This window comes from Dipodomys spectabilis, unplaced genomic scaffold, assembly GCF_019054845.1.
Source record: "Dipodomys spectabilis isolate Male_0828 unplaced genomic scaffold, ASM1905484v1 ptg000043l, whole genome shotgun sequence".
NCBI lineage: Eukaryota > Metazoa > Chordata > Mammalia > Rodentia > Heteromyidae > Dipodomys > Dipodomys spectabilis.
The window spans coordinates 15,373,598-15,517,776 of record NW_024870720.1 but is presented as its reverse complement, the minus strand read 5'-3'; the positions used below and the strand labels follow the sequence as shown (position 1 = coordinate 15,517,776).

The 144,179-nt window shown below is 40.7% G+C and overlaps 1 protein-coding gene across 2 annotated transcripts; it reads right to left on the bottom strand.

Moving 5' to 3' along the window:
• Positions 1-33,492: 33,492 nt before the first annotated feature.
• On the bottom strand, positions 33,493-120,910 carry Kit (KIT proto-oncogene, receptor tyrosine kinase). Of its 2 annotated transcripts, none has more exons than XM_042678399.1 (21): positions 120,785-120,910; positions 82,339-82,608; positions 79,031-79,312; positions 77,613-77,749; positions 72,437-72,605; positions 68,971-69,160; positions 66,712-66,827; positions 52,459-52,573; positions 50,604-50,797; positions 48,811-48,917; positions 48,590-48,716; positions 48,202-48,306; positions 47,949-48,059; positions 46,151-46,301; positions 43,431-43,522; positions 42,986-43,113; positions 41,788-41,910; positions 38,041-38,152; positions 37,826-37,925; positions 37,397-37,502; positions 33,493-35,851 (listed from the first exon to the last, which is right to left on the bottom strand). In XM_042678399.1, exons 1-21 carry the CDS (start codon positions 120,849-120,851, stop codon positions 35,723-35,725), a joined length of 2,931 nt encoding a protein of 976 aa, XP_042534333.1. In that variant the 5' UTR covers positions 120,852-120,910; the 3' UTR covers positions 33,493-35,722. The 2 variants fall into 2 exon arrangements, with proteins under 2 accessions (XP_042534333.1, XP_042534334.1); XM_042678400.1 differs by having other exon boundaries at positions 33,494-35,851; positions 50,616-50,797.
• Between the last annotated feature and the right edge of the window lie 23,269 nt (positions 120,911-144,179).

The following is a 144,179-nucleotide window of genomic DNA, read 5'->3' as shown; positions in this document are numbered from 1 at the left end:
TTTTGTGCATTTCATCTATACCTCATTCCATATATGTTCATAATTGTTACAGGGCAATTATACTTTGCAGACAATTTATAGGCTCTTCTTATTAAAAAAAACTCTAACATCTTGCAAACTGTTTTCTATGTCTTCATAATTATAAATTTGAATGGATGTATCAGATGATATTGAATTGTTGAAGCATAATTTTCTTCAGTATTCCTCAATGATTAGGTGTTTAAATGGCTTCTAATTTCACAGTATAATGTTGCATTGAATATCTTCAGGCATTTATCTTGCTTCTGTTCACTATCTCCTTGAGACTAATTCCCAGGAGAGGCTTTACTGAATCAAAGAGTAGGAATTCTTTTATAGCCTTAAAACATGATGTCACATTGCTTTCAACACAAGTTATAATTTTTGCTAGTTCGAATAGTGTAGACATGTCTTAATTTACCACACCTTTACCCATAACGAGTATTATTAGTGAAACAAATTGTTGTCTAATTGAGCAATTGCCTGATGTTGGGTTGCCAAAGGGGGGGTGGGGAATAAGAAGAAGGTGTCAGAGAGGGGAGGCACTGAGTCTCTAATAGCAATGAATGAGCCTTTTCTATTTTATTGATTGATTGATTAACAGATTGATTGTACTGGAACTGGGACTTGAACTCAAGGACCTTAGGTTTTCACTTGTTTTTATTTTCCAATCAAGGCTGGTGTACTACCAGTTGAGCCATATCTCCACTTCTGGCTTTTTGGTAGTTAGTTGGTAGTAAGAGTCTCACAGACTTTTCTTTTTTTGGGGGGAGGGGGGGAGTCTGGTTGTGGGGCCTGAACTCTGGGCCTGGACACTGTCCCTCAGTTCTTCAGCTCAAGGCTAGCACTCTACCACTTGAGCCACAGCGCCACTTCCGGCTTTTTTCTTTTTGATTATGTGGTGCTGAGGAATCGAACCCAGGGCCTCAGGCATGCAAAGCAAGCGCTCTACCACTGAGCCACCTTCCCAGCCCTCTTATAGACTCTTCTACTAGGCTAGCTTCAAACCATGATTCTCAGACCTCAGCTTCCTGAGTAGCTTGGACAACAGGAGTGAGCCATCAGTTCCTTGCTGCTTTCTCTATTTTAAGAAGTAGAGCGATGGGAGGCAGAGTGTGATTGGCAGGGTCCCTGAGAAATAGTACACAATGAAGGCATAGCCTCATGGCATGTCATTCTTAAGTCTTTGTATCCTATTCCATAGGAACATAATGCAAATATATATATATATAATTTTCAAAGTAGTCATGCTAAAAAAAAGATAAAAGCAAAGAGACTTCCTGATTTCAAAGTAGATTACAAAGCTAGTGTTATAAAAAAAATATGGTATGGTCCTAAAGACAGATATTTACACTAATGGAATAGAATAGAAAGCCTAAAAAGCCCATTTATTGACAGCCAACTGATCTCCCACAAAGGTGTCAAATACACACATAGACAAAGGACATCTCTTTAATAGAATGAGATGGGAGTTGACTGTGTGTTTGCAAAAGAATGAAATTGGGATGGTAAACTTATACCATATAACAGTCAGCTCAGATTGGACTGGAGAGTCAAAAGCCTGAAGCCTTAGAACTCCTTGAAGATTGAAAGGGAAGAGCTTCAGAACAGTGGGCAGAACAATGATTTCTTGTCATAATACCTGAGTAGAAACAACAAAAGCACAATTACACACACACACACACACACACACACACACACACACATGTTACTGCCTCAGATTGCAAAGCTTCCGTTCAGCAAAGAGTGAAACAATTAAGAGTGAAAGCATCCAACAGAGTAGGAGGAAGTAAAGGCCCACCATATATCTGAAAGCCAAGATGTAAGTAAAAGGATTTAAAAATGGGCAGAGGATTTCAGTAGCCCTCTCTTCAAAGATTACATACAAATGACCTGTGGTATGTACAAAGATGTTCCTCATCTTTATATTCACATTTCAGATGGGAAGTGTAAATCCAAACCACAATGCTGTCTTACTGATTTATATAATTACTACCAAAAGTAAAACAGGAAAAGATAACAAGTGCTGGGCATAATGTGGAGAAATTGGAATCCTTCAGTGCTGGTGGGAAAGTAAAAGGGTGCAGCTAGTACGGAAAAGAGCATGGAAGTTCCAAAAGCTTAAATGTAGAATTGCAATGTGATCCAGCAATCCCACCTGAGGGTATAAAGCCAAAGAAGTAACCCTGGGATTTGAAGAGATATCTGCATGTCCATGTTTGTTATATTAGCGATAGCTAAAATGCAAAAAGAACTCAGATGTCCATCAACAGGTGAATAAAGAAAATGTGTTATATCCATACAATGGAATATTAATCAGCCTTAAAGAAAAAGAAAGAAATTGCTATTTGCAACCACGAGGCAATTAAACCAAGGAACATTATGCTAAGTGGGATAAATGGAGTTACAGAATGACAAATACTGCATGCTTCCAAATTTATAGAAGCTGAGAATAAAATGATGGCTAGCAGGAGGAGGGAAATGGGGACAAGGAGTTGTCTCGTTGGGATAATGTTTTAGTTATACAAGAAAAATGTTTAGGCCAGAAACTGGTGTCTCATGTTCATAATCCTCGTTACTCTAGAGGCTGAGATCTGAGCATCATTGTTCGATCAGAGTAAGCAGAGAAGTAAGTCTGGAAAACTATTCCTAAAGCAGATTCTTCAGTGCAGGCTTTCATATGAGCAGGAAAGCTGCCTGTTTTTAGAAGCGATGGAATGTGGGAGAGGAGGCTCTCACGGTCAGGGGTCAGTGAATGTGGATCTCTTTAAATCACCATATTCACCATCCTTCTAATACAACTGGTGCCACAACAGATTCCAGCATGCTCTAGAAACACTGAACTAAGATAAAATACACCTACCCAGCATACTGGAATTGGAAGAGGAACGACAGATTTCTTCCTGGAATTTGGCCTTGTCTCAGCTGGGAGACAAGGGAGAGCTCTTTTTTGCCAACAGTTTAAAGTCATCACTGTTTCAAGAATAAACGACTAGGCCCAAAGGACACTCATGACCTATCATTGGCAAGAGACGTAGGCCTGGGACCTCTTCCTGCCGCCTCTGGAGCGGAGGCAGGCATACCCATTGACAGGAAAGTTTGAAGCAAACGTCTTAGAGGAAGTTTCAGTAGCAGAGCATAGCTAGCCAAGTGGCCTGCTAAGCAGAGCCATGTGCTACAACTCACTCCAGACCCAAGAGCCAAGATGAAGGAGCTGGGTGAGAACAGCAGCAAGGCCGTAAACATCCGTATGACAATGGGAGCAAACAGCTGGGCCCAGACCCAATCAGTCCAGGCAAAGGTGCCAGTGTGTGATGAACGGATGCAGAGGAGGCGCAGCTGCGGCACAGCTGGCCTCCGGAGGCATGTGATAGCGTGACTTGCAAATCATGCTTGAAAAATTCATCTGACTGAACTTGGACGTGAACACAGTCACATGGGCCCTCATCAGCTCACACTCGGCGGCCAAGGGGGAAGGCAGAAATGCAGCCAGGCTAATAAGAGGCCAGAGGGCCTCTTCTGGTCGGACATGGCTGCCTTTCAGGGGAGGAATGGCACAGGAAGTGTACTATATTTGGAAAGGACTCTAAATTTAGAATCTGGGATTCACTTGACAAGTGAGAGAGCTTGACTGAGAGACGCTTGTGCCTGTTCTACAAGCTGGAGGTATTTGCAGGGGTCTCTGGCAAAGTGTTTAATAAATGAGGCCATTCTGAATCCTTTTGTTGGTCTAGTAGGTCAAGATTGCAAAAAGGAAGTAAATAAGGCTCGGAGAAATAAGTGAGCACTGGATGGAGGTGTGTGTACTATTTTGTCATTCATGTGCATTAATGTATACATACGTACTATGCTATATATGTATATTAATATAAATGTATATACACATATATAAATGTATTTATATACACACATATATTTATAGGTATCATACTATACATATATAATATGCATATGCAATATTATAATTACTTATTCGTTAATATTTACCAAGTAATTATTGAGGTACTGGGAAACTGATGATGTAGCACATGCCTATAATCCCAGCATTCAGGAAACGGAAGCAGGAAGATTATCAGCTGGAATATGTAGTAAGATTCTGTCTTAAACAAAAACTGAGGGGGGGGATATAAGGAGTGCAATTATTCCACCAGCTGTAGTAGAAGTCAGGGTCCAGTTAGGAAGGAAATGTTACACACAGAACTGCAACCCGAGGGAGGGGGTAGCAAGTTCTATAAGAAATGTACTCACTTACGTATGTAACTCTAACCCCTCTGTACATTACCCTGACAATTAAATAAAATTTAAAAAACTACAACCTGAATGCTGAGTGTTGTGCTGTATCCCTATAATCCCAGCCCTCAGGAGTCTGGGGCAAGAGGATCATGTTTGAGTCCTGTTTCACCTGTACAGTGCTTTCAGCCTCAGCTATAAACCAAGATCATGTCTAAAACCTAAAACAAACAACAGCAAAAAACATAAAACACAGCAAAAGAATCATGGCATAAATACATAACTACATGGCTTGGAGTGTGGAGTGGGCACTGTGGAAGGAAGGTGTAGGGAGCAGTGAGTATATAGAAGGGGAAAGGAGAGGGGTCATCTGAGGTGCTGAAACTCTTCCCCAAGATGGGAGCCTGGGATCTGCACTCTCTAGATGAGCAGGTGTTTCCCAGAGCACAGTGCACTGTGCCTGTTGAAAACCTAGAAATCCAAAACACAGACATTGAGGGTCTTACCAGGTACAGCACATAACCAGCTTCACAAAGTCAGAATTCTCAACGTAGATTAAAAGGGATTTGAAGGTGGCATCCAAGCCCAGGTGCAACTAAGTAAAAGAGTATGGAACATTCTAGAAAAACTGATGGTGGAGTGCAGACCGACTTTTTACCCTTGATGGCTATAGAAAAATGACAGCAAGAAGCCTAGGACTTCATTTTGGCTCTCAGAGCCTCCTGGATTCCTCCCTTGACCCTTTCCCCCCTTTCTCCTCTTTACAGCCTGCCTTTCCTTGTTGGCTCACTATTTTCTTCTTTTTGCTTATGTGGTTCTGAGGAATCGAACCCAGGGCCTCAGGCATGCAAGGCAAGCGCTCTACTGCTGAGCCACCTTCCCAGCCCGGTTCATTATTTTTTCAAAAATTTTCCCGCTCTTAGTGATTAGAATCAACCATTCTATCAATCTAGCCATACTTGTGTTTTCATGGTAAATGGTGACCCATATATATATATATATATAAATAAGTATATATGTATGCATATACACATACATACATACACATATGCATATATATCCCATATATACATCATACATATGGATACACACATATAAACACACGCACATATTTCACATTCCAGACCTTTCACACCAAAACACAAAAGCATGCTTCCATTTATATTTACACACATGCACTCAATACAAAAAGAGTGGCCTTGGGCTGCCATCCACCAGTTTTCTATTCCAGAAGTTTTCAGAACTGTCCTCTGAATCCCTTAAAGCTCAGCTGGCCTTTGTGTTTATATAAATTAGCTTTGAGGTTGTGTTTTTTCTTAAGCAAACAGTAGGATGCACACAGCATTACAAGCTATTTTCTCAAAAACAAAGACTCAGAGTCCTTAAATAAAGCAGTCTCCCTGCCCCCTCATCTACCAGTGCAGCCATTTTCAGACAGGAAGGACATCACCAATCTGACCGAGAGAGGAAAGAAGGAAAAAGAAAAAGAAACACAAAAAGAAAGGGAATCAATGAAACCCAAGTAAAGTTTCAACACAGTGGTTGCCTTGGAACTGGTTTGGAGGTTAAGTTGCTCTGGTTTCTCCAGTATTTCTTTGCTTAAGGAAATCTGTATTCCCGTTGCTCCTGAGGCTCCAAGTCCAATAACCCAGCCATGAGATGCCCTGGAGAGTTTGCAGGCCAGCCTGAGCTGTGGACAGGGTCAGATCACATCATGGGAACTAGCTGGGTCTTCACATAGCTGGAGTGTGACTGCTTTCCACTTGCCAACAGTGGGCCGTTTGTTCTCGTTGTTAAATAATTAAATAGGCAGTTTGTATTTATTTAACATACAGACTGTAGCCAATTCCTGCTGACAGCTACCAAAATAACCCCGCATTTCCTAGCTCCCAATGGCGGCTCGGAAGCCGGTTCCCCCGATGGCGGGGGCCTCTCCATGCAGTGAAACTTTCCTCCAAGTCTCTGAACACCTTTTCTCATCACTTCAAACAATAAATCAATCCACAGCGTGGGATCCAAAAACAACAGCCCAGTTTTATTGGATGAGATTCCATTCTCTGGGGCGCTTCCCACTACCAGTGCTAAGCTGTCTTGAAACTATGCTTGGCTGTGGGTAGGAGAAGAAAAAAAAAATCTCTAAGCTTTTTCTCATTTGCACTCATCTATTTAAAGAAAGTGAATTTTGACCTAATGATTTAAAGAGGGAAACAAAAGATAACTCAGAAAGTAAAGCGCTTGGAAGAAGCAAGCCAATCAAGAAGTCACAGGAGAGAAAAATAAAATAAAATATCTGAGTGAATTGTTTGGAAACTTTTGGGACAATCCAGAATTTTTTTTAAAAAATGATGTTCTGTCAGCAGAGGACAGGACAAGTGCCTCTCTCCCCCCCGTCCCCCAGAGAGAGCCTCTTAACCAGTGGAGGTGGTGCTCAGAGATACTGAGGCCATTCCTACCCTACACTAATGCTTTTGCTGATCATGTATACATCAGCAGAGATGAAGAACAGAGCCTTCTGGAAGCTTCCAGAGTGTGTGAGGTCTCTAGGCCTGCTACGAGGCCTCCCCTGAGCCTCAGATTAAAAGGGAGAAGGAAGGAAATGCTTTGACTTGACTACTCATAGCTAGCAGCAACATGAGATGCTTAAGTACCACTATACTATAACACCTTCCCACTAAAGTGGTCCCCAAAGGACCACCCTGAGGATGGTAAGAGCCAATGGTAGAAGGCAGAAGGGAAAACCAGGGGCAAGAAGAAAGGTGTCTTGCTTCCTGTTCTTCTCTACACTCTTCTTTAGTCTTCTGCTCTATCTCTCATGCATGCACCTGTTCCTTGAGTGGCTCTACCTAGACAGGTACCTCTTTCTTGTAGACATCAAAACTAAACAGGAATCAGTGGGACTCCACTTGGTCCCATTCAACTTTGACAACACAGTGGATATTAGAATGGAGATCATTAAAACTCTTGGCACAATAAGGAAGGAGACAGCCTTTTAAGGTGGCCCACACATCTTCTCTGAAACAGTGTCTGAAGCAGGAGGTCTCTCTGCCTCCCTCCCTCCCTCTCCCTCTCCTTCTCCCCCCTCTCTCTGTCATCTGTGGCTATTAAAGGCTGTGGATTAAGTTTCTAAATCTATGAAATGGGTCATCCATGCTTGTTCTTGCCACAGCATTGTCCCAAGGACTGAAAAGGATAATAGCCATGAAAGTGACCTGAGCTCTGTTCTCACCATCAGATGTGTTCTGTTCATCAGCTCTGGGACAGCCTGAAGTTTGCTTTTACCTCTTCTGAAGATCAGAATCTTAGGATCCAACTTCATGAGCAGGAATTTTTTGTTCTTAATCATATATTAGTAATGCAAAGATTTTTCACTTTAATACTCCCATATGTCTATAATGTGCTCTGATTATATGTCCTTGGTTTTTAAGTTGTCACTCTGTTCCTCATTTCTCATCTATAAAAGGAGGGAGTTTCCCCATAAGGCTTCCTCTAACCTTACAAAAAGAGGGGGGAAGGTTGGAGGCATGGCTCAGTTGGTAGAGCACTAGCCAATGAGCAAAAGCAGCCAAGTTCAAGTCCTGGTCTCAGATCTACTCAAGCATGTCAGCATAGTCTTAACCTCCCTGAGACTAAGAGGCATCATCCAGGTCAGCCTCAGTTTTGTCTGTCTTAGTTCAGCCATGGAACCATTGTGGGCCTGGAGTCCTAAGCTGGGCCAGAGATGTGACATGTTTCTAAAGCATCATAAAGTGGATATAAGATATGTAAGATATGAGAAGAATGTAGTGCACCTGCTCATGATCTGGGCATTCTCTCTGCAGGATAGTTTAGCTACTCATAGCCAAGAAACTTCTCTGTGTGTGTATATGTATGTGTGTGTGTGTGTGTGTGCGCGCGCGCGCGTGACAGTGCTGAGGTTTGAATTCAGGGCCTCACTCTCACATATTTTAAAATCAAAGCTGGCACTCTACCACTTGAGCCACATCTCCACTTTGAGCATTTTGCTTGTTAATTGGAGATGAGCCTCGTAGATATTTAATTTCAGCTTCCTGAATAGCTAAGATTACAGGCATGAGCCACCAGCACCCCACAGTTCATCTTATTTAATCTGCATTCTCTGTTCAGGAACCTGCTCCTGGCATATCACCCATGCTACTGCACTGTGAATCAAGTGATTACTGCTAGAAATAATGGTGTCACTCTATTGTTGACTTTTTGAAGGGTCCCTCACCATTTTCTGCATCTGATATTTTCTCTTGTTCCCTTCTTGTTTCACCTGCCCTTTATCATATCCTTCCTTCTTCCCCTAACAGTCTTTCCTCCTCTACTTCTTCCTTGCACATCTCAGCTGAGGGTGAATATTATGTTCCACACTTTCAAGTTTCCATTAAGGCCAACACACATTTCCCATCCCTTTCCTCTTTTCCACTCCACTCTAAATTCTCTATACTTCTAAATACTCTGTCCAAATGCGGACTGAACACAATCACAGAGGAGCCCACTGATCCAAGCCATGTCTCTGTAGTACCTTATACTCCAGCACAAGAATCGACAGACCTCAGTACCAAACATCAAACCCTTACAGGATATAACATTGTCATTTCCAATTGGAGACTTACTTCTAACTGGATCCTGGACATCCATAATTCAGAGAAGTTATAGAAAAGCAGGGAAGTGGAGCAAGTTAGTTTATTCTCTGTGTGAGAGACAAAGGCTAAATGGAGAGGAGAAGCACTTTGTGGGGGTGAAAGTGGATGGAAACTATGGAGAAATCTGGGATAAAAGAAAGTTGGGAGAGGGGCTGGGAAGGTGGCTCAGTGATAGAGCGCTTGCCTTGCACGCATGAGGCCCTGGGTTTGATTCCTCAGCACCACATAAGCAAAAAGAAAAAAGCCAGAAGTGGTGCTGTGGCTCAAGTGGTAGAGCGCTAGCCTTGAGCTGAAGAGCTGAGGGACAGCGCCCAGGCCCAGAGTTCAGGCCCCACAATCGGACCCCCCCCAAAAAAAAGAAAGTTGGGGGAGAAGAAAGAGGCATGGTAAATGTTTTAAGTGAGAGTCTAAGCTAGTATTTAAGAGTCTAAATGTTCTAAGTTAGAGACTCCTAAATTTTTTAAGACCTGCAGCTTTGGGATAAGATTCTTTCTTGGTTATTTTTGACTGTTGGATCTTTTAGTCTTGGAGTGTCTCTAGAACCTCAGCCCCACATAAGCCAAGGAGACATACAAGTGACTAACTGGAGTTAAGATTACTGTAGGGATTTCAGAGTTGTCTTTGGAATAAGGTCAGACCACTGAATTTTAGAAAGGGTGATCACCTCAGGAATTTTTTTCCTGCAGTAGGCTCTCATCACATATGGCCTCGAAAGAGCTTGTAGTTCAGCAGAAGTTCAGCAAGGTAAGTGCATGCAATACTTGACACATTGCCCTCCACTGAGAAGCTGACGCTTTAGTTCAGGACTTACCTGAAGCCATTAGGAGACTATCGCAGATGTAAAACTCTACTAGGGTATCATTCAGAAAGTAAATGGATCGGAGTTAGAAGAAGAATTGTGTCCTTCTGTATTTCAAATAGCAGGCAGAAAGCCCAAATAAAGTTGTTTCTGCAAGCAGAGCCTGTAATTGTGTTCAATACTGCTATCTGTATAGATTGATAACAAAATAAGCTATTCTACAGACAGCCTGTTGTCAATAGAGAAATTCTAGCTCTGCAGGATAAAAGTCTTCTTTGGAATAATAATAGTTTGTATTCATGTAAATTCTTTCATCCAAGAATTTCAAAGCATTTTTAAATAGTTTGGAGTGATTGGAAATGTAATGTTTCCTGAATTAAGCTACACATGTCAAGGTGTTGCTTGGGGACAGAAATTAATTATTCTGTGAAGCGATGTTGATATCTCATTTTATTCCATTTGCATTATAAAAATATCATTATTAATAATGGCCATTTATGGAAAGAAGAATGCTTATGCTGTTAAACATTATGTTCAGTGCTGCCTTATCTCATTTAGTCTTTACAGGAATCTAATTCTCAATCTAATCTAATCTAATCTTTAGTAGATCCTATGAGAGAAGTGCTATGTATATCTTCTTCATAGATGCTGTAAATTTAGTTCAGAGGTTAGGGAATGTGTCCATTGTCAAGAGCTAATAAAATAACCAACTGTCACTTGGAGGGTGAGTGTTAGTATTCTTATGGTCTGTCTCCTTTTGAATGTTGCTTGTGGCTCTCAGATCATGTAATGATGGTGTCTTCAGTCTGCATCTGTAAATCTGTAATCTTTGCAAGTTTTTAAAGGGCTCCACTGTTTCTTAACACCTTGTAAATCAAGTTGTGGGTGATTTCAAAATATTGCAAATAACAACCCTTGACAACTGTCCGCTACTCCTCCAGAATTACAATAGCACAGAGTGGAGCCAAAAATTCCAGGATTTGAAGCCATAAAGGCGCCAACATTCCACTGAGCAGTTGCTGTAGACTCCTAGTAGTCTTCTTTGCTTCCAGCTTCTTCTCCTGGGTCATGTGGACTGAACACTTAAAATGATGTCTTAAGGTATAAAACCAAGTCAACTTCCCTGCTTAAAACCACTTAATATTCCCCACCCTCCAGAGAATTCTGAATGATCCAGCCAGTTCACCAGATATCAGATCTCTTCTTATACCAGTCCTTCTGAGTCTATGCCAATCCTGCCTTACTTACTCAGCCTTTGCCAGATCCTTGGTCATATAAGATTCTTGTCTTTTTGCTCTTGCCTCCTACTGAAACTCCTCCTCACCACTTCCATTTCCCAATAGCTTCCATTGTTTCTTGTGCCTCAAAAGTTGTCAGTGGTCTTCCATCATTCTCTCTCTCTCTCTCTCTCACACACACACACACACACACACACACACATACACACACACACACACACACACACACACTCCTACACACAAACACATATGTACAAATCATGCCTCATCCAACTCATGTCCTGGCTACCTGTTCTCTAGCATGCTGTGTTTTTCCTTCCTAGTTCTTATCCATATTTATATTTTTCTTTCTTTAGTACTATTTATCTAATGAATCAATCTCCAAATGGACTCTGATCTTGGAGGAAAAATTTAATCTCTTTGTTCACTGTTGCCTTCCTTTGTGCCTAAGTTGATGACTACTAGAAGCAAATGAAAAATATAGGGTAAATGGAGTCACTCCAGTTCCTTACCAACTGCCTAATTGTTATTTGACCTTTACAAATATATTCAGCTTTTCTGAATCTCAGTTTTTTTTTATATATATTGAATGGGGCTCGGGGAGAAGATGCATAATTCTGCAGATAAGATGCTTCATAAACCACCAAATCTTCTATCATAAACATTAGACTTTTACATTTTTAAACTTTAGACTCATTAAAAGCCCTCTGAAGCAAAGTACTGTTCCCAGGCTACTGAACTCAGCTTGCAGAAGAGCAAGCTTTGGAAAGCATGTGGGCAATTTTCACAAGGTTTCAATTGGGCTCCAGGCCCAGGATACTCAGAGGTTCACTGGGAGTGAAACAGCTTAGCCCCTGAGGAGTGTGCCAGTCCCTCCACTGAGCCAGGATGCTTATATTGCTTATTTACACTTCACAAACCCAGCTTTCTCCTAATTGGCCCTTTGTCCTCTTTCTTAACTAACTTCTCCCCCAAAGCAGCAAGCCAAAGAGGAACCCACAAGCGTGTGTGTTCCCATGGAGCATGTGCTCTTGCCGAACCTCAGTCACTTGGGATTACTTTAAGAGACGAAAGTACTGGAAAAGCTCTGTGGGCACCTATTCCACACAGCTGGCACCTGTGTGTAGATAGCACCACGGTGCAGACGTCCCTTTGCTGCGGTAGATGTTTAGAAGGAAGGGATGTGGTAATGGCCCACCCCAGAGGTTTGGGTAATGCCCCTCTTCCTTTCTGTTGATCTGGATCTGAAACAGTAGCAGTATTATAGAAGTAGGTAGATATGCAAAAAAAGTAATATCAATACCTAGGTTAAGGGAAGGTTGGAATGGAGGCAGGTCACCTTGTGGGAGAGGGTTTGGCTGGAGAGTGGTCACCTGGGGAGTCAAAGTCTAAGATACACATTTTTCTCCTGACTTCTTTTGACTCACTAGCGAGCAGACTGGGGACCTGGGTATTCACGTTTGTGAACTTTCTTTGAAAATGCTCTAATCACTTCCAAAACCATGAAGTGGACAAGGTACCCCAGAGCACACTAGAGCCAGGGAACTTTGTTTTCCATAAGTGAGTCTCTGAAACAAATGCAAACATAACCCACATCACAAGTGGTGTTCTCAAAACACCTTGCAGCTCTTGTCTAACATTGATGGTCCAGGATGTATTTCTTTGAATTTACAGAAGAATCCAAGAGTCTATCAGCCACTAGGAATAACCTAATGTCTCTGCCAATGTGAAATTATATCCCATAGCCTCTCTGTGCTCCAAACTGCCATTCCTGCCTCTGGTCTCTCCTTCACTCTACATCACCACATTTCACCCAGGATGATCTTCCTGGGATAAACTGAGTCAGGTAACTCCCTGCTTAAGGCACCTCTATCATCCCCAGGGTCTTGGGAGTAAAGTCACAGAATAACATGGCTCTTGAGGTCCACTATCCTCACCAGCATCCACACATATTGTTCTCTCTCTTCTCATTAAACCACCTTTACCTACCTCTGTTGTCCAGCCATGCCCTCCTCCCAGCAGGGCTGAGATAGGCTGTCTAGAGGCTCAGTGTCTTTACATGCCTGTGAATTACCTCGTTTACTTTCTTACTACTGTGCACTTTACCCCTGAGCCTCCATACTCTGCCTAACTCTGTAAGATGGGTGCTATCCAAGAAAATGAGAAAGTAAAGGCTGAGCCCAGGAGTTAGACCAATTCTGTCACTATCATCTAGAAAGTATGTAGGCTTTGGGCAAATTATTTAACTCTCAAGGCATTTCCATCATCTGCGAAGTGGAGATCATACTTTAAAAAATATCAGCAGGCTTTAAGTCTTTTAGAAGAAAAAATTGTATGCAAATAACTCCCATGGTGTCTGGCACTTAGCACCTGTATATTAAAAGTTGGCAATGGAAGTGATGCTGTGGCTCAAGTAGTAGAGTGCTCGCCTTGAGCTGAAGAGTTCAGGGACACTGCCCGGGCCCAGAGTTCAAGGCCCACAACCGACAAAAAGAAAATTGGCAATTACTGTTGATGCTAATGGCTCATGTCTATAATTCTAGTTACTCAAGAGGTTGAGCTCTGAAGATCTAAATTTGAAGCCAGGCCAGACAAATCCAGGAAACCCTTTATTTTCTATTTAAAAAAATTATCTTTCAGTAGTTGTCCAAAGAGTTTCGAATTCAACATATCAGTTTATGAGAACAATGCACTTTTGAGACTCTTACCTCCAATTAACCAGCAAAAAGCCAGAAGTGGAGGCAGGCATGGCTGAAGTAATAGAACACCAGCCTTAAGCAAAAGAAAGCCAGGAAATAGTGAAAGACTTAAGGTCTCAGTTCAAGCCCAATACTGGCATGCATGCATGCACATGCATATACACACAGACACACACACACATGTTTGCAATTATTAATATTCCTCATGGCTTGCAGAGAAAATAAAGCTTTTCCAGGGTTTCACAACTATTCAAACTTAGACCTGCCACATTTTAGAGCCCACTAAGCCAGGATGTTTTTCCTGTGTCTGAACACTACACAGAAGTGTGTGACGAGTATTTGAAAGTAGTACTCTCAACGTAGAAGTCAGAAAGAAAGAAGAAAAGAAAAGGTCATGTTGACACACACTAGCCTGAGAACAGATACTTGGAACCAGACTCTGAAGAGCAATGCATTCTGCCCAGAGAAGAAAATGCTGAGGCCAACACAGCAAAGGCTGGAATCCACACCTGGGGAAAAAAACAGCAGAAAGCAACAGCTATTGACACTGTGCCCACGGCTGCCGGGGGCAACTGGAACACCTCCAGGATTATAGAGCCCCCTTCCCACCTTCCCTCCTTCTTACCCTCTTTCCCACCTCTGGCTCCAGTTGCTACTGCTGGCTCTTCTTTCCATGCAAATCAGCTTCCTCCCCAAACATCAGCTTGAGCCTTGGCCTGCTCCTCTCCCTTGCTCTCCTCTCAAAGGAGGGATGCATCAAAGAAGCAGCCGAACTGGGGATCCATTCTGCCAACTTCAATTGCTCCAAAGGAGCAGTTATGGTATATAGACATAAAAGACCCTAATTATCTGTTAACCCAATAAAACAAGTTTCAAAGGGCCCACAAAGGCCTTATTTAACAAATGTGTGATCTGTAATTACAAACCATCCATCAGGCAATCAATAGATGTTTTAAGCCATTACTTGAAAATTTATGTGTTTCAAAGAGATAGTTTTCCCAAGTTCTTTCAAGTTTGTTTTTAAACAGAAACATATTTTTATGTTGATGATAGGTGTGGGCTTCCTGTCTTGTGGAATTCACAGTAGGGTGACATATCTGAATGCTGTGATATCATTATGATGCTGAGAATAGTCCCTGAGTTGTACTAAAGACAATGGATTTGGGTCTTGAAAAAAATGAAATTGAGTCAATGCTAATGAAATGCTGGTCCTAATTCAAGAGCTGTCAAGTTTTGGTGTATCTCATGAATGAGACAAAAATATAGTGCCGAAGGAAATGGATTCTGGCCCTTGGGCTAAATGGGCCCCGGTGAGGTGATTTCATCCATATATTCATTCATTCTGTTGGCAAATATTGGAATTACTTTGTTAAGGAGAAGGGTTAGACTGGTCCTGTTATTGTGAAGCAAGAAGCTGGAATAAGGTAAGATAGAAATAAATTTGTTATCTCAGAGAGTGATTGTATTATTGAGAAATTAAACGAAGTGATGATGATTGCTAGATAATGGCTTTGGATTATCTAGATAGTAACACTAGAGAGGGGGTATGTTTAGATGGGTGGTCACTGAGCACTTCTCTGAGAAAGTGAGTTTTTAATTGAAGGTCTTTCTCATCAATTTACAATACTATTCATAATATCCATGCTATGGAATCAGTCTTGGTGTCCATCAGCACCCAAATGAATGAAGAAAATGTGGTATGCACAATGGAGTACCGTTCCACCATAAAAAACAATCCAGTGATGTTACTTGTAGAGAAATGCATGGAACTGGAGATCATTATGTTGAATAAAACAAGCTAGACACAGAAAGACAAAACATCTCACTGTTTCTCTCATATGTAAAATATAGATCTAAAACAAAGATCATGAGGGGAGTGACCAGGGAGAAGTGAGTGGAGAAAAAGAGAGAGTAATGGGGTAAGGAGAATATGATTGTGTAGGGTGTGAGTTAACAACAACAACAACAACAACAAAAGAATTAACAATAAGCTTACCGTGTTTGAGAAACAAAACACCAACATAATTTGGGGAGTGGAATGAAAACAGATGCTAAGTGAAATGAACTCCAAGATACGGAAACAAGAGGTTTTTCTTTTGTTGTTGTTTTTAAGATACTGCGAAAAGTTATTTTAGCTTGCATATTTTCCCTTTGGCTGATCCCTTGTAGTCACTGTATTTGATTTTGGTACCCTGTATCTTGTATATATGTTTATCTGAGTTAGAGAAGGGGAGGGGAACAACAAAATGGTGAGACAAAGGACAAAAGGCAAACCAATGCAACAGCGATACTCACAAGACAATGTGTTGGAAATGAACTTTACAATTTGGAGGGGGAGTAGTTGGGGGGAAGGAAAGTGGGAGAAAAATGAGGGAGATGGTAACAATGTTTGATAAGAAATGTACTCATTACCTTATGTATGTAACTGTAACCCCTCTGTGTATCACCTTGACAATGAAATCAAATTAAAAAAAGAAAACACGTACAAGACGGTCTCAGAGAGGCAGACCTGAGATTGCTTATCTAGGGACTTGTGGTGGAAAGGAGTGTGCGTTTTATTTTAAATGCAGCAGGACACTAGAGAGAAGTACTTCAAATAGAGGGGCAACATGACAATGTATATTTTAAAAAAGAACATTCTGGTTGCTGTGTGGATAACAGATTATAGAAGAATAACAGCAGTCAGAGCTTGAAGATGGTTATAGTAATTGAGATAAGAACAACGTCTCTTTGGAGTACAACAATGATAGCAGAGCTGATCAAAGCGCATAGATTCGAGATCTGTTTTGACATCAGAGGCAAGAGGCTTTCTTCATGTGGACAATGTGGGAAAGCAATCCGTGGCAGAGATTCCTGAGGTTTGGAGCTGAACAATCGTGTGGACAGTGGAGGTACTTGCTGAAGTGGGCCAGAGGAGGAAGTTCCAGAGGGCAGAGCAGCAGGAATTAGCAATTCTGCTTTGAAAATAGTTGAATATGCCTGTTGGATATCTAAATAAATGGATCAAACTGGAATTGAAAGACTCAGAGCTTGGGGCATGGCAGGATTGGAGCTTCAGCATTTTGAGAATGATCTCTATTATAAGAAAATGGAGGCTTTGGAATGTGAGTGGATTTACTTAAGGTCATACAATTCCTTTGTGACCTCTGAAGGTTCCCTGCCTCATATGCTTCACCCAGAAGAGCTTTTTGTATTATTTAACCTGCCACACTGACTTTTCCTCCACTTCTCAAGAGATGTAGAGCTGCCTGCCTCAGGGCCCAATGCACAATTTCCTTTTTCCTAGATTTTCTTGCAATTTTCCATGGACCTGACTTCCACAAAAAAAAATCACTTCTTAGGAAAGCTTTTTCTGAATCCATGAGATAGGCTATATGTATTAGTCAGTTTTCTGTATGGGTAACAACATACCTGAGATAATCTCTTTGTAGAATGACTGGCAATTTTAGAGGTTAGTTGGTTAGTTGCTTCTGACCTTTGTTGAAGCAGCACATCATGGTGGGATCATGTAGCAGAGGACACCTGTTCAAATCATGGTGGGCTGGAAGAAAGTGGGAGAGGAAAGTGGGGGGGGGGAGAGAGAGAGAGGGAGGGAGGGAGGGAGTGGGAGAAGGAGAGGGAGAGGAAGAGAGAACTTGTAGCCTGTATTGCCAAAGCTTGTTTTTGTGAGTCCTTTTCTGGGTTACCTGTCATAAATAAATTTATGCTCACTCACCAGAATATAAACTTCACAAATGGCTGCTTGTTACTGTATCCCCAGTACCTGAGTAACTGGGATTTAGATATTGATATAAGCCTGTTGCTTCTTTCTTTGGTAGCCAAGCAACAGGGGACTCACACAAGCCTTTGGAGTATCAGCGGCCAGGGGAAAGGAAGTACCATTTGCACTTGATCCAAATAAAGGAAGTCCAGAATGTGCCTAGTGGAGTAGACATGCAAGATACTGTTGAATGAATTCACTGTCGTAATGAGGACATTCAAATATTTCAGAGAATCAGTTGTGAAGGATAAGTGGGACTGGAACAGGGCTCACGAGCACCTGATTTCACAGCAGCTCATTGGATGAAGGTGGGCAGCCCCAGTACCCCACAGAACCTGCAGTTCCAGTACCTGCAGAAGCAGCAGCAGCGGCAACCCTTCCAAATTCAGAATGAAAACATCAACACATCTAAGAGAGGAGACAGAAAAACCCACTAACACAGTGGGAGATTTTCACACATCTCTCTCAGTTACTGATATTACAAGCAGACAACAATGGGACATGGACACAAAAGATTTAACTGTCACTTCTAATAATCAATCTAATTTATAACTGTAAATAGATATACATAATTATACAAATGAGTATAAATGCATTTTCTTTGAATATATCCAATATCTAACAAGTAAAATATACATATATTCTTAAAATACGCATGGAATCTTTTTTTGAGGAGTCTAAATACCGAGAGGGGAGAATGATGGGAAGAGAGACATTGAACAAAATGCATATATTTGTAAGCTGCAATCCCTCTGTATACTACTTAAAGGTAATAATATAAAAAAAGAAATAATTTTTAGAGTCTCAATACTAATAGCCAGGCATGGGTGGCTACACTAGTAATTTTCGCCACTTAGGAGACTGAGATATGAGGCTCATGGTTTGATGCCAACTAGAGCAGAAGAGTTCATGAGACTCTTAGCTCTAATTAACCACCAAAATTCTGGAAGTGAAAGCATGGCTCACGTGGTAGAGCACTAGCCTTGAGCAAAAAAGCCCAGCAAGAGTGTGTGGTCCTGAGTTCAAACTCTTTTTTGAAATCTTTTATTGTTATTATAAAGGTAACACACAAAGGGGTTACAGTCACATTTTGGGACAATGCCACCCTTTCCTTTGGTCTCCCCAGTTTTTCCCAGTTCAAACTCGTATACCAGCACAAAAGGAAAAAAAAGGAAGTCTAAATACTGAGGTATGACATAAAACTAAAAAATTTTAAAGGAATGAAATTATGTGAACTATATCTGATCACTCAAGAACTACACTACCAATTAACAACAAACATTCTCAAACAGCTGAAATTAATAAAGGTTTACTTAGGAAAAGAGGAGCAAGCTGTAGTTAGCTTCAGTGGTAAAATCCTGCCTACCAATCATGAGGCCTGAGTCAAAACTCTAGTAATGCCAAGAAGGAAAACATAAGCCAATATCAAGACTGATAACGTGTTGCCACTGTAAATATCACATTTGAAAGTACAACAAAAGGACATTGGGAATAATTTGCTACTGCTAAATTTTAAAATTTAGATGAACTGAGGTAAATATACTCAAAATACCTTATATTCATGTGTGTGAATGTGGAACAAGGAAGCTTGTTGAGATTGGTTTGGGAAGGAGAAAATTGGCATGAGGGAGAATGATGGAGGGGATGAATTTGATCAAGGCACTATATATATATATATATATATATATATATATATACATATATATATGTATATATATATACATAGCATGCCAAGATGACTCCTCGCCTTGTAAAACTAATTTGGAAAAAGAATACCACATTGGGTGGGGCGTGGCACTATTGATAGAGGGCCTGCTGGGCAAGTGCCATGCCCCAAGTAATTACTTGCTGAATAGAACAAACACTTGCTGAATAGAAAAAAAACATATCCTTCAATGAAAGGGATGGATAAGTAGCTAAAAAAGAAAACTACCTGGAATAAACTACCCAAGCCCCTCCCAGTCAGAAAATCTGACCAGTATTGAATCTTCTAATAAAATCCATCCAACAAAGACAACTCAGATACATATGCCTCTATCAGTGAATTCTTTCACATAGTCAAGCTATTTAAGGAAGGTCAATATTAGCCATATATAACCTCTTCCTGAGAATAAAAAGAAAAACACCTCTCAATAGGTTTTCTATCATTTACTGTCAACAAAATTGATAGTAAATCTAAACCAGCACATCAGGATGCAGGCAAGATTCTCTCACAAAGATGCAAATACAGCATTAGCAACTTGAATGTAAGAAATAGAATGCATGAGAACTAAGCTGGATTTATTCCTGGATGCAAAGTTGATTTAACATTTGAAAAATCAATAAATGTGATTTAGCATGCTAACTGAACAAAAGGGGGAAAAACCCATCTCATTATCTTAATAGAAGCAGAAAAAAATGCTTCACTGAAAATCCACGCATGATCAAAGTTGTCACAACCTAGAAATACTCACACATGTCCTGAATATGGTGAGGATTATTCACAAAATTCCCACCTCACCTGGAGGCTTTAAATGAGGAACAAGGTGGGAACACCCATTGCCACTTCAACTTAAGGTAAGGCGCAAGGTCTTCAACAGGACCATGCACTCAGTGCAGTGATGTTACAAAAGGAATGAAGGGGGAAAGGACTGGGGCCAAGAAAGGAGCTGTCATCAGTTACAGATGGCATGATTTGGGCCCACCCCCAGACATCTACATCTAAATTTCTACAAATAATGAGTTAATGTATTAAGATTTCTAAACATGAGGCTCAACTAGAGATCACAATTTTGTTATTAAGTATCATTTTCAATAGTCCCAATCAAATACTTAAGACTAAGTCTAATGAAAGTGAATTCAAAATCTACACACTAAACAGCACAAAATGCCACTGAGAGAAATGAAAGAGATTCTAAATAAAGTGAAAGATACATCAGGTTTCATGAACCAGAGGATCACTTTTATAAAGATGTCAATTCTCCTCCAACTGATTTATAGATTCAAGGCAATGGCAATTAAAATCCCAGAAGGTATTTTGGGTAAAAATCGACAAAGCTATTCTAGATTTTATATGAACTGTGAAGAGTCGACAATATCTCTCCCTCCCTCCACCCCCAGTAAATTTTAAGATCCAAATTTAGAAAATGTGTATTACCAGACCTCCAGACTTTGTTATGTATCCTTGGTAATTAATGACTGCAATGCTTCCACAAGAACATACAAATAAACCAAAGGAATAGACTGGGGATACACAAATTGATTTACACATATTTTGTGACAATAACATAGTTTATGATGTTCTCAATTATTGACAGGGAAAGTGGCAAAGTAGAACAAAAAGGAAGCTATGATCTTTTCAATAAATGGAGACATATTAACTTGATATCTATCCACACTTCACACCACAGATAAATTTCAGGTAGATTGAAGTTTTTCATATTAAAATGAAGAATAAAGTTCATAGCCTCTAGAAGACAAAATTATCAAGGATCTTCATGGCCCTGAAGAAAGTGCTGTTTTTATCACAAAGGAGACAATTACTATATTAGACTCTCTTAAACACTGATTCATCCAAAGATCATTAGAAGCCAGGCACAGTGACTTACACCTATAATACTGACTACTTAGAAGGTGGGAAATCAAAGGATTGCAACTTGTAGCCAGCTTGGCAAAAAGTTAGTAAGACCCTCATCCCAACAAAATATACCAGCCTTGATTTTAAAACCACTCAAGGCTATGGTAATAGAATCAAAATCCAATGCCAGCCTGGGGCTAAAAGTGATATAATCTCTGAAAGATGATGTGGCACGTACCTACAATCACAGCACTTAGGAGGCTGAGTCAGGAGAATTGTGAATTTCAGGTCAGCCTGAGCTACATAACAAGATCTTGTCTTAAAATAATGCTGAGCATAGTGGTGTATATGTGTGTATTTCTCTCTCTATATAGATATGAAATATCATATAGCAGTACATATGTGAGTGGATTTTGCAAATGGTGAGTTAAAGAAGCCAGACACACAGTAACACAACGTTTGGTGGGTTTGTTTTGGTGGGCATTGGTGGTCATGGTGCTTGAACTCACTGTTTCTGAGCTCAAAGCTAGCACTCTACCATTTTGAACCACAATACCACTTCTGGTTTTCTGGTGATTAACTGGAAAGAAGAGTCTCATGAACTTTCTTGCCCAGGCTGGCTTCAAACTACAGTCCTCAGAGCTCAGCCTCCTGTGTAACTAGGATTATAGGCCTGAGCCACTAGACTGGCAACAATACAAAGTTGTTGTTGTTATTTGTCGGTCATGGGCTTGAACTCTGGGCCTGAGCTCTTCAGCTCAAGGCTAATGCTCTACTACTTGAGCCACAGCACCACTTCCAGTTTTCTGGTGGTTTATTGAAGAGTTTCACAGTTTTTCCTGCCCAGGCTGACTTTGAACCATGATTCTCAGATCTCAGTCTCCTGAGTAGCTAGGATTATAGGCATGAGCCACCGGCGCCCGGCTAACAATACAAAGTTTTAAAACAAGCAACTTTATCCTAAGAGATGAAGAGTTGGGTTCGTGATTACCTTTGGGGAAAAAGGAATGAGAAAAAAGTTACAGAGAGGAGGGACAAGGGTTAGTTATGGATCTATCTAATATATTGTCCAGATCTGAGTGGTGATATGATCATTTTGCAATAGCTGACACAGTTGTTTGTTAATTGTGTATAACTTTGAACATACATCATTCTTCAATTAGATTTTTCTGGCCAGACATCAGTAGCTTATGCCTGTAACCATAGTGACTCAGGAGATTGAGATCTGAGGATCGTGGTTCAAAGCCAGCCCAGGCAGAAAAATCTATGACTCTTACCTCCAATTAACCACCAAAAATCCAAAACTAGAGCTATGGCTCAAGTGGTAGAGTGCTAGTCTTGAGCAAAAAAACTCAAGGACAGTGCCCAGGCCTTGAGTTCAAGCACATACATACACAAAAGTTGTTTTTTGTTTTTTCTATGCTAGAGATTGGACTTAGGGTCTTGTGGTTACTGGGCAAGCCCTTTACCAGCTGAGCCATACCTTCTGTCCTTTTGATTTTAGTTTGTTTTTCAGATATGGTCTTGCACGTTTGTCCAAATGTATCTTGGACTTTGATCCTCGTACCTCTGCCTTCTAAATAGCTGAGACTACAGCTATGAACTATAATACCTGGTCTATCATTCCTAAGATTCTGTCTATGCCCTATTTTTCACTGTATGCCTAGAATTTTGTTTTGTGCCTTCTTCAGAGGAGGTACTCAGGAAATACATTAGTGGAAGACTGTAGGGATTGAATGGTTAATTAATCATATCTGGGGCTAGAACCTGCCTAGCAAGTATGGGGCCCTGAGACCAAACTACCTTGTCACCAAAATAATACACTATCTAGGTTATCTAAAGTGACTTTGGAGATAGAGCCTTAGATTTCAGAATTGTGGGCTTCACTTGACTAATACAAAAAACAAACCGTCATTAAGTAGTCAAAAGAGAAAGTGTAAAATTGCCTGTCTAGGACCCGATTCATTTATCCCTGACTTATGCATCCAAGGCAACAAGAGGTGAGATTGTAACAAGCAGGGGAAAGGAATCTGCAGAGTAGGGGCACGGCACGAGCTTCCGCTTCCCCAGTAACTGCACGTCCCTGGAGAATCCTCTTGTTATGTCTTTGGATTCTGACCCCTGGGTGATGCCCTGGGCAGCCATCATTTGCTCACATCTATGGAGGCCTCTTTGGGACAATATGCACATGAGAGGTTACCACCAATTCTCAGCAAATCTAGTTTGCTTTCACAGAGTTACACACTCTATAAATCCATCTGACCAGTGATTTTCAAAACCTTTTCTTCTTTTAAGTAGCAGAACTCTTTTTCTTACTTTTTTTTCTTTTTTACCCAGATCCACAAGCCACACAAATGTCAAATAGCTCTGGTCAAAACAAAAGGGGAGACCCCAGGTCCTCATGCTCACTGAGTATTTTAAAAACCATTGGTGTAACACGGTCATTTCATCTCGATCATGATGACTCCAGTCCCCGCAGAGCGGAACTGACCTTCCCAAAGTCATCCGGTGGCCAAACTCAGCCTATCTCGGTGGGATTGGACAGATCTGAAGAAGAGTTCCTTCCATGTGCCCCTCTACTTCCTTTCTAGTAAATGTGCTCTGGAAATCAATGATTAAAGTAGTGCTATTTTCTATTGTGTACAAGTTCCAGGGTGGTCTCTGAAGCCTACAGCCCCAAATGCTGCTGTATGTTAGGGCCAGCCTGATGCCAGAGGAGATGAAAAGGAAGGCCAGAGTGATGTTCCACATTTGACAGCTCTTTTACTGATGCAGCAGTACAATTTGTTGAGAGATGAATTTGTGTGACAGGCAGAAGTTACCAGAAGACAATACCTCTCCCTTTTGCAGCCTGGGAGGTACCTGGGAGGCATCCTGGATAGGTTTTCTAGAGCAAGTGAAGAGGTACCTGTGGACTTAAGCAGGGGCCACAGGGATATCTGGGGAGGAATGGAGCATCTGTGGTGCTCATGTTACTGGGACTCTCCTAGTGAGGAACTTTCTGGAAGGAAAAGTACAGTCAAGCTCCCACATGTCCTCACTCTCAGCCAAGGCAAAGATCCAGTTGTCTAGCTGGTGCAGAACCAGCAGAAATGCTTCACTTCCACGGGGTTGTTTGTGACTTTGAAATGAGTATCTTGCAGTAACCAAGATAGAACCCCACCCCTTGCTTCTTACTGGATAGGATCCTCTGTCTTCTCTCAGATGTCTAGGATGGAAGGGAGGCTCTGATAATGATGTGGATTAAATCTCTTGCTAGTTGGGAAAGATGGGAGTATAAAAACAAGTATAAGATTAATTAATTAATTAATTAGCCCATCTTGGGGCTTGAACTCTGGGCCTGGGCGCTGTCCCTAAGCCCCTTTGTGCTCAAGGCTAGTCCTCTACCACTTGAGCTATAGCCCCACTCCTGGCTTTTTTGAATAGTTTGTTGGAGATAAGAGTCTCCTGGAGTTTCCTACCCAGGCTGGCTTCGAACTACGATCCTCCAAACTCAGTCTTCTGAGTAGCAATGATTACAAGCATGAGTCACCAGTGTCTGATTACATTATTATTAATAAGATACATTTTATTATTACATTATTATTATTAAGATGCATTATTAATCTCTTCTATGTAAAACACTTTAAAACAAAAGTAATGAGGTCCTTATATAGGAGTTACACTCCTATAGTGCCTGCAATATTTCATGGGGTAGTTGGGATGGGGAGAATGTTACTGTTCTCATCCTATTTGTGAGAAAAGCAGGTCTCTGGTTTTGTGTTCTAGGGTAGTAAGAGGTAGAGTCAGCTCAAACTAGTCTGTCCTTTCCTACAACTGTACTATTCTCAGTACTTGCCTAAAGAGATGTGATGGGAATGACATACTGTAATGAGCCATGTATGTGTATGTATGTGTATGGATGTGGATGTGGATGTATGTGTATATGTGTATGTGTATGTCTTCAACTCAGGACACTGTCTTTAAGCTTTTCACTCAGGACTAGCACACTAACATTAGTGCCACAGCTCATTTCCAGCATTTTACTGATTATTGGAGATAAGAATCTCTTGGATTTATCTGCCTGTGCTGGCTTTGAACCTGGATCCTCAGACCTCAGCCTCCTGAGTAGCTAGGATTACAAGCATAAGCCCTGGTGCCCAGTTCTATTTCATTTGTTTAAGGTAGGGGATTGGAAAGGTCTTTCTTTCTTTCTTTCTTTCTTTCTTTCTTTTTTTCTTTCTTTCTTTCTTTCTTTCTTTCTTTCTTTCTTTCTTTCTTTCTTTCTTTCTTTCTTTCTTTCTTTCTTTCTTTTTCTTTCTTTCTTTCTTTCTTTCTTTCTTTCTTTCTTTCTGTTGTGGGGCTTGAACTCTGGGCCTAGGCGTTGTCCCTGAGCTTTTTAGCTGAAGGCTAGCACCCTACCACTTCAGCCACAGCGCCAATTGGAAGGGTTTTTCTAATTTGATTTATCCCCCTTTGGACCAGAAAGGATTTATGGTGATTCACTAAAGTACATCAGGTTGGATGAACCCTTAGCCTTCATTGTAGCCTTCTTCTGTTGGAGTGCAGGACTGAAATGCTGGGCTAGGAATGTTTCTTTGGTCCTTTGGAAGCCGTCTTCTTGCTACAAATTCAGTTCTTCTCATCAGGAGAACTTGGACAACAGTCAGAGGTGGAAGCCATCTTGTCTTCCTGCTTCTATGTTTTTGGTCATGTCCATGGGCTTGGGCAGGTTTGCCCTCTGAACTGCATTGGCAGTCCTGAGCTTTCTGGATACTAAAAGGCACTGGTTGCACTAAAGCTCTTTGGGCATCTCTCCATGGCAGCTGTGATACGAGCTTTCAAGTTTGACATTCCCAGTGGGCACCTCCTGACTTCTACTTCCTGGCTGTGTGCTCAAGGCTGTCACTTCCCTTCTGGGTCTGTTTGGCTGTGCTTTCTCAGGGATGAATTCTGGGAGCACCCAGAACTCACCCTTCCAGATGTCTAAACTATGTTCTAAGTATCTAACTCATTATGCTAAATCTCTCGGTGCTGGGAGAAGTCAGAACAAAATCACGGGCTTTGCTCATGTTCCTTAATGCCACATAGTTAGATAACAATACAAATCTCAAACACATACACAAAAAAGGAAATTAAATGAGGGGAAAACAAGGAGCCAGGCAGGAGATGAATACAAATGGCATGTTATCAAATCGTCTCCATTTGCTAAGGATAGATCAAAATTTGGCTCTAAGCTTTATAGGAGTGAATATAAACAGGAAAAATAATTATCTGACTCACAAAATCTATTAAGCCAAACATTTTGATTCATGAAAAAGTACCACTTGAACTGGGACCAGAAAAGGGCTTCTTTTGTGAGTCTTAAGTATGTTGTGAATGAATAATTGAGTAGAAATGGTTTGAGTCCAGTAACTTTTGTCAACCAAAACAAAAGCAAATAATTGATGGGTAAATTGGTGTACTTGCAAATAGCACTGCGATACAGAAATACCTTTAAACTTTTATTTAAAGTAATTTTCTCTCTCTCTCTCTCTCTCTACACACACACACACACACACACACATTTCCTCTAGCTTCCAGGGTAGGGTAATACTCTTTCTCTGATTTAAGAATCCTCTGATTGGAATTGTAATGCTATCTTTTATAAATTATATCTACAATACATTATCTGTGATTTGAAATGCCAATTTGCTTAAATTAGAATGTGAAAATTAGACAATTTATGAAACATTTTGAGTGTGTGCTTCTCTTAGTTGTTTTTTTTTACTTTCTGGTCTGGTCTCCTTTTATAGTTATTATACCCACATCACGGGTAGGCATTTTCCTTAGCTGTTCACTTTCATGAAGTCTTTCCTAACATTTCTCTTGATTTTTATTGGAATACCAATTATAATCATACTTACTGAACTATTTTAATGAAAATATTAAAGTATATTATCATTCCAGTGAGCTGGACTGGCATACATGTACATGGAAATGAAGATGACTCAGAGAAACATAAAGTTTAGGCACACTAGAGAATAATCTATTGGTCTAGAACATTCTGTGAGTTTGGATATCAGTCTTTAGGATGCACAGAAGACATAGAAGTTGCTGGTTAAAATGATGGCTACTCTAGGAAGTACTGAGAACAGTATTGGTAATGCTTAACATGGATTATCTCATAGTGATGGTGCAACAATCATTGCGTAACAGTACATTGTGCATTGATATATTGTGCATCATTCTGTAAGATCAGTGAAATAGCGGAGGCTCACGGGACTGGTTTAATGTGCATTGATATATTGTGCATCATTCTGTAAGCTCAGTGAAATAGCCGAGGCTCACGGGACTGGTTTAACTCCCCAAAGCCACGCAGGTAATGCATAGCAGAGGCAGAAGTGAAACTTGTCTCCACATACCAAACAATCACAACAATGTTCTTTCTCCAGGGCAGTAGCTGATAACAACAAAGTATAATTTGGCAAGAACACTTCTGAGACTAGGGTACTGTTCACCCTTATTCATCCACATAGTGTTCTTATATTTGTGGACCGAGCTCAAATTTCCAAAGAGAGGACAGATGTACTGATTATTCTTCAGACAATGGTACGTAAATATTATTTCTATCACTTAGACTTTTGATGGCCTCTGAGTGTCAGGGAGTTGGAGGTTGTGTTCTCTGGTAAGTGCATGGAGTGTAGCTATTTGCAATGTCTGGTAAGATCATGCTGATGCTTTCCAATCAGCCCAAACAAGACTAAGGATTGATTGACATTCTTGGGTGAGCAATTCAAAGGGAAAGTGATAACCTATTGTTATCTGAACAGTGAATACCTAATGTAACCCTGGTGTGGTTTGGCTTCATTGTAATCATAGGCAGCTGAACTCTAGAGGCATATAGGTGATTGGAAAATAACTCCTTTTCTTCTCATTTCCTTCAGACACCTAAGGAGAGCAGATAATCTGACTTTTAAAATGCCTGTAATAAAAAATCAATCCCAGCACACTATTATTCCTTCTACTTTCTTGGTTCATTTTTACTTACTGATGTGTATTATATTTGTTATGTTTAATTAACTTTTAGTGAGTCTGGGTAATTCTCTCAGCACTGCATTAGGCCCTTGCATGAATTATCTTTATTAAGTAAACTGTCTAAAATTGAATTCCTCATACTTACCCCAATTAAACTTTGAAATCAAATATATGACACCCTCTCCATTTGGTAGACATGAACTACATGTCACATTTTAGCCTTCCAATAGCCAGTAGGAGACATTTTTACCAGAAAACTTATAAAATGTTGTTATAGTCATACTATGAAAAATTGTAAGTTTATATATGTTGATTCCAATAATAATAATGACACAGTATAAGTTAAAAATGTAAGTTGCAGACTATACAGTATGGTCTCATCTCTTTCAATAACATATATGTGAAAGAACATGTACATATAAATATGGAAAGGTATGGGAGGTGTCATACCAAAATTGGTCAGCTACAAAAGATTAGGAATTGAAGGAATCTTTTTAAAATAGTATAGTCAGCTCTCTATATATCCAAGTTCATATCATGAATTCAGACATCATATATATATATATATATATATATATATATATATATGTTACTGTAGAGGTTCTGTACAGAGGAGTTACAGTTACATAAGTCAGGTTGTGAGTACTTTTATTTTTCGATCACGTCACCCCTTCCCTTGCTCTCTCCAAGTTTTTCCCCTCCCCTCCTTATCCACATGTTGTATAGTTCATTTTCAGAAAGTACTTTTAAATAATCATATCTGTAGTGAATATAGTAATTTTTAACCTTGTCAGTCCCCTAAACAATACAGTGTCAGAAGGATTGGTATAGTGTTTATATTCTATTAGGTATTATAAATATATAAGTACATTTAAAGTATATGGAGGGCTGGGCTGTAGCTCAGTGGCAAAGCATTTGCCTAGCAAGTGCAATGTCCTGAGTTCAATCCCCAGTACCAAAAAAGAAAAGACAAAAAATATAGTTAAAGTATATGGAGTAATATTCATATATAGGTTATATGCAAATACTAGAGCATTTTACATAAGTAACTTAGTGTCCTCAGATTTTTAGTATCCAAGGGCTGACACTGTTCAAAAAGAAATGTACTCACTGCCTGACTTATGTAACTGTAACCCCTCTGTACATCACCTTTACACCTTTACAGTAACAACTAAAAAAGAATATTCTAGAACCAACTTGTTGTGATTTGGAGGAACCTTGTATATTATGTAAAAATTTAGGAGAAATGTGAATATAAGAAACTACCTTCTCTTGGTTGAGGCTATTTAAGTGGCTGGTGAACATCCCCAAAGTGTCCTGGAAACAGGAAATCTTTGAGTAAGAGGAGACATCTGCTGTCTCTGGGCAGGGTGGGAGTTTAAGCTTCTAAACTGCAGGAGACTGCAAGTCCCCTTGGGCTTTCCCAAAGGTGATCTGTGAAAGACTAGAGAGTCTGAGGGTCTGTTGTGGCCATGGGAAGGGGCAAAAAACCTGGCCAGTGACTTCAGAAATTTGTTACTGTTTTGCTTCTTGGCATTTTCACTTACTAGGATTCAGTGGACACAGAACTGACATTTTCAGAGTTAGAGGCATGGCACAGGTGCCAAGGAATGAAAGCATCAGATACTGAGTTCAAGTCTTGGACATCCACATTCCATTAAGAGGGACTTTGGAGTCACAATATTTACTGCATACTGGCTGGCCTAGAACTAACTCACTATCTTCCTATCTCTGCCTTCCAAAGAAGGGGTCACTTTGTAGTTAGAGTACAGGAGAGGAAAAAATCCTTGTACAATATCCCTATCACCCTTAGATATCTCACATTTCAGCGACCTGGGTTAAATTGTTACTGATATTAGCCCTGATTGGTTATGTTGGAAAAGTCATCTCATTTAGCAAGGTTAGGAGTTCAAATCCTTGTCAGGAAATCCTTGGGAGGAATAAAGGCAAGAGTGCCATGAAACTCATGTCTAGAAGAAGAACCCCATCTTGTATCTAATACCAGAAACAAATGTGAGAGACCTTGGTTGTCTTAATAAAAACAGAAAAACACAGAGTTTAATACAGTGATCAGAACCCAAAATGAAGCCAAACTCCCTAGGTTCAAATTCTGCCTTGGCCAACTAGCAGCCATGAAATCTAGGGCAACCTGACCTCTTTAAGCTTCAGTTTCCTCATCTATGAAAATATTTACTACATGTGGTCACTGAAGAGATAAATTAATTGAGGTATGCATAGTGCTTACAATATATAAGCACACAAGATGAAATTCTCCATAGTCATGCAGGTCCACGTAGACACAACTAATCAAATATAGAATTCTTCCTCACTGAAACTGTTGAGATCTGTATCCTTTATAAGAAAAAAAGCCACTTCATGTGGTTACTAATTGATGATCTCACCAAATAAAACGATCTACACATCATATTGACTGGAATATGGCTGTATCAGTGGAGAAAGTCAATTAACCCATATCAATTTTCTATACCGAACACTCCACAAGAGTAAAATGCAGCCTGAATAGACGCAAACAATGTCATATAAGAAAGATTCAGCACTCAGGCAGGCAGGCATCCTATTGTGTGGATATAAGTTTTTCAGCTGCCCTAGAATGTCTATTCACATCCTGAGACAAGCAGCCATGAAGCAAGTCCTTCTGCCTGTCCTCATTCTTCATTTGTATTGAACAAGAGTGACTGCTAAGCCACAGACCACAAAGAAAAAGGTCAGTCTCATGAAATATACCACAGTCCTGCTGATGTGCTCATAAAAGCACACACACTTCAAAGCAACCATGGATGGAGACATAAGCGAGCCACTTGAGAACATTCATTTCAAGCAGGAGCATTTACCCAGCCCTTGTGAGGTCAAACTCTTTCCTAGAAGAGCCCACATCATAAAGACTGCATTTAACCAATGAACATGGAATTGACAGAGAAGCAGACATATGGGTAGCAGTTTGTTAATTTATAACCAAGAATAAGAACAGCTGAAGTGAGGGAGAGGTGGCTCTTTCTCTCACACTGACATTGACTGAGATCATTCTTTTGCATCTCTAATGCTACTATCTACTGTTCAAGCCTGCAGCTCATGGTGAGAGTCCGGCATCGCATTTTTCTCTCAAGGCCCAAAAGGACAAGACTTATTTTGGAAACACAGGAGAGGTGTTCCATGGGAAGGGAGGAGGAGTGAGAAGTTCATGTGGCAAGTCAGGGAATGCGATCATGTGCCTGTAAAACAACCAGCTAACTTTCCACCTTACATAGTTTTTAACTTCAATCAGATTCTTAACCTCTTAGGGGAGTTAGCAGTAAGTAGCAGTATTTGGTCTGATTTCTTATAGTTTTAAGGTTACAAAAAATAATTAAAATCTCACTACTTGGATACTAAAGGGACTTGTCATGTCCAGCTGGACTAACGAGGAAAGGCAGTGCTTATAATTCTAGGATGCAGAGGTCAATAAACCAGAACTTTGCCCTCAACTTCATTGCTCATCACCATCAGGTGTAGGGCAAGTTAACTAGTCTCTGAGAATCAGTTTTCTCACTTTTCCACAGAGATAAACATACCCACTTCCTAGGTCTATCCTAAGGTTTAATTAAGGTAATATAGCAGAAACAACAAATACAGATCCAGCTATATTGTAGTCTTAATATAAATGGTAACTATCATCATCATTGCTGGTAATTAGCCAACCAAGATGATTACCAACTACCATTGTTATTTTCTAGAACCAAAACATCTAGATCTTTCTAGATGATTTTAGAGATAGTAAGTATGAGCTATATGACAGTCAAATATGTGATGTCATTTCAGAGGACAAGAATAAATAAAAGTGATTTAAATTATTTTTAAATCTGTATGTCATAAGGGAATTTTTTAAAATGACTGCAATGTTCTAAAACTGAACTGTGAGACTGGTTGCACAATAAAATCATTGAATATATACTTCTCATGGATAGATTTTATGGTGTGTTAATAATGCTTCACTGAATGTGCTGAAAAATTCTCCATAGACAGGAGCTAAAGCCTAGCTTAGAGGACTGAATTTATCTTGTATGCAGCACAGCAAGCCAAAAGAAAGGCAGGGTTGATAGATTATGAGTAAGAAAGAGTACACTTCAGTGGGGTCCCAGAAGAAGAGAAACAGGATGGGCAAAAGCAACTTGAAAAGTATTCCCAGTATTTGTGATTTCATAGATTGAAGCCCACAAAAGGTAAATTTAAAACAAAACCAACTGTAGACACATGATAATGAGACTTTGAAGCCCAGAGACAAAGAGAAACTATTTTAGAATAAAAAAAAACAAAGATAAAGAATCTTCAAAACAACAGATTAAGCTGATCTCCGAGTGGAAAATAGGCTGCCATTCTATGGGTTATGACATTGTGGGGTGTCATACCTCTTCCTCAATGAGCCTAAGTAGCCCTGATGACAATCATGGCTGAGCACTCTGGGCTTTAGGCATATGAAATGGTCTTGACCACAGTAGACAATGCTGCTGTGATCTGAGATTTCAACTACTTTGCCCAACTCCATACAGCAGTGAGTAGTAAAGTCAGGGTGGGCACCAGGATTTGCATCCAATTTGAATTCCTGGACATCAAGCATTTGACACTAACAGGGCAATCAAAGGCTGGGCCAGTAAAGATAGTAGCTACAGACCAATAATCTACAGGCTCCTCAACTGCTCCAATTCAGAAAACACATAAAAAAGGCTAAATGATAGTTTTTTTAAAAAAAAGATCTGGAAAAGATCTCTTTGCTTTGTGGTTACTTAGCATTCATCCCTGTCTATAATTGTGACCATTACCTGACTGAAATGTGGATGTTTTCCACTGATTTTTATTAATGTGTGCCTGGACACACAATTTCTTCCTGATTTGCAAAGGATTCCTCTTTATTGCAGATTATCTTTGCCTCTCTATACTCTTTCCTTTCAGGAAATATGTCTACAGGTATACATGACACAGCCAAAAAGGACCCGGAGACTGATGACATTGGGTGTCTAATAGGATTATGCGGTGCACAGAGTTCTTTATCTCAAGCTGATTCCAATGATCTAAAACCACAGGATGCTCCAGCCATAGGGCAGTACTCATCTCCTAGGCACAAGAAGGGTTACTAAGTAAGTGAGAGAATTTAACTCTGTTCCAGAAGTCAGAAGGAGCAAGGGCTGGGGGAAGAACACGACCATCTATCTCATGAGGAAATAAACCTCTCTTCAGAATCTGAGCCAACAAGGACATAAACTGCTTTCTTTCTTCAGATTCCTGATTTCAACCTCATGTATTACACTTCACTGTTCAAGCTAATTTGGAGACAATCTGTTTTAGAGGAAACATGCCAGGTATAATGGATTGGACCACATGAAATTGCTGTTATTCATGATTATTTTTCCTGACAAATATCACTTCCCATGAATCAACTTAATAATCATAGCTATGTGCAAAATTCTCAAAATGTCTTTTACATTTATTTTTCAATTTAAATAGACCCCAGGTTGCAAGAATAAAGTGAGAAAAATACAACACATACTGAAAATTCTTCTCAAATATCTATTAAATCTGCATATATACACTTCCAAATGTGGTACAATGGTCCTGCATGCATTTTAGTGCAACTAGACATAAAACTTTCTGTTGGGGTTGGTATACTTTAAGAAATAAAAAAACCCTCCATTTGCTTTATATATTTACATTTTTATTAGAATTCTTTAGAACTGTCAACAATTGGACAACATATTAGGAAAAAACACATGAAACACCAATATCCTTTAAACTTGCACTGCTTAGATATTTACACATAAAGTTACTGTATATATAAAAAATATTTTCAAGGGCTCATGGGCTTGGGAATATTCAAAAGACATTATTGCTACATTTCAATATTTACAAAAAAAGCCACAAAATAATCTCAAACATTAAGCAACTGAAAGAAACAGCTGATGTTAAAAAAAATATAAAAATATAAACTTTCAAGAATATCCAAGACAAAATTCTCAATGATGTGCCCCTGAAGTACCTAGACATCTACAATGAACAATTATTTTGCTTATTATAACCATAATCAATAAGAACACAAAGGAATTTTTCAGACCAAGTATGGCAAATGGCAACAACCACTTACGTGACAACACAACCCCAAAACCTGTTAACTTTGGAAAGGTGCGAGAGCATACAACTCCAGTGCAAATGTTAGTGCCAGAATAAAGGCTCCTCTAAATGCAGTCTAAGGGATGGATGAGGGGAAACCATGAACGACATACCTGAATTATGCAAGACAACACACAAATCTTGCCATGGATAGATTTATCTCTTATATTAGACAGTGATGAGGGTGGAGGGGGAATTTAAGCTACAAGGATCATACCCAGGCTACAGCCTAAAGCAGAAAATTTAAATACGTTTCAGTGGAACAGTAGCATCATCTAAAGTCTATGGAATGGATACAGTATGTTGAGTATAAGAGAGAGTGCCTTAAGTGCACATGGATTGCAAATAAATAGGTCCTTATGCACTCCACTGAGGATCAGCGTCTGCATCAGCTTGGGTATGCTACTCCTGACAGCCACGTGCAGAGAAACAGGAGAGAAATAGGGATGACGATGAAACCACGTTGGTTCCTGGATACTGGGACCTCTTGGTCTCAGGGAAAGAACACCCATCAAAATCCCTTGTCTACACGCATCCTTGCATGCACACACATACACAGTTAAATCGATACTGGCCCGATGTCCAGGACAGATCCAAAAAAGGAGGCTGGGTCTTCTACTTCCTGCTTAGAATCCATACTAAGACAGCTCTGTTTGCTCACACTTGTGAGAACCATGTGGGACCTCAGTCCCTTTTGCAAACAGCATCCAATCCATTGAGTACGGTGAGGCCCTTTGAAGCTAGTAGGCTTGTTCTGGAGAATCTATAAAGCAAGTTCATTGGCTAAAGGAGGAGGTTTTTGTTAAGATTGTGCTTGGCAGTTACAATTTTTTTCACTTAAAAAAAGTATTAACTGTTTCCTTCAAATTTCTATGGCTCTTAATTGATTCCTATAGAGCAGACATAATGTCAGGGTTGTGTACAGAAACTAAAGCTTGTGGGTTCCCCACCTTTCAATGTATGAAGACACACAACCTATGATGAATATGTACAAACACTGGCTGGAGGGAGGCCCTGTTTCCAACTCCCCAATATCAAACTTGATTTGAAAACCAGGTCAACTGTGGTGGTCAATGGTGGAGTCGTTATTCATGCTCAGGGGGGCAATTTTCACAGCCTAGGACTCCTCAGCATGAAATAGGAGATTTCTTAAGCCTTGGCATTCACATTTAGGCCTTTCGTTCTAATAATACTCTATTTTCAGTATAAAGGACTCAGTCTTCAGTTTCTAATTCGGCTGATCTTCACATGATCATGGATGGTTCTTTAGCCAAAGGTGACAATTTTATTTATTCAAATAAACTATCAGCTATACTTTTCAAACATTAGAAAAAACACTGGGCATCTACCCCATCGCCTCCCTTTCTCTGAATCAGAAGCTTTTGTTTACAGTAGGAGCTACTTTGCTATTGGGAATATATACAATTCGAACCTTTGCAGTAGAAGGGTGGCTGATGACAAAAATCACCAGCCACTAAAGTGTGCTCATAAAGACAGGATTACAGGGGGGGTAGGGAGGCCACCACCCCTGGAGTAAGTTGCAAGTTGAAGGAAAACAAAATAACCATCATTGAAGCCAGAATGGGGATTGCTCCTTCAGAGGAGAACCAGCCATGCTGCCTGCTCAGGCATCTTCATGCACTAGCAGAGGCTGCGTGGAAGACGCGCTGCTCCCGACAGAATTCACTCTCACGGAATGGTCCACCACGGGGTTCTCTGCGTTAGGGTTGCAGTTTGCTAAGTTGGAGTAAATCTGCAAAAAAAGCAAGCCCAAAATCAATACCAAATTGTTCTACAATGAACGCAGCAAGGGGCACTTACCCCTTCAAAACTGCAAGTAATGCACTAAGATAATGATTATGATCATGATTGTTGGTGGTGGTTTGGGGATTTGGACTTGGGGCTTCATCTTTAAATGGTAGGCACTCTACTATTTGAGCCAATATTTTCTGGATGGGGTCCCATAGTTTTACCAAGGATTGTGATCCTCCTACCTGCACCTCTTGGGATCATGGCTATGCCCTACCACACTCAATTTATTAATCGAGACAGAGTCTCACTAGCTTTTTACCAAGGCTGGCCTCCAGCTGAAAACCTCCCAGTCTCTTCTTCCCAAGTAGCTAGAAATTAGAGGTGTGAGCCACTGTTCCTGGACCCAAGACTTAAATAGAAGTGGTTGCAAACACTTGGCAGCTAAAACCCAATCATACTGACAAAACATATTCAGGCCCAGTTTATCTCTTTTTTTCCCCCCACCTTAAGAAAATTACTCAAAAAATAATGACAAAACCTATTCAGGAGTAGTTGTTTTGATGGGTCACAACTGAGAGCAACCACTAGCCTACTAAGAAGGTTTATAAATTATAGCCAAGTACAACCCAACTGCTGATATAATTTATCTAGAAACCAACCCCCAAGACTCTTTCAGGGGTCTTCTGTCTGTAATCAAAGCAATTGGGTGGAAAATGCTGTTTAACTTGAAATATACTTGGGGACCCTGCAGAACAGACTTTGATCCTAAAGTATCAGTGGCATGCTATTACAAAACAAAACAAAAAAATGCTCTAAACACGAAGCCTGTAAAGGAAAGAAAGTGGCTTTAAAAAAAATTGGAGACAAAAAGTAAGGATGGTTGCTTCATCTTTAAAAGCAGGAGAGGAATAATGGAATTGCATTTTCATTTCCCAAATCCCTGGGAACTATCTTCTAAGTTCAAAGAACTTTTCCTTCCTGCTGGCTGGTAGGCATCGGTAGGCATGAACGCTATTGCCATTTGCTGGCTATCGATGTTTGAGAAGAAGGCTTACTTCACTTCAACAGTCGACTGAAAAGACGTTTTCTGTGCTTTCATTGTAGGTTTTTGCATTACTCAACCCACATGAGATGAGAGATGACATGTGAGAAAGGGTGAGACAATCTGGATCCCCCCAATCAACGTTCAGAGTGGAGGAAGAATCAGAGCAACTTCTTATAGGAACATGTCCTTCCACACTTCTGAGTACAAATTGCTCGGCTCTTCCCCCTCCACAGCTCATTTCTTTGGTTTAGAGAACAGAGGTTTGAAGCCAGGTGCTGGTGACTCACCCCTGTACTACTCCCAGCTACTCAAGAGGTTGAGATCTGAGGATCAAAGTTCAAAGCCAGTGTGGGTAGGAAAGCACCTCAGCCTTATCTCCAATTAACCATCTCAAAGCTGGAAGTGGAGCTGTGGCTCAAAGGTCAGCACACCAGCCTAAAGATCACCACTCCAGGCAATGGAGCTGAGGGTGACTGATTCTAGGCCTGGCTGGTTACTCACATGATTGGTGCTATCTGAAATCTGCTTCTCAATAAGCTGAACGATCTGCTTGAACGTTGGCCTTTTTAGGGGATCAGCATCCCAGCAAGTCTTCATTACGTCATACCTGCAAAATAAGAGCCGTGACTAGCACTCTTCCATGACCATGACAAATATTCCCAAGTGGGCCCCCCCAACAACTTCAATATGAAGCCCAGGGCTATGCACCCAGACACGTGAAATGGCATATGCATAAAATGTTGTAAGGAGATTCTGACAAAACTTTGTGTATTATTATTGGTAAGTGGCAGATGATGAGAAAAAATTGCAACAATGACATTCGATCAGGAACACAAAAGGAACCAAGTGCCATTTCAAACTGTAGGAGTGAAAACCATCAAATATCTAGGTTTCTGTCTTTGAAAAGGAAATTAAAATGGGGGTCCTTACATTTCAGCAGGCGCATGCTCAGGGCTGAGCATCCGGAAGCCTTCCTTGATCATCCTGTAGAACTTGGAATCCACTGGCATCCCAGGGTAGGGGCTGCTTCCTGAGGCATAGACAGTTGGCAAAACCCATGTTAATCACAGTGAGCAAGATACTCATGAAACCCCAAGAAGACGGTTTAAGTCTAATGAGGGTGTCTTTGGCAAGGATCATTTTACCTAGAGAGAACAGCTCCCACAGAAAAATCCCATAGGACCAGACATCACTTTCAAACGTGTACACGCAATTGAAAATGCTTTCAGGTGCCATCCACTTTACAGGCAGTCGGGCCTGGGAGAGAAGCACAACAGGTTCAACCAGTTAATGAAGAAGTTCCAAAGACAGAGCAGGAAATATTCCCACAGATGCTGTTCCTGCTGAAAGGTAAGGATAAGAACTTAAGTATCACCTCACAAAAACCTTCACCTAGGCAACTTTTCCCCATGGTATCCGAAAGAGGTGGTTCATAACTATCCTATCCCATTTTAAAGATGAGAACATTAAGTTAGTATAGTTCAGTAAATTAAGACCATGGAAGTCAAAAGACTGACAGGCATAGATTCCAATCCTGGCTCCATTATTAGCTTTGTGCAAAACAGATTCATTAGTTGTCATTCAGCGTCCCCCTTTTCTATTTTAATAACAGGAAATATGGCCTCCCATATTAGGACTACATTTCCAAGCTGCCTTTGGAGCTAGTTATATGCACGTAACTCAGTTTTGGTCACTAAGGTGTAAGTATCCTTTGGCAACTTTAGAAAAATCCCTTTACATTTAAATGGCATGTATTCTCTACCTTCTTTCTTATGGTGTGTCTTCCTCCCTGACTTTTGGATGTGGGAGACTGGCTGTCTATCTGGTGTGCAACCTGGGCCAGGAAGATGAATACTGTATCCAGGAATAGTGAAATGTGGAAAGGCAGAAGGAACTAGTTCTGAGCACATGGTGGGACTTTTATACCCACCTGGGCCTGTGATCTCTTCTTCCTTTTATTCTGGGTTTTCATATACAATTCAAACTCACTCTTACTAATCCACTAGGACAGTCACTTACATATTGATCATTTAGCCTGAGAATGCTCTTCTGTGAAGCAAAAATAACCCTTCCAATTTGATGAATTGCTCCACGAGACAAATGAGATGATACAGGCAGAAAGGCTTAGCACACTATCACTCAGTGATCTGAAAAATCACTCACATTACAAGTACTCAATGAACAGTGGTGGCTGTTCTGAGATGGGGAGCGGCAGATTCACATTTCAACTCCACAGCTGGACTTCACAGCCTGACACCTCTGGTTAAAGTCAAGACAAACACTATGTGATTAGGCCTTAGAGATGAGACTGTCTGGATTTCCAGATATGAATCTACCATGAAAAGTGAAATCAAGTCTCCTCTCATTCCTTTTAGGACTCAAAACAGGGAAGACAATTTTTTTTCTAGCTATTTTATGGGACTCCATTTGGGAGCTTCTCTGTGAATGGAGTCTTGCTTCTTTCCTTTCATTGATTTCCTTTTACTTTCAAATAAGCTAACTGCTTACCTTAAAAAAATAAATGAAGATATTTTAGTAGGCTAAAACCAAAACCAAACCAACAAAACCTTTTAATAGCTAACTTCAGATTTTGTCCTAAAACTCTAGTTGATGCTGTTAATTTGAGATATATTGGTACCTTGAATTCAGGAGCTTGTGTATCTGGGAAGGTTATTATGCCCTTATTCTCAACAATTTCTAGATGAAGTCAAGCATTTTAAAATTTCCAAATGAAGGCATTTGAAGGCTACTTAGCTACTTGTGGTACCACAAATACATTCACATCCTATCACCATAGGTACAGGGATCTGTAACATTGACATCCATAACTACTTTGAAATGACAACAGTGGTTAGAATATGTTGTTCTGTGTAGTACAGAAGTCCATGTACTGACTTTTCTCACAAATGTACTTTTTTTTTTTTTTTTTTGCTTGAACTCTGTCGTGGGGCTTGAACTCTGAGGCTGCTGCCCCTCAGCAATTCAGCTCAAGGCCAGCGCTCTACCACTTGAGCCACAGTGCCACTTCCAGCTTTTTCCTTTTTTTTGCTTACGTGGTGCTGAGGAATCGAACCCAGGGCCTCAGGCATGTAAGGCAAGCGCTCTACCACTGAGCCACCTTCCCAGCCCTCACAAATGTACTTTTAAAATTTGAAAACTGTCATGAATGTTAACTGCTTTTCTTGGTTAGCCCTATGTATTTCATATTAAACATTTAAAAAGATAGTCTGGTAAGGGGTCTACCTAGAAGCCTCATTTGACTGACAGGGTTCAGGGGCTAAGAATGACTAAGAAATCACACAAAATGGAAGAACTTTCAGAGAACCTGAATGAACAGATTTCTCTCTGCAACTACATGTTGGTAGAGTGTCTACTTCACAAGCATGTAGTCCTGGGTTTAAAGCCCAGTACCACCAAGAAAAAGAAAGTTTTAATGACTACATGTAAATGTGGGTGCAACCACAGGTTGTATGTATTTCCTCGTTCCAAACTTGCTCCTTAAATCCTCTTTACTGAGACGCCTACTGGAGAGTGATGCCTGCGGACTGGTTATTGTGTCAACTGACTTGAGCTGCACACCACAATCTAGAGTCTGCTGGCCCTCATCTGCACTGTCAATAGAGTAACAAGCTACAGAGATGTTAATTTCCTTCCAAATGACATTCACTGTCATGATTAAATTTCAAAGAATGCATCCATAAAGTAAGAATTGTCTGGCATCGTTTTGAGCACAATTCATTTATTGCTCACAATAACTTTATGAGATAGGTGTCAGTATTATTCCCAAGGGGTGAGAAACCAAGATGTAAAGGTAGTGGATAATTCTTACCAAATATTACATAGTTACTAAATGATGGACCCAGATCTGAACCCAGCTCAAGGACACTGAGCCCAAACAGAGCTATCTCCTCTTGTTCACGGTCAATTTCATAAGGAACCACTTTTTATTCTTCCTTCCATGACCCGGAAGGAGAGTAGCTGTTTGTTTACAAACTCGCTTGATGATGATACCTGGCTTGGGGGAAGCCTTTTCAGAATTGCACAGTTTGGTCAGGAGATATATTTTTATAAAACCAAGTTGAGCACAGGCAACCAATGAAGATGTCATGGTGATGAAGGAGAAAGCATTACAGTATCATAAGGGACACAATTTTTCTACTTCTAAGAATGGGCAAACAGCCCTAGAAGAATAATTGCACAGGAGAATATAGCTTTACATACCCATGGGATACTGGATCTGGAAATTATGAGCTCTGGTTTCAGTCTCTACTGACTCATGTCATCTCACATAAAAACCACCAAGATACACTGTACTTTACTTTCTCCAATTATTAAGATTGGGAAGACATTGAATAGTAGGGCATGGGTTTGTTTTGAGGATACAATGAAAGCTGACAATGACATAATTCAGCACTCTGAAAAAACCCAAAACAACTTCCTCCAAATCACTGATTACTTATAAATCTACTTAAGAGACCTCTATTGACTCTAAGATCCAACATTCCGTATGGCTAACCCAGAACACAGTTTTAATCACTTTCACATAGTATGTCAATCTCCAAAAAATTCTCCTGCTGAGACCTTCAAGGCTAACATTTGTTACACTTGAGAAAAATCAAGTTCATTGCTATTCTCAGGCTACAATGAAAATTAAGGCTATTTCTGTTTCCTTCACATGCCCCATAATTACACAATTAGAATTCGGAATTCTATTATCAACTGTTAGTAGTAGAAATGTTCAGCATTCCATGCAAATTTTGCTGGAGTACACTTAATTTGACTGCTAAAATGCATGACATTACAAGGTAGATTTTGCATTATGAAAATCATAGAAAACAAGTTTTGAAGCTCAAAATCCTTTGCGGACTGTCAGACAGAGAATGGATACTCACATTTCCTTTAACCACATAATTAGAATCATTCTTGATGTCTCTGGCGAGACCAAAATCACAAATCTTTGTGATTCGACCATGGGTAAGGAGGATATTTCTGGCTGCCAAGTCTCTGTGAATACACTATTAGGTTGGGGAGAAAAAGAAAGCCATTTAAATTCATTTTAACTTTCAAAGAGTAAAAACTATTTTTAAGACTAAAATGCTGTTTATATTATTTTTAAAAATCCCAAACTTTCATTTTACAAAGTATTCAGAACACTAAAAATAAAAAAAAATCAAAATTGCACCTCAAATGATGTTCACATCTTATGTTTCTCATCATTAGAACCCTAATTACTATAATCACTTTTAAAACCAATTCTAATAAATACTCCAGTCCTCAGGACAGCTTTTATTCATAGTAGAATGTATTATACTCAAATTGTATTTTTTAAGCTGGAAATTCATTTTGCACGCATCTCTCTGAATGTCCTTTCAAATGGTTCCTAAAAACGTCTTTGCAACTTTGATTTGACATTTCCCAAGGACACAGGAAGAAGATCTTATTTCTACTATCCTGTATCCTCTTTTAATTTTGGTAATTGTTTGGAAATGCCACTGATGATGTTTAGTTTGGGGGCTGGGACTTTTATTCTCTTCAGCTAGTCCTATTTCTGAGAGAATTCTTGTCCTTCAGATCCATGTTCCTACTTATGGTTCCATCATTTTCCCATCCCCCACCTATGTGTTCATTATTTGCTCTGATCCCTTTCCTCATATCTTATCAGCCATACATGTAATATTTGGGGGTCTCAATTCAAAGTGACTAATTATGTATTTCACTGAGCATAGCAATAATGAGGTATGGCCCTACTGTTATTGGTAAAATGATTAGCCATCTCTTTTCTAGGAGCCTACCTATATCTTAAAGCCAAATGTTTTAAGTGAATTCACTACACATAAGAGAATATTCATGGAAGCTCATTTAGGCAGGTTTGTGCTTTAAAGCTTATAAATTAGAACAGGAATTCCAAAGAGACAGCAGTTGGAACATGAAGAAACTAAATTTCCTCTACTTTGGGTTACTGCACTTCAAAATGACACTCTGCATTCTAACTAAGGCCTTGAAATGCTCCATTCTTTAAAAAAAAAGGAAGGAAGGGAAAAGGAAGACCGTGTACATCTCCGTGTACATCTGAGCATCATTTCCACTCACGTTCTTGGAGGCAAGGAAAGCCATTCCCTTTGCCACCTGGTAGGAGAAGCTTAGCAAGTCTTCCAGGTCTAGGGCCAGCTCATCATCCTCCACAATGGCAGGAGTCACATCTCTTTCTATGTATGAGCCTAGGTTAAGAGAAGATAGCCACATCAGTGTCAAAGGCTGGGAACTAATCAGTGGATGAGCACTTATGGACCAATCATACTCCCAGTACTGAGTAAAGCTGGGTGTTAAGTCACCAAATCAGTATTTAACAATCCCCAAATACTCAGGGCAGGGGGATGGCAGACTCATTTCCAAAATTCCATCTACAGAGCAAGATGTTCAAATATAAAAACACATGTTCTGACTCCAAACATGCACTCGCAAATTCTAACTGCTACAGATTTTGTATTTGCTCGGACGTAAGTAAAGTGGCATTTATCACCTGATAGGGACCTACCTATTCTTGCGGATCTCCTTTTGTCAGCTTTGGTTGGGACAACATAGGAAACGCCAGGCTTCATGTCCATGTACTCATTGGTACTATCATTGCTGAGAAAGAAATGAAGCACCCTTAAGTTAAGACTGAACAGACCAGAAATTGGAAGAAGGGGCCACTAATGTGAGAGGCTCCTCTCTTGTCCACTTTGTCTCTTAATAGATTTTATTTGAGAAAAAAAATGCAATGCAGCATTTGAATAAAACATTTAAAAAAGCTGCATTCTGATTTTTCAATGTGCAATATTAAGGTCCAATTACTCAGGTTAGAAGTGTCCCAACTGATGAGCGCTGATGGTTTGTGCTAGTAATCCTTTCTAGTAATCCTAGCTTTTCAGGAGGTTGAGATCTGAGATCTCAACTAGCCTGGGTTAGACTCTTATCTCCAATCAACCAGTAAAAAGCTAGAAGTGGAGCTGTAGCTCAAGTGATGGGCCTTGAGAAAAAAACAAAACAAAACAAAACCAAAAAACCCCAAGTAAGAGCTGCAAGGCCCTGAGTTCAAACCCTAGTACTAACACCAAAAAAGTAAAAAATTTGAAATGCTGTAGAAATGGTGGATTTAATAGGAAACAGCCACAAATATTATCCTGAGTTGCTCCAAATTCTACATTAGCCACCACAGAGACAAGACACAAGACAGAGAATAGAGCTTCCGAGATGTGTCATCAGAGAGATTGCTAACATATAGCAACGGATGGAAGGTTTAAAAAAAAAAATCAAGTTTGGTTCAAATAAACACCAATAATTTGGATGATTTTCTGAACCATCTGGACCTCTTGAATCTGCAACATTTGGCTGGAGACTCTTCAAGATTTCTAGTACTTCCTGCTACTGATTAGCATAGAAACACCATGACAACAACCTCCTTCATACTGTGCTGGTGGCTCCAAACCCATATGGGATCCCAAAGCATAAAGAACACCACACAGGACAATTTAGGCCATTATCTCAGAAATTTAAAAAATATAGACAGGGCAGAGGTTACATAACACCAACAACAAACACAAAAAATGGCTCAGGGGCCACAGCAAAGATATGCCCAGGGGATGCTAATAAGGTTTTGCAGAACTTACTATGTTCTAAAACTACTCAAGTTTATTGGGCTTAAAAAAAAAAGAAAATGAAGGGCTTCACCTGGAGCTTTATTAAACTTTAGCCAAAGGCAGAAAAAAGAATCAAGTTAAGGAATAAATGCCCGTCAATGATATTCACTGAAGTCTCCTGAGGAGCCTGGAATTGTGAGTTCAGGAGACAAAGTCTCACTATTCCAAAACATGGGAGACATATAGTAAAATTTATTTTAGTTGTTAGTGTTGGAGATAGAACCCAGGGCCTTATACATGCTGAGTACATGCTCTACCACTGAGTATACCTCCAACCACCCCATACAGTAAAAATATAAAGGACAAGTAAAATCCATCACACGAGGTAGCAATGCTAAGCACAAGGGAGTGGGCCTGATTATGATTTCTATCAAGTCAGGTGAAGCTAGTAAGTCTTCTTCTTATGCCAATATTGGGCTTAAACTCAGGGTCTTGCCTTCTTGCTCAGCTTTGTTGCACTTGAGCCACACCTCTACTTCCAGCTTTTTACTGGTTCATGAAGATGAAGAGTCTCTCAGATTTATCTGCCCAGAATGGCTTTGACCCTTAATCCTCAGATCTCAATTTCCTGAGTAATTAGTACTACAGGTGAGAACCACTGGTGCCCAGGTAGGAGTGAAACCTAAGTGGTAGAGTTTAAGAGCATACAGAGAGAAAACAAAGGTATATATACCAAGGCATATATACCATTCCTCTTGTAAAGCAAACTACTTCTCCTTAAAGAAACTTGGAGTTTGTTCTTTACCCCATCATTCAAATTCAGAATGGTATGGATAATTGGATAATGCCCACTATCAGGTCCAGGTGGGTTTTTTTTTGAATAATTAAGAGGGGTCTGGCACACAGGAAGAAATCAGAAGGTAAAAGTCTATGTGGACATCAATCTGCTGAAAAAATGTTAAAGGACTTTACGGTGCCAACGTGGCAGCCTTTGGCATCTTTCCTATAAATAGCTGCATTGTACAGATGCCTACAGCACTCATCTCAGCAGTACAAATGGAAATACACAAAAAAATGGAACTGTGATGCCAGGAAACAGGTGGTTTATGCTTGTAATCCCAGCTACTCAGGAGACTAAGAACTGAGGACTATAGTTCAAAGACAGCCTAGGCAGACAAATCTGACTCTTATCTCCAATTAACAAGCAAAAAGCCAGAAGTGGAGATATGGCTCATATGGTACAGCACCAGCCTTGAGTGAAAAAGCTGAGAGTGCAAGGCCCTGAGTTCAAGTCCCAGCGCCCACACACACACAGAGAACAGAAAAAAAAGTGATTTAAAAAAAGGTTAAACTGGCACGCAATTTAATCCACTGCATGTAACTGAGACATGGAAAAAAAATCTAAGCATGCCTTAAAAAAAAAAAAATAGCCAAAACCTAAGTTTACCACAATTTGACTACTCAAAAACACTATTTGAACTTTCTAAACAGTTAATCATATTTAAATAATTTAATAATTCTGATTTCCCACTTTGGAGTACCTCAGCTCAGTTTTTAAAGAATCAGCTTTGATTGCAAACCATTATGACCCAAGAACTGCCTGTCAAGGGGGACTCCTTATGCAAATCAGCCTTACCAAGAAGACTCCTTTGAATGCAGAAGGTTCTTATACAGCGCTGCCTCTGCCTGATCTTCCTGCTTTGAGCAAATGAATGAATCACGTTTTCGCCTCAAAAAATTCAAAAGATCTCCATAGCAACAATATTCTGTAATGACCAGGGTGGGCCCTATAAGGATGTAAGAAAAAAATTAGAAGAGGCAAAATATACTCTAACCAATCCAACCTCTTGTTAAAAAAAAAAAAAAAACCAACCCACAAAACCCAAGGGTGATCTGGGATATTAACATTCAGCTTCAGTAGCTGAGCCTTCTTAGTCCTAATTCTGTCTATTATCAGCACTCATCACAAAAAAAGCGGCATTATGTATTTTAAAACAAAACAAGCCAGCCCCTTTTGATCTGAATTTCTAAGTGACATGAGGCTCTGGGGCCAGGCTTGACTGCTGGCTTTACAGACACAAGTTGCTGCTTTCAAGGATCTACTATTATCAAGCTTCCTATATAGATCTCCTTTGACTTACTTCTGTTTTCAGCAGGGCTTCACATCTTCTCTGTAATGTTATTATGGAAATGAAGAAAATAAACCACATGGAACAGCCAGCTGAGACTAGACTGGGAAGTGGGTGAAACCTGAAATGACCTGTATTTTGAGCACTATTAGTCAAAAAGAGTCCTACTGCTAGTGAATGCTTAAAAATCTGCTTTGTGAAATGAACAGGCAACTAACTGCCTTGGTAGGAACTGTCTTATGAACAATTTATGATAGGGTGAAGCCCCATTCATGAGTTGTTTTAAGAGACATTGTCGAAAACTGTCAACATCCCTGCGGATCTCTCCGGATCTCCGAAACAGCTCCTCTCATCTTTGTTCCATTAGACGGAAGTGTATTCTGCAGACATTCTGTAGACATCCTTAATGGGAACCTCAAGAATTGGAAATGTACTTTTACCAAGTGAAACGTTTGCTTCATTTGGTGGATATCAGGCAAGTGGGAGGCTTAGGGGCCTACTCTCAGCGATGGAGGACACATGTACTTCAGCTTCTGAATGACTGATGATGACCCAGCAACATAGATAGTTTGCAGGACAAGAAAAGCCTTCTGATTGAAATGAGATATTTAAGAGGTCAACGTTGTCAATAATAGATGACAGTAGCTCACATCCTAGGCTATTTCTCCCTAGGATGTAAAATTTTAAAAATCTACATTTTTTTTTTTAGTTCATCAATTCATCATTTAACTTCCCTTTTTAAATGGACACATAGTGTTTATACTCATTTAGGGGTTATAACAGTGTAATTTGATACATGTACACAATCTGTCTTAATCAACTAATGGTAACAAGTGGGCACGCAAAGAGACCAATGCTGCATGCTCTCACTCATGTGCAGAAGCCAAAAAGAGCTGACTTCATGAAAGCAGAGCATAGAATCCAGGCCACTACAGGCTAGGATGGGGAAGTGGGAGATTGAGATGGTAGATAGGGGTGCCAATCATAGGTGGTGGGGGTGAAGGGAGGTCAAAAGCTCAGTAGGGTAACTATAGTCTATGAAATCATACCTTTCAAATAACTAGAGGAGGAGAGTCTGAAAGGTCTGAACACATTGATAACTGATTAAAAAAACAACAATACAGAAATGATAACCTCCATTAGGTTAAGAACAAGTAGGAAAATAAAACCTACCAAAAGAGAATGAAAATTTGGATAGAAATCTAGCAATTCATAACCAAGCTTTTTCGAGTCTTATTTTTTTTTTTAAAGTCCTTCTTTTGGCAACCTAGCAGATAGGAAGATGGCATCTGGATATGGGCTCACCTCCAATGGTACATGCGCCAAGAAGATTCACAATATTCACATGATTGCCAAGGTAGCTCAGGACTTTCAGTTCAGACATGAGGGCTTCTCGCTCCGTTAAATGGGCACTTGCTAAAATTGGGAAACATCTTATTTTAGCATTTCACCTCTAATATTAAACCAACTCCACTAAACCCATTAAAAAAAAACAAACCCCAAGTGGGCAAGTAAAAACTGGTGTGGGTGAATGTACTGGCCTATGGTAGCAACTTACGTTTAAGCATCTTCACAGCAACAGTCATGGCTGCATCTGACTTGATTAAACCATATGCAGTGGCCTCAACAACCTTCCCAAAGGCACCAGCACCCAAGGTCTTCCCTTTAGAAAAGAAGAAAGCAATGTAGAGATAGGAGGAAGGAACACTCGAAGGTTCCAAGATCAACAAAAGGATTAGCAGCAAATATGTTTTTAAAACGTATCCCTGTAGTGTGTTCTGTGCCAAACGTATCAGTTTTCTGTGCAATTTCTCAGGGAAAAGAAAAATAATAATAACCACTTCTTGTTTCAGGTGGAATGAAACAACGGAAACCCTGGGGTTCCCTAAAATCATTGTTATGTGTACACAAAAGGGCTGCATGGAAAGCCCCTGCTTCATACTGACCAAAACTCAGCCTGTTTCTGGGAAACTCCCATTTGTGATCATAAGGAAGTTGTGTTGGGTCTATGTAAACATAATTGTTTCCATTTATCTCCTCGACAACCTTCCATTGTACTTCATACATGGGTTTCTGGAGAAAAGAAAAGACAGATCACCCTTTAATGAGGAATGCTTCAGTCACCAAGGCACTGGGAGACTAGAGGAGAGAACAAATCAATGGTTACCTGTAAATATTTGTAGGTGAGAATCATAACAACGATGCACATGAGGCCAGCCGTGATCACAAAACCAATCAGCAAGGGTGTGAACAGGGTGTGCGAATGGATTTGTTCTAAAAGGGAAGAGAAGCGGGAGAATCACAAACTATTAGCAGGATAGGATGTTGGTGACAGCCAAATCCCGAGCAGACCCACTTCCTGTCTCGCAGCCTGGACAGGGGATATAGCTATGCGGTTTTTGCTCCTTAACCTTGGCTATGTCTTACTCTTGGTAATAAAATGAAGCTCTTAACAATACAACATTAAGTCAGATTACTCAGAAAGACGATGAGAGGTCTATGGTATATGCATAATTTTATGTTGCTTTTCAAAGCAACATCAGGAACGGCCTTTGGACTCCAAATTTCTTCTCTTTTTAACTATCTTTAAGTACTTGTACAAAGGAGTTGCCACTGAACAACGTAGTTTATGAATACAATGCATCTTGATCACTGTCACCTCTTTTGACATTCTCAAATTCCTTCTTTAAAAAAACCCAATTTATTCTATTGGTGGTTTACATTTTCTTTTTCTGCTTTTTGGCACTCCTGACTTTTCCAAGTTTTCTGAAATGACCATAAATGTCTTTCACAACCAAGAAAAACATTTCTAAAGTGCCTCTTTCAATGCACTGTCTGGAAAGATCAATAACATAGAACAATGTTAACATTTTTCCTCTCATTTACTTAAAAACTGAGGATACACATTTTGGCCTAAATCTTTGTAATACACACACACGCGCACACACACACACACACACACACACACACACACACGCACGCACGCGCGCGCACACACACACACACCTACAAATTTAAATGCCCTTGTTTTTTGGGGGGGAGGGGAGGTTGGCTTTTAACTTTAAACCAATTCGTCAGTGTGTCCTCAAGAATTATTTCATTAATGTTAAGAGGAGAGCTGGTCACTCAGAAAGCACATTTTAAAGAAATAACTTGTTGGCTTGAGAGTGTAGCTCTAAGACTCTGGTTTCTATCCCCAGTATTACCAAAAAAAAAAAAGAAAGAAAAAGAAGAAAGGAGAAAAAGCAGCAAAAAAGGAAAATACAAAAGACATTGCTGACGAACATGATTACACCAAAAATACTATTAATTTTTGGATATGGCTATCTGGACATTTTTTTTTGTTGGTCGTGGGGCTTGAACTCTGGGCTTGGGAGCTGTACCTGCACTCTTCAGCTCAAGGCTAGCGCTCTGCCACTTGAGCCACAGTGCCACTTCCGGTTTTCTAGTGGTTTATTGGAGATAAAGAGTCTCACGGACGTTCCTGCCTGGGCTGGCTTTGAACCCAGATCCTCAAATCTCAGCCTCCTGAGTAACTAGGATTACAGGCGTGAGCCACTGGCACCTGGTTTTATCTGGACATTTTAATTCATTTCAAATCACTAAATATTAAACTTGAATTTGAAAATGTTCTAATTGTGGTTGGGGAATGGGTAAAATATATCCTCTTCAAACTTTCTACCCTCTTTTAATGGAAACAATTATAAACCTAATTAGTTGTAGAAGGACTTACACATATGCATGGATAAAATATACAAAACAAAGTGGTTAAAATGATTGATAAAAGACACATCTCTATTTCCAAAGTAGTACAGAATGAATCTGATGACAGTATGGTTGGTGTGCTACTAGGTGTTTCTAGAAATGACATGGCCAAGTGTTGGAATGGATTTAATGTCATGACAGATGTGGTAGACACAACCTAAACATCCCCTTAAATTGGATTAAAAAGAAATATACCTTTGTTGTTACCTTTAAATGCAAAGTTAAAGTAAGCAGAACTCTTGCCCACTTCGTTGTAAGCCTTACACTCCACTGTGCCATTGTGCCGGAATGTACTGGAGTCTATGGAACTCTGAACCACTAGTTTTCCAAATGGTGGCACAGATGAGTTCTGAATCTGCACGTCCACTGGTGGAACAGGGACAGAACACCTAAGGGAAAGAGCACAAAGGCATGGGCTTATGATGGGAAACCAAATACATGATACACCTAGCATTTGGCATACTGGACAGCACAATTGGAACTCATCATCCAGACAAATCCCCTTTGAGGCCACCAAATCTGATGAAGAAGACTTTATGGGGTCTTAGGGGCAAGAAAAGCACCATGTAGAGCAGAAAGGTGGAGAGGAGGTTTGGGATTTAATGGGTTTTGAATACACTCAAATTAGCCTAGTCTCTTGGTTTATGATGGGTTATGTAATCTCCCCAAGATTCAGTTTCCACAGCTGTACATTGAAATGGCAATACCATTTTGCAGGGTGTTAATGAAAGGGCTAGAAATAAAAAGTGCCATAGATAGATCTTTGCACACAACAGACCCTTAAAATAACCCAAATTTTCAAGTATATATGAATGGTTGAAAGGAATATGGAGGAAGAAAGCATAAAAAAAATAAATTGGCTGAGGACATGAAAACACTGAAAAAAATTGCATCCCAAGGCTCTGGGTTGGAAGCAGGGTGGTACTACCGTATGGCATTACTACTGGGGGGAATCGTGAGCCAGACCCCCAACTACCCTACTTGAAACTCCTGGCCACTTCCCTTTCCCTTCTTAACACCTACAGATAGAAAATAGTTGTTGATCTTACCTGCAAACTGTCTACCTAAGAAAAAGTAACATAGTCTGAGAGAGAAAGAAACTCAAGTATAGTGTTCTTTGGACCACCATCTGACATGTATGGCTCTCCAATTATTTGCTATATGCAAGACTATAATCACTGGGCCTTGCTTACTTCCCAGAGGTCTTACATGGCCCCTTCAGCCCCCATGATTCATGATTCCCCACAAGCAAACATTCCACAAAAGCTCAGACTAGAATAATCCTAGTAACCTCTTCTGATGCATTGCCACAAGAGGTTTAGTTCACAAAAAATAAAATTTCTACCACTAACCTTATTATTTATTGGTTGTGATGTTAAAATGAACTTTACAGGCTGGAACACAAAACCACATTTGAGAGATAAAAGAAATCTTTTTTTAAAAAAAGTAAGGCAAAGTTGACCCTGTTTTCATCTTCGGGTAATGGGAAAAGATAATTTAACGCTTAAGTGTGGGCTGCAAGAGCAAAACGACACAGTATCAGATGGTCTCTGTTTGTGGGGGGCTGGGCACCTCATCAAGGAGCAAACCTTTTACAACCTGCCATTTACCCCTACCATATGTATGTTGTAATTGTGCGATCATTACTTTTTGGTAACTTGGCAATTAACTTCTGAGGTAATTTTTTTCATGATAACTACAGCCACATTTCCCACACACATTACCTCCTGCATATAGAATGGAAATCTAATTACTTAGTCCTGGAAAATTGCTTTATCTACCTGCAGGCTAGAAATTGCATGATAAATCCAAAAAAGATAACCACCCAAATAGAAGAGTCATTCAGTAATCATTTTTCAGCAAACAAAATTAATGTCTACCAGGAAAAATACAGCCATTACCTCCCCCTCTGAAAAGCCACATGGACAGAAAAATAATAATCAAAGCTTTTTCAAAAAAAATTAAAAAAAATCTAAACACATTTGAAATCCAAGTGAACTGCAGTCTTTCCCTTCTGCATTTTAAGCAGTGCCAAAAATAATCATCTCACCTCTGCTCCGTTCCTGGACAAAAATACCAATCTATTGTGGGCTCTGGAAATCCCGCTGCCACACACTGGAGCATACCATTCATGAGCCTGTCATACGTTAGGATTTCTGGTTTTGCTGTAGAAAAAAGAGAAGCGGCCATATGTCAGTCTGCTGAAAACCCTCCGTGAGAGCCGTTCCAATTCTTGCTCATCTCTCCCATCCTTAGAACCTTCTTGAAGCTGTGAGAGAGAATGATCTTCCAAAGGGAGACTCTGAACCAATGAATGGAAGATATGGAGAGGTGAACTGAGAATCTAGCCAAGAAAGATATTTACAATCCCACCATGCCCACTGCACACAGGGGGATCTCTGGGACCTCTCTCAAGCAGAGGTCACAAGACCTCCTGTCTAGGTTTTGCTTCCAGTGATGAGGTTAAGAAGCTAGCATTCCAACTTCCTGAAGGTGAAAATTCTATTTAGTAGATTCCTAATGGGATTCCAAGTTATTGTGGGGATGAAATTAGGATTTGTAACTGGAAAAGGAAAATCCCAACTGTCTTTTTGGGGAATAGTATGGGTATTATTCATAAAGAGCTGAATCACTATATTTACAGGGAAGCTCACACATGACAGTAAGTGACAATATGGGCTTTTAAATCCAGACCTTTATTTCGAATGCAAAATGCAGACAGAAAATGATAAGAGAAAACCAGCCAAAAATTATATTCACACATATATTTAGAGTCTGGATAGAATCAGCCTGGATAGAATCAGCAAAAACATAAATTGTATCAGCAGGAAAGCTCTAATTTGACATTTCTGTGTAACTATAATAATCAATTGATATTCAACAATTTAAAATTTTGGAAATTATTTCTAAAGAAAAAGAAGATGAGCTGTGTTTGTTGGTTTTAATGGCAATGTACTTGAAGATTTCTCACGCTGAGAATAAGCTACCTGTAAGCATTTTGAGGGCAGAGATGATGATGTGCTTATCGGCATCCTTAGAGGTAAGCCCAGAAATGAGTTCACAACAACAAAAAGGCTAGGTAGGCTATGTGTGGGGTGGATCACCTCTTATACTTTACCAATTCTCTACCACTAGATAAGCTGCAGGCTCTGTTTCTGCATGTGTAAAATGGGAATGAGAATGGTAGCCATCTCATAGAGCAGTTGAGATAATTAAATGAATTGGGGCACACAAAGAGCTAATAATGACTTGCACTAATGTAGCACTATGGCTGGAGGTGTGGCTCAATAGTAGAGCTCCTGCCTAGCAAGCATGAAGTTCTGAGTTCAAACCCCAGTACTAAAAAAGAAAAAAATGCATTTATTGATAGTTTTTATTATTGATTCAGTTTACTAACTGGAGTACCTACCCTGCTTGGTTAAATGCATTTTCTACAGATTAAGTTAATCGTATCTGCCACGCTTAATATTCCATTCAGTGATCTGAAAATTGCTTCTTTAAAATAATGTGATAATATGTATGTGTTTTAATCTGATACATTGGGAATGTGACATCAATTATATTGCATTTGATAAGAGAAATACATGTGGTGAGAATGAATAACAGATTAGAAACATAGGACAGTTATTTCCCCAGAGAAAGCTAACAATGGTAAGTGGCATCTTTGCAGAACAACCTCTCAGCACCTTACCTCCTTAGAGGCAAATGAGTTGGCAGGGATCAGAGTGTCCACATGCATGACACACCCACCTGTCACTCAACCTGGCCCTGCTGATGGGCAGGCCAATTGGCAAACACACACAAAAGAGTGACTCTCCAAAGCCATCTCAAGGTAGGAGCATCCTTGAGAGTTTGGATCCAATGCCAGCTTTCACAAATAGAGCAAGAAGACAAGCCATCGTCTTGCGAAAATATCCATCTGGCAAGTTTCATTTAATTATCATGGGCAACTGTGTGATCAGGCTGAAAAGTAGGACACTACACACAAAAAAACAGTAGACTCTTAGGAGAATGCTATTTTGCTGGAGACGGTAGGTGCCATACGGTAAGTCTCTCTGGACTCAGCTTAAATGTCACCTCTATTTCTAAGCAATCCTCAATTCTCCCAAGCCAAATCAGTTGATCTGTCTCTCTCTCTCTCTCTCCCATCTCATGGCATTTAGGATTCCCTGACTCTGTTATGCTAGACCTTGGTCTGCTTTCTCTTTCATACTATATGTCCTCAAGAGCAGGAACCATGTCTGATTGATTGTACCTCTAACTGCGGTACATAGTAGAGCTAATGAATGATTAAGATTCTAAAGGCACCAGATAGTAGCTCACACCTATAATCCTAGCTACTCAACGGGCTGAAATCTGAGCATCACAGTTCAAAGCCAGCCCAGACAGGATGGCCCATGAGATTTTTTATTGCCAATTAACCACTAAAAAGCCAGAAGTGGAGCTGTGGCTCAAGTGGTAGAGTACTATAGCAAGAAAGCTAAGGGACAGTTCCTAGGACTTAGTACTGCCCCCTCCCCCACATGCATGCACAGATCCCATCCAAGACTGGGGATGTATTTCAGTTGTACAGTAAGGTTCTTTCCCCAAATCCTAGCACTATAAGATGGTGGCAGGAGGAAAGAAGGAGGGGAGAACCCAACCAATGAACCAATCTCTAAACATCCAAAGGCACTGACTTAAGAATCTGTCTAATGGTGACTTTCCTAGTGGATATGTTTCTACTGTTCTTACAACAGATGGCCCAAAGAAATTCACAAATATGTTTAGATATGTAAATTTTTTTCATTCTGAGATTAATTCTATCCATGATGACATAGATATTTGGACATGAGCTTCAAGTTCAGAATTTGGTTCTACTACCTATATTCTTCTTGTCACAGATGCTTCCCAGTACCCATAATGCCACAGATGGACTTTTAATGGACCTAGATTCTGTAGAAGGAAGACATTTAAAAGTTGAAGGGATACTGCAAAATGTTGACAATGGTCTTCTATGGTCATATGAAACATTTTTGGATAATTTTCACTATTTTTGGGTTGTTTTCTAATTTTACTTTACAATGCACACATACACTAAAAATGCACCTATAAAATACTTTTTAGAAAACTGGAGCAGTTCAAAATTACATAACCAGTTACATTTCACTTTGGTGACAAGTACTCTAAGATCCAAGCCTTGCAGCATGACACCTGGTAGCAGTTATACAACAACGGTGCCCAGCCATGGTGCAGTCTGTCTGTCTGACCTACTTGCTCCTGTGTGCTGGTTAATTAGGTAGTTGTTTTTAATGCTACTATTCCAGATGGATCATAACCTGTGGCTGGTTGAGCCACTTTTGTCCTGGCGGGCCTTAGAGAATCTTAAACTTTCCCTATGTGTCAGACATCCTGAGAGATGAACCTCGTGAAGAATCTGGAAGCCCCTCTCCAGAATCCCAGTAGGTTCAGAATATGATCCACAAATGTACTTTTTAAGAGCACTTTCAAAGAACACCAGCAGGGCCAGGCCTAGATGAAGGCAGGAGAGACAGTGTGACATTTCAGAAGACACTAGCATTAAAAGTGTCACAAGATGGTACCTGTGAGGGCTTCGTTCTTTGCTTCACCGTCATCCTGGCCTGTCCCCAGTGGTAGTGGTGTGACATCTCATTCTGTAAAGGTTATTATACTAGCCCAGTCCATAGCATGTTGCATTAGGAAAATGTTTAATGCATAAAAATAATGAGCTAGGTGGAAATCTGATGCCTAAAAATGAAAACCCGAGCTCATCTTCATTTTATAAGTGGCTCAATGCCCTGTGAACGGCATTAAATATGCATTTTGCTGCTAAAGATACATATTCTCCCCAATTCTCCAGGTTAATCTAAGCTGCAGTTTCTCAGATATTCTGCAACAACCAGGATACCAAATGACACATTCCCTAATTCCTCCCAAGTTGGAGGTTTCAGATAAACCTAAAAGATGGATAAGTTATACATTTCCTGGGGAGATTAAAAAAAAATAGCCATTTCTTCCTTTCAAAGCATTGAGGACTTGTGTCATTCTGGTGTCTCCAACACTGATCAGCTTGTAGGCAGTGATTTGACTGAGAATTTATTGTTCACACAGTGAAAAGACTAAACATTTACTGATTTACGGATTTATGATCTTGAAAAATATTCTTTTCTACCACCATCAGGTCCACGTGGAATGCAGGAACAAAATGAATTCTAAGAACTCAGCACAGACAACAAGAGCTGGCAGCTGCAGGTGTGCAGAAGTGACTAGTAGGGGAGGTCCTTGGTTTATCTCTGTGTTGGGAAACATTTTTGAGACTAGGTCTTCTCTTGCCCGGTCCACCTTAACTGACTCCTGCTATAAATGCACATTTGTCCACACTCTATAATCAGGCAGGACAAAGAATACAGACTTGGGGCTCCAAATAATAAAAGACTAAATGGAGAGCAATCAGAGGATCAATTTCTGTTTTTACAGTTCCAGGCTTTGCTGGAGTTGAGTGGTGGTGTAGCAGCATTTTAGCAATTTCTCACTATCCTGGTTTAGATCTGGATGAAACCTCCATTCCAGTCCTAACACTGTTATAATAAAGAAGTAAGAAAATCAGGTGAGAGCTGGAAATCAGGTACAGCTCAAGTGGTAAAGTGCTTGCCTGGAAGCATGAGGACCTGGGTTCAAACCCCAGTACCATAAATCAATTGATAAGCTCAAATACACTCATACAATAACTTAGTCTAGCTTTTTAATAAACTAAGTGGTATATTCTTAAGGAAATCTCCAGAACTGACATTTTGGAAACATATGCAGTATTCTAGCCAACTTGCAGGATTTCTGGAAATTGGTATATGGGCTTTAACAGAGCCCAGGCCTGGAGGTAAAGCTCCAGACCAGAATGTGTTCGCGCGCGCGTGCACACACGTGCACACACGCACGCGCGTGCGTGCACACACACACACACACACACACACACACACACACACACACACACAAAGAAAGAAAACAAAAAACATGTTGTTCTGATTAGATAACATTCCCAATTAGGAGTCAGCTCAGCAAAACAGAGGCAAGACAAACATTTCCAATAAATACTTAGGACTTAGGCAGAGACCTCTGGGTCTCTGGCATGACTGTCTTGAAATAGAACTTTTTACTTAAAAGTCGGGTGTGGTAGCTCATGGCTTTAATCTCAGCACTCAAGAGGCTGAAACAGGAGAGAATCATGAGTCAAGGAGAGCCAGGGTTGTAGAGTGAGGCCCTGTCTCACTAAACCAAAACACAAAATACAGTAACCGTGATCCTAAACTTTTTTTTTATTTTTTATTTTTGGGTCCAGTCGTGGGGCCTGAACTCTGGTCCTGGGCGCTGTCCCTCAGCTCTTCAGCTCAAGGCTATAGCTTTACCACTTGAGCCACAGCACCACTTCTGGCTTTTTTTCTTTCTGCTTATGTGGTGCTCAGGAATCGAACCCAGGGCCTCAGGCATGCAAGGCAAGTGCTCTACCACTGAGCCAACTTCCCAGCCTGATCCTAAACTTTTACTTTTGTTTTACTTGTACATTAAAATTTGAATTTTATTCTTTTTTCCACAAAATTTTTATTCTCCCCATTACTTAAAAATAAAATCCTTAGTTTGAATTTGAGATAAAGTTGAAAAAAATAATGTCTGCATTTGGAGAAGGCCTTCCTGAGCCAGAATGACCATGCCCATTTGATATACCCCCTGCTGTGGTATAACCCAGACATGAAAAGGGGCCCTGGGCTCACTCAACATACAATCCATGTGCAGTCAAGGTCTGTGGGCAGGGGATAAAACGCTGTTTCTCTACCCTGTAAAGTAGCTAATTCATTCTGCCACATCATTCAGAAGCAGAGAAGGGTACTGACATGATGCCCACAGAAAAATTACGTGTCTATTCCTGGAGTAATTTAAATTTCCACTGAATTACAGGTGACCCTGCATGCACTTACAAATAAAGGGGGCTCATTTGATGTAAAAATACACCTGGCTCAACTGAAAAGGAAAAAAAATATCATCCAATGGGATTTCTGCAATACAAAGGGACTACTCATGTGGTTTTTTAGAAAAGTTCAGCCAAGTTGATTCTCCTGCTTTTCCAAAACCTACTCAGCAACAAAGGGCCTATGCATACAAGGCAATGAACTTTGCCCTTTTCTAAGAGGTTCAAGTCAATCTTCCCATTAGTAACACAACCTACAAGATCTCCCCCATTTGTTATACATCCTACAAAATCCCTTTATTAGTAACACACCCTACAAGATTAATTTCCTCATGAAATATGGTGGAGAAGGGTTGAAAGATATGTCTGCTAGTTTCATTTTTTTAGATGAGAATCAAAGTTCTACATTAAAATCAGTCTCCACATCCTTTTCTTTTCCAGTTTAAATTCTACATCTATTCTTGCATCTATAGATTCTCTTTATAAGGAGAAGTCATGCTTTAAAAAAAAACAGTATTCATAATTCCCAAGCAATTTGAGAACAAAAGAAAAAAAAACCCACCCCAAACCATTTCAAGACAAGGGGGAAGGAGAGAATTCAAATACCCCATACATTCAATAAACCAACATGCTTTGCCTATAAAAAGATGATGTAAAAAATAAGCAACTATTTACCTAGATAAGCTGCCATCCTAAAATGATCAGAGGGTGATTTCTCTATTTGAAACTGTCCTGAGAGTAGGCACAGAAAGAACGGAAAGGTAATGACAGATGGTAACCTTACTAACTTGCAGGCATGCGGGCAAGGTCACTCATTTGAGATTAAACAAGATAATTATAAGCATTAAAGAAGTCATCTGACAAGTTTCTTTGAAAACTGTCACACCATTTCAGAATTCTGCCTTGTTCTGTCATGTCTCAAAGCTGCATGACAGGGCTAAAGAGGTTCTGAAAATTTAGACAAGAACACATTATGGCTAGGTGCCAGTGGTACACTCCTGTAATCCTAGCTGCTCAGGAGGCTGAGTTCTGAGGATCATGGTTGGAAGCAAGGCTGGGCAGGAAAGTCTGTGAGAATCTTAACTCTAAAAAGCTGTCAGTGGAGCTGTGGCTCAGCTGGTACAGCACTAGCAAAAATGGAAGAGACAGTACCCAGGCTCTGAGCTGAAGCCCCAGGACTGGCAAGAGAAAAACAAAAAAACAAACCCCAAAACCAGCACACAGTATGGCCTGGTAAGAGGCAATATATCTTACTCAATGCAAAACAAAAATAAACAAAAACCCAGATTAGAAAACAATATGACCTTGTGTTTATACAAATGTATTTTTAAATATATATAAAATATGGGACGGGGCTGGGAAGGTGGCTCAGTGGTAGAGAGCTTGCCTTGCATGCATGAGGCCCTGGGTTCGATTCCTCAGCACCACATAAGCAGAAAAAAAAAGGCGGAAGTGGTGCTGTGGCTCAAAGTGGTAGAGCGCTAGCCTTGAGCTGAAGAGCTGAGGGACAGCACCCAGGCCCAGAGTTCAGGCCCACAGCCGGACCAAAAGAAAAAAGAAAAAAAAATGTGTGTGTGTGTGTGTGTGTGTGTGTGTGTGTGTGTGTATATATATATATATATATATATATACACATATATATAATATGGGATATTTATAAGACTCAGTGATAAAACATAAATACACTTTGGAAGCTATACTTAAACCTGACTTATTTTTACTTTATATTTCCTGTTTTTTTTCTTATTAACACTTTTGTAGTAAGAAAAAATTGTTTTAGTTTTAAAAACACTTGTAATGAAAGGACTGTCATTGATCATGATTCATTGTACTATATTCATAAGCTGCTTTGTTGAATGGCACCTCCATGTACAAATGGTTTGTACATACCAAGCTACATTCTACTCTCCATGTGAGCCCCACCTTGAACTCTCAAAAACAAGAGCGTGGGTTGGAAGCATGGCTGAAGTGGTAGAGCATAATGCATCCAAGTTCAAATTCCAGTTCCACCCAGAAAAGGCCACATTAGTCAGAAAAGAGTAATTTTTAGTCAGTACCAGCCCTCTTTAAAGTACAGGAATTTCAAGTATTTGATACACAGTTAGGTCCAATAGGAGCTACCTAATGAGGAAAATGCTAAAAGACAAACTTCTCAGGCAAAAAACCATACAGAAATGTGTTGAAATTTAAAAATTCCAGCCTCAAACACAGAGCATGGTTTGGACATCCATCATTTGCAAGATCCTACCTCCTACCTTTTTTCCTTTCTTTTTTCTGGGGGTGGGGTGGGGTGGTGGTGGTGGTGGTGGTGGTGGTGGTGGGAAGGTCCTGGGGTTTGAATTCAGGGCCTGGGTACTGTCCCTGAGTTTCTTTTGCTCAAAGCTAGCACTCTACCACTTGAGCCACAGCACCACTTCAGCTCTTTCAAGTAGTTTAGTAGAATTAAAGAGTCTCATGGACTCTCGGGCTGGGGTTTGTTTTGAACTGTGATCCTCATACCTCAGCCTCCTGAGTATCTAGGATTATGGGCCTAAGCCATGGGCACCTGGTCTTTTTTCTTTGCTTGAGGGCCTTGGTGCTATCCCTTAGCTTTTTTGCTCAAGGCTGGCACTCTACCACTTGAGCCACAGCTCTACTTTCAGCTTTTCTCTGTTTAACTGGAGACACGAATTCCTGCTATGGTTGGCTTCCAATTATGATCCTCAAATCTCAGGTTCCGGAGTAGTTAGGATTATAGGCATGAGCCTATAGGAAGGCCTACTATCTTTTAAAAATAGAAATAGAGGAATTTGGGTACAGTGGTACAGCACACATTTGTATGTGCAATACCCAGTACCAAAAACAAACAAACAAAAAACACCCTTACAGGATAAGAAGTGGTAAATGTCTAAAGAAGCCAAGTTCTAGCAACTCTATTCTCCTTGGTTTTTGAAGAGCATCTTCAAGAGCACAGTGGGCTAAAGTGCCCCCCCCCTCCCCCGCCCCCAACTGAGTAGTAGTCTTTAAAGCCACTATACTGTTTCAGCCTTGGAGAAGGTCCCTGAGCTTCCAGCCAGGTGGAGGACCCAGATGGCTGACAGGCAGTCTGAAACTACCCACATGGCAGGTTTGAGAAGAGTACCTTCACTTTTGAAACTATGGGCCATTGCACTGATAGTAGTCCCTCTCTAGAGTTGGCTCAGTCATCTGTAAGTAAACTTGACTATGATCCAAAATATACAAAGGCAGCTCAGACTTTGTAAATGTGTTCAGAGGGGAACTTTCTCATCAAAAGGTTTCATTCTGGGTGACTTATTCCTTTGGCTGATTTAGCTGTACTGTACGATCTATAAATAATCAGTAACCCCAGGCAGGATGTTAATTATAAGATGCAGTGATTTAGGTATAATACATTATTTAGCATTTCCTTAAATTGTTTGTCAACTCCCTGTTAACACCCATCCATAAATGGAATGAAATTGATGACATCTGAGTTAATTTCATACAGTCTAGCAGTCATTTGGGTTTCCAGTCTAGCCTAACCTTCAATGTATTTCATAAGGCAAAGAAGAAAGGCAAACCTTTTAGTGCTCAACATCTACCTTTCCACTTTTATCTGTGGACCACAGTAGCTGTGCAACTAGCTAAGGCTTGTCCACTAAAGGATAACACTTTAAGATTTGAAAGAAATGTATTTATAACCCTAAACATACTATTTCCCACATCTGTTGAAGTCATAATACTGACTTGGAAATATTCTCAGATAATGTTGGAAGTAGTATTTCAAGGTTACTGGATCTTTTGAAAACCATTGGAGAGACCTGGAAAATAACTGACTTACCCTAGTGATCATACCTTCTCCGCACCCCTCACCCCCACTCTCTCTCCGTCTTGATCTTTTTTTTCTCTCTCTTTTGCCTGCCTGCTTCCTTCCTTCCTTCTTTTCTTCCTTCTTTCCTCCCTCCCTTTCTTCCTTCCTAAAGTCTTTTTTTTTTTAAATTTCTGTGTGTGCTGGTTCTGGGGCCTGAACTCAGGGTCTGAGTATTATCCCTGAGAGGCTGTTTTGCTCAAAGCTAGTGCTCTACCACTTGAGGCACAGATCTACTTCTGCCATTTTTTGATACTTAATTGGCAAAAAAAAAAAAAAGTCTCATGGACTTCCCTGGCCCAGCTTCAAGTTTTCTTATTTACTCAAAAAAATATTGGAGTATATATATATATATATGGGAAGGAAAGGTCAAGTGAATAACTTAAGGTACATATATGGCTATTTATTGCCCTGAGTCTGGTAATAAACCTTTGTAACCAAAGAGATCACAGTTCCTAAATAATTAGCATAAACATAAACTACCTAAACATCTTGATGATGCTATTGTCTATAACATTGACAGGAATTTGAGAAAGAGTAATTACCTATGAAGAAATCATTTTGTGGTAAAGATTTTTTTTTTTGGTTGGTCGTAGGGCTTGAACTGGGGGCCTGGGCACTGTCCCTCAGCTCTTCAGCTCAAGGCTAGCACTCTACCACCTGAGCCACAGCACCACTTCCTGTTTTCTGGTGGTTAATTAGAGATAAGAGACTCATGGACTTTCCTGTCTGGGCTGGCTTTGAACTGCGATCTTCAGATCCCAGCCTCCTGAGCAGCTAGGCTTACAGGCCTGAGCCACTGGTAACTGGCTGTGGTAAAGTTTTTAGAACTCTATTTTCCTTTTCTTTTTGCAAGGGAAAGAAATCATCCGTATCAAAGTTTTTAGAAGTTGAAATTTATTTCTATGCACATCTTGGATAAGCAATTCCAAGAGCAATTATAGTAATGCAAATTCAATGAACACTGACTTTTGTTTCACTTTATGCTTGAGTGAGAACACCCACTAGTTTCCTCTGTTGTACTCAATGACAGAAAAATGTGTTCTAGCTCTTGGCCATTGAAACCACTGTGAATGTCACTGACCCATGTAAACCATGGTCTGGTTAGAGAAATTAAAAACAGTATTAAGGCATGTGTGAGTTTTATATGTTACATATTTAAGTGTTCTCTTAACACTAATAGTCAGGTCGTAATATTTTAAAAGTCTCACTCATAAGATCCTCCTCACCAAACTTTCCCACACTCAATTTATTGAAGTCTACATTATGGAATTATCAAAACAAATGGATTTTTCAACTACCCAACATTAAACCATCTCAAATCAAGGACGTTTTTTATTGGCATTTCTTACAATTGAATCTATTAAGCAATTACATATCAGTGTCACTGGTAGTTTGAATTTCTGTGCTAACCCTATGCGTTTATTATCTTGACTTTTATTAATTCTCATTTCACGGAACCTAATTCCTTTCTCCCGTGGGAAGGTGATTTACAGAATAAGCCATCTAGTAGACCTATGTGTAACTGCTTCAGCTAAAATGATGTCAGTATGAACACAATGCTCAATGTTTTAAACTGTGAAGTGATTTAAGCTGTTGATTTGAAAGTTCAACATTTTGAAAAAAATCCTCACCTATAATGCTATGAAAAGAAAGAAAGAAACATATTTAAACCCAACAAACTAACTGTAACTATACAGAATGACTGGGTGATGGTTCACAAGAGGCAGACAGTTCACATAAAACATTCCAGCTTGCTGGAGTGCCACTGGCTTATGCCTGAAGTCCTAGAGATCTAAGGATTACTGAAGTCCATGAGATTCTTATCTTCAATTCACCAGCAAAAAGCTGGAAGTGGAGCTATAGCTCACGTGGTAGAGCAACAGCCTTTAGTGAACAAACTAAAGGACAATGCCCAGGCCCTGAGTTCAAGCTCCAGTTACATATATACAAATGTGTATACAATACATGCACATGAGCGCGTGCACACACACACACACACACACACACGCACGCACGCACGCACGCACGCACAGCTCTATCAAAGGACTTAGAATCCCAGTGGGTTAGAGAAGTGAAAGAAATACCTCTAGTGCTTATACAAAACCCCTAAGAAGAAAGCCTTCCTGAGCAGCAGGGGGTAAAGTCTACTTAACCTGCTCAGTATCCTTAGTGTGACCAAGCAGGACCTCAACCACAAGGTGGAAGATAGAAGACCCACACTAGATTACAGGAATAGGCTCTTTCTAACAGAGAGGGATCATTTTAGAAGTTAATGGCTTACCTGGTTTCAAACAAGCATGGGTTCCCAGCAGAAGTGATTACAATTGACCAGTCTGATAGCAGATTAGCCTTGAAAGTAAGATGGTAGCAATCCCCCCTCCCTCCCAAAGTTGGAAATGCTCTTCTATGGTCAATGTCTCATGACCAACGGGAAGATCACAAACTGGCAAAGAAGACAAAGGAGAGAGGGAGAGAACACAAAGCACATGACTGTAAAATCCCCAATGGCCCAGCTTCTCGAAGTCAGCTGTATGGAGAACAACACACCTTCATGATCTGCCATCCCTGAGCCACAGGAAAGAAAGGCTTGGAAACAGAGGGGAAGTATTTGGAAGGGCTGATCTGGCAGAGTAACTTTTATATCTGGGGAGATGAATAAATAACAAGGCTCATGCTAGTATTTATATCTGTTTATTTCACTTCTCTAGTGATTTTTTTACTGTATTTTCCAGACATATTGATCCATAGTAAATTGAAAATCTTTGTGTGGAGGTGTGGAAGGGTTCACTGTCATAGATGAACAAGTCTTACTATACTATAACACTCATAATAAAGTCTTATATAAGCCATTTGCATATTATGCTTGCAAGGATATTGATTTGCCTACAGTCATCTCTTAAATTAGTTGAATATTAAGATTTTTTCAGAAGTAGCTAATTTTGCCCATGTGTAGTAATAGTAAGCTCCTTTGATTAACATCTGAATTAATCTAGAAATATTTGAATTGAGGGCCAATGAGATATCAAATAATCAAAACTATCTGAGCAACTGAAATATTAATTAAGATTTCCCTTGGAAAGGGAGAGTTTGGAGTCAAATAAGTTTGGGATAATTCTCTCCATCCTGGAGCCTGCTCCTGGGGAAGTACAGAACATATTAAGGATTCTGTAAAGGTTGTTAATAAAAACTGTATTTTTAATTATAAGCATGCAACCCTTTTTTTTCATGGTACTGGGTATCGAACCCGGAGTGTTGCCTCTGCTCTGCTAGGCAAGCACTTTGCCACTGAGCTACCTCCCAGCCATCGACCTTTTTTAAATCTAAATTCACATTAACATTTTATTCAGGAAGCATAATGTTGGAAATGCTGACATAGTAAAAACAAACCCTTCTACATGAGCAATCAAAACTCCTGTCCAGATGGCCATTTCCTAGCTGTTTCTCTTCCCTATTTGTAAGTGGATTGGACTATTCACCCATCACCCATTCACCCATTAACAGGACTGAGCTGCAGCCTCAGATGGAGTCCTAAGTGAAATCACAGCAGGTGGGAAATCCAGGATAGGGCAGGGGCTCCCAGTCTGTGTTCCCACAACTATCCTTGTGACCCACACAGTCCTATTCCTCCCTTCTGAAAGGAAATGTTCTTTGGTGAATCCCAATCCCCATGCTACCCTCCAGCCAGGGATGGCCAATTCTAATAGCCATTTACTGAGCCACTGGGTCTCTGATAGAGCTGGTTTGGTAGATACTGGCCAGTCCTCCTTTGCAAACACAGGTTGGAGTCAGAGCAGAGCCAGGAGGAAGCTCCTCATTCAGCCAAAGCCCCAGTAGGGCTTTTCCACCCCCTTGGCCTTAGCCTCTGTGTAGGCATTTCCCCAAGAAGTTGTAGGGGTGAGAGGTGGGTGCTTACAGCAATGGAAGACTCAGTATTGAAGGTCTCATGAACATAACCAACTGTCCCCCCAACCACCTGCTATTCTTCCACAGTCCCCACATTTCTCAGGAATGACCCATTAGCTAGATTCACGTGCATCAGTCTCAATGGGAGAACAATCTATTAGGTGTCAATAGTGGGACAGCCTGGGAAGAAGAGAAAGTGCTATAACAGAGGACAGTCATGTCAGATTTCCCATGCATTGTCAAAGTCCAGTTCCTACGCATCCGCCTCCCTACTTCACATCCATAATAGTCTATTGTCCCTCAAACAACTGTGATTTTCAGCATTGATGGCCTCCGTTTACTTCAGAGAGACAGTTTCTAGCATTTGTGCCACTTTTATGTGGTCATTGAAATGTAGGGCAAGGACTAGGTTTTACTCTTCTAACCACCAAACCATGCAGTCTCTGTTAAAGTCAAAATTATCATGAAACATTATTTACATAGTACACAAGAAACGCAGTTGTGCAGGTGTTACAGACAGGAGCCTCAGTGTGCAGTAATAAATAAATATATAGATATAGATAGACAAGGAAGGAGCTCTGAATTTTACTTACTGTTCACATAAACACTAAAGGTCACAGAAGCATTGACATCAGAGTTGGACACAAGAAATGTGTAGGTGCCTCCCTCGGTCCCTTTTAATCTGGTTAGATGAAGTTTGCTTACATATCTACAAAGAAAAGATGATAATCAACCTCCAGTAGACAAGACCTGTCCTTTTACACTTCTATCTGGAACTACATGTGTATTTGAAGAGAAATAGAACTCATTGAATTCCCAGCAGTAACAAAATTCATATTAAAAATGCATACGCAGTTGATGTGGGACAAATGACTGCCCTATGACAGCAGAATATGGAAAGGCCAGTTAACACAATCAGGCCCCTGCTCCTGCCCTCATGGGCTATCCTCATGACCACGTCCCTCTGCCCACGCTATTTCCTCCCTCTGTGGGTGTCCTCAACTTCACCTACTTGGACAAACCCCAACCTGGCTAGCATTCATACATCCACCATCATCATGGGGACCCTGCAGCCCTTCCAGAGCTACACACTCCACCACTCCCACACCTTGTTTCTTGGGGTTCCACAATCTTCTGGGATTTCTTCTATCCCACTAAATTCTTTTTCCCAGAATCCTAGAATGGTGACTGCATATTCTACAATCTCGAGCAAATCCCTGACATGCACTCTGATGTGCCTGTCTGTAGCCCATGAACAATTCTCCTCAAATGCAGTACCCTTGGCACTCTCCCCTTACCAGAGGACAACCGCTCTTGCTGTAAACCACCTGCTGCTTGATCCTAACTTTCCAACCTTAATCTCTAGTGCAGGTATCTCTGTATTATGCCTTGTGTGCTCTGCATTCTTCTATCCCCAGCTCCTTATGGGCCCTGCTGTGGGAATTACTCATACCTTATGCCTGCAACTTTCTGCCAAAGACTGCCTTTCACACTGAGACTGACTAGATGTTGATAGCCTGCAAGGTCTGCAGACCATGAGTAACTGTGATGGGAGTACGCAAGCCCCAGAGTGCAGGGCTCCCAACAGTCACCTCCCAACCCATACACCTTTACTTGGATCCTTTCCCCATTCCCTGACAGCTCCCTGTTAAGCACCTGAGCTCAGATTCTGTCCCATGGAACTTGATCCAAGACATTCTAGTCAGAATTCTCAAGATTCAACCTAAGAGTACCTTCAGCTTCTCCTTTCTTCTCACTCAGTCATTCCCCAAATCCATCTTCTGTCTACCCTCAGTTCTCAACCCAAAGCACTGTCCTGTCTCACCCATAGTCTTCCAAGAGCAAGGGCTCCTGACTACACAACTCTATCCAGACACCTGCCCCTGATGCGTCATTTCACCTTGATCAATCCTTTTTATCCCTCTGCTGTTTCTTCTTCCATAAAAATGGGGGAAGAGCATCTTCATATACAGTTTGTGAGGACTAAAATGACACATAAGGCACTCAGAACTAGGCCTGACAGAAAGAAAGGCATGTTCACTACCCATAATGTATTATTACTAGCCAACCACGGTGGTGCCTGTGATCCCAGCACTTAGGAGAATCATGAGTTTGAGGATAGCCTACGCTACAAATTGAGACCCTGTCTCAAAAAGTATTATTGCTACTATTATATTGTTTTGAGGATCAAGTAAGAGTTCTGACATTCATTGTGTGGCCTAAAGTTATTCAATAATCCTTAGTTTTAAGACTTTTAAGAAATAAGTAAAGATACTCCTTTTTCTAAAGTGATTTTATTTATTGTATCCTACATATATATATGTTGAGCTCTTTTGGGGGGGCTATCCTCAGAACTCTTTAAGAGAGAACTACTCCTACTTTACAAATGAGAAAACTGAGGTAGAGATTCAGTCTGCCTGTCTGTCTATCTCTCTCATGTTTATATACAGAGGAAAAGGGATTATTCAGATGAGGATTCAAGAGGCAACCATTTCCAGGCCCAGAGTTGTTGGCTTATGCCTATAATCCTAGCTACTCAGGAAGTTGAGATCTAAGGACTGAGATCTGAAGCTAACGTGGGAAGAAAAGCCTGAGACACATCACAAATTAGCCAGCCAAAAGATGGAAGTAGAGCTGTGGCTCATGTGGTAGACCACTAGCTTTCAGTGGAAAAAGCTAAGAGCGTCTACTAGCCCTGAATTCACACCCTAATACAGACATAGGGGGGAAAATGGTAGAGACAACCCTAGATTTCCTTAGCTGTGTCTTCTCATGCATTGATGGGACAAAGAAATAGGATCAGACAAGTAGGAGAGGGGGGACATGGGGAATCTGCAGGGCCCAGATCTTACCTGATATTGCTTTCGTTCTCAGACTTGGGATAATCTTCCCATTTGTTGGTGGATGTCTTGTTCATGTACATCCACTGCTGGTGCTCAGGTCTGGGGTAGGCTTCATACTCAACAATCAAATCTACATTTTCTCCATCATTTACAAATATCGTTGTGTTCATCATGGAGAAGATATTAATGAATCCTTTATCTAATTATAACACAGTAAGACCAAAATTGTTAGCCTCCACTGTCTGACAAAAATCACAACCTAAATAGAGTTACAATGATGATTGACTGCCTTCCAGTATTAATTGGCAACAAGAAGTAAGAAAATGTGAGCTAGCCGTGTTACCTTTTACGCTGCTCTCGCAAATTCCCTGCCATATGGTGAGAAAGAACACACACTGGAAATGGAAAGCAGTTTCCTAAGAGATCTGTCTCTATCTCAAGTCTTCTAAATCTACTAGTCTTGATGTATTTGGGGTTAAAAGAGATCTGAGCTAAACAGCTCACTCCAGAACCATTAGAGTTGTAAATGTGATAAGGTCAGTATTTTTTTTAAAAAAGGTCAACCTTTAAATAAAAGTGAAAGAATCCTAAAGTATAACAGAGATGCTGAAAGAATGCAATTTTGTATTTGAAGAAAAATATACCTAGGTATCTCATCACACCATACATATTACTGGTAAATCACAGGTGACTTTTTGATAATGAACCTATACTTTTATGTAAGCCACAGAACTATTTACTATCAGACTTCTAAAGAGTGAGAAGGGCCAGGTATGGTAGTACATGTTTGCTATCCCAAAATTAAGAGGATGTGGCAGAAGTATAATGAGTTCAAGACCAACCAGGGCTGCAGAGTGAGACCTTAGAGAAAAGGAAGGAGAAGGGAAAATAAGATGGATAGAAGAGATGAGGAGAGAGAGCCAGGAAGAGAGGCTGAGAGGGGACTGAGGGTTTTGAAGCATTTAGGAAGCAACAGAACAAAAATACCTTAACAATTTCAATGCGTAAACATTAAAAAATTTCTGTATAGCACAATTAACAGAAAAGAGGAGGACATTAAATATAAAAAAGAGAGAAATGTTTGATCAAACTTGTAATTAAAATCTAATACCACTTTTCACTTATTAAAATAGCAAAACTAATTTAAAATAATCTCTAAGCAGCATGCAAGTGTGATAAAATAACATTGAATTACACACTACATGCTGGCAGGACTCAATTACATATTTTTAAATCTAATCGTATAGTTGTGATTTGAGAATTCCCCTTAAAATTGGGGTAGTTACATATACAAAAAGGACTATTTATACAGTTACAACATGTTTAAATGACAAAACAGAAAATCATCAAATAATGCAACACACACACACACACACACACACACATACACACAAATAAGTCAGGATGGTCTCAAAGTTGGATTCTCTCCACTACTCCATATTTGTATCCAGATCCTACTTCAAGTCCCTAAAAAATTACTATTCTGTCTCTTCTTACCCCTGCCCCACCACTAGCAACTCCTGGAATAATACAGGCCAGATTCAGATTTCACAACCACAATTCTTTCCAGTCACACATTTATAATTCTTGGAAATTGATGAATGGATTTTTAAAATCCGATTACATACAACAATATGCTCAAAACATCCTTTCTAATTGCTTTCTGGAGCTGAAGCTGATATATCAACATGCTCCCTAATCAACTTAGCAAATTAGTACTTATGGAGTTTAATATTTTAAAAGCATGGCCTTCTATTCAAATTAATAAATGGTTCACAATCACGTTTGGGGACAAAGTAGAACACCACTTTCTGTGTGCTGACTCTGTAATTACTAGGAAGGACTCTTTTTCAGTCTGGTGAGATATTTTCCCTTAGAACACAGGCAGAGACACCAAAATTTTAGAAGACTATTGTAGGATAAATCACACAGTACTGTTTCACAAATTATTAAAATTTGAGGAGGGGGGAGAAGAGAGATGAAAACAAACATTGTATCATTTCATTATTGCTCATGATGACAAATTTCATGCTACAAATACTTAATCAGAGCCAAGCTCCAAGAAAACAGTTGCTCATATGTGTGTGCATATTGTAATATTTTATACTTATATAAATTCTATTTAGTAATTAGATCTGAATAAAGTTGGGAAAAGTTTTCTAAAACTTAAAAAAAAACTTTTAGAAAATTGATGAAGTCAAATTTACACTTAAAAGATAAAAAAGGTATGAATGGAATACCTTAAAAATAGCTATTCTTGTTCTCAGCAAATCAAAACCATCAAGTAACTCACATCATTTGCTCTCTTTACGTGTATATTTAGGTAATAGCTCTGTGAGATTTTTTTGAGGGTAGAGGCAGGGAGTACTCAATCAACTGGCAGACCAGACCAGATATGATAGACTCAGGCATATGACCGTGTTCTGCTACTGTTGGGTAGTAGAATCAAACTCATTGCCCTCCTTCCTGATGGCACATTTTTTAGGCTGCAGATGAGGCTCCAGCAACAACTAGTATATGTCTGAGTCAAGCAGAAAAGGTCAGTTGATGTTAGGGAAATGAACCCTAAGATATGTATTCAAATGTTTTTTTCTTTAATGCGATTGTTTCTAACATATTTGTTAGATGATTTCTTTGTTGCTTTGTATGTCCCTCCCCCACAGTATAACCCCTGCTTTCACTGTATTTGATGTTGGTATAATTTGTGGAGGGGAAGGGAAAAAACAAATCGTTTATATAGGGATACAGGTGGACCCATTGCAACAATGAGATGTACAAGTCGTTATGTTGAAAAACGAACTTTACAACTTTGGTAGGGGGGGAGGGGGGAAGGAGGATTTGATGGGGGTGTGTGAGGGGGGGGAGGATGGGAAGGGATGGGAAGGAGAAACAAAGGAGGAGGCAACAATGCTTGATAAGAAATGTACTCCTTATTTTGTCCATGTAATTGTAACCCCTCTGTACAGTATTTTCACAATAAAAAAAAAAAGAAGGGAGTTACAGAACAGGAAAATCTCAATTCAGCCCATACTACAAATGAACTAGGGCCCATAAGTGGCAAAATAATGAGGCAAAAAGTAGAGGAGCCCAACCAAAAGATTCAGAGAAACACTGTAGGCTCTAAGCACTGAGCTGCCTGATAAGCAAAGCCAGTGATCATTTCCAAACATAAGTCAATCAGCAAGTACTAGAATTTTAGAAAAACTAAATTTCTACTTTATTTGGTGGAAGGAGGCAGTAGGTAGCTCAGAGACAGGCTGGAATGTTAATAACAACTTCTCATTTTTTTCTGTTAAAACCGGTAGAATTTGCTTTTGTGTTCTAGGTGAAGAGGGTACAAAATATAATATTCATTCATTTGGTGCTAATAAAATTCCAAGAATCTGTTCATAGAATTTCATTTACATAAAAAGGAAAACTAGTAATTTCTTTTTTCACTATTTCCAGTAATTTATAAATTCCCAGAGATATTTACCTACTACTTTCAAGGTTGTTGTGACATTTGCCGATCCAAAAGAATTATTGGCGTAACACATGAACACTCCAGAATCATTAACTCTTGTTGAGCTGATAGTCAATGCTTCTTGGCGTTTATAATCGAAGTCACCCTGATGCCAGCTATTGCGTTGTACCTGTGCTTTAGTCTGTTGGTTTCAGAAGAGGAGAAAAATACACATACACATAGAGAGATTACCATATAATTTATATTCAGGGATCTTTCCTAAATTAAAAATAGCAGCAATTAACTTCTCCATATTAGCATTCATTAGACCCTACTGAAGTAGGAATAATAAAACATGGTGACAAGCCTGTCACTAGAAGCCTTCATATTCCAGGGTTACATTGAAAGATAGTCATTATTAATGAGTAGGGAAAACATGAAAATGAATTCCAAATTCTGTGCTGTATGTATCCTATCTTCAAAGTTACTACTTAAAAAATATTATAGAATACTGATGATTTGTAATATGAGTCTGCTTACTTAGGTCATTAACATTCTTTTTCTGTTCTGTTGCTCAGTGATTGAAAGAAAATACATTGCTACTCACAATAAGATTCTATTTTATTACCATTTAGTCTTCATAGGGACAACAACAGCATCAGAATGTCTACAAACAACCTGGAAGTTCATCCTACAGTTTCTTACCTATTGATATTCTGACATCTACCAAAGAAAGGAGTTGGGAGTTAAGAGACATAGAAGACCAAGCCCCAAAGGATTTAATCATGTGTTGTGGATTTACTTTTGTAATGTCACCATCCCAAACATAGTGTCTACAGACAAGACATGAAGAGGCTGCTTACACTTAAAATATCATAAGAAAACCCTAATATAAATAAGAGCAACACTATTGAAAAGATAAGCAGAGCGGGACACGGCTTACTGTATCTTCCAAATTTCATGTAATGTGTGTACATTCCTATCACAATGCAAAAAAAAACCCTCATACATACCTCCTATATCTATATAGATGTATCAATCTAGACCAAAAAGAGAGGGGGGGGAAGGGAGAGAGAAAAAGAGAGAAAGAAAGAGTGAAAAAAAGAAAGAAAAGGGGAGAGAAAGAAAGAGAAAGAGAAAGAAAGAAAGAGAGGGAAGGAGGGAGGGAGGGAGGGATGGAAAAAAGGAGGGAGGGAGGGAGGGAGGAAGGGAGGAAGGGAGGAAGGGAGAGAGGGAGAGAGGGAGAGAGGGAGGGAGAAAGGAAGGAAGAAAGGAAGGAAGGAAGGAAGGAAGGAAGGAAGGAAGGAAGGAAGGAAGGAAGGAAGGAAGGAAGGAAGGAAGGAAGGAAGGAAGTGAGAGAGGAAGGAAAGAAGGGAGGGAGGGAAGGAAAACAGTTGTTGATGACAAAGATCAATATCAAGGGTGATTCCTTGGCCAGGTGGCTATAACATAGTTAACCCATCAGCCAGTGATATCTGTTAGAGCCATCCTTGTAGAAAGCAGCTTTGAAGGATGCTCATAGCCTCTAATTTACTCTAGCAAATATTATCTAGGAGAAGCTGGGAAGGTGGCTCGGTGGTAGAGTGCTACCTTGCATGCACGAGGCCCTTGGTTCGATTCCTCAGCACCACATAAGCAGTAAAAGCCAGAAGTGGCACTGTAGCCCAAGTGGTAGAGTGCTAGCCTTGAGCTGAAGAGCTGAGGGACAGCACCCAGGTCCAGAGTTCAGGCTCCACAACCGACAAAAAAAAAAAAAAAAAAAAATCTAGGAAATTAAGAGAAGAGCTTCACATGTTGACTATAGTGGTAACTCAAAGTGATCTGAAAGCACATAGGAAACAGCAATAAAAGTTATGACTGTGTGGAAGATAAGCATTTGTGTTACCTAAAGAAGGAGAAATTGAGTGGGGGCCCTAGTAGTTCACACCTATAATCCAAGCTACTCATGAGGCAGAGATCTGAGAATTGAAGCCAACCTAGGCAAGAAAGTCTGTTAACCTCATATCCAATTAACACCAAAAATGTGGAACTGTGGTTCCAGTGACAGAACATTAACCTTGAACAAAAGTAAGCTTAGGGACAATGCCCAAGCCCTGCGTTCAAGCCCCAGTATAGGGAGAAAAAAGAAAAAGAATTTTAAAAAAATTACCTTACAACTGCCACCATAACTGAGAGGAAGGGGGACACAAATATGAAAAAAATATAGAAATATGGACCAATATATGGACAAAATATGAAAAGCTCTGGGCTATGTAGGATTTATAAGGAGAAGCAAGCCACTTGTGATCATGGAGCACTTAACATGGAGTCAAACTGATTTATGCTATGAATGTATAAAAGATATGTCCCAGATTTTAATGACTGAACATGAAAAAATGCAAAATATCTAATTAACAAAAATGATGGCATTTGGATAATGGACCAAAGGCAACATTATTATTAAAATTACTTTTTCTGGGTTGCTTTTTTATTTTATTATAATGTATCTAGTAGAAAAAATTTAAAATCATGAGACTCGTGCATACTATCAAGTACTGCTAGTGATAAACAAAGGATTAAAGTTAGTCCCCCCCCCCCAGTACTATCATACTTAGGAATTTCTTATTCAGTACTGGAGATGAAGCCCAAGGCTATTCACACAGTAGCCAAGTATTGTATCATTGAGCCAGCCACACTCTATCCCAACTTTTGAAACTTTTTTTAACATCAAAATGAGCACACAAGGACTAGGAATGTGGCTCAAATGGTAAGGAACTTGCTAGAGCAAGGCCTTGAGTTCAAATCCTAGTACCAGAAACAAAAAAGCAACATAAAAGTTGACGGTTGAAGGTGAAGAAAAAGAAGAGAAACTGGCTGTCCTCTTAACTTGCTGGGTTTGGGAGCAAGTCAAAAGTACCACCAGCATTAGCTTTCACTTATAGAAAGTGTGAGGGAACAAATGTGCCTGTAAGATCTTGCCAGCATTGAACACCGGGTAGACCTGAAGCCATTCCTTCTGTGAATCTCTTCAAAGGACTGGTTGAAATCTGCCATTCCACTGTAGAATATCAATGAACAAGAACATGCAATGACCAAGTCAAATGACAGCTTCAAAGTAAAGTGACAGTGGTCATTGTCCATCAGACTCTCCAAAAGCAGAAGGACAATGGGTAGATTAGATAGATACTAAGTTCTGGACTGAAAGTATCTCTCTTTCACTTGTCAAAGCCTGGAGTCTACAATAGGGCACTGCGCAGGAACACTATGCTGGATGGACAGCTTGGTCCTCAGTGAGGTGATATAAAAATCTAAATCCTGAAGGTCATGGTGTAGGATACTGTCAAGATTGGAAATAGGAATAAATACAAATACCAATGCTCAGAAGCATTAGCAAAGTTAACCAAGATTAACACATGATGGATAAACTATCTTATGCTTCAATAAATTTTAACAACTCTAAAAACTTATTTATCCTACATTTCATTGAGGTAAATTTATCCTAAATGGTCAGGATCAAACATTATTACTTTAAAATAATTTCAGAGTACTAACAGTATTCCAAATTAAGCCAAAGAATATCAATACAGTGTTCATGGGTGAACTCTGGCAAAGAGCCACGAGTGCCATCTGCAAGTCACACATTACATGTTTGCACGTGACTTGGTTTGCTTTAACCCTTGGATGTACACACTGGGCTTTCCCCCAAAGAGCTCCCAACGCTAAAGCCTTATCTAACAGCACCAGAGGATTAATTGGGAATAGCATGCAGGGCTCCTGGGAAAAATGGTTCAGAACAAATCACCTGAGGCAATTTAATTTCTCATCTCAAAAAGGCTAATTTTTATACAGAGGCTCAAAACACACATGGGCTAAATCATCTGAAACCAAGGATTAGAGAAAGCCAATTAATATGAGACTGTGTTCAGTAAGGTTAGCCAAAAAGCCATACATAAGCTATTCTTTTTTATTACCTTAAATGACATAGAAACTAAAAATTATTTCTCTGAGCCATCAGTATGGAAGAAGTCTCTCATACAATCCATTCCCCAAAGCAGCCTTCATTGAGCAAGAGAGTATCCATCATGGGTCCACACAAATATATCACCATGTCCCTAAGTTACGCTAATCATCATGGTTATTTTTTAACAAATCATTTTTTAACCGGGCATGAAATTGCCAATACTAAATATAAGGCATGTAGAGGAGGAAGAGATATAAAAAGGAGTATAAAGAGTATTTCTTTTTTCCAAGGTAATGTATACATACATGGTAATGAAGAGAAGCCTCTGGTAGCTAATTAACTAGATAGCAGAGATTACTTTAAAAAAGGCCTAGCTAAGATGTATTGAGTTTTAACATATGTTGAACACACTATCTGACAAATACTAGTGATTCAATATCCATTTATTAAGTGAATGAGAGCCTAAACATGTTCAAATATTTTGGATTGAAGATAACCATGTTATTAATAGCAACCGAAACAAATAAAGGACCATTAGCAATCTAATCTCAGGTAAGCGCTTCAAAAGAGAAAACCAGATCCATAGAACACTCATCACTCAAATGATTAGGCTATGCTGTTGGGGACAGAAAAGCTTCTTGATTCATATCTGACCCATTTATTTATTCTTTGTAAATACGGAGGGGAAAAACTTGGGAAACTTTTTTACTATCTTAAGTTACTTAGCCTGAGCAGAAAAATAATTTTAATGATATTTGTACAGTTAACCATTTAAAAAATCTATTGAAGTCATTCAAAGAAACAGTATTAAATAATAACATGAGGCCAGAGTTACGTAAAACTTTTTCAGAATAAATTTCAAGAAGATAGTTCTCAATAATAAGAAATGCGGTGAGGCATTGGTGGCTCACACCTAAATGTGACAGATAAAGTTTGAAAGCCAGCCTGAAAGGTCCATGAAATTCTATCTCCAATTTTAAAAATCTAGGCTGATGGTATGGCTCAAGTGGTAAAGCACCAGATAAACAATCAAGCTAAGTAAACCTGAAGCTTTGAGTTCAAGTCCTGGTACCCCTAAAATAGCAATAATAAAAAATGTATATGTGGAAATACATAGAGGCAATATATATATGAATATATTTTCAGATAATTTCAAAAGATAAACATACTACTGGAGTCACCCTAGGACATGCTTTTAAGGGAAAACCTTAAAAATCTTTACACAGAGAACAAAATATTGAGACAAATAAAGGAAAACAATTCACTTACTTGACTGTTCTCCTTTATCCACATGGAACCCACAGAAGAAGACACATCTTTTATTGTGCATATCACTGTAAAGACTTCCCCTTCCCTAAGAAGATAGCTTGGTTTGGATATAGACACAATTGGTATAGCTTTGATGGCTAGAATAAAAAGAAATGGATTTAAACAATTTCTTCTATTACTGATTGAAATTTTAGCTTGCCTTTTTAAATCTTTGCTCAAATGTGCACAGCTGACTTCACTATCTTCTAAATAAAATAAAAAGTATATCTGAAGACAGGCAGCTGGGTGCCAGTGGCTCATATCTGTAATTCTAGCTACTCATGACAATGAGATCTGAAGATCCAGTTTGAAGCCAAAAAGCTTGGGCAGACAAATGATAGAGACTCTTTTATCTCCAATTAACCAGCAAGAGGCCAGAAATGGAGGTGTGGCTCAAGTGGTAGACTGCCTGCCTTGAGTGGAAAAAGTGACACAAGAGCTGGAGATCCTGAGTTCAAGCCCCAAGATTGACACTACAAAGGATGTTAGCAATTAAACCATGCATCCTTCAAGTAAATTCATTAATATTGAGGGGAAAAGATAGGAATGGCTACTAAGAGATTGCAATGATTCTGGTAAATTGCTTTTTCAAGACAGGAAAGAACCCAGCATAGTGAAGCAGGTTTCGTTTTTACCTCAGACAACCTTGGGTGATTTCATGGAATGTGACTTAAAAGTAATTACATCCTTCTAACCAAACAGGCATCTTTCCCAGGCACCGTACAAATAACATCTTGCTTGTCTCTGAAAATCTCAGTTTTTAAGTTAACTAAAATGTTCCTTAATTTCAATGAGCATACCTTTTCAAAAGTCTTAATAAAAAAAAACTGTACTAAAAAGCTGAATACCAACTGCTGTCGATTAAATAATCTCAGATATAAAATCCAGATTTTTATCTTCTGGTTACTGAAATATCCTACTTGGTGTCATAATAATAACAGACTATAGCTATAGTTTCCTTCTCAGATCTCAGAGATTGAGGATGTATGAAAATGGATTAGCTAAAAAGAAAGTCAATGCAGGTATTAATGATGAATCACAGAATGAATTACTTGTACACTAATCTTTTCAAACAGTATAATTAAAGCTTTCTATCAGGTGGGTACACTTTGGGATATCCTAAGTCAGCAGATATAATGACCATCCCAGTATGTTCTAAATGCCAATCTCAGGCAGGCATACCTACCTTAGCCAACAATGGTCATGGATCTATTAATTGAAGCTGGGACTATGAAAGGATGAATTCAAAAGCAGCTAGGTTTTTAGGAGCTGTGAATTAATGAAAACCATGTGATCGCCAATAGTAAGGTAGGTCAGAGAGAAAAGAAATGGTTGACATGGTTTTCCTATCATTAAAAGAGGAAAGGAAAGGGCCATACCTGCTCTTACTTTCAGGACAAGTCTATCCGACAAAACCAATTTCCCATCTCGCTCTGCAGCACAACGGAAACAGAGACGGTGGTAGGCTCGCTTGACATTTTTGATGGTGATGCCAGCCTTGGGATCAGGGACAAACGTCAGGTCTTTGGGGAGAGGTTTCCCCTCACACTCCCTGAGGGAGTAATTGTCCACTTCTGGGTCGGTTAGAGGACAGCGAACCAGTGTATCATTATCTTCTTTACCATACAAGAGAAGGTTAACAAGGAAGAGCTTGTCCGGATCTATAAGCATATCAAACAATAATATTTTTTAAGTGAAAACATTTTTCAAAGACCTAAAATGTTGCTTTTCATGACTGCAATCCCTAGTGGCCCAAGCAACTTATTTCCTGTGTGAACAAAAGCAAACTCTATCCATATAGTAGAAACAATTAAAAGTGAACATTTATTAAATAATTTCCAAGTGTCAAGCACTAACCTTTGACCATCACACATTTTATCTAACTCTTCAGAGTGTCTCTACATGATCAGAGATCTATCTGAAATGCTTGAGATCTGAAGTGTTTCAGATATTATTACAGTTTTGAGTTTGGAATATCTGCAGAGATTTTATTGATGAAGCTCTAGAATTCAAAATTCCAGATCTAGAATTTTTCCAGCAACATGTCAATGCTCAGAAAGTTTTAAGGCATTTTGGGTGTTGGATTTCTGGATCAGGAGATATTGCAACCTGTACCATTCAAAATACTATTTTGATCTGGATGAAGAAACAGGTCTTTCCTTATGTTGTTACATATGTTGCCTGGAAATTGCTGTGCAGAAACCCAAACCTAGGTCTGACTGATATTAAACTTTGAGCTCTTACAACTCTGGTAATACTTTATTACAATAGTTATTCTTTTTCTACAACAAATATAAATGTCCTAAACACATCAGTTAAAAATAAGCCAGTCTGATGACTCATGGTGAGGGCAGAGAAAAATGTCTTTTCCTCTGACTCCTCTATGTAGGACTCTGTCCAGATCTGAAAGGCCTCCGATTGTTCAGTTTCTAATGGGATTCTAGAAAACCCTGAATACATTGAAAGGAACTGATAATTCTGGAAGGGAAATAACTTCAACACATGAGAACAGATAGTAAATTTCAGAAATACCATGGCAGATACTTTACTGCCCAAGCCAGGACACTTTTGAGTGGAAGGCGCACTACAAAGCGTTAGGCCAGGACACTGGTCACTAACAAGGAATGGCTGAGGACCTACCTCATAGATGCAAAGCCTAACAATAGCCTGTTACCCCCAGCTGTAAACACAGAAGAGGGGATAGGCCAATGGATTACACTAAAGTTCTGTTTTTAGATTGTCCTTTCTGTCTGAAAATTAGTTTTCTCATTAAAATGAATTTAAGCTAGGCACTGGTGACTTGTGCCTGTATTCCTACCTACTCAGGAGGCTGAGATATGAGGATCAAGGTTTGAAACCAGCCTATGTGGAAAAGTCAATTCTGTCTCCACTTAAGCAGCAAAAGTGCTAGACTTGAGGCATGGCTCAAGTGGTAGAGTACCAGCTAAGCAAGTGAGAAAGCAAGCAAGAGTGTAAGGCCTTGAGTTCAAGTCCTGGCAATAGCACCAAAAAAAAGTATTTTAACTTTACTGAAATATATTAACTTTGAAAAAAGTTCAAAGTATGAATTGGAGGTCACTGTTGGCTGTTTTTCTGTCTAAACTTTTACCCTTCCAACTATGCTTGTCTTCTTTCATCAACTACATGTGGCTTCTTTTATCACTGTGGCATAGATTACTTAAGTAAGTTACAATTACGGATAGTTCAAGCTTATAGATGACTTTCCCATAAAACAAAGCTTGTGAGCTCTCTGAGTGATTTGGTTAATCCAGTGGTTTTCTTGTTTTTGTGTGTGTCTATCCTATTAAGAATAATAAGTCAGTCATTACCATCCGAAAATTATGGACCACCTTCTCAAATGTCACCAACAATTATGAACTATACCCTGAAGCTAAGCTGGAGCTTTTGAGTGTGCATTTCTTCTCAGCTGCCCACATAGAAAAGGACAGCTGATAAACTAAGCAGAGGCATAGTCAATTCATAGCAATCTTCTGAGTCCTCTTAATAACTCCTGATAAAGCATACCAGCGTTTGCATAATCCTGTCCCTCTATCCATCGCTAAGGAAGACAGAGCAAATCATTTTAGATCTAAGTACTAAGATGAGGAACTCAAATCTCTGGAGACAGCAGATCTCCTATCTGTATGATGCCACACTGTTCATCCACAAGATTATGGATACAGGGTCCTTATGTCTCAGGCATTTAGTTAGTTAGTTAGTTAGTTAGTTAGTTAGTTAGTTAGTTAGTTGCTGGTCCTGTGACTTGAATTCTGGGCCAGGGTGTTGTTCCTGAGCTCCTTTTGCTCAAGGCCAGCGCTCTACCACTTGAGCCACAGTGCTACTTCCAGCTTTTTCTGTGATTAATTGGAGATAGGAGTATCACAGACTTTCCTGCCTGGGCTGGCTTTGAACTGCTATCATCAGGTCTCAGTCTCCTGAGTAGCTTAGATTACAGGCATGCACCACCACACCAGGCTTTCAGACCATTTCTTAAAGACAGTGAAGAACTAGAACCAGGACTCTGCTTCCCCCATAACGTGGATAGCTCAGTTTTTACATCAACCACAAGCTATATGCCCTAACCTAGCTAACCTCATCTGAACAAAATTGTAAAAGCACAGGTAAATTGCTAGATTTATCATAGGAAATGAAGCCTGTACCTCTGTCACATTTTTTTCCTTTTGTTTCTAAGAAATCATAATTTTTTTTAAAAAAAAAAGAAGAATCAACTCTATTTAGAACTTGTGTAAGACAAAGGATGCTGAACTGACTGAGTTGCTTTCCTGGACCTTATTCCATAGGAGAGGGCCAAATCTTTTGAAGTCCTGATCTTTTAGGCCTTGAGAGGCCTCTGATTCTCTAACATGTTTTTACTAAGTGGGAATATCTAGTATCTCAATAACGCAGCTTTCCCAGAGGACATAATTAATTGTCAGGGTTTACTCCATGCACCCAGACAAATGAGCTACACATACTATAATCTCATTAGGAAAAGTACCACAGCCTTGTACACCACCAGCTGGGGTCACATTCAAAGCCACCATAAAAGATGGAGAAAACCAGAGGACAAACATGACCGAAAGCTTTCTAGAGCTAGCCAACAAAATTTTACCTATAGGCTATCTATAATTAGGAATGGGATATTGAGCCCTCTAAGTCACAGCGTCACATGAAGCTGAGCATTTACCTCTAACAAACACATAAATGGAACTCTTCAAGCCATCTTTGTTGACACATGTGTATTTGCCTGTGTTGGTGACCTCCGCTTTTTCTCTGATCCATTCATTGTGCTTATTTTCACTTGTCTGATCCAGGGATTCAAAAGTCCATTTGACAAAGGCGGGATCGGAGCATATCAGCCTGATGGTGTCACCTGCGCTGACTATTAACTCTGACTGTGCTGGCTCGATGGATGGGGAAGCCGGTTCTCCTGGACTCACAGACGGTTGAGAAAAGTCTGCCAAGAAAAACAAGGAACATGCTGAGTCTGATCTTCCATGGAGAAAGAATTTCTTTTTTTTTTTAATTGTGAAAATACTGTACAGAGGGGTTACAATTACATGGGCAAGATAATGAGTGCATTTCTTATCAAGCATTGTTGCCTCCTCCTTTGTTTCCCCTTCCCATCCTCCCACCCAATCCTCCCCGCTCCCACCCACCCCCCCCGCCCCGCACCAAAGTTGTAAAGTTCAGAAAAACTTATATTAAGTGAAGTAAGGCAGGCCCAAAGAAACATAGGTCCCATGGTTTCCCTTATTTGCAATATCTAGTATATATCTGAGTCAAGCAGAAAAGGTCAGATAAGGTGATGCTAGGGAAATGAACCCTAAGATATGTATTCAAATGTTTTTTTCTTCCATGCGATTGTTTCTAACGCATTTATAAGATGATTTCTTTGTTGCTTTGTATGTCCCTCCTGCACAGTATAACCCCTGCTTTCACTGTATTTGATGTCGGTATAATTTGTGGAGGGGAAGGGGAAAAACAAATTGTTTAAATAAGAAAGCATTTCTTCTGTATTGAATTCCATCTTCTGTGTGCTCTGCAATAAAAACAGGACAATGTTCCTCAGCTATTTAGGGCTGGAAAGAGAGTTCTGTTTCAAATTTCTTAAGTTCACTTAGAAAGTTATTTTCTGCAATCTTCAATTAGTCCTAAGGGTCACATTTGGTGTCGAAGGCAGGCCTAGCCATATGCCCTGACTTCTTTGGGTTAAATACACAACTGGTTCAAGTTTCCACTCTGATTGTAGGCCATCGTCATGTCAGTAATAGGCTGATATTTGGCTTAGGAATAACAGAAAAATCTCAAACCATGGAAACAAAAAACAACAACAGCCACCCTCAGATCTTGCGATTGCCGGAACACACGTGGCCAGCACATCTTGGCTACTGCTTCAAGCTTCAGAATTCATTCATTTCCATATAATTTTCTTTATATGGCAATGTTCATCAAAGGAGAACTATTCACCACCAGGCATGGTGGCTCATAATTGTAATCCTAGCCACCCAGAAGGAGGAGATTGGGATATAATGATCAAGGCCAGCATCAGGGAGCAGTTCATGAAATTGCATGTGGGGGGTGAAAGATCACCTGTCACTCAGCTATGTTATAAGTTTAAGTAGGAGGCTCTTGGTAGAATAGAAGCAGGCCTGGCTATTTGAAAATGCATAAAGCAAAAGGGTCTGGGGATATGGCTCAAACTGATAGAGTATAATGCCTAGAAAGCACAGGCCTTAAGTTCAAAAACTAGTACCATTAATTAACTTTTTGTTAAAAAAAGAGAACTATTCGCAGACGCTAAACAATAAAACAGAAAATGACAAACCTTTAAGATCAGTCCATGAGATATTCTATCTATTTGATATTCTATGTTAGGTTCAACCCCACACCTCTTTGTTTCTGGCTCTCTCTGTCTCCTCCTGTCTCTCTCTCTCTCTCTCTCTCTCTGTCTCTCTCTCTCTGTCTCTCTCTCTCTGTCTCTCTCTCTCGCTCTCTGCCTCTGGTTTGGTTTTGTGAGATAGGGCTGTAACCCACGCTTGCCTTAAACTTTCAATCCTCCCTCCTAAGTCTCCTAAGTGTTGGAATTACATGTTAGATTTCAACTTAATGACTCTAATGCTTGCCTAAGATTTCCTTTAGTAGGAAATCAATGTATCTAGTTTATCAAGATGTGACTGTTAAGACTCAATTTGAAATTTGAACCTTAGAAAATTTACATATTCAATTAGCTGTCCATTAATTATGGTCCACAAAAGCATTGTGCTACATGCTGGAGGGAAAGACATGCCTGCGTGAGCCATAGTCTTTGTTCTCGCTTCAGAGTCAACTTCTCAAGTGCAGAATAAGTGAACTAAAGCTATAAGTTTTTACACTTTAACAAGAAAAGGTGAGAAGTGGGCGATAGCCCCTGATCATTTCAGAAGCAAAGGGATGGAGGAGAAGCAGGTGGCAAGAAGAAAGGTCTGGCACTGAGGTTGTCACATGAGGTCCTTGTAGCAACAATGAGCCTGGCAGGAATCCAGGGTTCCTTGTGGAGACATGGAGAGGTACAACCAAGTCACACAAAACCAGGCCCTGTGAAGTTGGGTATAAGTACCTGAAATGCATCAGAGACTGGGAGACTTAAAGTTTTTCATTGAAAAATGACAATGCATAGTGAGATGTCAGAGAATCACTCAGGTCCCAGGAAAGGAGTGGAAGTCTGGGTCCATAGGCAAATTTGAGAACTTATTGTAAGTAGTTAAGAATAAAGATCAATAAGATAGTATTGAATGAAGAAGATGTTACAGTGCAATGGAAAGGCAGAAGGTTGACTAATGGATGACAGCAGTGATGAGGACAGGAGTCCTATTCCCTGGGTGAGGCAGAACTGTACAGATCCTGAGGGACAGCTTTCAACTACTTCTGCAAGATCATGGGGGAAATGGCTTATGTGCATGGGCTCTGTGCCCCTTCCATACACATACCATGGTGGAGACAAAGACTGACCTGAGTCAGTCTTTTGGAGGAGGAAAGGGAGGAGTAGGTAAAAGCAGCAAGGTACAGTCACATATAGAGGAACTTACAAGTTTAGGATGGTGAGAAACAGAAAAAGACCGGGATATGACAGCAAAGACCTGCTTAGATTCTCAGTTGTGGGTTGCTTATAATCTGAAATTTGGATAGTCATAGTACGGGCTGATTTGTAGTGTTAATTAAGCCAGGATGGAGCCAACTTCAAAGGGCAATACCTATTGCCTATAATCCTAAATATTCAGAAGGCTGAGATCTGAGGATGTCGATTTGAAGCCAGTGCTAGCAGGGAAGTCTGTGAGACTTATCTCCAATTAACTACCCAAAAGCATGAGATGGAGATGTGGCTGAAGTGACAGAGTGCCAGCCTTGAGCAAAAAAGCTCAGCCACACCATGAGTTGAAGCCATAGTACTGCATGCATGCATGCATGCATGCACACACGCGCGCACGCGCACACACACACACACACACACACACACACACACACACACACACACACACACACAGAGTCAATACCAGCCCAGAGGAAAATAGGAAAGAATCAGAAGAGGACCCAAGGAAGGTCCTAGAAAGGCTAGAGAGAAGTAACAAGGAAGATAGGGTTAATGGGCCCTAGAGAACTGACAAAATTTTTCCAATATGGTTACAAAGAGACCACTGGAAGTCCAACAGCACAACAGTTTCAGTTGAGTGGAAATTTGTTTGGTCCTCAAATTTGTTTATAGGCTATAAGCTACACGTGTCAACCTCACTGAATGGCTATAGCAGAGTTGGGAAAAAAATAAATAAATAAACCTGTAACTGAACAAGGTTTAAAAGGAGAGCAAGCTGATATTTCACACATGAAGTCAGAAGGAAGAGAGTCTAGGAAGGGACACATCAAAGGTGCACAACAGAAAGGAAGGATTGTGTCCTGCAGGTATATATGTAGATGACCAGCCTCAATTCCCTTTGTTTTCAGACAATTATTCCATTCCATCCCAAAATACAACCAGCGCCTCAAGGAGTCAAGCAAAGTACATACCAGATCAAAAGACAGCCTTTCATGAGACAGTACGGTGGAAATGAACTTTACAACTTGGGGGAAGAAGGTGGAGGGAGGGAAAGTGGGAGAAAAATGAGGGAGGGGTAACATTGTTCAACAAGAAATGTACACCTTACATATGTAACTGTAACCCCTCTGTACATCACGTTGACAATAAAATTAAATTTTAAAAAAAGACAGCCTTTCTTAGCTGGAGATAACAGTAGGGTCAATTACAATCATTCAATGTTAGTAAATACCAACATGGGCGATGCTACAGTGTGATAGCATCTCATTGTGTCCACCAGGCTCTGCATCCCAACACAGCAGTAAGAATAAAGACACAAAATGGCTGAGATTATTATCAGAGCGGTACAGTGTTAAATAATGCAAGTAGAGACAGCAATAAGGAGATGCTATTATTTCAATTATCCCTTTAAAAAAAGAAAAAAAAAAACAAATTAGTATCAAGTGAATAGACTCATGAGACTGACAGTAAATTTGATCCAAAAATTCTTAAAGAATTTATACTGCAATATTTCAATTTATATTTCCATCAGATTTCCCCATGAGTCATTCTTGAGGTCATATACAGATTATTATGTGTCCACACAAATAAATATTGCTGACTCTTTTATCGTTCGTGGATAGTACTCTATCCACTTGAGCCACAATGCCAATTCTGGCTTTTTGCTGGTTAGAGATAAGTCTCTGGGATGTGTCTGCCCAGGCTAGCTTTGAACCCCAAACCTCAGATCTCAACTTCCTCAGTAGCTAGGATTAGAGGCATGAGTCACTGGATGCCAGGAAAGCTTTACTGACTTCTTAAGATCTTCCAATACAGGCAAGTCCTGCCTGTGGGTCCTAAGGCAGGTCACTTGAACTCGGAGTCCAAATTACCATGAGAAAACTGTATAAAACAATACCATCATCTCATGAGTTCTCATGAGAATCAACGAGTAACACAGGCAAGGAACTTAAAACAGGGCTGGAGATGTTTTAAAAGCTAGCTACTAATAAACACTAGCTATTTTTAAACAGTAGCTATTGATAAAAAGTAAGGCTCTTTAGTTAAGACCAACCGTTTAGACTTGCACTAGGGCTGTGCCAATTACTAAACTTGTACTCCTTGGACACATTATTTCTCCATTCTGTCTTGGGCTCCTTACCTACAGGACTGCACCCATTCTGTAAGTGGTGTACACAGCACTTAGAATCTCACTTGGGCACACAGTAAACACACAATAAATCTTATTCTAGAAACAACTTACCATCTCCAAATCAGTCCTGACTTACCCACTTGTGAACAGGGTGGTGGCCTGATTTCTCTCTCTCTAGCAGGAAATCCTAGCGATCTTTCCACTGGGGCCACCACACACACACACACACACACACACACACACACACACACACACACACACACACACACACACACACACACACACACACACACACACACACACACACACACACACACACACACACACACACACACACACACACACACGAGTATTCCTTTCCACTCATGCTATCCCAACCCAGAGAAGTGATTTACCACCTCACAGAGAGGACATTTCTCTCCTTTGCCCTATCCCCCTGAGATCCATCCGCCTCAAACCTACCCTCTTACCAGACCATCCCAGCTCCAAAGCCCAGGATAGGGGAGAGGCAGCTAACACTGCTTCAGGTGTGATTAGCAGAGCACCATGTATGGGATGCCTTTCCAGCTGTTTTCCTCAGACCCAACTTAACCTCTCCCAACAGGCCAACCTTTCTGCCCATCCCGGCCCACAGGTCCTGTAACACATCTTCTTTAGCCCCCTTTCCAATCCTGTAGAAAGCCCAGCTGAAGTCCAAACTCACAATGGATGCTGTCTTCTGGCCTCTTAGATCACTGCCCTCACTAAATCCCCCAACAGTCAGCACTACCATCTATAGGGCTTGTTCAGTGCTCACAAGTGGACTCTGTCCATATTTGACCTCTCGCCTCATTGCCAGGCCTTAGAAACCTCAGATAGCTATTCCCCTAAAGACAAAACAACAACAACAACAAAAACCCCTCACCACCTCAGTCACTGAAGGTGGATACTCCTAGACACCTAGACACCTTCCTGGGAAGGAAGATGCCATCGGTTCACCGCCCAGACCCCAAAGATGGCACATTAATTTTGATGCTCCACCAAGAATAGTATCCTGATTCACTGAACAGAATAAGCCTGAAAATTCAACACCATAAATTTATAACTTCTAGTTTTATGAAATAATTATTTTCAAAATAATGACCATCAAAAGCTTCCAGAGTATTATTTTCCAACTAAATTATTGAGTAGTTCAAACCCTCAGACTCACACTATAAAATGAAAATAGGCTTTTATTACAGTGGGACTGTGGGTAATGTTTATTCTCTTGTTTCCAAATCATGGTAAATGTTGCTACTAAGGCCTTAAATTTAAAAAAAAAAAAAAAAAACCAATGATCTATGTCAATGATCTGTGTTAAAAAGAGAAGAGATTCACTTGAAAGGAAGCTCTTTTAGAAAAACACTCCAACAGGTTTAAAGTGCTCTGAAATTACACATTTTGCAGGGTATCTAGTATATAGCAAGATCTCAGCATGTTTGTTCAATTGTGTTTTACCTACTTCAGAGGACTTCTCGCATGAGAAAGTTTGCTTCTTTAATTACATCTGGCTAAGAATAATATTGAGTTGTCTTCTGTCCCCTGAACATATGTTAATGAACCAAAAGAAAATGATATATGACAATACCTACAACCTCCTATAACAAGAGTAAGGCTGGAAGAATACAATGACTACCTAGGAAGTACTTATCCTAGGTTCTCACTGAAGGCTGAACTTGAACCTAGTATGGTCCTTGTTCACAAAAAGCATACGAAAGATTGCAAGGACAGTGCAAAAAAGAAGAAATGCTAGCATACCCTCTACTCCTTCCTTCTTGGATACTTGCGATGTCTGGTGAAATGTAATCAGCTCTAAAAAATTGATGACAGGGACTCAGACAGATTCTTATACATCAGTGGAAAAACAGTATTAATCACCACAGCCAAAAAAGGGGAATAACTCAAAGAGTCCATCAGCAGATGAACAGATAAACAATATGTGGGATATAAGTTCAATGGAGCCATAAAAAGGCTCCATTGTGCCATAAAAAGGAATGAAATGCTGATCCATGCTACAATATGGAAAGGTCTTGCCACCCTTCTCCTAAGTGAGTACTACAGACTGTATGATTCTATTTACATGAGGGAGGATCTAAGATAGGATAATTCATAAGGACAGGAACTAAAACCAACGATGCTAGGGTTTGGGGTGAGGACAAACAACGAAGAGTTAGTTTAGTTAATAGCATTTGTCTAGGATTTTTTTTTTTAGAAAAGTATGAAGACTTAGAAACAGTATCTTCTTCTTCACTAGCCATACAACGGACAAGGGTCTCATATCTAAAATATACTTGGAACTCAAAAAATTAAATCCCCCAACAACAAATCCTCAAAGAAACAACTGCCCAATAAATAAGTGGGCTAAAGAAGAGAAACTTCTCTGAAGAAGAAAGAAGGATGGCCAATAGACACATGAAGAAATGCTCAACCTCCCTAGCCATAAAAGAAATGCAAATCAAAACAACATTGAGATACCACCTCACCCCAGTTAGAATGGCTATAATCAAGAACTCTAACAACAACAGATGCTGAAGGGGATGTGAACAGAAAGGAACCTTACTTCATTGGTGGGAGTGTAAACTTGTTCAACCACTTTGGAAAGCAGTATGGAGGTTCCTGAAGACTTCACATAGACCTCCCCTATGACCCAGCAATCCCACTTTTGGGCATTTACCCAAATGTTTACAAACAAGACCACACTAAAGCTACCAGCACAACTATGTTTATTGCAGCATTATTTACCATATTTACCATAGCTAAGATATAGAACCAACCCAGATGCCCCTCAGTAGATCAAGAAAATGTGGTATATATATATATACACAATGGAATTCTATGCCTCCATCAGAAAAAATGACATTGCCCCATTTGTTAGGAAATGGAAAAACTTGGAAAAAATTATATTAAGTGAAGTAAGCCAGGCCCAAAGAAACATAGGTCCCATGGTTTCCCTTATATGCAATATCTAGTATATGTATGAGTCAAGCGGAAAAGGTCAGATAATGTGATGTTAGAAAAATGAACCCTTATATATGTATTTTAATGCTTTTTTATTTCATGCATTTGTTTCTAACGCATTTATAAGATTATCTCTTTGTTGCTTTGTATGTCCCTCCCCCACAGTATAACCCCTGCTTTCACTATATTTGATGTCAGTATAACTTGTGGAGGAGATGGGGAAAAACAAGTCGTTTAAGGATACAGGTGGACCTGTTGCAACAATGAGAAGTACAAGTTGTCATGTTGAAAACGAGCTTTACAACGTTGGAGGGGGGGGATGGGGGGGGTAGGGGAGAGGCTGGGAAGGGATGTGAAGGGTAAACAAAGGAGGAGGCTGCAATGCTTGATAAGAAATGTATGCATTATCCTGCCCATGTAATTGTAACCCCTCTGTACAGTATGTTCACAAAAAAAAGAAACAGTATCTTCTATGGTGCATATATTTTTATCATCATTTTTCAAAACAGTAAAATTTAAAAATCATAGGCCTAAACCCTAAACCTTTCCCAGTTGACTTGGCTCTTTTTTCCCTGACCATACCACCAGGCCTGTAAATCTAGCTACTTCAGGAGGCTGAGATCTGAGGATCACAGTTTCAAGCCAGCCAGGCCAGGAAAGTTCATGGAAGTGGCACTGTGGCTCAAGTGGTAGAGCACTAGCCTTGAGCAAAAAAAGAAGCTCAAGGACAGTGCCCAGATCCTGAGTTCAAACCCCAGGACCAGCAAAAAATAAGCCATCTTTTGAGAGCTCCACACTGTTGTGCAACTGTACCTTCCACACTACCTTCCACTAACCAGGTATTGACAACAAAACCTCTTATCTCAGAGCAGGACACAAAAAATCTTGTTTGGAAATCATACAGCCTAAGCACTTCATGTCTGAGACTATTAGCTTTATTTTAGCTCTTCTAGTTATTTCAGGTTTTTTAAAATAATTTTTTTTATTGTAAAGATACTATATAGAGGGGTTACAATTACATGAGTAAGGTAATGAGTACATTTCCTATCAAGCATTGTTATCTCCTCCTTTGTTTTTCCCCTACCATCCCTTCCCTGCCCACCTCCCCAGTTGCTCCCTCCCCTCCACCCCAGAAATCGTAAAGTTCATTCTCAACACAGCATCTCCTTTTTTTAAATGTTATATATATATATATATATATAAAATAAAGATATTGTATCAACATAGTGTCTTGTACATCTCATTGTTACAATGGGTCAACGGGTACCCTTGTTTCAAGTCATTTAGTTTTATCCCCCAAATCTTCCATGGAAGGTACACTTGATAGTGCACTGTGTATATATTTCAGGAATAAGGTACATGCTTATGAAAATTAATCAAAAATTAGTATGTGTACTTATTTGAGGAAAAGCTGATAATTATCTGCTAACATCTGCTAACTTGGAAATAGGGTAGCTGAAAACTAGAAAAGGTGTAACGTGAAAATTAATCGATTGAGAGACACCCTCCACTCCCAATTCACCAAAAGCTAGGGAGATTCTGCATGCAGACTGCTTCACAGGATCATGTTAAGAAAAGTGAAGTTAGAAATTGAAGATCTTGTATTTTGGCGTGTGGTGGATGGCAAAGATAACAGATCAGAGCTCTCCTGACAATCCTCATCAACCAACCAACACTCAAAAGAAAAGACTTTGGCCCTCTATCCAAAGATATACCAACCATTCATCTTTCGTTCTCACTTTTTAGGCAAAAATAAAATGACTTTTGACAATGTATCAATGAACAAACTAGTTGAGGGTCCAGACTGTACTTGTTTGAGCTTCGGGACCTATGCTGACTGAGCACCTGTCACAAAAGCTGTTCTCCCATCACACAGCCTGCTCCTCCATCACTGACTGTGGTGGATGGCTCAGGTTAACTCTAACAGTCAGCTCTTCTGGTCCCTCATAGATGTCTATTGCTGAAAAGACTGGACTTACAGAGTTGGGGTTAAAATTAAGGAAGTCATTTCAAAACCTTTCCTCCTTTGGACACCAAATATAAGGAACCGGGCAAAACAATGGCTGGGAAAGAAACCCAGGTAGAGAAGCCTAGTATAGTTTTGAGGAAGTAGAGCAGAAACAACTGCCGCCTTGGAGTTGAATAGTTGGTTCCCGTACTGTTTAACCACAACTCATAATAAAAAAAAAAAAAAAGCTAATGATTTGTATGTCATATTGTTTCTGACATACTTTCATACCCCCACAGGAATACAATAGAAAAAAAACAAGATGGAAGGATCCAAGTAATTGCCCACAACACCCTGGAGGCTTTACAAACAAAGAGATGATTCTGGAAATAGAATAAAGCTGAAGAGGAAGAGGTACTCAGTGAAAAGCATACAAGTCCCCAAAAGGCTCTAGTACTACTTCTACTTCTGGGAGAACCTCCTTAGACCCCCTCTAAAATACATGCTATACCATCTTTAGCATGGGGCCTATTGGAAGCAGACTGTGGACCATCTACCATCTCTGAATCACCCCCACACTGAAGGAAGCCATGCATCAGAGGACCCAGAGTTATGGGCATACTAGTACAGAAACATTCTACCACCTTAATCCTCACTGAAGCTTCATTCCAAGAACATCTGTTGCAGAGAACAAGGCTTGAACTCAAGCCCCATGCTCTCACCCAGCTTGCTTGTTTTAAGCCTGATGTTCTACCATGTGAGCCACCATTAAAAACCAAGAATAATACTAGAAATACCTATGGCCTGGAATATTGCTGATCATGGAGATGAAGTCTAGTGGGCTTTTCTGTGTGAGTTACTTCAAGTCAGGATCCTCTGATCTTAGCCTCCCAATTAGTTAGAATTATAGGACTGAGCTACTGGCGCCAAATGGCTTATAAGTTTTCTTGATGGTCATTTGTCTCTTGATGGCAAAAATTTTAAATGTCTTTATATTGTTTCACATGTACTAAAAATAAAAGACTAAACTGAGTGCACTTTTAGTGGGAGAAAAATCCAACTACCTTACAACCATATACATCCAGGCCTTTAAAAGTAGCTTGACAGTTGTACACTGGTGGCTCACGCCTGTAATCCTAGCTACTCAGGAAGCTGACATCTACAGATTACAATTCAAAGTCCCCTAGACAGGAAAGCTGGTGAGACTTTATCTCCAATTAACAACCAAAAGCCAAGAATGGAGCTATGGCTCAAGTGATGGAGCGCTAGCCCTCAATAAAACATGTCAGGAATAGCTCCCAAGCACTGAGTTCAAGCCCCAAGATAGACACAAAAGAGAAAAGAAGAGAAAGAAAGAAAAGTAGCTTCATGGACAAGTTTGAGAACATACCAAACATGGATCCCACAGAGATTTAGCACTCTGCTAACTCCAAAGGACTTTCTGGGTAAGACTAAGGTCTCTTTAATGCAGTAAAATAGGAATGAAAGTACTTACCTAGGTGAAACTCATGAAAATCCATATAGTTTAAACATAAGATAAACCATGTTTGACATCATCTCCTTGATGTCTTTAAGTCTACTGAACAATGCACATTTCTGTTTAGCTTTCAAAATAAAAAAAATATCCAAGGGCATGCTAGGTCTCAGTACTCTATTAGGTATAGGTTATTAAATGACCATATAATATCTGTTTCAACATTTGAGCCAGTCTAAGGGTTCAAGTAATGGTAATAGAACATCATAAAATGATCAGTCAGTTCAAAGTTGGTTTAAAACTCACAAACGTGAAAGACTTCTTTGCAACATGGTTTTTAAAGAAGTTCCTTAAATATATTTTGAAATATATTTCAACTAACTGACAGAAGAGAACTGAAAGAGAAATAAAACTAAAACTGTAGTTAACACATCAGCCATTAGTGGCAAACCAAGTTGAGTTGGTATCAAAGTAAATACTTCTGCATAGTGTCTTCAAACATGCATTGGTAACTGGGTTCCTACCATTTGACTTGGGTTGTGACAGGGACTAGAAATACAGAAGGGCTCACAGTCCGGTGAGGGAGGTAGACCCGCACAGGCAGCTATCAGACAGTGAAGCAAGTGTGGGCAAATACAACACACAAAGCAGAGCCCAGAAATTCAGATTTCATGATGCTTCAACATTTAATTTTCCACTTTAGGATGGAACAAAAGCACTGCACATTGAGTAGAAACTGTACTTCAAATTTCGAATTTCGATCTTTCCCTAGGTTAGTTCGTGATTCACGATTCTCACAATGGCTCAACCACATGTATTAAAATAGTCAACACTTTATTATCACACAGGTTTTGTGTGAGGTGGTTTTGTCCAACTGTCGGCTAATAGTGTTCATGATTAAGGTAGGCCAGGCTGAGTAAGATGTCTGGAAGGTTAGTTGTGTTAAGTGCATTTACAACTTCCAATATTTTCAATTTAGGATGAGTTCATCAGGATGCAATCCCATACATTGAGGAAGTATCCACATTAAGGAGAACCAAGCTGACAAACTAAGGGGGAAAGGATCAAGAAGAAGAAGGGTCAAAAAGGATTCCTACAGTTCAAGTTGAAGACAATGCCAGGGAAGAGAGGAAGGGAGAGGAGAGGAGGAGAGAGATGGGGTAGGGAAGGGTTTATCTATTAGATGAGAAGGGGTGCAGAGAATAGACCACAGAAACAGTCCAGGAAGTACTTAGCAGGCACAGGACCTCAGAGAACTGTTCAGGCATGGAAGTGAGGCCAGAGAGCTAGGCAGGATAAGACTTTGGGAGTGCCTCCTTTAGTCCCGAGGGGGGCAGGATTAGAGCTAACATCAGTTAGGAGACAAGGGGGTGGGAATCTAGACAGGAGACAAGGGAACAATGGAAGCATGAGCCAGTGACAGTGGAACAACGAAGTGAGATGGGTATTTCCAGGTAAGGGGCTTTGAGTGCACTGGCCCTGCGTGGTGAAGAAGCACAATGGAGGAAAAGATTCCTGACTTTGGCCTCCATGATAGGGACATGTGATGTCAGAAGACTAGAGAAGGAAAAAACGATTTAGGGGCATTTTGACTAGCAAGTGGCAGTCAGAAGGTTCTGGAAATTGGGGGAGGAGGTAGATGAGAGTATATTCCGGAATCTTACTGATAGCATGCTGAGTGGTAACCGTTACTGTCCATAAACATTCCGGCTGGGAAGGCAGAAAGGGCATGAAGCACAGTAGGAAATGGCAGGGCCAAGGCGGCTGTAATTTGGTAAACACACACACACACACACACACACACACACACACACACACACACACACTTTCTCTCACCAAAAAACAGCATTCTTGCTAGGTAGGTTCAAGCCTGTAATCCTCGCTACAAGGTGGCTGCAACTTGGTGTATACACACATACACATATTCTCTCTCTCTCTCTCTCTCTCTCTCTCTCTCTCTCTCTCTCCAAAACACAAAGCATTCTTGCTAGGTAGGTTCAAGCCTATAATCTTAGCTACTTTGGAGGCTGAGATCTGCCAAGACAGATTAACCTGAGAGACTCTTATCTCCAATTAACAGAATGGGGGAGCAACCTCAGGGCCAGTATCTGGTGATGAAGGGGCACAGGGAGAATTCTTGGTGCCGTGAATATGAGTATGGATGGTGGTAAGCATGGAAGATCCTGAGTGCTCCCACAGGGTTTATAACATGAGTAGGGGTTGGTGGCTGGGAGGACAAAGTAAAACAAAATGCCTGGAGGAGAGAGGGCTGGGATACAAGGGGCTGGAAGAGAAGAGCTCCTGAGCTGACCTGCCTGAGGCTTCAAGACTCCTCACTGTCTGTGGCCAAGAGGTGAGGAGCCCACACTGGGCACAAGAGACAGGACTGAGTCTTTTGTAGGGAACTCTATCTGTGGCACAAAGGAGCCTCAGGTACAACAGATGACTCCCACATTCCCACAGATATTCAAGGAAATGTGATTCCCAGGCTCCCCACTACTAGAGAGATGTCTGGCTCTCTGGAGGTGGGGTCAGGCTACTCCCCTTCCCACCTGCTTTCCTGGGGGGCGGGGGGGGGGAGGACTTTCAGCCGGGTGAGCTACCTGTGGTTTGGGCCCTTCCTGCAGTAGGTGCTGAGATGTTTCCTCTCAGAGCCGCTCATTTCTGACTTAACCACATGGACAAACTCACTGCTAATAAATCACTTGTACTTTTGCCTATCTCACTGTTCCTGTAACATCTGCCTTTTCTTTCTTTCTGCCTTACTTTTTTCTTTTGAGGTGGGATGGAAGTCTCCATTATGTTGCCCAGTTGGACTCCAACGCCTGGGCTCAAGTTATTTCCCCTGCCTCAAGCCCTTCTAAGTACATATGGACCACTATACTTGGCTTCTGGCTATTACTTTTTGTGGTCCCTGAGCAAATTAGGCAGACCTCATTTCATTCTCTGCTATAAAGTGTTTCCCCACTTGGATCCCCCAACATGGCCTAGATGGAGTTTCAACTTACTGAGACAAACCCCACCCCCCAACTCATTCCTTCTGCTAGGTCCCAACTCCCAAACCTGCCAAGTAGCTGTGAGAAGATGCCCTCAGGCTGCTTCTGCTTTTTGAAAAGCACACTGCAGATCAAAGAGATGTCAAATGTTCATCTGCTTCTAAGAAACTGAGTGGTAACCACAATGCAGAGATTCAAGCTTCTAATGAGTACCTTTTAAAGCAAGTCTTAGTTTCTCTCTAGTTGGAGAACTCAAGCAAAATTATAAAGTGTTTGATGCTTACTATGGCATTTACTATTTGTCCATTTCAGATAAGATGTTTAGTAGTCTACATTTGCTTTCAAGACATTGGTAATTGTTGTAAAGAGGAAAATGTTCTGGTGGCCATATACATAAATTTCTGGATTCTAAATACTGAATGAGTCAGTTTGGTTCTCTAGACCACAATCTTCTAATCTGAAAAATGAAAAGATGTATTCCAAGGTTCCCAAAGCTCTAAAATTCTGTAATCAAAACATTCAAGGCCATAAGGAAGTTAAGATAAGGATATTCCTTAAAAGGAAAAAAAAAAATCTAGTGGCTGGGTAGGAAAAGTTCCCAAATGTCTATAACAAGAGTAAATAACAGTGATTCTATGAAATAAATAACAAATCACCTACTTTTTATTTAAATTACTGTTTGGAAATGGAATTAGAGTAAGGGCCTAAACATGGAAATGAATCCCTGGCCTGGATCTTTCTCACAACTCTGATGGCCAAAAAGACCTGTGAAGATGAACCTACCATTTTTACACCTAAAAGAAGGCTCCTTTCCAGTTAATCTATCCTCATTTTTACAAATTTTCTTCTCAATATGCACATTATCAAGAGTAAAGGTTTTCAGAGGCTTTCTTAATATATCCCTACTCACAAATCCTAAGAAAAATACAACCCAATGTGTAAGGAAACAGGACTTCCCCTCCATATCTCAACCAGATACCTAAGAGGAGGAAGCCTTCCTCAGCCTTTATGAACTCAGTCTTTAGGGAGTTAAATAAGGTCTATATTTCATAAGCATGATATGGGAGGCAACAGCCCTGAACAGACAAGGAACTTTCTCATCTCCAGTGGGTTCCCCCACAGCCCTTAGTTTAGGCTAGCTCCTGTTTTAAATATGGAGATTTCTGTGTTTTGATTTCTGGAAATCACTTAGTGAAATGTAAACTAGATAAGAAACTCTAAGGACTAGAATTCTATAAACACCAGGACAAGGCCCTCACCATCTGGGACGCTTGGGGTGGGGTGGCCTCTAAACTTCTTTCAACATCAACTTCCTTCACTTAAAGAACAACTAACAACAAAGCAAAAGGGAATACAGGCAAGAAGAACACAACAATGGTCAGCCTCACTAGTCACAGGCCAGCTTGACAGTACCCCCAGCCGCTCCCCCCACCCCTGACACACACATACATACTCAGCAAGCACAGATATGCCCAGTTCCAAGCATACTCTTCTGGTATCTCAGGGAAGGCTGCAGCTGTAGTCTCTTGAGATTAGGCAGTAAGCCCCCATAGAGCAGATGCTTCTTTCACCTTAGTGTGGGCAGGTGTGCAGGTAAGTGTGCATGCACTATGCTCCTAGACTAACTAATTACCAAGCTGCTCCCTCCCATCAAGAAACTTAGAATTTTGCAGAATGCCAATTCCTCAAGGCTCAGGAGAAGAAACAAGTTTTGTAATAGCAAAAGCTGAAAACTTTAGGAAATACAAAAAAGTGGATATCCTAAATTCTAGCTCTAATCCTATGACATCTAATTGAGATGTTTCATCAAGGTCAAACTTCAATAACTAAGAAGTAACTAACATTCACACACACAAAACATGGCTTTTGTGATTCTTCTTACTATGGTAAAATAGACATAATATTTCATTTACCTTAGCAATTTTTAACTGCACAATTGAGTGAAGTGAAGAATATTCACACAGTTGTGGTACCATCACCAGCATCCATTTCCAGAACTTTTTCTCCATCCCAAACAGAAACTCTTATTAGATAGTAACTTTCCTTTCCCTCTTCCTCCCCCAACTTCCTAGACAAGATTCTACTTTGTATGAACTGGGTTACTTTAGGCCCTCATATAGGGAATCATATATCATTTGTCCTGGTATACCTTGATTATGTAACTGATAAGGTCAATAATGTTGTGACAAGTCAGAATTTCCTTCCTGTTTAAGAGGGGGTGGATAATATTTCATTATATGTATAGGACAACACCGTTTTCAATTCACCCAGACATCTGGGTCATTTTTCTAAGAGGCATGTTTTTAAACCCATCTTCAACTACTTTGGAAAAAACTCTCTGATTTTCTAACTCTGAAAAATGCTAGGGATTATGCTTGACTTATATATGGCCTCATAGGCACAGGACTGGCTTACAGCAAAGAAAGTCAAAACAAAAGCACTAATAACCTGTTCAGCTACAGGAATTTTATCTGAGGCAGTTGCTGAAGAAAGAGGTACTGGCATTGATAACAGTCCTTCAAACCAACTTGAATTCTGAAGGAGAAAAACAGTTTACCTGTATTTCTGGATAACATGCTGGGCTGAGTCTTTTGCCTCCCTTCTTTACAGAATACCTGGAAATATCCTGGGTGCTCCTTTTTACTTGCATTTGTGGTGTTTTTTAAAGAGGTTTCCAGGAAGACAGTGAATATTTTGGGGGTCTAAACTGAATTGAAAAGACCCAGGCAGAGCTAATGACCTGATAACCTCAGAGCAACCTCCTGAGTGCAAGGTCCTCTGCCCTAGAAGGAAGAGGCCAAAGATTCCACTGAGGTCAAGGGCAGAAGATGGATCCTAGGTGACCTCAATGTTTCCATAAAATATAAAGCTGAGGCTTTTTGCAAGGGATTGTCCAAGAGGGGCACACAAAAGGCAGGAATTCTAACAACTTGCTTGCAGATGGTCCTAGAAAAGTATTATATAAACTGGCAAAGCAAATGTAACGAAATTGTAACAACAGGTATACTGGAACCTTTCTTGATTCTCACTTTAAAAACAACTGTTTTTGTAAGTTTGAAGCTATTTCCAGATTTTTTTTAGATCCAGCTTTGTATTTTGAAGACTAGAGGCAAGATCAGAGGCTGGAAATGATGGTGCTTCTCTGAGCCTGGGGGAGCAGGTGAAGACACTGAATCACTGATAGCTTTAGAGCCAGACATGCAGAGATTCTAATGAGTCTTGGGAGAAGCAGCTGACCCTCCAAGCTGACTCTCTAGGATTCAGACTTAACATCTATAAATTGGAAGACAGTTAAATACTTAAATTCTTTATGCTTAGTCACTGGTACTGCAAGGATTACTTTGACAGCAAGAGGATAAGGGGTAAGGACCATATGAAGTACCACAGAAAACATCAGGGCCACACCCTCCAAGCAAGAAAAGGAAAGACATGAGGGTATGGAATGAGCTGATCTGGGCATGGTGGTACATGCCTGAAATCCCCAGTACTTGGGACAGTGATAAAGGAGGATCATGAGACCAGCCTGGGTTACACAACCAGAGATTTTCTCAATAAAACAAAAAACCAAAATTCTGTGTGTGTGGTGTATATACGTATGTAATTGACATAAATGCATGTATTGTCAATCCTTCCATTAAATATTAGTGAAGCTCAGTATCTTATTTTAGACAAGTGCCACCACCAGGAAATTGCTGCCTCTGGGAAGCACCTCCCAAGTGTTTACCTTCTAGAATAGGAATGCAGGTCTATTCTTTCTTTTGCCAGGCATGATTATGTGACCAGGAGGTGAAGGAGTACATCTTTTCCTATTAGCTAGACTTGGAAGTACGGGAAGAATATGCCCTCTGTGATCCGAGGAAGTGTTTCTTGGAAATCCCAGGAGACAAGATGACTTACCTCTCAAAAGTTCCTGGTACCACCTTAATTCTTCAGGCTGCTGGCTTCTGATCCACATATTATAAATGTCTCCAAGAACAAAGGATGTCTCCCCTTCCTCTTTCCCTGGAATACTAATAGCAGGAATCCTCTCTATCAGGTGTCCCTTATCCAGACCCAAGATCAGAATCAAGTCAGTGTGATGACAGGATTAGATGAGCCTTTCAGAAATTCATTAGGGACTGGCCAGTGCTGCTGGCTCATGCCTGTAATTCTTACTACTCAGGAGGCTGAAATCTGAGGGTTGAGGTTCAAAGCCAGCCTGGGCACAAAAGTCTGTGAGACTCCCATCTCCACCAAAAAGCTGAAACTGAAGGCGTGGCTCAAATGGTAAAGCTCTGGCTGGAGCAAAAACCTAAGGAACAGGCCCTGACTAAGCCCACAGACCAACACACACACACACACACACACACACTCATTCACACTCACACTCACACATAGAACATGGATAACAAAACAAGATACATTGAATGTAATCCTTATTTCCAGCCTAGGTGTCTTGAAATGAGAGACCTGCTCTATCCTTCTCTTGAAGACTTGCTATGTGCTGTATCCTTAGGAAACAGTGAAATAGACAAGATCCCTCCACACCCCTATGGAGTTTATATTTAGCTCCAGGAAGAGCCAGTAATTATACAATTACATAATTACAATGTGTTAAGTGTGAAGCCTTAGCTTTGCACAATGAGAAATGACCTGACCTAACCTGGGAGGTCAGAAACTGAAGTACACCTGCAGCTGGAGCGCAGGATGCACCAGGAAGTCATGGAGAAGTGTTGTAACCTTGGCAGGAAGCTAGACACATTTAAAAGGCTTCAGGAGTAATGGATGAGGTAGGCACATGCAAAATGGCAAGTGACAGGCTTGAGAGGGCCCTGTACAGACTGGACAGACTCCAAAAGGTTGCAATCAGAGTGGGTGATAAACATCTTTTTGTCCTTTTAAAATACACTTCTAGGGTGCCTTTTCTTCCCCTCCCCCGCCACACATGCATGTTTCTGGAAGCCTCAGCACTGTCCCACGGTACTGCAATGGTCTGTTTTCTTATCTGGACTAACTGAAACTCCATCTATCTTTCTTGGTTCGACAGAAGGAGAACTGAGAAATGCACTCTGGTCTGACCTTACAGGGATTCACAAGGCAGTAACCTGGCTCTGTAATTGTGATACCCACTCCAGTGACTCTCAAAACCAAGATTTCCACTGCAGTAAGTCTAGGAGACTATGGCATCTCTTCCAGGTGCCAGGGGCTGTGGATATTGTAGGTCCTGGCCACAGCTGAAAAGCCAGTGGCCTCCTGCCTTACAAGGCAATCAGCTCACAGAAGAAATCTAAACCGGGGGCATAAGTACAGTAAGAAATTGTACCAGGATCTGTATCTTGGAACTCAAAGCAAACCTGCAAAAAAAAAAAAAACAGATTTTTCTTGAGTGAGCAAATCTGCCTGGCTTTTACACCTAGAAATCGGCCTCTCGCTGGGTCCCCCTGACAAGCTTTGGCAGCTAGTCGGGTACAGATTTTTCAAATCCCCGAGCTTTCAAAGTGGGAAATGTTGCAGAATGCAACCAGTCACAGCTCTGGGACTCCAGCATAGTGACATTGGGTGGCAAAGACAACTTCTGCAGCAGCACATCAGACCACAATCTGGTGCACCACTGTGTATAAAGGCCCAGCACCCAGGGCCATAGACCATGCTTACCCACAGGGGTCCCAGAGCCCCAGAACAAGAAAACTACAAGGAGCACAGGATCTCTGTACCCAGACTGTGTGGGTCCCTGGTCCCTGTTTCACACATACCAGGCATTTTCTCGGTGAGTAGGGTGATAGTCAGACACCAGTCCCCAATTTCCTGAATTGCTAATCAGATAATTGCTACAATGGTTAATTCTGTAGCCATTCAACATTTGAATAAACTAAATAGAAAATAATTAGACCAAAACAATCACATTGGTTTAAAAGCACACTCACTAATGGACAAAATTGGTTTATTCAATTTTGTTTCAACATTCATCAGAACACTTGCTGGTCAATTTGCTTAATGAGTGTTCACTTTTCTCTTAATTTTTCTGGGATGATATTCACTTAGAGCAATACACTAAGCCTGCTTTCCTTCTGCAAAGAATTCTTAATGAACAGCCCAGTGCAAAATAATCTTTCTGTCTCTGTAATCTTTCTATCTCTGTAGAAAATGTGGATAGCCTCAAGACTATCTTGCACTGTTTTCCAGAATTGTGACAAATTAATAAAGTAAAATAAAGCTTCTGATATGTACACTGAAAAATTTCTTTGTCCTTACGTGGCTGTACTATAATGAACATTCCTAAAAACCAGAGTAGGGAAGAGGCCAGTTCTAAAATTGTAACCTTTTAATATGGTAATTTAAATCAATGGCCAACTGGAAGAAACTCAAGTTGGAGGAAGGAAATATAGTATTTTTGGAAATCTAAATTAATATTATGTCAAGCCCTGAGAGCATTTTTTTTCCAAATGACTATAATTAGAGATATGCAAATTTTTCACTGGGGGGAAAGAATGAGCTGAGAGGAAAATGCACCTAATTAAGAAATGATGTTAATCTTTATTAGTGGGTGTTACAAGTATAGATAGCTGTTATGTAACATTTTTAAAACTATAAAACTCAAAGAATCTTACACCAAACAAGCAATGGGAAAAGGGTATCATGTCTTAGACATTTTTCTCAGAAACAACAGTTCAGCAATGAACTTCTGGGCAGAGGGGTGATTTCAAACCATTATGTTTTAGCTAAACAACACATTCAGAAAGCTAAGACAAGAGCCAATTAAAGTGCTTGCTTCTATCCTGATCCACTTTCACATAACTTTGATTTCCCACCACTAATGTTTAAGCGATTATTTTGAAAGAAAAAGAATCCAGATTTGGTGGACTCAAAGGTTGACAAGTTCTATATAGTAAAAAGTCAACACAGCCCAGGAAGATGTTAGAGGCTATGGGGTAGTGGCCTAGTTGTCAATTCTCCTCACCCATAAAAAAACGAGCAAACAGAGCAGAACAAAAATCCACGGACAGACAACAAAATGTACAACACAAGGTGATAAGGTATCCAGGAAACCCCTAATACAAGGACTGGGAAGAGAATACAAGCAGCTACCAGATTACCATCATCTACACCCTAGGAAGCTTGGAGGGTCACTTTAAAAATGGCCACAGAACCTGAAAGATGACCTGGCAGGTTCCAATTGTATTTGTGAGTATGGAGGGGATTGTAATGCATCTGCTTCCAGTGTTCTCGAATATTGTGGAGTTGAGGAGGCATGAATTGGAATAGCCTAGGCCAAAACCCAGGTGATAATGCTGGGAGTGGACCCAGAGTAAAATAGGGATAAAAAGAAGAAAGGTGTGGATGGGTGGGGCTACTTTCCATCTACTTCCCAACCCTCACTGAGTAGGGCCAAAAGAAATTAAGATCTTAGGATGTAAAAAAGTGGAGTTACTACATTTCTTAATTCATGTCTGGCTCTAAAGCCATCAGTAATTCAGTGTCTTCACCTCCTCCCCCAGGCCCAGATAGAGAAGCACCATCATTTCAAGCCTCTGATCTTGCTTCTATAGTCTTCAAATTACAAAGCTGGATCTAAGAAAATCTGGAAATAGCTTCAAACTTACAGAAAAGTTGCAAGGTAAGTACCAAGAAGAGTTCCAGTGCACCCATTGCTACAATTTTGTTACATTTGTTTTGTCAGCTTATGTACATACTACTTTTTTTGAACCATTTGAAAGCAAGTTGTTAGAATTCCCGCCTTTCGTGTGCCCCCCTTGGACAATCCCCTGCAAAAAGCCTCAGCTCTGTATTTTATGGAAACATTGAGGTCACCCAGGATCCGTCTTCTGCCCTTGACCTCAGTGGAGTCTTTAGTCTCTTCCTTCTAGGGAAGAGGACCTTGTATTCAGGAAGGTTGCTCTGAGGTTATCAGGTCATGAACCTCTTAGCTCGGCCTGGGTCTTTTCAATTCAATTTAGACCCCAAAAACATTCACTGTTTTCCTGGAAACCTCTTAGTACCTAAAAACGAGATTCACTTCTTTACCTGGATCTTTAAATTGCCCAGTGAAACTACGTAAGAGTGTACTCTACCAAGGTCTGTAATGCTACAGAGGAGAGGCCAGAGACTAACAAAATGATTCTGAATGGTTATTCTTAAAAAAAAAAAAAAAAAGCTATTATGTAGACAAGAAAATCATGCTTGCTGAAGGCAAAACAAAGCTACAACTTTCAAAACAAGTGGAAAGAAAGCAAATGAAAGAAACTATAAAGGACAGCATGTATCAAAATTTTAAACTTAGAAATGAGTTGGAGAAAATGAAAATGTAAGGATGGAGGCAAATTAAAGAATTAGGAACAGGGATAATGGAGACTAACATAACAGGGCGGCGAGGTTAATAGTGTACGTTGTAAGCACAGATGGAAATGACACAATCAATCCCTTTTGTACAACTAATGTATGCTAATAAATCTTATTTAAAAGTGAATTTTGTGAGCCCCCTTAAAAAAATGGAGTGGAAACAAGTAAAAATAAAAAGAATATGGTTCAGGTATGAAGGATAAACAGAACACAAGAATAAATAAAAATGAGTAGTGCCTTAAATGAACTATTTAAGTTCACCTTGAAAAGAGAAAATTTTTAATTCACAGTATGTGGTCTTGGGATTTAAAAAGTGAAAGGCAGTCATAGAAGATAGCAATGAGCCTGGTACCAGTGGCTCATACCTATAATCCTAGCTACTCAGGAGGCTGAGATCTTGGGAAAATTTTGAAGCCAGCCTGAGCAAAAAAGCCCATAAGACTCTAATTTCCAATTAACCAACAAAAAGCCAGAAGTGGAGCTCAAGTAGTAGAGTGCCAGCCTTGACTGAAAAAGCTCAGGGACAGCACCCAGGCCCTGAGTTCAAGCCCCAATTAAAAAAAAATTAAAAGCAAAAAGAAGATAGCAAATAAGATCAAACATTCATATAATATATAATACGTATTTATAATATATATATTGAGTTCCCAGCCAAAGAATAGAATAGTAAATGTTCTAACTTCAAGAAACTTTTATTGGAAGAAAATAAAAAGAGTATTTGAAACTACACACTGAACCGGCATGTGGGGGGAAAAACAAACAAACAGTATAAATCAATGAAGAATCAACCAAAAATAAAATATCAATAAAATAAAATAAAAATCAACCAATATCCAATACTGGACCTCCTAGAACAAAAGTAGAACATACTTTTTTAGGTGCCAAGGAAAACATAACTTGTCAAATGTGAGAAAAAGAAAATTAAGTATCACAAGATTTGGAAAAATTACGTATCACAACACTTTCTGCAGAAATGCAATAAAATACAAATAAAATGCAATACAATACGATAATGTTAGAGATACTTGAACAAAGAGAAGATAACCAAGAATTTTCTATCAGCCAACCTGACCTTTAATATAAAGACTATCAGAGAGGAGTTGGGGTCAACACATTCAGGAAATACTTTTCCTGGTCTCTCCACATTCATCTATTACAAGTAGAGCTTCAGAAAAGTGGGAGAGAACTGGCAGCCAGCATTAAATACATCTTTATCTACAGAAATAAGACTTAATAATGGGGATTGCAAAGCAAGTGTGTGCTTGCTGCATGTGCTAACAGAGTTCTTTTATAATACAACCATCAGAAACAAATAGGAAGTTCTGAAAACAGATTCCTGATTTATAGATATTAGCTTAAAGTAAAAAGGCTATTTCCTTAATCCTAGCTACTCAGAAGGATGAACTCTCAGCATCATAGTTGAAACTAGCCCAGGCAGAAAAGTCCATGAGACTCCTAACTCCAATTAACTAGCAAAAAGCAGCAAGTGGAGATGTGGCTGAAGTATAGATAAGAATATTACATAAAGGCATCAAGTAATGGCAATCATTAGGACAGGAAAGTAAAAATCTTCACAAATATTCAAAGGTACACACAAGACAGACCGGGAGAGAGGGAGAAAAGGACAGAGGGAGACAAAGAAGACATAGGAAAATAGAACATACCCCACCTATCCCAGTACTAGTTATAAAAAAAAAAGTTGAATATGATGAAACCACTAAATCAATGATTTAGAGGAAATGCAGGGAACAGAACATGTTAATTACCACAGGAATGCAATCAGCATAATTCACACCGACAAACTGCACAGAGCAAATACACAGATTCTTCCACAAAAATAAAACAAAAGAGGCTGAAACCTACGGGAAAGCAATGACATAAAGGACATAATAACCAATTAAATGTGTGGGTCTTATTTGACTTGTGTCAAATATTTACATATTTGTTCATATTTTATATTATTTTCAACATGAAGGAACTGAATAACGCATACTCAGTAACAGTGTAGAATTGTGAATTGTGTTAATGGTTTGGATAGGAGTATCCCCCTGAAAAGGCTCATGTCTTGAAGGTTTGCTTCCCCCACATACTCCATACAATGTTCAGGGTGGGGTGGGGATTGGGAGAAGTGATTGGATCATAAGAGCAAGAACCTAATAATGGATTAATTCACTGATGGAATTACAATTGAATGGACTACTGGAAAATGGTAGAAAATAACTAGCTGGTGGGACCTACTTAGAAGAAATGGATCACTGGGGGATATACCTTTGAAGTTACATCTTGTCCAGCACTTATTCTATGTCTACGTTTCCTGGCTGCCAAGAGGTTATCAGCTCTGTTTCACCTCACCCTCCCCAATATAATCATCCTGCCTTGCAACAGACGTGAAAATCAAAGGAGCCAGCTGACCATGGACTGAAACCTCTGACACCATGAATCTTTCCTTTTTCCAGTTGATGGTTCTTAGGTATTTTGTCCAAGAGATGAAAAGTGACTAAGATAATGTAGAAGAGTATGATACTGGCCCCATCATTATCTAGAAAAAGGGGGGCGAGGCTCTGTATTCTAGAGGTAAAAACTGAAATGGCTATGAGGTAAAACTTCCATGATGCTTAAGCCATGCTTTACAGAATAGCAGGTGAAATGGGAAAAGAGGTAAGACAGAAAAGTTGCCAACACTGATTACAAGTGTGGAAACTGGACAATGCAGATGACAATTCATGATTCACCATACTGGGCTGCTTAAAATGCTCCCTGAATAAAATTACAATCTTTCCAAGTTAACATATGAATGAGGCTCAGTTCCTCCAATCTTAAAACAAAATGGCCACTAACAGGTTTTGAAACAATTCAGACAGTGGCCTAGAAATCATAGGCTCCCTGCTGCTTTTTAAATTTTGTTTACTTTTCCCTAGTCAACTGATAATACATTTAAACACATCTATTTAAATGTGGGCCCTGAAATTCTCACCCAAAACAACAGCAGCTTAGCCAATGATGATTACATTAGATAAAAGAAATTGTCAGACCTGGAGTGAGTCCATTAAAACAGCTGATTTTGTGATTACTTAAGTACTCACAGTATATCCCCTGCAGCTGGCAGTTCCACCTTATTCCTCAGGGACACCTGTCAACCACCTCTAGATGCCTCCCTGATACCCTTCACTGAGGAGGCCTAGCTCCCAACCTGAGAAGGAACCTCCTCCATCAGTCTCTAAACAGCCTCTAGCTTGGATTCCTTCCCAAAAACCAGAAAGAACTCTCACCACCAGCAGCAAAGAGAGCCCTTCAGAGCGCCCAAAAACAAGCAGAGAGGAGTACTCAGCCCTGAGTAATCCCATGGTGTCAGTTCTCATTTGAGGAAGTGTATCCTTTGAAACTGAAGAACTGACCACTTAATGTGACTCTGAAAGGCCATCTAATGGCTAAGATGCAAAAAGTCAAGCCAGGTTCCATCAGAGCCCTCACCCAGATCAGCTAACAGCAATAGGAGAGCTTAAACAGTGAACAGTAAGACTGAGGCTGGCCAACAAGTGATTTGCCAAATAACAACGTGATTCAGTTATTAAAATCAAAGTTCTTCAGATTTAATAAGCCAGGCACCGCTGGTTCACGCCTGTAATCCTAGCTACTCAGGATCTGAGGATCACAGTTCAAAGCCAGCCTGGGCAGGAAAGTCCGTGAGACTCTGATCTCCAATAAACCACCAGAAAACCAAAAGTGGTGCTGTGGCTCTAGTGGTAGAATGCTCGCCTTGAGCTGAAGAGCTGAGGGACAGCGCTCAGGCCCAGAGTTCAAGCTCCAAGACCAACAAAAACAAAAACAAAACAAACAAAAAAACCAAGGGAAATAGAAAATGGTACAGAATCTCCCACCCCTTGGAGAGAATCTAAAAAACACTGAGTTGGAAACCTGAAACATCTCTCTCAGCTGTGAAAGAGCATTCTGGAAGTTTCTAAACCTTCAGACTGACAAAGCACCTTGACACATGAAAAGGCTTTCACAGTCTTTCAGGTAACTTTGCTTGTGGTTGGGCGCTGACTCAGCCTCCATCACAGCGACACTGACTGGATCCAGAGGACCTTCTACTGCTCTGAGGTCCCAAAGACTGAAGCCAGGGCCAGTGGGCCAAGGCTCAGCCTTTCCCAGGATAGGAACAGTGTCAGTAAATGACAAGCACTCTGAGTGTTCCCACTGACTCAGTCCCCTAGTCTTTCTCCTAAACCCCCAACCTATCTCCTTTTCCTGTTCTCCTGGATGACTTCCCTAGCTTTCTCCTCCTCCCCTCATGAGCCAGCCCTCTGACGCTCTAAGTAACCTTTCTTCTGTAATTGACCACAATTTGGAGCCTAAATAAATCCCAATTAAACTGCTTTCTGCAACAGACCAACTTGGTTTTTTTTTTTTTCTATTTCCTTTCTGAGCTCCAGGACATAGGTCTTAAGTTTAAAAAAAAAAAAAAATTCACTAGAACATAAACCCAGAAGGTAAGGATTTAGACCTGCTGTTCATTACTACACCCACATCCAAAGTGTAATAATGATGTGTGAATAAATCTATGAATTAAAGACACTGCAACAAAATGTAGTGGTAATTGTCCACAGGTGAGTATACCTGCTGTTCCATGTGTTCCTTGTGCTGGGAGAAGCTGCCTGGACCCTGCTTGGGCCTCCCTTCACCTGCTGGTATGGTACTCCATGTCCAACCTCTCCATCCCAAGGCAAGAGTTCTGAAGCTGGGATGATCATTTTAAACAACCATCCTTCAAAATGTTGGGGTGTAAAGTAAGGCAACACAAAGAGAACTACCCCAAAACTCCACAAACTTTCCACATCTGCTAGCTTATTGTTAAAAGATGGAGGGATCAAAGGGATGCTTTCAAGTTCAGCTAAAATTCTTATCTACTGTTTCCCTGCAGTAATTATATAGTCTATACTAAACTAAATTCAAAAAATTTAAGTTATTTAGGAATTCTCATCCGCTTAACCTACTGATTATTTCAGACTAGGAATCTGGTTTAATTTAACAATAACAACCCTGAAAAGTAGTTCATATAGAGTTTACCAATCTAACAGCATCCATTTCTTTAATTAAAAATCTTTCCATAGTGCTTCGGCCATTAAAGAGGAAATCCACATTGTGAAAACTAGGCCAGAAATGCACTTTAAATATTTTACAAGCTAAAAATTATTACACTAAAAATACTTAGACTGCCTTTATTCCAATCTTTTCGAGTAGAGTTCTCAAGATTTTATTTTTCTTAAACATGTCTGTTTTGACTTTTAAGCACAGGAGCCACAAGGAGGGGCTTAGTAGCTAAAATCTCCAAACTACCTCCAGCCACCTTTTCACGTGTAAATGTTCTCTCCACAAACTGAAATCTACATAGAATTCCTTTCCGTGAATACTTTCCCCATGCAGACCTATCTATCTCTTCCAAAGTTCTTAGGAGGACTCCCTCTCCTTTGTTCTCAACTTAAGTCAAGCAATTCAACCCCAGAAGAAACTTGTTAGGCTATTATTGTATGCAAATAGGCACCCCAGAGTACCAGGGGATTTTCTAACATACTCTGAATATATCCCAAATCACCTGGGGCAATCCCAAATGAAGGTGGGTGGATAAGTAGTTTTACAGAGCATCTTAAAGATGTCGGTAAAGAATCAGGGTTTCTCCTCAGTTTAATTTTCCCCTTCTTTCTTCCACTTGGTCAAGAGCTAGGCAAGTGTCATCAATTTCACACCTGCCCACCATAAATAGCCACCTGCTCCCTCCAACACTGTTTTGTGTCTTCAAATGCTGAATTGACTGGGAAATGGAACAAATCTGGAAATGTCACAGCCCACACAGGACCACAATGAAGGTTGGAAGCTGCTTGTTTTTGTTTGGCCAAATAAATGTATAAAACAAGGATGTTGCTGCAGACCACATCAACTATTGCTACTGTGACATTCAGATGATCAGTAATCTTGGTATTGTAGGGCGAGTCCAAGGTAGGAAAGGACAAGGTAATTAACTTTATGCTTAAAAAACTCAGTACAACATATCCATATTGGATTTGCCTTATGCATATAATATCTGCAACTACATGCAAAAGTGAGATGCATACTTTACCATTTTTTAAAGTTATTTCTCTGACTAGGCAATTACTTGACCAGATTTCATCAGAAAAATCTCATCACACAAGGCACTGTAGGAAATATTTAAATTACTGAAATGAAATCCAGGTGCTCTAAAGTTATCCCCCATTGCCTGTCCTTTTCCTTCTCCCTCTCCCTCTCCTCCCCTCATCCCCCTCCCTCCCCTCCCCCTCCCCCTCTTTCAGGAACTGTTTGGCTACCTTTGCTCTTAAATTTTAGGTCCTATCATTTCGAATCAGCCCTTTTACTAGAGTGAAGCCTACATCCTCCAATCCTAAAGTAAGAAACAGGACCAGACTGGTTAAATATTATTATAAATAGCATCCCATTAGCATCTACCCAGCATAGATCTTTCTGCAGATCTGGCCTCCTTAAAGGCTGAGATCCCACATTATACCTGGTAATGCATTTCCATATGACAGGTTAAATGATGTTATCAGCCAGAAACTCTAATGAGTTGCGATTTCATTTCCACCCTTCTCCCCCTGCCCTCCCACCAGTGGCTGCTCTAACGCAAACCATTGAACCATGACTGTGAAATGACCAAAAGGGAAGGACAGATGGGAAGGAAATCAAAGAATGGGGGGGTGGGGGGCGGGGATGAGCCACAGAGGAACAATCCACCCCTGAGTGATCAAGGGAAAAGGACCGGCAGTGGTGCACCCTTCATTCTTACAGACCTGCCCACCTGGTATGGGGTGGAATCTGGGGAGGGGGGGAGTTGACCACACAGCACAACCCTCCTTAGGTTTGGATACAACCATCGATTATAGATACCTCTAGACCTCAAACTTCCTTTTACGCCTCTTTATCTTGACACACAGTTTAAGTCTTGTACATCACTATTTGTTCAGTGGTTATAGTCCCTCCTCCTGCCCACCCCTCCAACAGATCAATAACCTATTTTTAGACTGTAGGCTCAGAATTGGTCATTTTCAATATAGCTAAAACTTTGAGCTTTTACACAGCATTTATGAGAAACACCAGTCCACAGCCAAGGGGTGAAGAGAGAGAAACGGCTATTTTCTCATTTCCAAATTATTTAGAAAGGATTTCAGACAGGCATCTCCAATCGAGTGGAGCAGGACCTAGCCATTTCAAAGTTAAGTATTTGGCTTTTCTCTTATCTCCAGTCAAGATCCTACAATCAACTGGGGAAAGCAAAAAAGTCTTTTCCAGTTTATCCAATTAAAGAATTCTTCCTTTAAAAACAACAACGTCTCAGTTTTCTTCAGGGGCAATTTACAACTAGTCACATCTTGTCTCAGCTTTCACCCCCCCCCCACCACACCCCCATACTACAAACAATTGAAAACTGTCATTCACTAAGCTTCCTCTCATCTTATCTTCTCCAACCTTAATAAATCCAATTTCTGTAAGTTGCTTTCCAAGGGCCTGCTTCCCAAGGCTCATCAACAATACTTCCTTCCTGATGCCCAATGTTCCTTTCATTCTCTGAAAAAACAACTATAAATGCATACCTTAAGAGAAGACAAGATTGTCTTCCTACTACCTCGTTATTTTGACGAAAACTTTCATAATAACTAGAAGGCACTTAACACAAAGTTCTTCCTATACCACAAATCGTACTAGAAGGTTATAGAGCCAGGTTCCGTGACTTTGGGATTTTATTTCTTACAGTGACCTGACCTGAAGAATTACATTTATATCTACCATCATGTCTGGAAATTGAGTTTCAAATAGATGCAGCCCATAAATAATCAATGAACAAACACAGCGGAGTCCAACATCATATTTTCTCCTGTAAACAGGCTGTCCCTCTCCCTGCCTTGTCTCTGCCAATCACTGCCATCACTCCCACTGAGTACCTCCTGCTGTCATGATGAGGAGATTCAGGCCGGCCCCAGAAGGCATCTAGGAATCCAGATGCTGGTCTCACAGACCCTCTCCCCTTCTTAGGCATGTGCCTAACAAACTCCTTCCAAAAGCCAAACATCATCTAAAGAGCCCAACTGTAATTCTGCCCAGCTCCCATCAACATCTGGCTCTCAGCCCAGCTTCGCCAACCCAAAAGAGCCCTTCCAAAACTCTCCCTTATGCCCTGTGCATCCAAGTGCACAGCAGCACTATTTACAACTTCCAAAAGATGGAAGCAATGTATGTCCACCAGTGTCTGGAAAAACAAGTGTGAGATGTGCATACATTGGAATATTATTCAGTCTTAAAAGGGAAATTCTTACAAGATGGATGTAACCTTATCTCCAAGGCTACATTATGGCCAGTAAAATAAGCCAGTTAGGAAAGGACAAATACTATACAGTTCCATTTGTACCAGGTCCCTAGGGAAGTCAAATTAAGAGACAGAAGGTACTAGCCTGAGGGACAGGGAGACACTATTATTTATGAATATGGAGTTTGTGCTTTATAAGATGAAGTACTCTGGAAATCAGTTGCACAACCTAAATCAGTTGCATAAGAACCTAAACACACTTCATAGTGAGCTCTACATGGAAAATTGGCTGAAATGGTAAAAGTTAGGTCACATGCATTTTACATAAAGAAAAAAGAAAGGGGAAGGAAAAGAAAGAAGAAGAAAAAAAAAAAAACAATTTCCCTTAGTCTTGGCTGCACACAGCAAGGCGGTGGGTGCAACTTCTATAGCAAGTCCTGGCACTCAGCTTCCATAGTTATGGCAGGTTGGAGAGTGCTTAAGTGACAGAATGTAGAGCAGTTGGCCCTGGACAGTGACCTTGCTCCTGGGTCAAGTCCACCTTAGCCTGGCCTTCAAATCCTTCTTCATAATCTGGACCAAATTCAACACTCAATTTGCCCCCTGCTGTGCTCCTTGAAGTTAATCAGGAATCTACCCTTCCAGCTCTTTCCCTCTGATTTCTTACCCCAGCCATCTGATCAAAGGAATGACCAAACAATCCTCAGGCCAGATCTGAATGCCTTATTGTAGGATTTTGTAGTTTTTTCCAAAGGAAGTTTCAGCTACACTCTATGTTTCTCCTTCAAAGTGTAGGAATTAATCTCAAATCTCTCTCTCTCTCATACACACACACACACACACACACACACACACACCATTTACTGATCTCTAATCTCTATTATCACCTGCCCCCCAGGACTCCATCTCCTCTCCTATAAAATGTGGCCCAGAGCTCCATGCACTCTTCCCCCAAGTTCATGCCTCAATCAGCAGTGGTACACTTGCCCCATAGCTCCCAACCCCCAGCCCCTATCTGCAGACCCTGGGAAGACCCAGCAAGGGGTTGATAAAACTCCATTAAACTGAATCCAAAATGTTCCCTGAACATTTCTTGCATTCAAAGTATGATCCAAGTGCTGGTGAGCAGCAGAGCAGGTAGCACAGTATTTACTGAGCAGCACACACTGTGTTGGAGCCAGGACAAGGCACCAGGTCAGAGTGGTGGCTGCATTCCTGGGGAGATGGTGTTCTCAAGGTCACTTTACATAAGGCAATAGTATTTTCAAAGCCGCTTTACATAAGGCAATAGGGTTCATGAGTCCCAGGGAACTACTTATTCACCTGGAGAAAGTTTACAGAATTCCATCCCCTTCCCAACTTTTATCCCAAACTCTGTATTCCCAACAGTAGAAAGTCAGAGAAGTGTAAGAGTAGCATGGAATATTACTAACTGTAAACTACCCCAGAAATGGACATTAAATATATAAATTTTATCTTAATACAAAAAAACCTATATGATTTGGTCTTTCATCATTTACAAATGTTTCCTAAGAGACAAAGTTGAAAGGGAAACATTAGAAAATTGACTGAAATTGGAGCCCACACACTTCCTGTATTTAGGGCTATGCCCTAAGCAGACCCCTTACATGTTTCCATCAGAAAGGTCCTGTAATCCCCGCCAGAGCCCTGAACCACCAACTTCCATTTACAGATGAGAAGATGAAGCCAAAGGAGAGTTTAAGTATCTGGTCCCTGATCACACAGCTGGCAAGAGGCAGAACTGGGATTAAAAGCCCAGCTTGTCAATTCCAGAAACCAAGCTCTTAACTCTGGCACTACATGCCCTGAATAATAATTCAGCTTAAACATTAAATTTGCGAAACTGTGGAAAATGTAGCTGTCAAGGTGTGCACTGGAAGATATCTAAGAAAAGTCTGCCATAACCAAAATGTAATCATAAAGACTAACACCTAAGATGAATAGGAAAATGATCAGGCTTGAGTATTTTTACTCGAGAAATCCTGTGAGATATGGGAGGGGGAGGATGTCACAGGATTCTGTGTGTGTGTGTGTGTGTGTGTGTGTGTGTGTGTGTGTGCGCACGCACACCCGTGCACTTGTACTAGGACTTGAATTTAGGGCCTGGGAGCTGTTCTTTAACAATTTCTATCAAGGCTAGCACTCTACCACTTGAGCCACAGTTCCACCTCCAGATTTTTTGCTAATGAATTCAAGATGAAAGTGGCAAAGACTTTACTGCCAGCTTCATTTAGTTTTATACCATGATCCTCAGATCTCAGCCTCCTTGATAGCTATGATTACAGGAGTGAGTCACTGGTACTGAGTAGGAATTAAAAGACAAAACAAAAGAGCACAAAATACCTCTTAAGATCTCTAAGACCAATGAGTCCCAACTGCTATATCACAAGCTATAAAAAAACTCAGCTGTTACATAAAAATTATGGAAAATTCTAAGACAAAAACTAAAAGTATATTTCTTCCCAACACTGTCAAGTTAGTACTTACTGGTACCTTGGGCAAGAATTACAAAGAAAAATAAGAAATTGCACCTGCTGGAGGAACTTGCTCATTTTTGTCAGCACCCCTCCAGACCCACACCCAATGCCAGGTACCTTTTACAAGAATCTTTTTCAGCCTCTGTATATCACCTTTACAATAAAAATTAAAAATAAAATTGTAAATTAACACATTATAGTTGCATACATTCATAGGTACAATTATATTTTAATGTTTAACAATAAAAATATGTCAAACATTAAGGGAAAAAAAACCTCTTTACAACAACCACATGAAGAGTGGTATCACCCCCATGAATGTGAACATATGACTATTATGCTACTACACAGTACCCAGTTAAAAATATGATGTGTAGCAACACAATTACAGGCACAAGGGGGTTAAATAAGTTATCCAAAGTCACACAGCAAATTTAGGATGGCAAAACTAGGATGAAATACTGAATGGCAGAAAGGTTAAGTAACTTGTTCCAAGGTCACACAGCTGCCAGCTATGAGCCATCAGATTGAACAAGGCAGCCTGCCAGATATTCCTTCTACCACAGACACCTGCCTGGTCCTACCAACTTTCACCAAAGCCCAATACAAACTGACAATGGGCCCACTAAGAGCTTGGTTTTGTCTTAAGGAACCAGTCTTTTTTTTTTTTTCTTTTTGTTTTCATTTAGTTTGGTGCTGGAATTACAGGTATTTGCCACCATGCTTAGATCTCTTTTTTTTAAGAGGAGGAAGATATGGATCTTGATTAAAAAATAATTTTAGCCAGGTAATCCTAGCTACTCAGGAGGCTAAGATCTGAGGATCACGGTTCAAAGCTAGCCCTGGCAGGTAAGCCCATGAGACACATCTCCAGAAAACCGGAAGTGGTACTGTGGCTCAAAGGGTAGAGTGCTCGCCTTGAGCTGAGGGACAGCACCCAAGCCCAGAGTTCAAGCCCTACAACTGACAAAAATTAAATAAAAAGTTCAATACTGCCCAGATGTTTTCTAAAAAGCATCCTGTGAGCTCAACAAGCATGCCCACAGGTTACCGTCTAACAGTATCTCAACTGATTGTTTCTACAAACATAAAAAATCAGAGCCACTGGGCTAGGCTTCTCCACTGTCAACAAAGACTCACACACTGGATTTGCCCCCCATTCAAACTTTCCCCTCCACTCACTCCGTTCCAAGCTTTCCTCACTCTAGATTTGCAGCTGTGAATATCTCTCTTCAAGTTACTGAGAATGCATATGAAATTTTGCATATTTGGATTCTTGCAAATGTCTTTTAATCCCACTTTGGAAAAGTTACCACACATGAATGCAGCAAAATAAAGCACTTCCCACATTCTAGCCTGCCAACTCAACTAAATTCATTCTGGAGAAAATGCTGCCACCACAGCGCAGCCCGCCACTTCTAAGAGGTCCAGCACGGCTGTCCAGCTCTGAGAATTCCGCTCAGGACACCTCGGCTCATTTGGCTCATTTCCTCGTGTCCTTTTTTTAATCCACTGGAGGAGACTTGAGGAAATGAGTCAAGATCCTACGGGTAACTTCTAATGGCTGTCAACAACAGCAGCTAAATTCATCACCACAACAACATCTGTACAGAAATGTGTTACAAGGGAAGCCCACAGAATACTTGGCACACTCTAGATGAGAATTTCTTTTGAGAGAAGAAAGGCTAAGAGCAGCAAATTGTCATTGTACCTCACTTCGTTTATCCAGGGTAAATAACCAGCAATATCAACCATGGTTGGGGGCCCTTTCTCTGTGTATGGGGGGGGAAGGGGGGGAGGGGAGGAATTGAGTCCAAGGCCTACACTTGAGCCATGCCCCAGCCTGGGGGCTTTCTTTCACAACTATGCACAAGTATATAGAGCTATGGTTATTTGTAGCAGCAGGAGAATGATTTCAACTGATTGCCATTATTATTTTGGAGACAGCTTATCTTCCTTTCTGAGAGACCCTAACTGGAATGGACCGCCTAAAATCCAAAGCTCTCCTACCAAAAGGTCAAATGTCCCTTTTTCCTCTTTGAGTCTCCTTGAAATGACAGGTAAACCTATGCATTTTTCATCAAAAGTGGCCATCCTATCTCCCTGGCATCTCCAACAACATCAGGCTTCATAAGCAAGCATTCATTAAATAGTTTTGTTGTTTTTGAGTTTTAGGGGTTTTTTGTTTTCTGGGTTTTTTTTTTTTTTTTTTTTGCATGAGCCTTACAACAGATTCTGGAGAGCTATGTAAATGGATATGCAATTGGGCATATGGTGCTGAGCTCAGGCTCCTCCACTGATTATTTTGGGCGAGTGATTTATCCTTATCCAGTTTCTCCAGTTGTACAATTGTAGGGGTTGGTGGTGATGGTCTCATCTCCTGGACTCAAGAGTGTAAACAGTAACAGCCAAAGCCCTCAGCAAAGGCTTGCCCTTCCAATGACATCAACAACTGTGAACACATGTGTCCATGAAACCTAAGGCATATTAGAACATGTGGTACAAAAGCACAGCATATATGGTTTATAAAATCATTTACAAAAGGTACACTTGGGTGGGAAAGACCAGAACAGGAAGCTGTGAATTACCTAGGAATCTCTTTACAAGAAGAGATCACATTATTTCCAGATGGGTAAGAATCCAGAATGCTTCCCACCAGGTGCTGGGGATGACTTGAGCCCAGCACCTGCAGGTATGATTCACTGTTTCTTGCAGGTTTGTTTAGTTGAGCACCAGAGCTGTAAATGCAGAAGGGGACAGACAAGGCTCCAAGAGATTCAGCACCTCCTGAAGCATAGGGAGTGCATATGATTTGAGGAGAGGACAACAAAAACTACAACTTCCTGTCAGCGGCAGAGCATACCCCCATATTCCAAGGGGTGCCTGTGACCAGGAGAGACAGGGAGGCTTGACAGGATCGGGGAGAATTAAGCCTGTTGCATCCATACTCAGAACCCTGGAGACATGTTCTGTACCCCCAAAAAATCCTTCAGGAGGCAGATGCCTGGCAGAACCCTTAAGGAAATTGCTTCCTCTCTCCAGCATTAATATGACCTGTTCAAGGGCACACAGCTAGTGAAGGACAGAGAAAGAGACAGGATCTAAAGCATTGCCTGCCGCCCAGGACACAGACCTTAAAATTCCCCACTGCCATGAGCTACTGGATGGAGAGCAAGCTAACCAGGAGGGAGAAGGAAAGCACCAGTTCATTTTTTTTTTAATTTTTTTAAAGGAATTGTTCAGTGTGGTCTTTCTGGTGTTCCACTGGAGTCTAGTTCCCACCTTTAATCAAATCAAAAAGGACAAGGCAAAAACTATAAAGGCAAAATCCGCCCAAGAATCCGCACACTCACTGGTGACCCCTGGCGACCCTTCCTCCGGCAGCGGGGTCCAAATGCAAGTTCCCCACAGCAAAGCCCTCCCCTTCCCGAGGCAGGGAGGGGGAGATGAGGGAGCTGGGCCCAGAGGCTTTCCTGAGAAACTGGCCCACGGTCATCTCACAAATCATAGCTACACCCGCTTTCCACCGCCCCGTGCCAGTGCAGACTTTTTTTTTTTTTTCTAGCTCGACACTATGAGGGGAACCTCAAAAGGATGTTTTGTTTAAAATGATCTGGGAGAGAACCAGGGCTTCAGGACCTGGCCAGGCTATGCGCACACGCGCGCACACTAGCGACACCTGGAATTAAAAAGAGTGTGGGGGGGGGCAGAGCCTGCAGATCCTCCAGACACCTGAAGACCCAAGTTCCCGCGCGGAGCACTGCGTTTTCCCAACAGCTTGGGGAACCGAGTGAGATCGGCAGGAAGTTCACTCCAATCTCCCAGCCCTAAGCGATCGCGTGGGAGGGAGGAGGGTCGCGAATCGCAGGATTCCCCCCCCCCCCAAGTAAACTGGCACCTGCGATTACAGGTCGTAGGTACGGGCCGGGACGCGCGAGCCGATCAGCCCCGCGCTCGGGCTGGGCGCTTGAGGCTGCAAGGGGGCGGGGACCGCGGCGTCCCGGCGCGTGGTCCCCCGGCCTCCCCGGTGCCGGCGCCGCTCCCCCGGCGCGTGGCAGTCATGGAGGAAACCCTACCTCGGCAGGGAAAGAAGCAACCTAGCTGCTGCTCGCCACACGCCCCGGTTAAGTTGTCCTTGTAGCAGCCGCCACCTCCAGGCTCGCAGGGTCCGCCCGCCGCGCCCCCCCCCCCGACTCCCCGGGGGCCCCCAACCGAACTGGGCGTCGAGAAGGGCGGCCGCCTCGGATTCGGATCCGCGGGTGGTGCCGCGCGTCCGGCAGGGGCGGCAGCAGATCGGTTCCCAGCCCCGGTCCCCAGCTCCGGTCGCCCGCACCGTGGCACAAAGAAGCGCCCGCGGGCTGGAACGCTGCGACCGCGGAAGCCAAGAAAAGGCTTCTCCAACTTTGCCCGGGGCCCGTCGGAGGAGCTGCGGGCGGGCGCTCGGGGTGGCGGGGCACACACCCGCAACTTTTAACAAAAGGAAGCTGCGGCCGCGCCTCGCACGGCGAGATACCCGCGCTCCGTGCGACCCCGCGAGTCCTGGCCCGCCACGGCCCCCCGCGCCCCGTCGCCACAAAAGCAGCCCCCAACTCGCCCGTAGCCTCGCTCACGCCCAAGTCCCCGTTCCCAGCAATAAAAGAAAACCTCCCACTCGGCGTCCCCCAGCACCCGCGGCGGGAGGCTGCAGGCGCAGGTGAGCGAGGTGGGGCGGCGCGGAGTTCCCCCAGGCCGCCCCGGCCCTTCCCGGAGGCTGGAACGCACGGGCATGGAAAAGGCCGGCGGCCACCTCTCCGGACGCACCCCGGTGGGTCCGACCCCCCCGTGCAGCACCGGCAGGCAGCACCGAGGGGTGCGGTCAGGGTGGCCCAGGCTGCGCTTTCCCTCTCACCTACCTGTCTGGACGCTTTGCAGAAGGAGCAGCACGCCGAGCAAATCCCAGGCGCCGCGAGCGCCTCTCATCGCGGTGGCTGCGCTGAGACCCGAGCTCCGCTCCACGTTCCAGCTCTCGCCCAAGTGCACCGAGCGCGGCAAAGCCGAGCCCCCAGAGCGCGGAGCGCGGAGCGGCGCGCAGCGGCCCCTCCTCCTGCGCCCTCCCCCTGCGCGCCGGCCACGCCCCTCCTCCGCGCCCCTCCGCGCCTCCCCTCCCTCGCGCCCGCCCTCGCTCCCGCCCCGCCGGGGTCGCGCTCCCTCAGGCGACGTCTGGCCCTCGTTCAGTCGACGTGGTAATCCGGGGGGCGTGGGGGGAACTGGGCCGGGGTCTGTGCCTCCTGCGGGAGAGGGGAGAGACCCTGGAACCCCTTCACCCCCCTCCTCCCCATACGCACGTCTTCTCCCGAGTCATCGGGTCCGTCCTCCCCAAGCCGATCCCAGCCCAGCGCGGCGCTGCCCCGGTGCTTTGTGCAAGCCCGAGCCGAGAACCCATTAGGGCACCGGCCCTGCCACCTGGCAGGTGCGCCCCAGACAATAAAGACTGGCCACCAGCCCCCTCCTGCAGGCTCGTGAGGGCGGGAGGAGGGAGGACATCGCTGAGGGTGGCGGTTGAGGGGGGGAAAGAAATGGGTTCCAATGTTCTCCTACAGTCCTGTTAGTTTGGAGGGCGGCGGGTGGGCCAGCGTGGCGCGTCTGGCACCTGCGGTGAAAGACTGAGCCCGGGTTGGGGTTATTCTTTATGCTCAGTTTCTCCACCTGCTCCGCAACCTGTAAGTACACACTTGATTGCTATTGGTCCCTGTGGCCTCCGCCCAACCAGCTCCTGCCGAGACTTTTCCGCGGTCTGCGGCGGCAGAGGAAAGGGAGCCTCCAGAAGTTCGCGCTGGGAGCCCCTGGTGTTTAGTGCTGTTTGCTTCTGGGAGCCTTTCTTTCTCTGTCTTCTTTTCCTCTGTATGGATACTCTATGTTAAAGTAACCGTTAAGGAACTGCTTTCCTTTTGGGGCTCCCCCTAGTCTGCGCCACGAGCAAAATTAAAATGATTCAAGCCAGGTTCCTCCACGCAGGGAGCACTTCACTCACGGGTTATGGGGCCAGCTTCGAATGCAAGGTTACTACCGTGTCTGTATTGGGTTTGAGAGTTCATAGAGCAGCATAAGTTGGGTTCTAAAAGTTCTCATAGCTAACAGGAAAACCCAGAGTTTGAATCCTCCTTTTAAGTCCTACTGGGGTGTGGGGAGGGGGCATGGAAATAAAAGCTACCTGTCCATGGGGGAAGGGGGGGAATCGTGGAACAATTTAAATATACTTAAGACGTTTAAACTACTACCTAAAATGTCTAATTTCTCACCTCTCTAGCTTCATTTCATATTGAAACCTATCCTGTTTTAGGTGGGCTGGGCATAGGCTAGTTTAAGAAAATTTATTTTTAATCATCAAAAACGTATCAGTACTAGAGGTTGATCAAATGATCATTGCAAATAATTGCCTATAAGTTTGTTCTTAGCAAGCAGTCAAGTGTCTTGTGACCAGCCGGGAGGAGGGACTATCATTAACAGACCTTAGATTCAGGTGTGTGAATGGCCCAGTGTCCTAGCAAATGGTTCAAGTCATACGGCTATGCAAGGTCATTAGACCACTTTTTTTCCTTAGAATGACAGAGATTTGGGGTTAATTTTTTAAAGAAAAAATATCACTCAAAGCAATTGTAAATTTCTGGGCTCTTGATTTATTTCTAAAATCCATTTGGTGGGCTAGGATGTAGCTCAGTGGCAAAGCACTTGCCTATTAAGTGTAATATCTGGGTTGGATCCCCAGTACCCCCAAAAAATACAGTTTTTTAAAAAAAAAAACCTGAACATAAAATCCATTTTGTAATGAAAATAGAAAAATCACAATGAGTTAAAATATCAACATTATATCCACGAGAAAAATACATGGTTTTTTCTTCAACTGATATTGAAGAGGGTAATTTCTTCAGAAGAGTGGGTGAAAGAGATCATATTTCAGTTTAATTCCAGGCAAGAAACTTCTATTAAGGATTAAAAAACAAAAAGACTCAAAATATACCCAAAAAATAGGAAATATACAATGATGGTCAGTTATTCATGTTTGTCATGAATAGCCTGTAGGTAACAAAGCCTGGTAGCTCATGTGTCTCTTTTATCTCCAATTAACTGGCAAAGAGCAGGAAGTGGAGCTGTGGCTCCACTGGTATAGAGTGCCAGCTTTGAATGGAAAAAGCAAAGTGAGAGCACAAGACCATGAGTTCAAGCCCCAGCAACAGCACAAAAATAAATAAAAGTTAAAGAGAATAAGACAAAATCCCTACCTAGTGTAATTCATAGTTGACCAGGAAAAATGCACCTCCAAATAAGAAACATATCTTGGCTAATAGAGCTCATGTTCACACCAACTTAACCACATTGGCTATTGAATATTGAAATCCTGTACTGATTTTTTTAAGTCATCCTTAAACACTTCTTAAGCATACTTCCCCCAACTCCCCCACCCTCCCACTACTCCAGCCAGAGTTGAGACACCTCACATCTCGTTATAGATTGAATGCTGAGTACAGCAGACCTGTACTTTTAGGGTTGTTAGCTATATTTAATAATACCCCCTGGCCCACTTTGTACTGAAAGAAAATGTATAAGGTGCTGTATTGAAGCGCTATGGTACCGCCAACATTTGTGATGCTGGAAATGGTTTATATCTCAGGTAAGCTATATGGATGAGTTCTATACTGTGTTTTGTGAGAGCCTTGGACTCTGTCATGAATTGTGCTTTATACATTCTATTGTTTCTATAAGTCTTTTGGTAAGGACTCTTGATGGCAACTTGTAGAAGCAAAGTCCAAACTGACTTAAGCAAGTGAAGAAGTCTAGAACTTAATTAACAGAATTAGAAACTAGGGATGATTTTGTTTCACACTTTACTACATCCCAGGCCTTGAACAGTGGGGCTTGTACATGCATGCATACATACATGCATGTGCATGTATGCATCCATGCTCTGTGTAGACATACATTTAAGCAGCTCTAGCCTTACAGGTCTTTAAGTACCAATGGAAGTAGAGCTTCCCTGCTTCTCTAAACATCTCCTATAGAAGTACTGAAATCGAATCTCACTAGCCTGGCTTAAGTCCCATGTTCATCCAGAGCCAGAAAGTAGAATATGGTGATTGGCCCATTCTGGGTCATAGACCCATCCCTTAGGAGCTGAGCTGTAGGTCCATTTCATCCATAACACATGGGATATGATGGGCCAGATGTATCCCCAAAGAAAAATTGAGGTCATCTCACCAAAAAAGAATGACACTGAACAAACAGATCAAAGGTGTTTATTATGCTGTGATGCAATCAAAATCTCCAGTGCAAAAAAGTTAATATTTGGGCTGGGAATGTGGCTTAGTGGCAGAGTGCATACTTAGCATGCATGAAGCCCTGGGTTTGATTCCTCAATACCATGTAAACAGAAAAAGCTGGAAATGGCGCTGGGGCTCAAGTAGTAGAATGCTAGCCTTGAGCAAAATAAGGGACAGTACGCAGGCCTGAGTTCAAGCCCCAAAACTGGCAAAAAAAAAAAAAAAAAAAAGTTAATATTTGTGATTATAAAAGTAAAGATGTTTATTACAGAAAACTTGGAAATAACAAAAATAATAAAACAAAAAATCACCCAAAGCATAAAACTACAGAGTTCATTTTGTTACTTTTCTATCCAGTCTTTCTCTTTCTATATATGTGAGTATTTTTGGTGTGTGTGTGTGTGTGTGTGTGTGTGTGTGTAATAGGGCTTGGAACTCTGAGTCTGGGCATTATCCTTTAGTTTTTTTCTCTCAAGGCTGGTGCTTTACCACTTGAGCCACACATCCACTGCAAGTTTTTGCTGGGTAATTGGAGATAAGAATCTGCTCAAATTGGCTTTGAGCCATGATGATCCTCAAATCTCAGCTTTCTGAGTAGCTAAAATCACAGGTATGACCCACCAGGGCCATGTTGTTTTTTTCCTGTATGTAGTATAAGACCTAGATCTTTTTTTTATTTTTACTAATGCCATAAGTGAGCATTGTTCCACGCCATTAAAAATTCTATGAAACCGGGCATCGGTGGCTTATGCCTGTAATCCTAGCTACTCAGGAGGCTGAGATCTGAGGATCTTGGTTCAAAGCCAGCCCGGGGAAGGAAAGTCCATGAGACTCTTATCTCTAATAAACCACCAGAAAACCGGAAGTGGCGCTGTGGCTCAAGCAGTAGAGTGCTCGCCTTGAGCTGAAGAGTGCAGGGACAGCGCCTACGCCCAGAGTTCAAGCCCCACAACCGACCAAAATAAAAATTCTATGAAACATTTGCTGTGATAGTACTATGTTCCATCATACGGATCTACTACAATTCTGGATGCTTAATTATTTCCCATTGTTTTTTTTTCCCAGTGTTTATATGGCTATAAATTACTTGGCGCTGAGTACCTTGGTGAATAACACTTGCTTGCCTCTGCTAATTTACTTAGAATGATTCCTAGAAGTAAAATTACTGCACCTAGGGTATAATCCTTTAAATGTAGATACTTCAGAGTCTTTGTTTTGTTATTCATCTGGAAGTCTTTTGTTCATAAAGTAAAATGAATATGTGATCCTCATTGTAAGACACTATGGTTGGGCTGGTGAAGGAGGCAGTGTGGGGCATCCATTCTGGATTTTACTCAGGATTTATTGAATACCTCCTATGTGCCAGGAATGCAAAGTTAGACAAGACCCAGATGCTAACCTCCTGAGATTTGCAGTGAAATGGGAAAGACATGTAGAGGGAACAGAGATTGCATTATTATAAATATTCTAACCACAGAGCTCCTGAATCGTATGTGTAGTGATCTCATGAGGTTTCCCTAGACGTGGCAATTAGATTCTGAAAGATGGGAAGAAGGGAAAGGAAACAGAAGAATGTGTGAACAATAGGAAATGCAAGTGCAAAGAGCTGGAGACCTTAGATCGAGTGAGGAATGTGAAGAGCAAGGTCAGCACAGGTAGGGAAGTGGAGAAGAAGAGGACTGGGACCGTGGGGATAAACAAGAGCCTTTACACTGAGTGCTGGTGACTCACTCCTGTAATCCCTGAGATCTGAGGATCACAGTTCAAAGCCAGTTGGGGCAGGACAGGCTGTGAGAGTCTTATCTCTAGTTAACCACCCAAAAGCTGGAATTAGAGTTGTGGCTCAAGTGGAAGAGACTAGCCTTGAATGAAAAGATAAAGGACAGTGCCCAGGCTCCAAGTTCAAGCCTCAGTGCTGGCACAAAATAACAAAGAAAGAAATAGAGAAGTGCAGGGGAGGGGAGGGGGGGGAGGAAGGGAGAGAGGGGAATGGAAGGAAGAAAGGAAGAAAGCAGCAAGCAAGCAAACAAAAGAGAGAGAACCCCAAAACAATCTCAACAAATAGGAATCAGAAAGACAAGAAAAGGGAGTTGTAGAAAAGGAGATGTTCTGTATAGTAGGAATTGATCAATTGTGCTACAACTCATAGAGAAGTCTAAGCAGTCAAGACAGAAAAGTACCAATGGGAGTCTGTCATTATAACCAGCACTGACAATGCCCACAACCATGTGCACTTAGTCATTTCACCCAGTTAATCATAGGTCCTTTCTGCCCCCATGTTGCAGATGAGGAAACTGAGGCCCAAAAAAGTAATAAATAAAATTTGAGGCAGGATTGGCCTCCTTGGTAGGCTGACTGCAGAGCCCTGTGCTCAGTTACTGGACCATCTCCCTTCCCTAATTAGTCTGGAGGACTTTGAACATACACTTCTTATCCCATATTGAGTATATGTCGCCAGAATTTAGTCTGCAAGGGGTTAATCAACACATACATTAGAAGTGAACAAGTAAGCCAGGTGCCCATGGCCAGTAATCTGGCTACTCAGGAGGCTGAGATCGGAGGTTTGTGATTTGAAGCCAGCCTGGGAAGAAAAGCCCCAAGATTCTTATCTCCAACTACCCACAGATTGGAGGCATAGGTCAAGTGGTAGATAGCCAGTTGTTCACACACACACACACATACACACACACACACACACACACACACACACGAATTATCTTGAAAATTTCTAAAACGTCTAGTGGCCTGAAGAAGGAAGGGATGAAGGGGAGATTAGGGAGTCCTGAGTGGCCTGGGGAAAAAAGGCACCAGAAGCAAGAGACTTTTGAAGATCTAGGGGTATGTGTGTGTGTGGTGGTGGGAGGTATGATTTTGAGAAAGGATTTGAAAACAATTTAAAGCAAAGAGGAAAAATGAGCATTAAACCAGGCACCAGTAGCTCATACCTATAATCCTAGTTACTTAAGAGGCTAAGATATGAAGACTGGTTCAAAACAAGCCCAGGTCTATGAGGCTCATGTATCTAAGGAAGAGTGCTCTGGCTTGGAGTTCAAGCCCCAGTACCAGCACATCCTGCCCCTCCCCACACACAAGAGAGAGGGGGGGGGAGAGGGAGGGAGAGAGAGGGAGGAGGGAGAGGGAGAGAGGGAGGAAGAATCAACACTAGAAGGGAGAAATCCTGTGAGAAATAGAAGCAAGGTACAACATCAAGGTACATTTTAAGAACCCCAAGGGTAGGATACAGATCAGTGGGAATAAAGCACTTGCCTAACACATACCAGGCTTTGCCAGTATGTATACCAGATATACCAGTGTCATATAAATAAAACACACCTAACAATTATTATAATTACCAACCATCATTCCTGAGAACTTCCTGAAGTAGAGAACTACTTATAAATAAATAATAAATAACGATAGGGCCTCCTATTAAAATCCATACTTCCTCTCAGAACTATAGTATGTCTAAACTTTCAGAGCCACATTCTGAGTTCCATAAATCCCTTCAGCTCATGGTTTTAGCTCTCTCTTTGCCCCATATAAGAATTATTTGTTACCTCAGAAACTCTCCACCAAATAATAACTTACTTTATAACTGCACTATAAGTCAACTTTGGATCTTACATAAGGGCTTGCTTAACCATGCACTCAGTGGATGTTGTATGTTTATAAAACTGATTTACTGGCAAATTTTTCATCGTGGTGCTTTTTTTCTAGATTTTATTTCATGAGGATTTTGTTTTGGCCCCAGGAAACCCACAGTCTTTGCCTATTTACTACTATTAATTTGTATCATCCAAATCTGTTCATTTCAAGGTGAATACCATGACCTTTTTATTTATTTTTTTTAACATTTTCCTTCCAATCTGATAAAGAGGTCACATTTCCCTGCCACAGGACAAAGAAATACTTTAAGACTAGAAGTCTTAAATGGTTGAGTAAATACAAGAAGTAAATATGTATTCAACATGAGGAAAGAGAAGAGATAAATCAGGTTTCCTGGTTTGAGAGAAGGAAGAGGCAGAGTTACTTGTAATCTATATGTAGTTCCTAAAATTTGCAATTAAGTGATGTTAGATTAGATACTGTTCTTTTCCCCTTTTTTAGGTTTAAAATTTTTTACCAAATCTTTAAGCAGTTACAATGCATCTTGATCAATGTCACCCCTTCTGTCATTCTCCCCCTTCTCTCCCAACTTCATCCCGCCCTGCAAGGTACCTGGCTCCATTTCCATATGTGTATATTGACTATCATGACTATGTCCTCCTGGCCTTCCTCTCCCTGTTCATCTGCCCTCCTCGCCTTGACTCTCCCCTTCCCTTTATTCTTCATTGATCAAAACTGCCTCCACTATGGAAAAGATAAAAATAGCTACAGTTCCTGTCACACCTGCATATGCCATTCCCAGCTTCAGGTTCCCTGGTCATTGCTTGTCCTCAGGCCTCCTGTCATGAAAGTGACTCTGGGGAGAAGCGGGCATCAGGAAGGACATGAGGAATGATGACGCTAAAGTGTACGACTTTAGAAAACACCTGCTATTTTATGTTGGATATGGGAAGGGTGATGCATTCACCATCCACAAGGGTGTGGCAAGGGACAGTGGGCCTATAATGGGCATTTCAGGATGGATGGTCCTGCTGAGCACATGGGCTATAGTGACACCCTTCCTGTTGCCCATTTCAGTGGGTTTTGAGGTAGAACCAGGCTGACCTGATACTTACCCTGCCTCAGCCTCCTGAGTGCAGGGATTGCAGTCATGTGCTACCAAGGCAGGCTCCCTAGAAGAGAAGTGAATTCTCTTCTAGCCCATAGGCCCTCTGAAAAAGATGGCAAGGGCTGAGTGTTCCTGACTTCAGTTGAAGGAGGGTGTCATGAGAGTATGAGAGAGACTGATGAACATAAAGCAGCCAATAGCACTGACTTGGAAACTAAAATAAAAAAAACCAAAAGTCTGGTCAATACCACCATTATAATAATAGTACATAGTAATAATTGAGCTTTATTGTTTGTGGCATAATAGAACCACCCATCTTTCTATTGCAGATGCCTTTAAGGTTCATTCATGGGTCATAACCATGCCAGGATATAATAGTAGCTAATGCCTACTGAGTAATAATGAAGTTCCCTTATTGACCCATATGCCTGTATCTAGTATTTTTCCTTCAAAATCACTTTAGAAGAGGTTTAGGATTAGCAGGGCACCAGTGGCTCATGACTGTAATAGCTACTCAGGAGGCTGAGATCTAAGGATCTAGGTTCCAAACCAGCCTTGACTGGAAAGTCCATGGGACTCTTACCTCCAATCAATAACACAGAAAAAGCCAGAAGTGGTGCTGTGGCTAAAGTGGTAGCCACTAGCCTTGAATTAAAAGAAGCTCAGGGAAGTATAGCAAGTTCGACAAGAAATGTACTCACTACCTTATGTATGTAACTATAACCCCTCTGTACATCACCTTGACAATAAAATTAAATTAAAAAAAGAAAAGAAAGAAGCTCAGGGACCCAGGCATGGAGTTCAAGACCCAGGATCATCCAAAAATTTTAAAAAGTTTATGGTTAATCCCTTTTTTTGTTTTGTTTTTGAGACAAAACCTTGCTGTGTAACCCAATTTGGCCTCAAAGTCACAATCTCTTTGCCTCAGCCTCCCAGTGTTAGGATTACAGGCATGTACTACAGGCATGTACTACTATACCCATCTTATTCATAAGCAAAGCTAGGGATGCAGGCAGCAGGAGCAGCCCCTGTATTAGCTACCGTACTCCACTCTTCTTCCATTTTAATACTGTGCTAAGTTTTAATTGCTCAGAACCAAAAGATAGGGAGTGTTTTCAATATTCCTATATCCTCTGTAGTGCCCTGATAGAGAAAAATTCAAAATTATTTTTTAACAAATATGTGTGGCAAATGAGACAATTTGAACCCGGGAAGGATAGTAGATTGTTTGAAGCATGAGTGTGAGTGTTTTTTTTTTTTTTTTGGGGGGGGGGGTCTGGTCGTGGGCCTGAACTCTGGGCCTGGGCGCTGTCCCTCAGCTCTTCAGCTCAAGGCTAGCGCTCTACCACTTGAGCCACAGCGCCACTTCCAGCTTTTTTCCTTTTTGCTTATGTGGTGCTGGGGAATCAAATCCAGGGCCTCATGCATGCAAGGCAAGCGCCACCTTCCCAGCCCATGTGAGTGTTATTTTTAAGGTGTGACACTAGCATTGAGATAATATTAAAAATAGAAGCCTTGCAGTTTAAAGATAAATACCATACTTCTGATGAGATGTTATGGTACCTGAGAGTAACTTTAAAATCTTTCAGTGGGGGCAGGGGAAAGAATGCAGGAGAGAAAGAATATGGAGAAAGTAAGGTTGACTAAGTGCAGCTGGGTGGAATGACACAGGATCAATTATACTGTTGTAGATGTTTAATTTTTCCACCATAAACTGTTTTTAAAGCTGTTTGTGGCATTTATCTAGATGGAGAAAATCATGGGAATGACCAGGCTGCATCCAGGCAGCAAAATCTATGTGCAGCACTCATCAGCAAATTTGAACCTAGCCCAAGTCTCCTGAATGCTTTTGGCCTGTCTTCCTGTCTGATAATGAAAAGGCTTACCTCTGATACCTTGTAAGTTTCCCTATAGCTCTCATGTGTTATGAGTCTCTGATTTAGAGATAATAAAGACAAAAACTATTTACCAACTCTTTGCCCTGGCTAGCTCTTCCAAGAAGAATGATCAAAAACAACCCCTACTTAATGTCTTTACCTTTGCTATCATTCATTCCCTTCATTCCCTAAACCATGTGTCTTTGGGTACTTACTTAACCTCTCTTCCCTTGAGTTTGTGTATCGAGAAAAGAGCCCTGACCATCTGGAAATCACCTATTTGTGAAGTGCTGACAGCGGTGCCCAGCATACTGTAAGCTCCCAATAAATGACAGATACATCTCCACTTGATAGCTATGAAAACTAATTGTGGCTCAGTGAAGAGAAGTGATTTAGCCCAAGTCTATCCGTTCTAATAAACAGGGCAAGCAGACATTTAAGCCTAAGTTTTTGACCATAAATCTAGAGCTGTTTCCACTTAAATTGCCCTCGGAGGGCATTATTATGAAAAATAGAAAATGATGAAAGATTATACTACACAACAATGTAGGCAGATCAGGTAGTGTCCTCAGACTCCAGAAAGCCATCAGAAAAAATAAGTTAACGTTTGTTATTAAAACAAAAACTTAGTCTGAGACCCAGACTGCAGCCTCTGGGTCTTGGAGCCAGCCAGCCTCTCTCCCAGACAGCCTGGAGCCCAGCACAGAGCTGTTGGAGAAAACTGGGTGGCTGGGAGGTAAATTACCCCAGCCAGCAAGTGCCAGCCCAGCCCAGAGACCAGGACTGGGGTATTCTTTTGTTTACATAATGAAAAGCTTCATAACTCTGCAAATGGGGCCCCTTGGAAAGAGTTAAGCGATCTGAGCATGCTGACCTCAGGGATCCAGGAAGGATTTTTCAAAGTATGGTTTCTGATGAATTTTTCTCAGAAGCTCTACCATCTTCTTCGCTGTAGCCTTAATCCATCCTCTCAAGACTAATTTTGATTAACTCTCAGAGATGCAGAGTGCGAGAGAAATAAGATTAATCGCTATGTTAAAGATGTCCTGGTAAAGGAAAGCAGAGGTCACTGAAAAAATATGTGCAGAATGATTCACATTACATTACATGGCTTGTGAAATTCTACAAAGTTGTGGACAATTCAACTGCTTTCCATGGGGAGGGGGGGCAGGTATCTATGGTTTCCACCTAATACATAAATATATCATTGAAGGGCTGGGAAGGTGGCTCAGTGGTAGAGCGCTTGCCTTGCATGCATGAGGCCCTGAGTTCGATTCCTCAGCACCACATGAACAAAAAGAGAATGCCAGATGTGGTGCTGTGGCTCAAGTGGTAGATCGCTAGCCTTGAGCTGAAGAGCTAAGGGACAGCAACCAGGCCCAGAGTTCAGGTCCCAGGACCGCACCCCCCCCCAAAAAAAAAAATATATATCATTGAAAAGACATGCATTGGGAGGGAGATTGGGGAGAGAGGGAAAGTGGGAGAAAAATGAGGGAAGGGTAACAAGTTCGACAAGAAATGCACTCACTGCCTTACTTATGTAACTGTAACCCTGCTGTATATCACCTTGACAATAAAATTTTAAAAAATTAAAAGATATTAAAAAAAGAAAAGGAAAAAACATGCATTAAACTCTAATTGTTTATCTTTTGAGAGAAGAGTAAAAATGAATGGATGGGCAGGCGGGAAAACTCATTTCTTCTCTTTGTGTCTTGTAATTTAAAATTGTACCCAAATATCCTCTATTTCATTTTACTTTATTTTATTCTGTGTGAATGCTGGTACTGGGGCTTGAATTCAGTGTCTCTCAGTCTCTCACTCTTAACTTAGCTTTTTCTACTACTTGAACCACTTTTCTACTTCTGGCTTTTTTTTGTTTCTTACTTGAGGATTGAGTCTTAATGTTCTATGAGCCTGTGGCCTCATGTTTTACTTTTATCTCTTAAAAACTAGAATCCACATAGGAAAGAAAACATATACCCTTTGTCCTCCTGAGACTGACTTACTTCACATATTTTTTCCAGGTCCATCCATTTCCCTACAAATGTCATACTATTATTCTTCCTGACAAATGAGTAAAATTCCATTGTACATATATGTCACATATTCTTGATCCACTCATGTATTGGAGGACAACAATAACTTCTTTTAACACTTTAACAAAACGAACAACCAGGAATCTGGAACATATGTTGTTGAGTAACAGGGATGAAATTTTAAAAAACTAGAAAAAAATTGATATTTGCTAAATGTATCGAATTTAAATGTTTTCTAGAAGAAGCTTAGGAACTGATACATATTTGTGCCAAATTAAATATTCTTTTTGTTGTCGTTTCTGTTTGTGCTGGACTTGAACTTTTGCTCAGAGCCTCGTGTTCTCATCTGGTTTTTTTGCTTAAGGCTGGCTCTTTATTACTTGAGCTTTACCTCCAGTTCCTCAAACTAAATATTACTAAATATTCTTATCTGAAAATGCTCTTCTATATATATATAATATATATATACAAAACATATATATATATATATATATATATTAGATATACAAGGACCCCTATACTCTTCAGATGTTACCTCCTCTGGTTCCTATTTGAGTCCTGAATTTTGAACAGGGGGAGGTAGTGGGTTAGTTCTGTTTATCTGGCATTAAATAAAAGAAGTGTTGCTAACCCCCAAAGACTGAGCTAGGGAACATTGGATGTATTTCTACTGTCCCTCCTGTGCCCATGGATTTGAGTCCCACACAGACCCTCTCCTGTCTCTCAGGCATCCTGCCTCTGGCTACTACAAGCAACTGGAAACAATTGCCACATCTTCACATCATGACTTCTTTACTGGAGCAGGTCTAATATAATAGGAGCTCATCACTATTCATTAAAGGAACAGAAGCTTACATTCATGGGGGAGGGGAAGATGCTTCTTCATAAATCATTCATTTTACCTTAAAGAAAAAAAAACATGCCTTGGTCATAGGAAAGACAGGGCTTTAAAAAAGTCCTCGAGTAATGGTTCAAGGGCAATGAGCTAAAAGCAAATCTGAAACTTTGCTGTGTTTTGTTCAAAGCCCAGTCACACTTCAACATGTATTAAATGTTAATAAGCAGCTATCTGGGTCAGTGGGTTAAGTAATAGCTGTGGTGGAAGGTGAGAGGTGAAGAAATACACGGAAATTACATTCAATGATGGCTTGGCTCACCAGAGCACAACTTATGAGAGCATGCAGTCATTTAGTCATGTTATCTCTTTCCTTTGCTCATACAGTGAGCTTGAGACAATGACATTCTCTCTCTCTCTCTCCTGTGTGTGTGTGTGTGTGTGTGTGTGTGTGTGCCAATATTGGAGTTTGAACTTAGGGCATCATGCTCACACTTGACTTTTTCACTACAAGTTCACACTACCACTATACCTCTATTTCTGGCTTTTTGTTGGTTAACTGGAGTCCAGAGTCTCATGGATTTTTCTGCTCAGGCTGGCTTGATCATCACCATGAAATCTCAGCTTCCTGAGGAGCTATTATTACAAGTATGAGCCACCAGTGCCAAGCTGTGGACATCTTTTTTTGTGGACATCTGCAGGGATTCATAAAATTCAGAAAATATTAGGAAGTATCCAAGAGTTGCATATGGGGTCACCTCCTCAGTCGTGAAAGGAAAAAGAAATTACTGCTTGTAATTGTTTGGAGCTGATTATAGTTTTGGGGTCATCCTTTCTGTACTGTTTACATTTAACTCTCTTTTTCTCTTTCTTTCTCTTCCTTTTTCTCTCTTGCTACTTCCCTCCCTCCCTCTTTCCCTGTGTGTTTCTCTCTCACTCTCTCTTTTGCATGTTCTCATGAATACCAAGAAGAGGAATGGAGATTTTATGGACATAATTGCAGCTCTTTAGCAGCAGTACCAAATGATAACAATAATTGTTCATCTTTTCCAAGCACTTATTACGTGTCAGGTATATTCTTAGCCCAACTGGAGACATCTGGCAATGTTCAATGACATTTTTAATCATTATATCTAGGGGAGAAGGGAGATGAGGAGAGGATTTAGTGAAGGCATCTCAGGATGCTGTTACACATCCTATAATGTTGGATGTTGGTGGCTTGCACCTGTAATCCTAAGTAGTCAAGAGGCTGAGATCTGAGAATTGTGGGGCAAGGTCTGTGAGGCTCTTGTCTTCAAGTAATCAAACAAAAACTGGAGCATATCTCAAGTGGTAGAGTGCTAGCCTTGAGCAAAAAGGGAGAATTCATAGGCCCTGAATTTCAGCTGCAATGCGCACGCGCATGCACACACACATACCCCTAGAATATTTTGGTGTGCCCATTTTGAAGATGAGAAAACCAAAGCACTGGCCAGAACTCACAGCTTGTAAATAATAGACTAGTTTTTCACCATGACTTTCAGACTCTGGTGGTCTTAACCTTGATTAGGTGATTTGGTGGGACAGGGGCAGATAATTTTTGAGTTAAGTTGTAGCTTTTATGACTAACAACAGAGTTGCTATCAAAAGTTTCTAATGTCCTCCACTGTCCCCTCTTAGGAGCTTGGAAGGAGATGACTTCAAATCCCACTCTTTTCTTTGTTTAACATGTGAGTTCTTCTCAGAAAAAGAAAAAGGAAATTATCATTTAAAATAAAAATGGAGTTCTGTGAGTGTAATAACTGCTGTTTGCCATTTTGCCAATGGAAACATTCTAAGATTGTATTATTTTATTAAGATATTGATTTATAATTAGGAATAGTAATATTTAATAAAAATATGCACAAAGGAGTTTGTAAGTAGTTCTCTAAAATAATGAAAGTATTAGCCAAATAATGAAATATTAAGTTCAGCCCTTTCTCATCATTGAATTTTGCTTCAGCTATGCATATTGGTGACAGAACATGTTCAAAGTTAAATTCATGAAACAGCCTTATACTCCTTTTCAGCTGTCATTTTCCAAATTTAGAGGAGTTGAACATTTAAGTCTAGCTCACCAGAGAAGTCCAATAATACCAGACTGGGCAAGAGGACATTCCATATGGATGTAATTGTATTTTATCCAAAAAAATCTCTGTTTTCTCTTCTAAGACCCCAAAGGGCTGTCATAGATAGACTTTACTGAGAACCATCCAGTTTTCATGAGGCCAAAACAAGTGTCATATATAATGGAGCAAGGCAGAACACACTAGAAGAAGTAGTATGTGTTTGTGTGTTGTCTCTTCAATGAGTTATGTTCCTTTTACATTCCCATGTTTTGTCATCATTAGATTATTTGTTTATTGGTTTATTATTTTGTTTGACTTCATAGTTTTTACTCCATGTGTCTCACAACCATCCTAGCCTTCTGTAACCACACAGAGCATCATTTGGCCCAAATGACCTGAAACTACCACCTCTATGTCAATACCCAAACTGTTGGACAGCTCATAAAGTACTGTGGGATTATTTAGACTACAGTGAAACAGACAAAGAGAGGAAGAGAAAAGGCTGAAGGAAAATCATTAAAGAATGAAAGAAAAAGGCCCCAGGAATAAATTCATAAAAACTTGGGGAATCCTTAAATAATTGAATTGTGGAGGTTTTTTGGGGAGGTGGTGGTGTATATTTTGTGTATGTGCTGGTCTTGGGTGTTGAATTCAGGGCCTGGATACAGTCTCAGAGCTTCTTTTGCTCAAAACTAGCACTCTACCACTTAAGCCACAGCTCCACTTCCTTTTGTGTGATGGTTAATTAGAGATAAGAGGTCTCACAAACTTTCCTCCTTAGGCTGGCTTTGTACCGTGATCCTTAGATCTCAATCTTCTGCGTAGCTAGGGTTACAAGAGTGAGCCACCGATGCCTGGTAGATCTCAGCTGTAGTTTTTGACAAAATAATATGTATTAGAACAAACTAGCATGTATTTTTTATGTAAAAAGTAATTTAAGGGTTGGGAGTATAGTTGAGTTGGCAGAGCTCTTGCTAGTATGAGCAAACCCTTACTTGAATCCCCCATGTAATAATAAATAAATAAGTAAATAAAATTTTACTGGGAGAGCTGTTGGCTGAAATCTAACCTTAAATTAACATTAAAGCATGTCATTGAACAAAACATAAATTAATCCATGGATTAATCTGTGGATACAAGGTAAAAATAATGACAAACCCAACTTAGAAACCTCAAAGTAACCGTGACTCTTTTTCCTTCATGCCCATCAATTCTACCTCTCCAGTGCATGCTGCATGCTTTCGGGAGAATTAATTTTCTAAAATAAAATATGATAACTCATTGCAGACAAAACAGTTAAATGATTCACTATTACCTAAAAGTAATAGCTGACACTACTGTTGGCAGATGAGAACCTCCTGATTTGGCTGCAACCTAGTTTTCTAGCCTTATTCCTTACCAATTCTCACTCCTCATTTCTCTCATCACCCAAGAAGCTGGAACTTCATTCCCAGCAGACTTCCTATGCATATTGTTATTGTCAAACCTTTGCTTATGTGTTCCATGTCATTCCACTGCCCAGCTCCACCCAACCTTTCAGACTGATGTAAGAGACTTCCTATTTTCATAGCACATTGTTTATTTTATCATTTGTGTAGATATCTTTTCCTTGTGCTCATTTCTGGACTCCAATTTTATGTGTCTTCTCTAACAAAGGATCGTGCCCATAACTGGAGACTAAAATGTTTGGTTTGAATTAAGCAATCTGAGAGAGAATGGTTTTGATAATAACTTACTTTGGACAGCTGAGAATACTATCTCCGTTGGGCTTGGTGGAGTTTATCTAATGGGAAGAACACATTCTGACCAAGTCAATCCTACTGCTCCCCAGCAACTGTGAGTCTGGATTCATTCATGAGCAAGTCTATGTTAGACCTAGAACATCTCTCTCCCACATGAAGTTCCTCTCTAACTGTACTTGGGATGCTTCAGAAACAGCTGAAAAAAATTCCCCCTTTCTGTTTCCCCCCCAAAAGCCACTTCCTTCCAGTAATTCTCATCACAAGGTAATTATTATATTGGTACAAGAATTTTGGACTCAATGCCATACAATTTTCATTATAACTTGCATAAACATGGTAATTTAGTCATGCCGTTGTTCTGGAAGAAACTACATAAAACTGTTGGTACAAACCTTTACCCTATGTAAGATCCTGCTGAATATATTGTACTTAGGGATTTGTCATTGGATCCTTTCTGAAGATGCAGTCACTAGATTCCTTCAATATTCCACTCTTTTTCTTCTTCTGAAAAGAATCTCTAATTTTGGGGGGAGGGGGCAGGCAGAGGTGAGAGAGAGAAGCAGAAATAAAGTCTCCTGACTGGAAGATTAAGGAGGAATCAGCATCTGCCAATGATGCCAGGCTGATACAGGGCTAGCTATTTAGAGAACCAATGTAATCTAGAGAACCAAGGCATATTAACCCTGGAAATGATCTTGGGACAAGAGTCAACAGATCTAACATCTCCAGACGCCAAGCAGGAAGGATGAATGTACAAACTGGCTGGTGAGTGAGGGGAAGCCTTTGTTGGGATATAAAAACTCCACTTATAAACTTAAGGGGCAAATATTACTCTAACAAGAAATTAGTTACTGGTAAGGAGAAGATTAGCATTGGTCTGAATTTCTAACTTCTCATGGAAAGATGAAATACAGATTTTCTTGGATGAAATATCTATGTTTTGAACCCAACTGGAGCATCTTCAGGTTGGAAATGGCCTAGAACCACCAGTTTTCAAGCTTCATCTTAGGAGGCCATTTATCCCTAAAGATTTCATTTGATGGATATAACACTCAAGATGAGATGAATTTCACAAAGTCAGTTGGCAGAAAGAAGGTGACTGAAACCCAAGTCTTCTGATTGCCAATCCCCTTACAACCACACAGTTAAGATTAGGCATGGAATCTCTAACAATTGGAGTATAAGAAACAAATCAGCCTCTTGCCTGCCTCTGATCCCACAAATGGCAAGCTCACCTGAGTTTGGAAATCATGTGATGACAGATCCATTTCTGTTCCCTGTAGTTTCTGAAGTCCCTGAGAAGTGGATCATGACTTCCTTAATGCCCAAACATCCAATAACATTTCCAAGGAGCCTACAAAATAGAGATGTCTAAGTTCCAACTTAGAACTAAGCAATAGAAGCTCTGTGGACATACAAAATTTTTGAAGTTCTCATCAACCTGGTTCAGTAGCACATGCCTGCACCCCTAAGATCTTGAGAGTCTGAAACAGAAGGATTGATTGAACTCAATCCTGAGTTTAGAATCAGCCTGGGTAATATAGTTTATCTCAAGACAAACAAAAACAAAGAAATAAACTTCCATCAATCGATTCTGAAGTGTGACTGCTCTAGACTGGGAAACCAATGTGCACCAGAGATCCCAGATTAATGGCAACTAAAGTTAGTGCTACTATAACAGGGACCCAGGCTCTTGACCTAACGTATGTTAACTTTCCCATGTTTTAAAAATCATTACTTTGCAATTTCCTCATTATGTTTTCACATATGTTTAAGAAGCAAAAAAAGAAAATAACAAGAGCAAACTGTTATGGTACAACTTCTGGTTTTCAATAATACTGCTGGAGGAAGATATTTTTATTCAGGAATGAACCTGAACAGCTGCAAAGAACTACTTAATTAAATCATGAATGATAAGTTCCTCATAAATTATACTTAAATGTTTCATAATTTTGATAGTTCTTATTTTTTACTATAATCTGTAAACATTTAAGTGGAAGCCATGAATTAGATTTCAAAATAGATGAGTAATTTTAGACTGTGACATGCATTTTCACAGCATTCCAGTTTATTTTAAGGGACAATTAGTAGCACTTATAAAAATGTTTCTAATTGCTAGCTAAATCAAGCTCAGCAGTATTGGATGTTTTTACCCTCATTGGGCTATTTTTTTTTCCAAGTGACCAAAACAAGCCCATAGAGGCAAAAAAAAAATAGATTTCAAAAAGCAAAATGCTTACAATAAACTTAATTATCATGTTTCAAATTGGCCCATATTTACTAGGGTCAAACTCATTTCTGGGTCTCATAAAATCACTTTTTGTTTTGACCCTATTACCCACATAGGCAGAGTATTTTCTGATCAAATGTAACTTGAATCCCTTTATAGTAAGCACAGACAGCTTCTTGAATTGTTTAGGGGCTTAATTTTTTTTTTCAGAAAAGACCACATTAAAAGCTTCCATTTGGTGATAATGGTGGTAGTGATGGTGATGCTGCTGATTGTGGTAGTGATGGGGATGATGGGCATGATGATGGCAGGTGGTGTGATGATGATGGTGGTGATGGTGACGGTAGATGGTGGTGGTATGGTAATAATGGTGACGGTAGTGATGATGGTGGGGATGATGATGGGCATAGTAATTATGGTGATAATGGGGATGGTAGTGATGATGGTGGTGGTGGTGATAATGATGATGGTGAAGTTGATTGGTGATGGTGATACTATGCTGCTGCCACATTACCATTATCTGGTAGATTTCTTTCCACTTGTCTCAGCAAGACACAAATTATTTGTCAACCTTCATCGCATACGGCCCAGGAGTAGTTTTACCTACTGCCTTTACATTGTTTTCTCTTTTCCTTGGAAATTAGATGTATGATGGTTAGAAATAATAATGAACCGTGTCAGTTGAGCCCTAAGAGGGAAAAAAAAAGCTTCTTACATCATGTCTAGAATTCAACAACATAGAAGAGCTGAAAGGTAAGTAACTTTTATTCTAGGTACTACAGAATGCTTTGAACAACTCTCTGAAGAATTCACCAAGCCTGGATCCATTCCTGTCTCATACAAATATTTTTAAATTAGTTCTTTGTTTCTGATGATTTCTGGGGGTAAAATATTTAAATTACTTGGTTTAAAAGTCCCCTACTATTTCTGGGTGCCAGTGGTTCACATCTGTCATCCTAGATACTCCAAAGGCCGAGATCAAATGATTGTAGTTTGAAGGCATCCCAGGCAGAAAAGTCTGTGAAATTCCATTTCCAAAATAACCAGCAAAAAGCTGACCTGTATGTGTAGCTCAAGTGGCACAGCACCAGCCAAGCAAGCCAAGTGAGGATGAGGCCCTGAGTGCCAACTCCTGAGTGAGAAAAACACTCACTTTCAAAGCAGACTACTTTATGGAAAATGCATGTTTCAAATTCTCATTAGAAGAAGGTATTCATTTAACAAATATTTGTTGAGCTTCTAACTTCGTGCCAAGTGCCTTGCTAGATAGACAATACAACGTGACAAGCAAGGCATGATTTTAGTTTGCTACATTCAAGTGTAAGAAGCAGAAGATAAACCAGAAAATGAAAAATAAATAATAAATAAAAATAACATCAAACATAAATGCTATTGGAAAGCTTAAAACAGAGAGGAGAACATGAATGCTGGTTTGAATAGGATTGTCAGGGAAGTTCTCCCTGTGGTCTGAAGACTAAGGAGAAAAAACTCATACCTGTAATTCCAGCAACTTAGGAGGCTGAGATTGGCGGAACCAAGGTCCTAGGCCTGTCTGGACATGTTGGAAAAACTTCTTGAGATCCCTTCTCATTGAAGAGCAAGATACAGTGTCTTATCCTGTTAGCCTAGCTACTAGAAATCCTAATATAAGCTCAGGTACACATAGCCTAGCAAAAAAGGGCTGAAGATAATGGTCAAGAGTGAGTGGTTAGAAAGTACAAGACCCAAAGTTCAAACATCAGTATAAGAAAAAAGGAAGGAAGGAAGGAAGGAAGGGAGGAAGGAAGGAAGGAATGAAGGAAGGAAGGAAGGAAGGAAGGAGAGAGAGAGAGAAAAAAGAGAGAATTATTGGAAAAGCAGTGCATTTGGGAGAAAATAATAAAAATTGCATGCAGAGTCCTGGACAAGTTTTCTTAAGGACTGGAAGTCTGGCCAGGTTGGTGGATAATGGATTAAGCCTAAAGGAATCATCATCATAATGATGGAGACAGACCATGCAGGGCCATCTATGTGCAGGGAGCGCTTGGGCTTTCTTTACCTCAGCACAGGGAAGGTACTACAAAGTGTTAATCAGGGAAATGATGATTTAATTCACACTTTTTGACCATCACCCTGGCTATTATTTGTACACAATACATACAAGAGTTGGGTGAACGCTGACACAGACAGATAACCTAGGAGGCCATTGTAAGAAGGAACCTCAGGACCAGGTAATGATCCACTGTCTTAGGGAGGCAGCATTGGAGATGGAGGAAAGAAGGACAAAGACTTCAGACACATTTTGTTGAAGGGACTTTCCCTGAAGTCCCATGACTCTCTGTTTTGCTCAGTCTCCTTACTTTTTTTTCTCAGACATAAAAACCACATGATTGAAAGTCAACTATGCCTTCTGATAGCAAAGTTAATGCAGGAAATGGACAGTCAACTCCAGCTAGAAATAACATGTCTGTGAACTGCCTTCCATGGAGCTTAAGTCCACAAAGATGAAAGTCAGGGTCAGGATCCTGTCTGCTAAGTGTCTCCCTTAATGCCAAGAACTTGCGTCACCGAGAGTTCTTTGCATTCTGAAAGATATGAATAGCATGATTGCCCCCATTAGCAAAATCATCTGTGCATTTGGTCTATTGCTTACATACAAAATTTAGTACCATAGCTGTAAAAAGGAATTTTACTGTGACCCTTAGATACCCCCCTTTCACCTTCCATTAAAAAGAACCCCCCAAAACAAAGACAATGGGCAGTTTGTCTTGGAAAAAGTTTAAAGACACTAAAATTTAAGATTTGGGGTGACTGTGGTTGTTTACTTTTGGACACCAGGTGGTAGCATACTGGAGAAGCCAGCCTGGGCCCAAGCAGGCACAGTGTTCCAAGCACTGAAACTTAAGCACATAGAAAAAGGAAACTCAAAGTGAACATTGCATGTTTTTTCAACTTGGCACTGATGGAGGATCATGAAGAGGGAGGAGGATCATGAGGAGGGAGAGATGGAGACAATTGCTCTGGCCAAGGAGCCTGGGAGATTGTTCTACAAACCAACCTCTGAATCTCCCTCATACAAACAGCACAGACCCAGCTTTATCTGATAATGCATATCTCCTACAATCCTTTCCAATATGGGTTTGCCACTGGGCTGAGCTGAGGAAAAAACAAATTGGAGACACGTAAGTACTAAGTAAAGCCCAGAATTGTGAGGGCTGGGGTGCTTGGAAGTTCAAGTTTTTACTTCCCACATGGAAAGGGAAGTATAATCCATACAATGCAACAAGAGTTTGGTCTGCCTTACTATAGAGTATTTTACCTTCAGGGAGGCCCTAGATTATCAATGAACATCAACTCTTGGAATTATTTTTCCATCCAATACCATCTCAAACTAAAGAAAACGTCATCTTCTTGGACCACCTGTTATAGTGGTAAATGATTAATTACTTAATCTAGGCAGACAGGGATAGTAAAGGATTAATTTACTAACACAAGAAACACAACTTTAGGGATTCAGTTGGTATATCTGAACTATTTTAAACTCCTTGTAGAACTTATGAAGTCTGGATCCTAGACCTCTTTCCCTGATTCTATCTTTGTGGATATAATACAGTATAATAAAAATAATAGATTAACAAGAATCCTACAATGTGTCAGGCAGTGTTCTAGGAGACTTACATGCATTCTCTCATTTAGTTCTCACAGTGACCCTATGAGGACATCTAACTAGTCAGTGGCACAATTGAGTGTGCTAGGCAGTTCTCCCTCAAGTGTGGCTCTTAACTATCTCATTCCCCCATTCTCTAATCCCTAATTTCTGACTCTTCCCACTTAAGGGAATATTAAGACTGCTTGTAATTCCATTCAGAAGCATTATAATGGACCTTTACCCCTTTCTCCAGCATTTGCCCTCCATGTCTGCTCACCAGCATATTCTCTCACCAGCCCAACTGACCTTATCAGAACAAAGCTGGGAAAACAGGACTAAGGGGAAACAGGACTAAGGGGAGACAGGCCTTGTGTGTTAATCATCTCTCTGTTATTATAATAACTAAGACAGAGCAACTTAAAATGAGGTTCACAGTTTCAGATGGTTCAGTCCATAGTTAATTGGTCCCATTCTTTTGGGGCTGTGGTGAGACAGAACAGCAGGGTGGGAGCATGTGGTAGAGGCAACGCATTCTCCTCAGGGACAGTGAAATTAAAGAGAGAGGGAGGGGCCAGTATCTCACAATCCCCTTCAAGGATACATCCACATGTCTTAGGATGTTCAACCAGGAACCCCCTCTTACTATTTCCACCTCTTGGTAGAGCCAGGTTGTGAATAAGCCTTTAGTAGTAGTAATGAGCCTTGGAGGACAGCTCAGATCTAACCAAGTACTTAGTGATGATCTCTGTGGACTCTTCCTGCACTTACCTTTGGTACTGGTCACTGTGTTCACAGAAACCTGTGTCCCTGAACTTGGGGCAGAGCCCTTTTAGAAGCCTCTCTT

What these genes read in the sequence shown, in the direction of transcription:
- Kit (XM_042678399.1), bottom strand. Translation starts at nt 120,851, where the DNA reads ATGAGAGGCGCTCGCGGCGCCTGGGATTTGCTCGGCGTGCTGCTCCTT. An exon ending in AACAACCTTGAAAGTAGTAG is followed by an intron (nt 69,161 to 72,436) that starts GTAAATATCTCT and finishes TGTTATAATTAG; the next exon opens with ATAAAGGATTCATTAATATC. An exon ending in CTTTCCTTGCCTCCAAGAAC is followed by an intron (nt 41,911 to 42,985) that starts GTGAGTGGAAAT and finishes CCAACCTAATAG; the next exon opens with TGTATTCACAGAGACTTGGC.